Source organism: Lacerta agilis, chromosome 9 (assembly GCF_009819535.1).
Source record: "Lacerta agilis isolate rLacAgi1 chromosome 9, rLacAgi1.pri, whole genome shotgun sequence".
Taxonomy (NCBI): domain Eukaryota; kingdom Metazoa; phylum Chordata; class Lepidosauria; order Squamata; family Lacertidae; genus Lacerta; species Lacerta agilis.
Window position 1 is genome coordinate 39,589,446 of NC_046320.1, and position 121,896 is coordinate 39,711,341.

Consider the following 121,896-nt stretch of genomic DNA (forward strand, 5'->3'; position numbering starts at 1 on the left):
TGTGGCTGGCTTTAAAGCCAGCTGGGGAGAAGGGGAGGATGCTATGGTCCATCCCTTCTCCCCAGCTGGCTTTAAAGCAAGGGGGGAAACCGCTAGTGCCGCGCACAGCGTGGCTCTCCCCTTCCGGGTCGCTAGGTCCCTCCCCCCACCGCGTTCAGCGAGAGGTGGAGGGTGGCAGCGGGCAGCATAGCAGATGCTGCTGGATCCTTCCCGCAGCCTCCATTGGCAAAACCAGGCTTGTTTTAGCGAACGGAGGCTGCGGGAAGGGTCCAGCAGCATCTGCTCCGCTCCCCACTGCCACCACCCTCTCCACCGCATTCAGCAGGGGCGGCAGCGGAGATGCTGCTGTATCGTCCCTGTAGCCTCCGTTCACAAAAACAAGTCTGCTTTTGCGAACGGAGGCGGCGGGGAGGAACGAGCAGCATCTCCTCCGCTGCTGCCCGCCGCCCGCCTCTCGCTGCTTGCTTGACAGGGAGCCTTCACTCCATAAGACGCACCAACATTTCCCCTTACTTTTCAGGAGGGAAAAAGTGTGTCTTATGGAGCAAAAAATACGGTATATGATTATATTGCTATAGCCCACCCTAGAACCTTATGGTGGAGCTACCACAAAAAGGCCCTTTTTCTGGTTGTTGCCCAATACACTCCTACAGGGAATGGTACTGCTGATGACCTTAGTGAGGGGGCTGGTTTGTATGGAAGAAGGTGTTCTCTCAGATAACCTGGTCTCAAGTTGTATAGCAGCTTATAGGTCAATACCAAAATCTTATCCTAGGCCAAGTAACATTTCAGCAGCCAAAGCAGCCCCTTTAAACAATGGTGTTCTATGCCCATGGCTAGACACGCACTTAGATAACCTAGCCATTGCATTCTGTGCTAGTGGCAGCTTCTGGAACCGAGGTGAAGCAATGACCTGACTCAGAATAAAGCCAGCTTTCTATCTTGATGTCATAACTTACAATCATAGAATTGTAGAGTTGGGAAGGGACCACGGGGGTTATCTGGTCCAACCACCAGCAATGCAGCAATCTTTTTGCCCAGCATGGTGCTTGACCCTACAACCCTGAGATTAAGAGTCTCATGCTGTTGCTATAAACTCCCTCCTGTGGAAGGTTTGTCAGCCCCTTCTTAACCAACCTCTCAACACTTGGTGAAGAATGTCTTATTCTAGCCTTCTTTTAGTAGTAGCTAGCTTACCTGCCTGAGCAGTACATTATCCTGATTTGATTGTTGTTAACTCTAATGCTGTTTTAATGGGAACGTATATTACACATATTAATTATGGATGATTTAATGTATTCAGTTTACTATGCATTTTTATTAGAGGTAGCTGTATTTCTATAATTGGTTTTGCTGTTGGCTTTGATTTGTTTGTGAACCACCTTGATATTTCTTCTTGACATGAAAGGCAGTATATTATTTTCCTAGTAATTTTATTATTAATACTATTATGTCATTGATCTTTTTGCTTGGATCTGTTGCCAGTTTTAGTTACATTGCCTTGCCTACACTGCTAAAAAATGTATTTTTGAATGTTGACCTTTTCCAACTGTTATTTTTATTAGATTTTTAAATTTTGTTTTAAATGTTTCATTGCATGCCACCTTTGAGAGCGTTTGAGGAAGAGGTGACTCATAAATTCCTATATAAATAAGTCAACCCAACGGATTCAAGACTTGTAGACAAATCCACCAGACACTGTATCTCTACAACCCCATGGAAATTGCTTGGCTTATATCCAAATATACAGGAACTATCATAAGAAAAAACTGTTACTTACACCTTTCTAAAACAGTATCCGCAGAGTGGCATAGACATATTGCGATATAAACTTTGCATCAAATAAAGTGGGACTTTCCGGTTCATTTCCTCCCTAGGTAATTCTACAGCCTCCGTTGTCAAGAATGCACCACAAGTACATCCGATAAAAATAGAAACAAGATGCTAGGAAATGGGGACATGTGGCCATAGGGAATATGCTTGTTTGTCCCAGTCACATCTCTAGTTCCTTTAATGGGCCTGGAATGAACACAACAAGTCTTCACCTGCAAGAACACTGTATCTTCAGGCAACTCAGAATGGTGCATTTCTCCATGAAAGCAAACCCTAATGACCATTATCTGTAAGAAAACTGATGCCTGATGTTAAGAACTTCAGGCATAAACACAGCAAGCAAAATTAAGTAACTGTCACAATGGTATGGGAAAAGTTTCCATAAGTAGCAAAGGGAGGGAGTGGGGGGAATGTGACTAATGATTTTAAGATTATTATTATTTAATTGGGAATAAGTTAAAAGGATGAGGGAACTTACCATTTTAACTAAGCGATGGTATATACTCTGTGAAATACAAATGCATGTTACTTCCCTCCTCAATGCAGTTAATTCTATTGATCCACTTCAATATTTGTACTGTTGCTATCTTCACTATATTATGCTCAAAACCAAGAACACAAACAAGTTATTGTTTATACATTGGGTAGCGACTTGGTTGCAAAATATGCACTTTCACTTCCTAGTATAGTCTATAAATGGAATGTGCTGTGTGTTATGGCTTCAGCTCATTTTATTTACAGGCTGCCATGGCAAAAGCAGACAAATAAATAGCTAAAAGAAACTTATCCTAGAGGGAGATAATCAATGTAAGAATATCTCAAAGAAAAATTCAACAATCCTTTACATTGATTAGGATAATTCATTCTTTTACATCAACAGCCCTTGGCGCAGCCAATGACAAATATGTTATCTCATAATTGGAAAATTGAACCTAGAATATTGTGGGAATTTAATTCCAGGGAGTTAGGGAGAAAAATAGAACACAGAAGGTGGACTAGCAATTCATTAGCACTTTTGGAGATGTGAATACAGCCTCATACGTACACCTGGGTTTAAAAGCATTTGTCTTGCAGCGACTTCTTGCTGGATCAGGTAAAGGAGACTAGTCAGATGTTGCTGAATGTGGAATACAATCCAATCTCCTGCCCATTGCAATATTGTACATCTAAGCTTTGGCCACTTCATGAGAAGACTCCCTAGAAAAGACCCTGATGTTGGGAAAGATGGAGGGCACAAGGAGAAGGGGACGACAGAGGATGAGATGGTTGGACAGTGTTCTCAAAGCTACTAACATGAGTTTGGCCAAACTGCGAGAGGCAGTGAAGGATAGGCGTGCCTGGCGTGCTCTGGTCCATGGGGTCACGAAGAGTCGGACACGACTGAACAACAACAACAACAAAAAAGCTGCACACAACCAGTTTCTAACAGCCCTGTCACACCATGGGCATTTCTTCTCTTGTACACCACTCTTAAACCAAGTGCCCAGACACTGGAATATACCATGGGCATTAAGGACAGTGCATTCATAATCCACTCCAAAGCATGGTGTTTATCGCACAGGCAATCCCAAGCTGTGAGAACATACTGGTAATAGCTATTCTCATTGCAACAACCCTTGCTTCGAGCATGGGAAGAATATCTGCCTCATGATTCAAAAGCAAACATCCAAGAAGTTGGATTTGCATGTTAAAATATTTAGCATCCCCTTCATCCTCCCTTGTCGCTTTCTTATTGCATCCATCAAGTCATTGTTGCAAACTTCCTTATATGACCATTTAAAAACACACAAACACCATGAAATATATGAGGATCACGGCTTATAGCAAAGATGGGGAAACTGTGGTCCTGCAGGTGTTGCTGAACTACAACCCCCCAAGATCATTGGCCATTGGCCACGCTGGTTGAGGCTGATGGGAGCTGGAGTCCACAGGTTTCCCATCCCTAGTTTATGGTAAGAAACTCACAGAGACCCAGGAAGCCTTCCCAGGTAAAGAAACCATGTTCTTAATTGTAAGAAAGAGCTGTTCTGAGCTGCAGCCTCCTACCCAACAATTTCTGCCCCAATTTATACATAAGTAAAACAAACAATGGCTAGAAATAAGTGGATGTAATGTAACATGGTGTTTCCTTATAGCAAATCACTTCTTCCTGTGCAGGGCATAAGCTGTTACTCCCATGTTCAGTACCATAATCCACCCAAAGTGCAGGAAAGAAGGACAGGATGATCAAGGCAGTAGGACTCTTATGTAACAGTCTAATTATAAGGCTAATTCAATCACATAATTGATAGCTACAAAGTTTCTGGTTGGGACTGTTTAGGTTTACCAAACCCTACGATCACAACAAAATGCAAGATACCAGCCAAAAAGCTTGGAGGGGAAGGGCCATAGCAGAGCAGGCAAAAGGTTTGATCCCCGATACCTGCAAGTAGGGGTGAAGTTAATTCTGGGGCAGATCATTGACTAAGGCAGTTTCTCTTTCTAAGGTAGAGAATAACAAAGATGTGAACAAGGACTTAGTAATGTGTTTGGCCATCTCCATTCTTCCCCACCTAGCTTCTCTTAACCCAGGGGTCAGCAAACCTTTTTTGGAAGGGGCCAGGAGGAGGGAGGGAGGGAGGATGCGTCGCGGTGTGTGAGGGGGAGGAATGGCGCCAAAAAACAAACAAACATGGCGGTGCTGGAAAAAAAATTAACAAACAGAACCGCCGATCTACGGAACGTCCCCGGGCCAGATCCTGAGGGCAATTGGGATGGATCCAGCCCGCGGGCCATAGTTTGCCGACCTGTCTTAACCTCTGGTTACTGGTAAAGTAGAACAAACCTGACTTGCAATGTAGCCGAACATGTTATTTTCTTCAACAGCCACTGCTGCTCCGCCTTATAAAACCCAGCAGATCCCCCCTCCCTTTTCTGCAATGTCAAAACACTAGTGGGTTCATCAGGGCAGCTAGTTATCTTCATATCTGGGACTTTGTGCAAAGAGCCATGATTTATAATTCCCTGCTCTAGCTTTAATAGAATATATCAAATAAAGAATGTAAGCATGCCTGGAACACTATGTTCTATCCATAGCAGAGAAACCTAGCTTATGTTGTACTAGGAACACAGGAATACCAAGCCAGATCATTGGTCCATCTAGCTCAATATTGTTTACACCAGGCATGGCCAAACTTGGACTCCAGCTGCTTTGGGACTACATTTCCCATCATCCCTGATCACTGATCCTGTTAGCTAGGGATGATGGGAGTTGCAGTAAACAGATACACTCACTGCCCAAGAACTAGTGTGGTCTGGGGGTTAGGTTGTCAGGCTCAGGCAGTGGTGCTACTGGTCAAAACACCATCTTGGTCACATAACTTCCTGGTTGAATTCCAGCCTCATACCAACCCTGTGAACGAAGTTAACTGGCCAAACATGCCACCTCCTTAAAGCTCCTTGCAGGAAAGGCAAGGTAAGGATGGTTTTGGAGCAGGGGTAGCCAACACTGTGTCCTCCACATCTTGTTGGACTACAACTCCCATCATCCTTTACCATGCTCTCTGGATGCACCGTATTGGCTCCCCCTGCCTTAGAAGAAATACCTGCAGCTCTCCAGTAATCAATGTGCATTAGCTAGAGACACCTTTTCCCCAGACCAGGACTCAAGGCAGCTTACATATAATAGAAATAGCTAAAACAGATTTATGTTTTGGGTTGGGTGGAGTGTCCACCACTCCTCTCATCTTATTTCACTTACCGTATTTTTTGTTCCATAGGGTGCACCGGACCATAGGGCACACCTCGTTTTCAGAGGAGGAAACAAGAAAAAAATTTTTTTTTCTGGTTTTCCTCTAAAAGCCCTGGTTTTTTTTGAGGATCAGCTCAAATTTGTGCAGCTTTTATTGCAAAGGGAAAAGCCCTGTTTTTTTGAGGATCAGCTCAAAGTTTTGCAGCTTATTTGCAAAGGGAAAGGCCCTGTTTTTATGGGGTTCAACTCACATTTCTGCAGCTTCTTAAGGGAGCCATTTCTACAGTTCCAGACAGATAATCTAATCAGCCAGTCACATGTTACTGGGGAAACAAACAACCTCCCTCTGCAGCACATTCAACAATGGAGGCCTGGGCAAGGGGCCGGGGCCGAAAGGGAGCCAGGGACTCTTATCTCTCTCCAGATCTCTTGCTGATCAGCTGCTGAGCGGGGTCCTTTCAACACTCCCTTTTGTCTTTGTAAAAAAAAAAAAAGCACTGTCTGCTTTTGGCCCCTGGGCAATTCGGCTCCAGGGACCACCATTCGCTCCACAGGACGCACAGATATTTCCCCTTACTTTTTAGGAGGAAAAAAGTGTATCTTATGGAGAGAAAAATACGGTAAATATTTTTACCCCACATTTTCATATAAGGTGCTGGGCATACATACCAAATAAAAGGCAAACTTTTCCCAAGCCCTCTGGTTGAAACGAAAAGGGCAGGTGGAGAAGCTGGTCAGACCCCTTCCAGTGGGTGTAGCATATCCCTTCAGCTGGGTGGGAGTGATGGTGGCTGACAGTGAACACAGCAAAGGAGGAAGAGAAAAGAAGGGGTGCGGGGGCATACACTATGTAGATAAAAACTAGACTTAAAAGTAGCATGGGGGGTGGGGCAGCACCAGTAACAGAGCAGGACTGTTGGAAGTGTGAAGCCCTGGAAGGGTAGAAGGCCTACCAGAAGGGGCACTATGTCACTGCTGCACAGGGCGGGCAGCTGGCCCCAGAGCATGATGGGATGCCATTCTCTTCTATAGATCTGACAATGTCACTGATTTTATGAGGCTGTTTTTGGAGGCCATGCCCTTTTTTCTGACCTTATATCTGTCAACACCATCCTCCCTCTGCTGCAGCAAAACACAAGGACTCAGGATGAAAGAGAGAGAGAGATGGACTTTATTAGGCAAGGAGGATGGAGCGACATTTTTATGGCGACAAATCTAAGATCAAAAGTTTATTTAGGTCACACTGCAAGTGGCTGCGAGCGCTACAGTTAATGTCTGGCCGTTCAAAAAGGCAGGAACTGACAATTCTCCAGTAGTGCATTACAAGAGACTATATTGATCAGTCTTGCTTACACAAAATGTCAAAGTAACTTTATTTTCAATTTATATTTAGAGTACAATAGCTTGTAGCAAGCATTTCCCCAAGTGCTCAAGCTAGATCAATATTTATGAAAAACCTAGGAGACAGCTTTCAATATATAAAAATAGTTGATGCCCACTGCCACCAATACTTATGAATTAATGAAACATGGTAACACAACCCTCCCCCAAAATTACTCAAGAAAAATAACTTTGCTTCTGAAGAATGCCTGGAAACAAAAATTACCTCAGCCTTCCCACACTTCCAACTTATGCTGTAGAGAGAGCATTAGGTCTCATCCTCATTTCCAAGTTCCCTGAACTAATGTGAACCCTCACACACTTTACTCTCCCAAGTCTTCCAATATCTTTAGCCATACAAATCTTTTCTTGATCTCCTGCAAATTGCTCCATTCCTTTTGGTTCCTAGTAAGCTTTGCTATTTGAAAAGCCTAGCTGTGTTATTCCAGTGCCACCACACATAAAAATTCACTAAGCACACAAAGAGTTCCTCTCAAATGCTAGCTCCACCATAAATGTGGGCTTATGGCCAGATGCTAAGCATGTTTACCCGGAAATTAAGGGCCACTATGTTAAAGGGGACTTACTGCCTCTTAAAAGTGTGCTTACAAAAGCAGCCTTAGTCATCAGCCTCCTCATAGTGTGCGTAGCCGCTGGCATAGGTCCTTCCTAAATTCAAGTGACCAAACATACCGGTTGCCTCCGTTTCCGAATCCCTCCCTCCTTCCTCCTCCTCCTCGTCTTCATCATCATCCTCTGCTTCATAATCATCATCTTTGCCAGCTGAAAGGTTCTTCCAATAGGCGTCATAGCCAGAAGCCCCGTCAGCCTCTTCGCCTCCTGTCTGTCGGCCAAACCTCAGAGATCGTGCTGCAGAAAGAGAAGAAAACATCCTGTCTTTGTTTTACTTCCCATCAAGGAAGGTGGCTGTTAAATAGTTCAGGCAAAACCCCAACAACTCTACCTTACAACTATTTTCACATGTGCAATTCTCATGATTGCACCGACGAATAACACTAGAAGCAGGTAAGGCATTATTGCAAATCCGTAAGAAACCAATTCATTCATTCATTCATTCATTCATTCATTCATTCTTTGTCTTCTTCAATTTTTAGTCCCCCTCCTCATTTACAGGATCATTCTGGTTAGCCAGAGTGTTCCTGGTGAAACGAGGCACAGAAGCTTCTCTGCAGTTTGCACCCTTTCTGACCGAGATGAAACCATCCTCATCTCGTTGCATGAATTCGAAAATATGCTACCAGATTTCATGACAAGCCTTTTGAACGGGGAAGAACATGGACCTCCCAGTACGAGGTTTGCTGCAGGTGATAAGGGTAACTGTAGGTGGAAATGGTTACCAGTGTTAGAAACTCAGGTATATAAGCTAATTGCCAAATGGCACCTTTAATCTAGGTGACGGTCACCACAATGGAATGTCTAGGCACCATTGTGGTGGGGTGTTGAAATTAATTAATATACTGCTTTATGTTTTAATGCAAAAAAGCTCAGCACGGTTTACAGCACATTAAAACATCAAATAAAACAATCTAGAATAAAACAAATTCAAGCTTCAAGAAAAGCTTCTCTAAGTGACATGATTAATATAGCTGCCCCATAGCAGAAGTACTCTGGGAAGCATATGGGAGTGTAGTGGTTAAGTGTCAGAACAGGACCTGGGCAATCAGGATTCAAATCCCCACTTAGCCATGGGCCAGTCACAGCCTCTTAACCTACCTCACAGGGTTGTTGTAGGGATTAACTGAGGAGGGAGGTAAACCATGTACTCCTTGGGAGAAAAATGTGGGAGATTAATGCAATACACAAGCTCTTCTGCTTACCTGCTTAAGAAAGCTGCAGGGGCCAGCCAGGTGGAGATGTCAGCCACCAGGCCGGCATCCAGAGATCTCCACCTGGCCGCAACTGGATCCACGCAAAACATGCCTGGCGCCTGGGGAATTCAGAATCCCATTACCAAAGGGAAACTTACTTGACATGCTCAGGTCCTTAGTCTGTTGCGTTTCGTGGCCACACTTAGGGCAGGGAGGCTCCCTTCCCTTCTCTTGTTTGAAAACCTTACTCCGTGCGTGATCATCGCAGAAACAAGCCTGCAGGTTATATAAAAGAAAGAAAGGGGGAAATGCAAAATATATCACAAGAGAACAGACTGCAATCAGAGAAGAAGCCCCACAGAAAAACACAACAGACTGCCCAAGTTGAGTAGCGATGGGATACATACCACTACCATCTAGCAAGCTCCATTTGAATCTTCTTAATTCACTAAAATATATGCAGCCCGCCTTCTGCACAAAAGCTGGCTAATGACATTAGGGGGAGACAAGAATCGTTCCTCCTCTTAAGTATTTGTTTGAGTGGGGCAACTGGAGACATTTCAGTCTAGCTGGCTATGTAAGACTCAGCATAAATCCGTGAGGACAGCTGTGCCCCTTCCCAATCTACTTAACCAGCTCTTGTACAGAGCCGTGAGCAACTGCAGGGGAAGTTGGAGTAACTGAAATTGGGCTCTTCATCCCTATAAACCCCTTCTCTGTCATGGCTACGGATCTTTGGACTCAGCTGCATGCCAGTGGCGGGCAGGACCAGAAGCAAAAGTGAATGGGGCAAGGAATGTGCCCCACACCTTTGTACAATAGGCTGCATGCCAGCCATTCAAAACTCAAAGAGCTTTCTACACACACACACACACATACACACACATTCCCCATCTTTCATCAAGGCAAACGAGAGGCTTTAATACAGTCCAAGGACACAATTTCAGCCAGGTGACAGACAGCACTGGCGCACCAGAGGGAGCGGTCTGGGGAGAGGGGCCACGAGGCCCACTCCCCTGGGGCAAATGATTCATCAGAACCCCGTGAACGATAATATTAGCAGATATATAGAAATCGTGCAGGGTAATGAGATGTTATCTCGGCTTCACACGGAAGCAGGCTGGTGCAGACGGCAGCCAGGCAAAGATGAAACGTTTTTGCATTTTGAATGAAAGGAAACCAGCAGAGGGAAAAGGTGGCAGCAGTGCTGAGGCTGTTAACAATGAGCGAAGGAAGGCAATTTTAGCAACTAGGGTTTAGAAGGACTGGAGGGAAGGAACACCAAGTGTCCAGGAACACAGCATGGAGGTTACATTAATCAAAGAGAGATGGGAACAGGACCCAGATAACTTCTTTGGGGAGGTGGGTGGGAATCAGGAGACGTTTTTTGATGCATTGTGGAGAAGGACGTGGCAAGAACCGCCAGCAGCTTTAAATGTATGAGAGCTGTGAGCCCGATACATCTACTTTCTAAATGCTTTTGCTGTTACCTTACAACGGAGACATGAATGCTGCCCAAGTCGGTTACAGGAAACACCTATTAGGCAAGATAAAAAAGGCATGCTTGAATAATGAGATTTCATGGCTTTGCTCTTTTCCTTTTGCCTTGTAAGCCAAGGTCAACTATTCAGTTCAATGGGTAGCCTCAGGCTTTCCATGACTGCGCCTCTTTAAAGTACAAGGAAAATGAACACGCCGCCTCAGCCGAAAAAAAGAAGCGAACAGACATTTTTAACGATGTCCCTACAGAGCTTGGGCCCAACATTGCTCTTCCTCCCTTCCTGAAAGCAGAGGAAGTCCTCTTGATTGGAAGCAACAGCTTGTACAACAAAGATGAGCAGAATAACTAGACTGAACAACAACAAAAAAATGTGGGTGACTTTACAAGTAATAATGCTGGAGGAAAAGTGCAAAATTCAGGCACATCACAAACCTGGCATTATTGTTGAACTATAACAACAATAATTTATTACTTATAACAACAACAAGAAGAAGAATCATTTATTATTTATAATAGTAATCATTTATTACTTATAACCCGCCCATCTGCCTGGATTGCCCCAAACACTCTGGGAGATTTCCAACGTAATAAAAACAGAGCAAAACATCAAACATAAAAAAACTTCCTGATACAGGGCTGACTTCACATGTCTTTGGAAAGTTATGTACAGGCAGTGACCATTTTAGGCACATCTAACTGGCGTGCAATCACCGATGCGCGGGTCTTTTTCAGCCTGGTAGAAGGCAGAATGGAGGCGTAATGAGGTGGGGTGTGCTTATTATGTGCACTCCACTGATGCACGCAGCGGCCAGGAACAGAACCCCAATTCAAAATAGTCGCCGTCTGTAGTGGTTTACCTGCTTGACACCTGATGGGAGGGTGTTCCACAAGGCAGTCGCCACTACTGAGACGGCCCTTTGCCTGGTTCCCTGTAACTTTACTTCTCACAGTGAGGAAGCTACCAGAAGACCCTCAGAGCTGGATCTCAGGGTTTGGGCTAAATGATGGGCGTGGGGTCACTCCTTCAGGTATACAGGGCCTAGTGGTGCACACCCTGGGCTTGTGAAAGGGACACAGCACAACTAGTCCCTGTACTGGCACTGTTCAGTACCGAACTTCATCTGCAAAACACTGACCCATCTTACTCATGGTATGGGGCTGGGGGAAGGTTGCTCCTCCCAACTACATTCCACAAGGCACTGGCTTAAAATTCGCTACTAAACCACTATCTGGATAACGGAGACTTTCAGGGATATAGCTTACATTTAAAGGTCTCGGCTTCCAGGACTTGGCAGCTGGCCTGATGTTCAAACTGATCATCTTCGCAGAGAAAATTGTGGCAAAAACAGCAGCTGAATATTCTTCCTCCTAGAAGATTCAGCAAGACACAATGTAACAGATCAAAATCAGTCCCCACACTCCCTAGCATCAAAAAACAAGCAGATGTCATGAATCAATTCTAGGAATGAAAGAAAACCCGACCTGTCTTGCACCAGACAGAAAAATACTGTGGATTACAGTGGTACTAGCCACTTGTGTAAACAAGGTGTTTTATAATACTAATCGCATTTTCCTGGTTAGGTTGAGATGGCTTGGTCACGGAATGACGAGACCGCCATATTAAAAGAGATTTTATTGCACAGCAGCACCTAAACCAAATATTCCAGCTATATCGCCACCCACCCCCACCCCTCAAAAATAGCCTAAACTAACAGTTCAGTTCTATACATGTCTTGCTGCTTTCGGTGGATTGCAGTCTAAGGTGGTACACTATTAAGCCAAAGAGATAAAGAGGAGAGAGCCAATGAAACACCTTTTCCTGCAACTGGAGTGGTGGTGGGGGTAGTGGAAGGAAGAGATATGCACAACAACCCGAGAGGATACTGTAATTTTGCAGAGTTGATGGTTTAGCACAGGCTTTTATGACTGCGGATAATGATAAATAGTAGCACAAATTGCCTTGGTAGTTTGAAAACTTCCCTCCTGTGTAATATACTCTCGGACAGATAATGTGTCAGTGGGAGGGAGTGCACGTGATAAATTGCATCATGAGCTGCAGCTAATCAAAACAGCCTGTGCAAATACTCCCAAGGGATATCCAGCTAAGTCACAGGCACTTAAGCCTACCAATTTCAACAAGTCTACCCAGAGTACAACTTTAACACACATCCTCAATTCCTACACATAGAACGAGTAATAGTTTTCTTGCATGTGTCATCTGAAAAGTGATATGTGAATGGGTCTGCCTCTCCTCCAATTTTAGGATTCTCTACTTTTAGAGAAGTTATTTTCAATTCATAAAGACTTGCTACGCCAAGGAAACTAGCCCTGTAGCCACCTTCCTTTGGTAACTGTAGAGCTTTCCAAATGCAAGTGAAACAAGGGAACACACCCCTCTAACTGGTGAACAACTCACCATGATCCCAGACACCTCTCTCGCATTCAATGCACTCTGCGTCGGCCAGAGGACAGATACAAGCATGGGTGCTAAGGCATTTCCTGCCATGGCAAACCCAAGCTTCACAGAAATCACATATGGCCCCCTGCAAAAGAAGAACCCACACATTACTATGGACTTTGGCAGACCTCTATATAAGCTCCAGCTCTGCTGAACAAGGAAGGACCAGGCATGCATTCCAAGCAGCAGCAGGAGGGAGTCATTCTGAAACAGTGGAAGGCAATTTTGCTCAGTGCTGCCATCCATCTCCCAAACGCATTCCATATTCTCAGGGCTCTTTTTTCTTTCTTTCTTTTTTTTTTTGCAAGACTGCTAAGTGCCCATTCCTAAAGTACATTACAGGAAATTGAATCCCATTGATTTTCTTTCTGTGTTTTCTTTTTTAATCCCACACACTACTCTCAGCATGATGCTCAGCAACCAGAATTGCTTGGAAGTCCTCGCTAAGGAATGCAACAGACCCGGAAAAGATGTTCCAAGGTATGCAAGCAGCCTGCATTCCACTGGCTACTCCCCACCCCCCACCCCATGAATTGGCTCTTGCTGCGCTGTCTCATCCAGGAAGCCACGTGTGTGGACAACAGAGCTGTCCATTATGTTCATACCAGGCAATGTATTCAGAAATAATTATTTGCAAGAGGATTTGCGCTATGCAGTTTGCTCATGACAGCATAGAACATGCAGAAACAAGGAAGTCGAACTTCAAAAGAAATACTGTATTTACTCGAGTCTAATGCACCATCAAATCTAACATGCACCTCAATTTTCAAAACCTTGAAACAAAAAAAAACCTTGAAACAAAAAAAAACAAAAAAAGGATTTGCTGGTGAATGTAAACATGTACCTTAATTTTCGTGTAGTAATTTTGCCCAAAAAACCCCCGGTGAGCATTAGATTTGAGTAAATACGGTATTTTTAAAAATGCATAATCTTGTTTTCCTCTCCTCTAATAGTGTTTTTTATCTTGCATTACTAGTTCACCTTCCCATAATTCCAGGCTCAATTGTTACCTTTCATGGAAGCAATGTGTTATCTCTCTTGAAACGTGTGACTCTGAAGTCCAAGATTGGGATATTCACGACTTTGGTTGCAAGCTGCCTTACAGATAGGCATAGTCATGCCTATTAATTTGAAAAGGGCGTAAGCATGCACAACTATCTGTGCAAATGTTAACCATTTTCCTGCAGTCCAAACAGGTAACAGTAGCTGAACCTCAACACTGAAATCCAGTGCTCTGCAGTCGAGGGGCCTCCAAATGACCACCCCTAACAGAAGGCCATGGAGGGCAGGGGCACAGACTCCCACATCAGCATCCTGTCTTATTTTATAGTTGGGATTCAGAAGGTTCTGGTTGCTAATTTGGAAAAAAAAAATTAATTCTTATTCCAAAATACATATGTTTACCTTCAGGATAGCAGAACCAAAGCTCATTTTATTGCTGTAGTCACGATGGTGCTATGAGTTTAAAATGTGAAACTGTGTGTGCTTGTGAGTTTGTTTGCTTTTTATTTACCAGGGTTGGCAAAATATTTCGGCTTTTTGCTCCAGTATATCAGGAATGTAGAAACCACTGTAATGCACGGAATTGTAAGGGAGTGGGGAAGGATGTGAAATAGCAATGTGAGCTTCACAACTCACCACTCCAGGGTCGAAAATTACTGAGCTGCACCACTGGGTAACAAGAAAAGACCCAACAACACAGTCAGGCAAGTAATCTCTTCAAACCTTAGCTGCACTCATCACATATCCTAAAACTGATTTATTGTTTCCAGATACATACCACCATAGCAAGCCCAGTGCTGTACACACCAGCATGTTTTATGACACAGTCGGAAGATTTCATCATGCATTTTGTTTTTCCTATTACAGAGGGAAAAGAAATATTACACACATACACACATGAGTGTTCAGCAACACTAAAGCTCCATAAAAAGCCATAGCATTTGTCTCCTGCAGTGTTTACAAGTGTTTCAAGCTAAGGGGGGGGGAGTGAGAATAAGGGCTATCATCCAAGAGATCTGAGCAAACTGTGGTATTTTAAATTGCTCAAATCAACACACATCTGATCAAAACAATGAGTTGGATCCAGCAATACCATCCTGTAAGGACTTCTGGCTATGTGACCAGACTTTCTCTCCCTCTTCTCCCCTCTACCACTGGCATGCAACTCGCCAATTTTTCGTGGGTTTCCCTCAACCCTCTGGAGCAGATTTGGTGGAGCAAGGAGAAGAAGTCCTGTTGTGCAGACTGAAGTCTTTGCACTAATATGACAGTCTTATTGGATACAACCAAATAATTTATTTTTTCAGATAGTTCACCATCTTAGAAGAGGCATTCTTTATTCATCATGGATGGGGGATGGGGAACCTGTTGCCTCCAGATATTGCTGCACAATTGAAAACTGACCTCGCTTGCTGCGGCTCATGGGAATTGGAAGTCCAACATCATCTGGAGGGACAAAGGTTCCGGAGTCCAGAAACATCTGGAGGACTGCAGGTTCCACGTTCCTGCACTAGAGAGGCTGCCTCTTCTAAAGATGGACCCTTTCATCTGCAGTTTTCACAACTGCTTTATTAAAAATAATTTGCTGCATGGTTAAAGGTGCTGATAGTTTAGATTGGATAACTAAAAGCAGCTAATGTTTTCAGCCTCAGAAGGAGCCCAAATAAGATAACTTTCCTGCCACGTCTGAGGGTGAATAACCTGTGTCCCTTCAGATATTGCTGGAGTCGCTACTCCCACCAGCTCCAGCCAGCATTGCCAATGGTCAGGGATGATGGAAACTGAAATCCAGCCACATCTGGCACCAACAGAGCCAAAATATGACTTAGCTTGTGTAATCAGGCCACAATGCAAAAATTAAATTCTAACCACAAACCAATTGTAGGATCACAGATAATTAAGAGAAAGACTTACCGCACTGTGCGCAAATGGGCAGCTTCTGGACAGAGCTACAAAAGTAACAAAAAGCTCGATTTTTCTGCCGTCTGTCAGAATAAAAAAAGGGTGAAACGTATAAATGAACGAAGTCCGTATAAAATGGTGCCAAAAATGTTATATGTAAAGGAAATAGTGAGTGTGCATTTACCTTTGACATTTATCACATTCCTGTAAGAGAAAGAGAGCTTAATTTATAGGAGTTCCCGTTTAAATCCAGAGTTTATAAACTTGTGAATTCACTTGCCCTGAATACAGTTCGTTGGTCCTTTCCCCACTTTGAGTGCCCCGCCCCGTGCAAATACAAAAACACAATGAAGGTGCAATAGTCAGTGCTGCAGGTGGACTATGCCCATGTGTTTGTATACATAAAGTCCTTCCGGTATCGCCAGGAGGGCTCAAAAAGCTTTGCCCTGGATCAACAGCCAGCTCTTATTTATACTTGCCTCTACCCTTCCCCTGCCTTCCCCCTTTGTGAAAACCAGACAACTTGAAGAAGAGCTGAAGAAGAATTTCACTCTCTCTGTGTGTGCGCGTGATGGGAATTATTTCATTGTTTAAGAAGATTTATAACATCTGGTGTATTTTTGCAAAATCTCAAGGTTATATGCTTAGGATCTAGTTTTGCTTGTTTCAGTCTGATAAAGCACTGTCAATCTCACCCTCCTCTCACTGGGAAAGGAGAAGAAAGAATTTTAAAGCCAATATCGGAAATACATCTCGATATTTACCATGGAAGCATTGCAGGGATGTTTAGCCAAATCAATGTTGCCTCTTGAAGCCCTTATCTGCTTCTCCCGTTCTTTGCGGCTCTCGGCCTTCTTGCGAGCGCCCGTCTTCTTTTTAGGCATTCTTCACTTTCTGCGAGACAATGTTTTATTCATCAACATTTGACGAAGAGTGACTGGTGTCCTCTAAAATGGATGCTAAACCTAATTTTTAAAATCGTGACATATTCCTCCCTTCCAGATTATTATTATTACTTTCGAATGTGCTCATAAACACGCATTAGCAGCTCTAATCACTTTAGAGAAGGGGTGACCGACCACTTGCCCTCCAGGTGCTGATAGGCTACATCTTGCATCATCTCTGACCACTGGCTAGGCCAACTGGGGATGATAGGAGTTGGGAGTCCAACAACATCTGGTTAGCCACCCCTGCTTCAAAGTTCCCAAACTAGCTACTCAACACAGAATAGCTACACCTAGAAAGAATAAAAAATACAGAATGAAAACTACAGTCGTACCTTGGTTGTCGAACGCCCTGGGACTTGTACGTTTTGGCTCCCGAACGGCGCAAACTCAGAAGTGATTGTTCCGGTTTGCAAACATTCTTTTGGAACCCGAATGTCCAATGGGGCTTCCACAGCTTCTGATTGGCTGCAGGAGCTTCCTGCAGCCAATGAGAAGCCACGACTTGGTTTTTGAATGTTTTGGAATTCGAACGGACTTCTGGAATGGATTCTGTTAGACTTCCAAGGTATGACTGTGATACAGGTAGAGTGGCTGACAAGAGCTACAAAGCAGCAGGCTTAACCTGGAGTTTGATACCAAAGGAACACTTGGTCATCACCCTTTCTTTTGCCTAGTTCTCTAAGGCAGCAACCCATCACTTGTAACCAGCAGAGTAAGGTTTTTCCCTCGCTCCCCAACAAGTATTTCCCCATGAACAACTGGCTCATGAGTGTCTGCCCCATGGTGATATTGCATTCCCACAGAAGCTGGAATGGGACAGTGTGAGTCAAGTGATAGCCTGTGGGTTATACATTGTAAGTTGCTGGGAGTCCCAAGCGGAGAGAAGTCTTAATTATAAAAAAAGAATTTTAAGCTAGTTTTTAAAAAATTAGATCGAAAGGGAATGATGCATATCGTACTAAAGAAAGATATATATTTTTTTCTTATTATTAATGTGGGGAACTCATATAAGCTGGTTAGCCTTCTATACAGTGTTTAAATTGCATTAAAAAGTCATATTTTATATTCAGAATTGCATACCAAGCTGCCTGCTGGCAACAATCATTATTCTGTAGACTGACATCTATGACACTGAATACCCAATATCACATTATAAACTAGGTTTTCTTCCTGCTTAATGTCAATTTAGCAATAAGAACTTCAATCTTTGGTATTTATACATATCATTCTAGGCATTTATTACACACCTTGAAGCACTGTAATAGCAATTTGTGGAAAAACTGGATGCTTCAAAAAATGTCAAGAGCATATTGGTCGTAAGCAATGCTACCACCTAAAATTATTCCTTCCGTCACATACTCAGGGGATTGGACCCGTATTACGAACTTTTAGTTATATGACAGCAGCTACTCAAGTCATTCATGTAAAATATTGGCAGCTGCTGGAATCGTTTATGTAAAATATTGGAGGGCACCAAACACACAGAATCTAAAATAATAATAATGCAGAATTATACTGCATTGGCTACATGGGGGGACTGGAACAGTTACTTCATCAGCTGATAGCTATCGATCAATTATTGTGCGAAGTGCTATATACCCATTGTATAACTCTACCTTAAAATTGTCTAAGATTCTCATTTCACCCCAAATCTGTGTTTAGGATAATTAGGAAAGGGGCAAGAAATAAAAATGCCCCGGTCAACATACCTCAAAAAAGGATATTGCAGAGATGAAAAAGATGCAGAAAATGACAACCAAAAAGGTTGAAGCAACTCCCCTGTAAGGAAAGGTTACAACGGCTTTTTAATTTTGTGAAAAGACAAGGATAAGGGGAAGGGAAGCATGGCATAGACTAGAGGATGTAGATAGGGAAAATGTCGTCCCCGTCCCCCCCTGAAATGGTGGGAAATTCAGAACAGGCCAAGGGAAGTCCTTCTGCATGCAGAGAGTAGTTGTGGAATTCAGTACCAAAAGATGTGGTCATGGCCACCAACTTAAACAGTTTTAAAAGGGGATTAGGCAAATTCATGGATGAAAATGCTACCAATGGCTGCTAACCATTATGGATATATACTAGGGGTGTGGAGGCTTAACAATGAGGCAAACTGTAGTGATTTAAGGGCTGTGTTAGAAACTCAGATACAAAAGCTATTTGCCAAATGGCATGTTAAACCTAGGTCATGGTCGCTACAATGGAGTTTCTAGGACAGGCATAGGCAAACTCGGCCCTCCAGATGTTTTGGGACTACAATTCCCATCATCCCTAGCTAACAGGACCAGTGGTCAGGGATGATGGGAGTTGTAGTCCCAGACCATCTGGAGGGCCGAGTTTGCCTATGCCTGTTCTAGGAGGTGCCTTCCCCTGCCCCTCCAAGATTAAAAAGCTGTAAATGAATTGTGTAGATCGTCAGCACAATGGAGGTGTCTGTCACCATCCTAGCATCCAAGGATGTCCACATGGTCGCAACTGGACCTGGCATCCGGGAGAATTCTAACACTGTTTAGGGGGCTTCCCCTGTCAAAGTATGACATCAACACACATGTACATAAGACAGGGGCTCCACAAAGCCATGTCACTTTGTTTTTCTGAACTTTGTAGCTCTATAATTTTCTGCACATTGTAACTCTATGTTTTCCTATGTCTCAATGTTTCCCTAGTTCCATGGACTTTGCATGAAGTGAGGCTAATTAAAAGGTTGCCTGTGGAGTAGTAACAAAGAGCTCTGCATTATTTTTTCACAAAGCACAACAGTGAATGGTTTTTAAAGATGTGCTTAAATTAAGATGTGCTTTAAAAAAATAATTCTATGTTGTTCTGCTTTAGCAAACAACAAAGATCTTCAAGGCAGTGTCCTAGTCAGTCTCATGTTGTGAGGCCTATCAGGGATCTGTACAGCCTATTTCAGAGGACATAACCACCAACAGAAAGGTTTTTTAAATGCACAAGCAAGAATACACAGCACTCACTCACCTCTTAATGAAAAAACGCAAGAAGGTGCTTCCCACCCTCCTCCAAAATGTGAAGCCAAAATGGAGGCTTAAGTCCTTTTCTCCTAATCAATGCATTGCCCTAATATGGATTGCAGAAGAATGTTCCCCCACCAGAGTTCCTAGGCCTATTTGTCTGCAATTTGAAAGGCTTAATCCACCCTTGAATACGTTTTATCCAGTGTCTGTAAATTTCATCTGCTTCCAACAAAAGTCAGGGGATTGTAGCCATTTTTAGAGTGCCCATTATTGGCAATGGGAGAGATAAGTTTTACATAGAGTGCCATGGAACCCAACACAGAGACTGGAGCAGAGGAGACAGTGATTCAGAAACAGACCAGATTTAAAAATAAAAAAATATACAGACACAAGGCAACTCTTAAGGCCAGTGCACACCCTCAAGATCCTCCTCAGATGCCACACTGGCAGTTTTCGGTGTCCCTAACCCTAAAACTTCAGTAACCACTTTATAGTGCTTAACTACAACCAATGTAAACTCACCAAGAATGTATTCGGTCATTCATTTTGAGGTATTTACTGTATATATCTCTTTTCAGATGAACCTGACAAAGCAGTTTTACATAAAAATCTGAAACCCCCCAGAGTTATATGTTTACTGGTACAACCTCCCCCAGTGCAGATATTTTTGTCTTTCAAAATTTGTCAAGCAAGAGTCATTGCCTCAAGAGCGAATGGGTTGAAGTGCAAGGGTTTTCCTGCACTGCTGTATTTGTGATTCCCCACTTTCAATCACAGGGTAGCAACAGCAATACTAACCGTGTTAGCGTCATTTACGAAAACCTGAGCAAAATTGTTGGACTTCAAGGGAACAGCTAGCTCTTGAGTTGCCTGTCACCTTTCACTCCCTTGTTAGCTCAGAAGCAGGCTCGGGAGTGCAGCTTTGCTAATATCACAGGAATAAAGGACTATCCCCAGATGCAGCCAAGAATTCTCAGGAAAGGTTTCCATTTGTATCTTTTAAGGCACATATGGGTGTTGTTGGGGGGCTGCAGCTTTTTTTCAGACTGCAATTCCCATCATCCCTGACCACTGGTCCTGTTAGCTAGGGATGATGGGAGATGTAGTCCAAAAAACAACAACAACACACAACCCAGTTGGGAGACCCAAGTTTGGGAAACACTGATCTGGAGGCTTCTTTAAGGCCTAGTTCACAGGTACAGCTAGCCTAAGCAAGCACAGAATTGGAAGCTGGGGAGTGGGGCGGGGTGGAAGCCAGCACCCAACTTCTGGAAACTCTCAGAAAAGTGGGGCGGTGGTGTGAAAGAGGAAACGGGGAAAGTTGAAACAAATTTCCCTGGGAACTGCTTGCCAGCAGCCACATTGCAGCAAACAACCCCAAAACTCTGGAGCAGCTGCGAGGCTAATGGCAATCGCTCCCCTCCCCGGCCCCCCCAACCTCGTGATAGAGACGCCTTATTGCTATCGCCCCTCCCGATCAAGGGGGGGGGGAGGTGGGCAACCCCACGTCCCTTTCTCGCCCCCATCCCTGTCTGCATCTACCTATTGCAGGAACAGGGGTCTGGCAGCCCAGCATCCCACCCCATTCCTCGCAGATCCACTTGCTCGCAACAGGGCCCGCCCGGTGGTTCCGGACTTTCCCCCTCCCGCTCACCTAAAGTTGCTTCGCCGGCCGCTAACGAGGCAGGAAGGAGAAAGCCGGCGTCCCAACTGCTTGCTCCGCGGGGGGGGGGGGGACACTCCTGCCTCGCCGCGGCGACTGAGCATGCCTGGCGGAGGGTGAGCATGCTCAGTGGGAGACAGCCCGTGAAGCGACATCGCCTTCATCTTGCCCTTAGTTGGGGAGGGATTCCCCTCCTCGTCCAGGTTCCCGGGAGGATTTACAAGCAGCGGAGACCTTGCAAACACCCAGCACGCCCAATGCGCCTTCCAGCTGTCGCCCTCTTCCTGAACACCCCCCCCCACTCCTCCTCGTCAGAACTCAATTGTTTATTCCTTTTTAATTATATGCACCGCTTAGCTGCAGTCGGGATGATGCAGGTGGCGGGGGGGCGGGGAGAGAGAAAATAGCACGTCAGATCATGGCCACGTAGGCATCAGTCGGTGTCAAGGAAGGAAGGAAAACAGTCTCTAGCCCCATGCATGTTTACTCGGAAGGAGGCGCCACTGTGCACAATGGGGCTTACTCCGAGATAAGCATGCATAGGCTGCATTTTGTTCTTATCTTTCCAGACCAATACGGTGATTTGTTCTGCTTTGAAGCGGACAATATTTTTAAAAATAGCCAGATAGCCCAGTTTACTACTACTTCTACTACTACTACTCTTCATCATCATCATCCCGATTGCGGGGTGTTGTAAAATGGGCAAGCAGGCCTGCTGCTTTGCTTATCGTTCAGACTTCTCCAACCGGGTGCCCTCCAGATGTTTTGGATTCTAATTTATATCGTCCATGCTCATTGGTCATACTGGTGGGTTGATGCAGTCCCAAACCTCTGGTGCTCACCAAGGAGTGGGAAACTGTTTTTTTTTTTCTATTCATTTATTTATTGCATGTCCCACTTATTTCTCCAAAGAGCTCAAGGTGGTGTACTGAGGATGGTCTTCATTCTCAGTTAACCCCAACAACCCTATGAGGTAGGTTAGGTTGAGAGGCAGTGACACCTCAGTGATCACTTTAACCCTTATATCCCAAGTCAGTAACAGATCATTAAGAGTTGTTGCTGAGTTTTTGCTGGGTTTTGATGCTCATCTGTAAAGGTAAAAGTACCCCTGACCATTAGGTCCAGTCGCGGACGACTCTGGAGTTGTGTGCTCATCTTGCTCTATAGGCCGAGGGAGCCGGTGTTTGTCCTCAGACAGCTTCCAGGTCATGTGGCCAGCATGACTAAGCCACTTCTGACGAACCAGAGCAGAACACGGAAACACCGTTTACCTTCCCGCTGGAGCGGTACCTATTTATCTACTTGCACTTTGACGTGCTTTCAAACTGCTAGGTGGGCAGGAACTGGGACTGAACAATGGAAGCTTACCTTGTCACGGGGATTCAAACTGACAACCTTCTGATCGGCAAGCCCTAGGCTCTGTGGTTTAGACCACAACGCCACCGCATTCCTCCTGATGCTCATCTGACAACAACACAAATCCAAGCCTTATGGTGTTATCTATCCATAACTGTGGAATACAGTGGAACCCCGTGGGTTACGCACACCCTGGGTTGCGGGTGTTCGAGTTAAGAATGCCCGCAACCCGGAAGCATTTCCGGTGCGCGTGTGACGCCCGGATGCACAGAATGCTTCTCAAATTGCGCTACTTCCAGGGTTTTTCTTTTGGGGGGGTTCGTGTTACGCATGCCCGTGTTACGTAGCGCGACCTGGAACGGATCGTATGCATAACACAGGGTACCACTATACTCAGCAAATAGAAATTCAACAGACACCTTCTGCTGCAGCTTTTAAACACTTGCTGAAAACTTTTTATTCTGACAGGCCTATGCAGATAATTTACATATTTCCACAACAGTTAAAGCAATTAAATAAATTTTCTTAATCGATAAAGCATCCAGAATTATAGAAAGTTCACTTGCATGTATGTACTTCATATTAATTCCTCTGCCTCTAAAGTAATCATTTTCAAAGAATTTAGAATTTATTTACAAAAAGATGCATGGCAGAAGATAAAAGAAAGAGCAAAGTTAGGAATTGAAACTGCAGCATGGCCAATAGGACAAGAAAAGGTAACCTCAAGAGAAGGATACACATGTGTGCATGGAATTGAAGATGCAGTCTGAGATAACGAATCCCTCTTTCTACTTGCTAAGCTTTGAGCTTCCTCCAGATACGATCTTTGTTTTTCTGAAGTTTTCTTCTTAAATGTGGGAAGTGAAAAAAAAACACTTTTTTGGAATAAAGGAAAAAGAAAGCTGAGCTTCTTTGCATATAGATTTTGCCCCCAAGTGGTAATACAGCAGTCACACCAAATGCACACAATATTATTTATAGATTATTTTATTTTTACACCAGTACTTAACCTGAGAAGTATTTCTACTATTGAATGTCATGTTTTCAAATGAAAGCTCGCTTATATGCAGGTCAATGCCTGGCAGGGCAGATTGACCCTAATATAATTGGGTGATAATGCGGTATCATTAATGCTTATCCCTGTAAATTCTCTCAAACATTTTTTAAAAAATCCATTACAATAGTCTCAGTAAGCTTCAGGTTTGTTTGTTTGTTTAAAAAAGGGGGGGGACAACTGTTAGCCTCAACTGTAATGCTTTTAAACCAAGTTTACTTCTCTTTCTTTCTAAACAAAACCTATGATTATCTTCATTTACAGCAGTGCATCTTTCAGCGTTCAATAAGCTTGGGTCCAGGGAATTGCACTATAAAACAGGTGCTGACTACCTTACTAACTGACCTTTGAAGCAGCATCCATCAAATGTAATTTGCTTTTCAGCAAGTGACCTTAAAAGCTATGGCACTATTTGACTGTGGTTAGGTCTCTTTGACCAAGGCAATTTATCTGTTGGTCCAGGTACTGCAGCACAAAAGCAAATAGAGCAGAGAATCTCAGGCTACACATTTCTAAACAATTGGTGCCAATAGCCTGTTTTACTTACTATACAGCAAAAGGCACCCATTAAGTGGATGTAAGCAAATGAGAGTTGCCTGTGGAAACAGGTTTCCGACTGCAAATTCTCTTCAGGGTTGGGTCCTGCACAGAGGACCCTGTGCAGAGTCATATCATGCATTTAGGTTTCATATGCATTTAGGCACCAATCACTCGTTTAGTGATAAGCGGATGATAAGCTGCTCACCACTATCACTGTCTTATGTGCTTTTTTATGTTGCTAACAGATGCTGACATAATGCAGTGATAACTGCAAGGTCACCACCTGTTTTCCAGCTACTGAGATATAGATCTTGGAGAAAAGAAAACCACAATCAACCTTATTCAGCACACTTGGTACCAATTCCCCATTTTTGGTGCAGTGACTCGTGTCTACAGACCGGGGTTAGTAGCCAAAATCCCAGCTTCAAGCCCTGGATTCTCAAATAAGAGCATGGGTGTGGGAAGGGTGAGACTCTGTCTGCCACTGCAGGTAGTGTGATATGTTGGTTAGAGTGCCCCGCCCGGAATGTTGTTATTTATTTTCAACCTAGTGTTGGACTAGGATCTGGAAGACCAAGGTTCAAATCCACACTCTGACATGATGCTCACTGGGTGACTTTAGGCCAGTCACTGTCTCTCGGCTTAATCTACCTCACGGATTAAATGAGAGGGAAAACCAGGTATGGTTCCTCGAGCCCAGAGAAAAAGGTAGGATATAAATGCAGTAAAATAAAAAATAAAATAACAGAAGACAATACAATGGGTTTATATTCTGATTTAATATAAGGCAGGCAGGTGGGTGGGGTGGAAATAATAACATTATTACCGTACTAATAGTATATTTTCAACACCTATAAACATCTGTTTACAAATTAAAGGCACGATCCAGCCAATATTACAGACTTTTACCATGCAATCCTGTACTGTACATGTTTACTCAGAAGTAAGTACAGATTTGCAGTCCGTGGGTGGTTTGATGGTAGGAACTTAGGTGGCAATCCAAGAGGTGCTTTACTTGGGGGTAAAGCTTACAGAAATCATGTTCCAAGTAGACATGCATAGGATTGTGCCACACAGCATATGCTCAACCTTCCCAGCAGGAACTTAAAAGTAAACCTTTTCAAGTTATGTATATACCAATAGAGAACACCTTCTCCAAGTGCTGTTCCTTATATAACCCAAAGGACACCATCCATACACAAGGGAGAAGTATCAGCAAGCTCCACATATATACCTGAAGGGAGCAAAAAGCTGCAAAATCATTCCATTCAGGACTGAGCACATTTAGTGTCCATGAAATACTGGTGACTAGGGGAAATGACATCGACAGAGCATAGTTTGCTTGCGAGAAGGCTGAACAGGAACGCTGCATGCTGCAACATTTTGTTATAGGCCCACTAGTAGTTATATATTTCACCCATTTTCCCCCTGGAGTTAGATACTAGCATGTTGCAATTTATAATAATTATCTCTCAAATGAACACAGATTTAATCTGCTATTTCTCCAGATTTTATTTTATTTTAAATCCGTCCTACGTCACTGATTGTTGTACATAACATCTTTTCCCAATGAGATTCAACATAGTCTCCCTTCTGAAGATGGTTATCAAAATAAAACAAACCCTCTGGAATTTCTCATATTTATTGATTGATCGTCTTTTTTTCAGACAGTTTAAACTGCGGTAGTGAAGAACCATTCAGAGTTTCATTATTTATGTGATTTCCTAGCTGCAAAAAAATTGAAACCACAGGAGGTTCCAAACTTCTACTTAAGTCATCTCAACCTCTCAAGAGGTCAATGAGTGGCGAAACAGAGCAATTGATCCACTACTGCACCCAAAGTCCTGCTGACTTTCACCAGACAGGCTTGTAGGAGGTGGATGTTTTGCTGTTTTAGTTTTCACTGTGCCAGCTCTAGCCTAGGATAAGTTACTGAGGAGCCCAAAGGGGCAGAGGATTTGTAAAATGAAAGGACATTCACTAACACCTCTCAGCCACCCCACAAATATGGTAAGTGCAAAAAGACACACAAAAAACGAGACATTTAGAAGCAGGGGGAATGCCTCTCCCCTTTGATAATTTTCAGATGCAATTAATTTTCTCATTACTTTATGGAGAATGTTTTGTTTTTTAAGGATTCCCCTCCCCCCCCCCAGCACAGTACTGCATTTGTTACTATCTCTTTCAGCTTCATGGCTTGGTAATATTTTAGTACAATTTGGGCAAAGAAAAAATAGCTCCTCGAATGCAATGGGGTTACTTCTGAGTGAGCTGGAGAGGCCAGCCACAAAGAAACATTGCCAGCTTCTCCCATCTAAACTGCAGGGAGACTGCGTGGTTGTATAACTCAGTGCAGTTGACTTGGTCCAAGTATTGTTATTGCTCCTGGAGGCTGATGAAATGACACAGCAATCTATCACTTAAGAGTCTGATACAATATCTGTTGGATGACAAATACCATCTGCTTGACAAATAACATGTCTGAAGGTGGGCAAGAGCTGGAATGCAAGAACTGGAATGACATAACTTGCAACACTATGTGTGAGTTTTCTACTGTTTCTTAACATTAATCTCCGCTGCTCCAGTTTTTGTTCAGAATCTGTTTTATTGCATTTTGCTGCAGCGTAGACCTGGTGCAGGGGGAGGGAAGCTGTGTCTCTCTTGATGCTGTTGGACTCCAGCTTCCATTAGCCTTAGCAAGCATGGCCAGTGGTCAAGGATGATGGGAGTTCTAGTTCACAAAATCTGGAGGGTCACAGATTCCCCAATCCCCAACTGCATGTGTCAGGGAATTGTCCCCGATGCAGCGCAAGGTGGTGGAAGGGCTCTCCGGATGCTACAGAGAGCCCCAGTCCCACCTTGCCAGCAGCTCCTCCTCTGGTAGCGAAAGGAGCAGCAAGACGTCCAGCGAGGAGGGGGAGAGTTCACAGGGGAAAGGGAGTCGAGGCTCTGGGGATGCAAGAGAGACCCAGCACTCCCACAGTCCCGAGGGCGATACAGGGGGAACGCAATTTCCATCGCCCCAAAGACGTCGTGGGGTGAAAAGAAAGGATGGAAGGTGGGGTTTTCGTATACCGAAACTCTTTTGTTGGGGTCAGAACCGGAAGGGGCCATTCCCAGATTCTGACACCACTTGATACAGACATGAACTTTTTAGCTCTGCACTGTACATACGGTAGTTTGCACAATAAAATATGTGAAGGAAACAGCGGAGTCCTGGCTGCTTACTCACGAGCAACTGAGAACCTTACAGCATGTTTCTGAAATAGTTTTGCGCTTCATGGCATTGTCAATGTATTTGAGATTTGGGTCCCATGCAAAACTACCCATTTCCTGAAGTTTAAACTTCATTATTTCACATTACGATGCAGAGTATCACACATAAATTATCCTCACGAATGTCCAACCCTATGTCTGCTAACTGCAGGGTTGGGAAATCCTTGGCCATCCAGATATTTCTGAGCTGCAAGTTGCATTATCCATTAATATTGGCCATGCTAGATGGAGCTGATAAGGGCTGGAGATGCACAGCATTTAGAGGACCACAGGTTCCTCATTCCTGGTCTACTGAGAAGTGAGTCCCACTGAACCCAGTAGAGAATCAGTGGGGTGCAATGCCTAAAATTTTGGGCCAGGGAGACTCATGTTCAAATCAACACTGTCACTGTGAGGTCGTTTAAGCCGAGAGTGAGCAGCAGGCACATTGTTACCCCTTAACCCCTCTCTCTAAACTTGACCTACCTCACAGGATTGTTGTGAGGACATAATGGTGGGGGGGGGACATATATGCCATCCTGAACTCCTGGGGGGGGGAGGCAGGATAGAACATCATTAATAACCGTCCCCTCATGTCTGTGCGTAGGATCACATTCCACCAGGTATTGACTTGAACCAAGACAACTCTTGATGTATTTTGTTTTTAATTGACTTGCACCTAATACTCAAAACCTTCAGCTGGATTTAAGTCAGTCAGAGCGCACCATAACCCACCCTGTTAAGCTTTCTATAGCAGGCTACTTCAGATCTACTAGCATTAGTAGATAAAGGAGACGTTTTAATCCCCACTGCAACATAGGCTGCCCAGATACAAGACAAGCTACGCAACTGATATTCCCTCTTCTGGGAAGAAGAAGAAGAGAAGAAGAGTTTGGATTTGATATCCCGCTTTTCACTACCTGAAGGAGTCTCAAAGCGGCTAACATTCTCCTTTCCCTTCCTGCCCCACAACAAACACTCTGTGAGGTGAGTGGGGCTGAGAGACTTCAGAGAAGTGTGACTAGCCCAAGGTCACCCAGCAGCTGCATGTGGAGGAGTGGAGACGCGAACCTGGTTCCCCAGATTACGAGTCTACCGCTCTTAAGCACTACACCACACTGGCTCTCTTAACCACTACACCACACTGGGAGGCAGGTGGTGTTGTGGTCTAAACCACTGAGCCTCTTGGGCTTGCCAATCAGAAGGTCAGCAGTTCAAATCCCCACGACGAGGTGAGCTCCCGTTGCTCGGTCCCAGCTCCTGCCATCCTAACAGTTCAAAAGCATGACACTGCAAGTAGATAAATAGGTACTGCTGTGGCAGGAAGGTAAATGGTGTTTCCATGCGCTCTGGTTTCCGTCACGGTGTCCCATTGCACCAGAAGCAGTTTAGTCATGCTGGCCACATGACCCGGAAAGCTGTTTGTGGACAAATGCTGGCTCCCTTGGCCTGAAAGCAAGATGAGCGCCACAACTCCATAGTCACCTTTGACTGGACTTAACTGTCCAGGGGTCATTTTCCTTTACCTTTTTATTCCCTCTTTTGCACAACTAGCAAAGTTGCAGGATCCCTTTTCTTTTTTGGCATCTGGCAATCCTACCTCAGCTGCATCCCTGAGTGCATCCTTTATACTTTCTCCCATCTGTCAGAATGGCTGCCGTTCATTGCTATGAGGGTTGTGTTGTGGGGAATGGGGAAGAGGATATGCAGAGAACACAGTGCATCCCTCCAGGATCCATCGAGCGATCCATTTTAGAATACTTATAATCGCAATGTGTACATGTGTGGCTTCATACATACAATACCGTTAAAGGACACTCAATGCCCGTTCTTTTCCCCAAAGAATTCTGGGCAGTGCAGTTTACCGCCACAGAGATACAATTCCCAATAATCCTTAACAAACTACCATGCCCAGAATTATTTGAGGGGGGAAATGTGCTTTAAATGTATAGTGTGCACAAAGGTATCTCACAGAAAAGAATCGCAAGAAATAAGAGCACTTCCCCCCCTTTTAAAAAAAAATAAAGAGATTTAAGTCCAGCCCTAAATGTACTTATGACTCTATGTCTTTCTAACACTAATGCTACAAGCAAGGGTTAGTGGGGGATTAACTAATGCAAACTGAAGGCAGGCAAATTAGAGAGACTTTGAAAAAAGGCAGGCAGAGAATTAAAGTAATCCGAGAGCCCTATTATAGAACAACGTCTCCCTCTTGTGGCTGGACTTCAGCACAACAAAGATTTTAACAAATTAATAGAGAAGTTCGTCCTTCCAGGAATAGTATGCTAACCCAGCGCATAGGATGGGCTGTATAATACAGATGAAGAGCAGTTTGATTTCAGTACAGAATTTTGCACTTAAGAAAAAATATGTATAAAATGTTGTTGGAATTGACACGGTCTGTTTTTATTCTTACTGTTTGTAACCTACCAGCCACGGGACCCTGCATTATTGTGCATGGAGGGTTGATTTGCATGGCACTGTTCCCTCCCTTGCATGGGAAAGAAGTGATTGCATGCTGCAGGACACTGCTGGTGACCCCAACCTATAAGTGAAACGCCAAATTTGCCACATTAAACCACAGCTAGTTTATCCAAAGTGAGGCAGCAAAAAACAAGCACCTTCAAGCCGAACAGCACAAACCAATACAAGCCTGCTGAGTTCATTGGGACTAACTCCCAGGTGAGACTGCACACGAGTGTAGCCCAAGCTTGGTTCAGGGGTTGGGGAACCTCTAACTCACAGGTGTATAATTAAGGCCTGGGACAAGCCCCACGTTGACCCACAAGGAAATATCTCCCAAATTCCACCCGCCCGCCTGACACCTGACAGCCTTCTCCAGAGGAAAGATCTGGAGCTTAAAGTGAGGTCCCACTTACTCCTTTGCAAGCAGGGCTTGCTGGCAAAAGTCGATTAGCTGATTGGTGCTGACAGCAATCCCCACAGGGTTTCCCCATTGAGGAATTTTGTCAGCAAGCCTTGCGCCCTGTAATAGGATTTGATTTGTGGCAGGAATTGTTTTTTTAATAATGCAAGACAGTAATGAAATGAACTAAAACTGGTCCATGAGCCTCTCATGGGTTGCAGTCATACTGAAGTTTGTTCCATTTCCCCGACGTTTCCCTAACTGTTCATTTCTGCATAATATGTGATATAAAACCCACTTTCAGAAAGCTAATGAAATATAGCTCATGTATGTACATTTGTGTGTTATTTGATTCCATGGGGGGGGGGCTGTCTGCAGCCCCCTTAATCTGGAAATTGCAGGAGTGAGGTGACAGAATTTGGGGTGCTATACTGGCATTCAGTTCTTTCCTGCTGGTTTCGTGGAGGAATGAATCATGGGGGGACAGAAGAACCCACAGAAAGGCTGGGGGAGTAGTGCCATTGTCCAAAGACATTTGTTGCCATGCCACACAACACCCACTAGTGTAAATGAAATTTAGCATGACATGCCAGTGTAGTAGCTAAAAAGCCACAGCTCCATGGCACATCAGGTACTGTGGTGTGAAAGAAATGTTAGAAAACAGGACAGAAGTACCAGCAATATAATCAGTAAAAATTAATGCAATCCTGACCACATCTGAATGCACCCAAGGTAAAACACAGTTCTGGAAATATAGCAGGTTCTAGTGCACGTGTAATGCTCATTTCCATGTTATTTAAAAAATGTTTTTTTTTTCCTGAGCACTAAACTTGTGCTGTGTTCCAATGATGTTTCTGGGAGCGGTTGTTTTTTTTTTTTTTTTTTTTTTGTCTTGCAAAAGTTAGAATACAGAAATTAACAATTAGGGAAACATTAAGAAATTGGGGGGGGGAGGGTTGCTGCTGTTTGAATGCAGCCTTAGTATAGTCAGCTTCAATCCTAAGGGACTGGTTTTGCTTCAGGGAGGGCGAAAAGGGCAACACAAAAAGGCATACTTGGTTCTCCACCTAGTGAGTCTCATGGCCAAGTGGGGATGATTGACCCTCTGCTGGAGCATGCAACTCTACGCCATCAAAAGATAAATGAATTGAAAAATGTGATTGCTCACCAAGATCCATAAAATAACTTTTGAAGTTTTACATGTGATCTGGGTGCATATTCTCCCTCCCTCCCTAATTCTGATGGGTGCTCACATAACAAAACATTCAAAAAAAAGAGGTGGCATTAAAGATTTCTAGGAAGATGCAGAGTGAGTGACACATGGGGAGGGCACTACGGTAATCTCTTTTTAATTCCCCAGTTACTGCAAAATGAATCATGGCGAGATTTTCCTCCTTGCTGCCTCAAGCATTAAATAATCTTTGGCATTAATTTCCCAGTTCTCTGAGAATTCTGTCTCCATGAGACTTCCCCTCTGCATGGCCTTGACTGCTGGAAACTTCAAATTACTGTTTTCATTTCTCACATAGGCTGATGTGCGCAACTGATTGTAAAGCAGTCTTCGTTTTGATGTCCCCATTGTGGTGGATAAAGATCTCATTTCTTAACAAGATTCCATTCTCTAGGGGCATTTTCACAGTTGCTTTATTCCATAATGGGCTATTCTGCAGACCATGGAACAATTTTGCTTTCAAATTCAAAAATTTGATATAAAAATGGGCATAACATAATTAAGGCCACTCACCTGGAACAGCGGGAAATTACCTCTGCTAATACTCTGTTGTGTTCCAGAGAGATTGATCAGTTATGGTTAGCTTGCTCCTCCTGTGAGTAGAGAATGGGTGCCTTTTAAATAATATTTTGGGCCTTTCCAGATGATTGGTTTAGAATATGACAAATGTGCTTATATTTCTGGAATGTCACAATTTTGCAGCACTCCTGCTGCAATACATTGTTGGAGAAAATACAGTTTCCCTGCACCTAGCTGGACTCATTGTGAATTTTAGTGTCTGTAATGTGATTGCATCAATGTCAGAGCCGTGTCTATGCCACAAGGTACCACATCTCTTGTGATATGACTCTGACTTCAGCCTACAAAGCAGATTTTCACAGGTAGAGAAACAGACTAGGAACATTATGTCCATTGTCTGCTCCACACACATACAAACCACCCCTGAAATGAAGCTGTAAAGGAGTTTCTCCACACTTTGCATCAAGACTAGTCAATTTCACTCCCTACAAAGTCCCCCTTAGGCAGCAATCCTATATATATTTAAAGGTAAAGGGACCCCTGGCCATTAGGTCCAGTCATGCTCATCTTGCTTTACTGGCCAAGGGAGCTGGCGTACAGCTTCCAGGTCATGTGGCCAGCATGACTAAGCCACTTCTGGCGAACCAGAGCAGCACACAGAAACGTCATTTACCTTCCTGCCAGAGCGGTACCTATTTATCTACTTGCACTTTGTGCTTTCGATCTTCTAGGTTGGCAGGAGCAGGGACCAAGCAACGGGGGCTCACCCCGCCGTGGGGATTTGAACTGCTGACCTTCTGCTCAGCAAGCCCTAGGCTCTGTGGTTTAACCCACAGCACCACCTACGTCTCTCTATATACTTACCAGGGAGTAAATTGGACTCAGTAGAACTGGCTTATGAGAAGACATGCATGGTTAGAGGGTTGAATTTTGCCCTCCCACCCAACTACTTAACTGCGAGCAAGTCATGCAACCCTACATGTCTACTCAGCAGTAAGTCCCACTGAATTTAATGAGGGTTACTTCCAGATAGGCAAGTATGAGATTGCAACATACATTTAAATAGGTAGGTGCCATCTTTAACCAGGTATTCTTAGAGCAAATATTCAGAGAAGCACATCTGCTGGTAAATGTTACACTTTTTTAAAAAAAAGTCTTTAGACAGACAGAAGTTCACCAGTCATTTCTATGTTTTACATTTTCCAAATTTATTATAACGAATTAATTGTTGTAATGAATTGTCCCATCCTGAGGACCACCAAGTAATCACATTGCTTAGATAAGCTAGTGTGTAAAAACAGGAAGTTCCTTTTGGTCCTTTTCAATAAAAGCTTGCATGTTGAATTTCACTTGATTGGCTTTGGCCCAGTATTCCAGCATGAAAAGGAAAACTCTGATCCTAATCCTCTGCTGCCTTATACTGGATATCTTCGGGTGAAGAAAAGACTACGGACGACACCCCACACAAATCCAGAGTGGAGTCCCTAAGATGGTTGGATGGCGCCTTGTACGCCTCCTTCCGGCAACTCCTGCAGCCAAGCTGGTGCCCAACGTATTGCTCTGCTTTCCTTTGGACCACATCAGCAAAGCTGAGACAGGGGTATTGTCATCTGGGCAGCCCAGGACTTCCATACACACTGCCCTTGCCTGTGCTTTGGGAAGAAGAAGAAGAGTTTGGATTTGATATCCCGCTTTTCACTACCTGAAGGAGTCTCAAAGCGGCTAACATTCTCCTTTCCCTTCCTCCCCCACAACAAACACTCTGTGAGGTGAGTGGGGCTGAGAGACTCCAGAGAAGTGTGACTAGCCCAAGGTCACCCAGCAGCTGCATGTGGAGGAGCGGAGATGCGAACCCGGTTCCCCAGATTACGAGTCTACCACTCTTAACCACTACACCACACTGGTTCCCACTACACCACACCACACTGAAAGGTCACTTCAGTGCTGCTAATGGACAGTTGGACTTCACCCCTGGAGGCACACTTCATTCTGTCTTGAGACAGACAGATGACAACAAATTCAACTACGTTTTACACAGAGGAGACGCACTGAAATTAAGACTTGGCTGGGGACTCAGCGATACAGCTGCAAATATGTTTTAAGTGCATTATAGAAATGTGACACTAGATGGCAATGTTCAGGTAATGGCAAATTCAATATATATTTTAAAACTTTTTTTTTTAAGGTCCATTGATTTCAGCAGGCAGGGTTACTCTGAGTAATACTTAGTTGAATACCACCCATTGGTTCTCCCCACCTTCATTTGTTGGAAGCTGTTTCGTGGGGGTTCTCCTTGGAATGTGGAATATAATTTTATGAAATAAGTATTTTATATTTCTTTTACCTTGATGAAGAATAAATGTAAAATGTCATGGTATATCTTTCCTCCAGCAGCTATCAGCAGGGATGGAAGAACTAAAAAATACTCAAGGGTTTTGCCTTTCCCCATTCTTCATGAAAGCCTCAGCTCCCACCAGTAGCTCTGGAGGCAGCTAAAGGACTATGACTCAGCTGCCTCCCACTGATGCTACTCCTTCAACCCCCACCCTCTACTCAGAGATGACATATGAAAAGAAAAACTATTTCTCTCCACCTACTTTGGCTGTTGAGCTGTTCTACTTTCCTCTTTGTTGGTCGTTGCATAAGAACTGTTCTTCCCATCTTCTTGAAACTTTGATAACAATACAGTGGGCTGTGTGTGTATTAAAGCACTGCTCATAGTCTGACCACAGTGGTCCATGCTTTGGGGTAACCTCAAGACTTGATTACTGTAATATGTTTCATGTAGGGCTGCCCTTGTATCTGGTCTGGAAGCTGCAAGGGCCAGACTACTCACAGAAGCAGGCTACTGGCAAAATGTCACTCCTCTTCTGAGAGAGCTGTGCTGGTTTGCCAGTTTGACACCAGGCCAGGTTTGCAGCTCTTGTGTTAATTCGCAAAAGCCTACACAACTTGGGCCCAAATACCTTGAGGACTGCCTGCCTCCTTACACTCCACCTTGATCACCAAGATCCACTGATGGGGCTCTTCTTGTGCTTCCCCACACCCAAGGTTTGCTTGGCTTCTGAAAGGGACCAAGCCTTTCATGTGGTGGCTCTGCTCTATGGAACTCCCTGCCAATAAACATTCAGCAGGAATCATCCTTGTGTTCTTTTAGATGTCTTCTCAAAAATTATGTTATTCAGACAGGCCTTTGCAATGTGCATTTCTTTTTATTTATGCTTTTACTGGTGTTTTTATTGCAGTTTTGTATGCTGTAGACCACATTGCTGGGCTTTTTGAATGAAGGCATGGCATATGAATATTTCAATACATAACCCCAGTTTATTATTCCATTGCTTGGCCCATGGCTGAATTTCATCCAACCCGTGGCATCAGTTCACTCTGGTCACTTCCTCTTCTCCCCCACCCCACGTAGCCTTGTCCCCTGCTCATCTTCTCCTTGACTCTCCCCTCTTGTTGAGAGAATGGAAGCAAAGCAACCAAGACCTCATGCAGCACTTGAAATCCCACCAGCAGCACCAGATTTAGGGCAGTGCGAGTGGTCCCCCCCACCAGGGCACTGAGCCAAGGAATGTAAAACAACAACAAACCTATTATTTATGTCAGGGTCGAGTCAGATGAGGAGGAGTGGTGGCAAGCCCCCCCCCCCCCCGACAAGGCAGCACCCACAGAGGAATCTGAGGAATTCGTACCTGGGGAAGACTGGTGGCGGCATTCCTCAGAAGAGGAGGAATCTGACAGGGAGGAGGAGGGAAGACCAGAGCTAGAGGAAGAAGTGGGGCCAGAAGCAGGTCCCAGTCAGGAGGGGAATCAGCCGATCCCCTCTCCTCCTCCCTTCTCAGCTGTAGAACGCCGAGCTGAGAAGCGAAGGCGGCAATTAGAGACAGCTGTAGCTCATAAGAAGCGTGGGAGTGAACCAGCTTCTTAGGGAAGCCGGCTGCCCTATTCTACAGTGTCTGCAACTATTGTGCTGGGTGCGTGGTTGCTTTTGCTCGTCTTGTTCCTGACTCCTGGCTTGTTCCTGACTGACTTGGCTTGTTCCTGACTTGGACTGTCTCTGACTTCGGCTTCTTCTGACCCCAGTACTGATACCTGACTTCGGCTGGCTTCTGACCTGGACTGTTTGACCTTGGCTTATCTCACCCTGACTGCTGCGCTTCAGCACACCAACTTGTTGGTGCCCTAACAATTTATATGGGTACCTACTGAGAAGATCCATAAAAAAGCAACTGTACCTAATGGAATTGTTGTGAAAATAAGAAATCTTTATAGAGGGGGCGCCAAATTTTGTCCTTGCCCAAGGCGCCATATTACCAAAGCCCATCACTGCCACCAGCAGGATCCACACCCACTCACATGATTCAGTTGTGATGCTTTTCTAAAAGGTTTGATGGAGGTGGCTGCAATTAAAACTGAAGTGCTTTGCTTTTTTGCTTCTCTGGAGAAAGAAGGCTTTGTGTCTTCTTTTATCTATTCCAATCAATACATTTGATTGTTCTTCTTCTACTACTGCGCCAGTGTGGTGTAGTGGTTAAGAGCGGCAGACTCATAATCTGTGGAACTGGGTTTGCGTCTCCGCTCCTCCACATGCAGCTGCTAGGTGACCTTGGGCTACGCCGCCACATGGTCAAACCACCCATGCGCAGTCCACCCAAGATAGTGGGCGCGAGCGGCCGGCACCCCTTCTGACCGTGTGGCGGCATGGCATGTTTTTAGGCTGCAGCGCGCGAATAGCAGCACAGTGCGATGCAGCCTTAAAACTTGCCGCGCCACCGCACGGTGCACATGCACAGTCCACCCGGGATGCATGCGTCATGACGTCAGGGCGCGCACGCGCTAGGGAGCAGCATCCCGCCCCCGGGGGTGCCCCCGTGTCTTCCGCCCCGGGCAGCAAAGCAGCTCCCTACGCCCCTTATCAAATCCAAACTCCTCTTCTTCCCCTGTTGCTGTTCTGCTTCCATATTTTAGAAATGCATGACCTGCATGAACGTCTGAGCAGATATAGGAGACCAAGCTATATACATGCACACAAAGAGGGATGTTATCTCCTCCATTGTGTCATCGGTGTTTTCTGTGGTCTGTGGATAGCCAGGTCAAAGAAGGCTGAATCAGAATCTCAAGCCCAAAGAACATAATGGAAAAACAGAGTAGACAGCCCGCAACTACAGTAATTGTCAATGGTGAGGATGTGGCTAGGCTAGGGCTGGAGAAGGAGCAGCCGTTTTGGATTCAGGCCAAAGATTATCTCAGGATTTCATCATAGCTGTATATAATAGAATAGTGGCAGTTAATGGAGTTCTTCATGACCAGTCCTAGTTGTATAAGGATTCCCTGGGATTTTACTGAGTATTGAGAAAAGTATGCACATGATCAGAGTTATTATCTTCATTATTTATCCCTGCATTCCCGAACTGAGCCTTGACAATTCAAAAATTTCCAAGGCTGAATCTGGGCTGAAATTAAACACTGGTAAGAGCCATGAAGTCACTAGAAGCAGAGAGCAAAGAAAGGTGGACAAGCACACCACATCATAAAATTTATATTATCATCATATATATATACAATGCAAGTATTATAAGAAGGGTGACAAGAGATTTATTGCAATGGTTCAACTTATCGGTACATATGAAGAGGCTTGATAATGTGGGTTGTTGTGGCCATCTCAAAAATGAAACATAAACTAATAAAGTGGCATATCTACTCAAAGTTAAGTCCCACTGCTTACTTGCCAGTGAATGCGTACAAGACTGCAGTCTTAGTGGCTATGGGGGGGGGGCAGTCAGAGGTTGCCTGAACACTAAGAGGACGTGCGGCTGGATCTCACTGTTTCACCAGCTTTTTCTTCTTCCCCCTTTTCTGCCACGGATTAGACTAACCCCACACTCCATATGTTCCTGCTTGTTGAGTAGCTTCTGATAGGAAAAAGATGTAAGTAATGTGCCTAACCTCGTTGCTGTAGGGAGGGAAACAAGTCTTTAAAACTTGAGCTTGGAAAGTGGATCAACTACAGGCATGGTTTTTGTAGCCACCTACAGTCCTTGACTAACAGCAGAAATCCCATGCTGTGCCTATGAATACACACAACAAGAGCTTGGCTGTGGCTCCCAGAGGGCTGATTCACACATGCATCACTGGATGACTCACCGTTTGGTGAGTCACACAGCTGAATGTGTGAAATTGCTGCATTGAAGACCCTTGCACTGAAGGTGATGGCAAGCTACAGGAAAGCTGATGTACGAGATGGGATGGCTGTTCCAGACCTGTAACTCATTGCCTGGGGCTGTCCACATGCACCTGCCCACCCCCCACCCCCCACCCCCCGGCCAGGATTTATTTGTGTCCTTCTCTCTGCAAGCTTTTCAAACAAGTGCAAAGAACAGTATAGATCTATTGAACCAATCCCAGCCTGTATTTATATTCTGTTCCTTCCCCATTTTGTCTAGGATCCAGTTTCTATCTGATGACCGCAAACTTTTCCTAGGTGAGTTCATTCATAAGATTTGTGGGCACACCTCCCTCCACTTACCCTCTCCATTAAAAAAAATGGGGGAAGAGCATTTTTGTGCAAAAGCAATGCTACACCAGCTACAAATGCTTTGGCAGTGCCTTTTCTGTCCAATGGATGAGGGTTTCTTAAAAAAAAACACCTCAAAATGTGAGTGAGCAGATCTCAAGAGATAACACTGAATGAAAGCTTGTATGAATGGTTACTGATGAGTTAGCAGGATAGTGAAGCAGTTTTGGATAAGTTGGTACAAATCCACTTACCATGCTGCTTGCACTCATTATGACCTGCAGCAGAATGAGCTCCCTGAGGAAACCAAGGTGATAAAGTGGAACATACAGGTACCACTTCAAACTCCAAGCAGGGGCTTGCCATTCCCCCCCCCCCAATAGTCCCTATAACCAGTGCTTTTTTCTGGGGGGAGGCAGGGGTACACATACCCCTAAACATTTCGTGAATCTCTGTACTTTTGTCCATTTACTGTATTTATTTTTCCCGATTTGAATTATAAAATGGTGATCTTCTTGAGTCAAAATGAGAGTACCCCTAAACTATTTTTTTTAAATAAATAAATAAATCACTGCCTATAACCACCATTTAAAAAGCAACAACACCTGCCTGGAAGTTATTTTATTTTCTTAAAATCACCCCAGCATATCAGGCTGAAAATTCTCGATCTGCCTCTTGCTCTGCTGCGACAAGTTGTCTCTTCGCAGAGATTTTCTTACAGAAAGAGACGTTCACAGCACAGAGGCCTTCCCTCCCGCGCGGGCGCAGTCCATTCTCCCACCTGCGGAGACTCATTCGAACAAGGCCTCGTGAACTTTCCCCAGTTCACAGGGGACCAAGCGGGGTTCGCTGCTCCTCACCTTTCCTCTCTCTCCTGCAAACGGCGCCCGGGCAGGCTGCCTTCCCTCTGTCTGCCGGCAGGCGTCCTTCCTTCCCTTCAAAGTCGAGAGACCAGCCTCGTAAAAGCCGAGCAGCTGCAAGCGGGAGCTCTTGACATCACATGCAAGCTCCTCCTGCGCTCGACCTCCTCGCTCCCCCCTCCAACCTTAACTCCCCTCTTTTCCCGCCCCTTCTACCCCCCACCCTCCAAAACAAAACATCTCCTCCGGCGTGAGGCTGCTGGGAAGCCCACAAGGCGAGGGGAAATGAAGGAGCTCGAGAGCCGGAGAGGCCGCCGGAGCAGCGCGCTGCCTCTCGGGGGCTTTTCCCTTAGCTGCGAAGAGGCCGCCTTCACCCGCGTCTCTGGGGAGCCCCGCTGACACTGAAAAGGACCCGCTTGGCCGGGCGCGCCAGCCAGCCAGCCACTGCCGCCCGCCCTTCTTAAGCCGCCAGAGAGCGAGCGAGGAGGACGGACCGACGGCAAGCGAGGCTGCGCCGCCGTCCGCTTTTGTTTCTTCCCCCCGCGCTCCCAGGCGAGGAGCTGGGAATGCCGAGCGGGTTGCAAAGGTGAGGGCGCGCCGCCTGCCTCCGCCCGGGCTGGCGTGTCCCCGCGCGCCTTCTCCACGCGCGCGCGCGCCCCCCACATGCAGACACGCGCGCGGCGGCGGCGGCGGGGGGGCGAGCGGGAGCAGGAGGCGAAGATGGCAATGTCCGTGATCCAAGCGTGCCGCAGCCTGGCTCTCTCAACATGGCTGCTTTCCTTTTGTTTCGTGCATCTGCTGTGCCTGGATTTCACCGTGGCCGAGAAAGAGGAGTGGTACACGGCCTTCGTGAACATTACTTACCCGGATCCTGGCGCGGGTGGCGGCGGCGGCGGCGGCGGCGCAGGCGGGGAGTTGCGTAGCGAGAAGACCGAGTGCGGCCGCTACGGGGAACACTCGCCCAAGCACGACGTCTGGGGCCAGGTGGTGATGACCTCGGCGGCCGCCGACCGGCTAGCCTGCGACCCCAACGCCAGGTTCGCCGTGCCCGGGCCCGGCAAGATCTGGATCGCGCTCATCCCCAAGGGGAACTGCACTTACAAGGATAAGATCCGGCACGCAGCCGCGCAAAATGCCTCGGCCGTGGTCGTCTACAACGTGGGCTCCAGCAACGCCAACGAGACCACCACCATGCCCCCCGCAGGTGAGCGGGTGTTAGGGGGGAGGGTGCACAACCACCCCCCTATCCAAAAAAAGTCCCACTGTTTGAGGATCTCCCTTCTGGACAGCTTCATCGCACCCCTCCTTGGATCATCGCACCCAACCAGCCTCCCAGGATGTTATTAATAGCCAAGCCAATGGCCGTGGCCGGGGTTAATAACATCCTGGGATCTGGCTTGGGTAAAAAGCAGGGAGCGCTGTGTGCTTGGCTCGCCACAAGATGAGTTTTTGGCTATTTCTCTCTCTCTCTCTGCCCGCCCCCCCCCCCGCCTCTTTTTGAGCTGGGGAAAAAGAGGGGAAGGCTAGTGGAGTGAGTGATGGGGCGCATCTAAGAGCTGGCCTTTGAATAGCTTGAAACTAAATGACAATGGATGCAAGGACGGCTTTTGAATTCAGGGAAGCAGGGAAGTAATTAGGGGAGGTAGGTCAGCTGGTTTTGGGGAGGGTAGGGGGAAAGGTTGTACAGTAGTAGTCAAGGATCCAACCAGGTGGAAGACAAAAGGGAAGAGGACAGGTACAAGGGCAGAAGGGAAACCCTAGAAAGGGGGCAAGCTGCTGGAATGATGTGCATCTTGGCAATAGGTAGGAAAGGGAATGGGAGGCTAGTGTGTCTGGTGCAGGGAAGGAAAGGGCAATCTGTGGCTCCCCAGATGTTGCTTAGACTCCCAACTCCCCTCAATCCCAGCCAGCATAGACTGTGGTCAGGGATAATGGGAGTTGGAGTCCAACCACATCTGGAGGACATTCACATATCCTGACATTTGATTTCACGCTAAGCCTTTTTCAGTGGCCATTCGAGATGTGCACATTACTTTCTGTGTTCCTTCAAATTCATTCATGCTACATTTGGGCTTGCTGGTGCAGCCCTTTGTAATGAATGGTCGAACTATGCTGATTAAACAGTGGGCTGATACAACAGCACCTTTCAATATGTCTGGGAAAGTTTGAAAGTTCTGGTGTTTTAAGCCTCTTCCCGAATCCCAGGAGGTTTCTGATTTCTGTGTACAGTGCTGTTGCTGTAAGCCTTCTTCTGGCTTCTTTGCCTTCACTCACTCTGGCTGTGCAAGCACTGTGTCAAGAGAACGAGCTATTCAGGATGCCAGGAACACAATTAGGTTAATTACTGTTAGAAGATTTTACTTGGAAACTGCAGTCTTAGTACAATGTCTGCAATTCCTGTGACACGGATTACTGTCTAATTTCAGGTAGTATATGCACACATGCAATTTTTAAATCCACTTTTAGGCTTCTTTGAATTCTGCTAAGGCTTCTTTGCAACACACACAGTGTAGATGTTTATGTGATGGTGCTCTTGGATATATTCCAGTTTGTCATATGGGAGAAAAATAATTACAAAATATCAGTATGCAAGAACAGGCTGTATGATGAACATGTTGTGCTCTTATTCATTATCTGTATTTGAAAATGTTGTGTTTTTTAGAAAACACCAAGAGTAGTTGTTTGGGGGCAGGGCCCTACATGGTCAAGAGCTACAGTACTTGCTTCTTATTCCAAAATGCCACACTATGGAGAGTCAAAATGCCACTTTTTAATTTGGGTTGTACACATCTTGCAAACCAGCCTAGGTAAATATATTTCTTCTTTAGTAAGAACCACAAAATTCAATGGGGCTTAGATGGGGGTTGCAGTTGTTCTCCACCTTAGAGGGGAACCTAGAGGCAAGTTTGGTAGCAAAACATTAGCATTATTTTAACAATATTTACTAAGTTGTAGACCCTGACAGGTAGGGAAATATACCTACCACAATATTTGGTTGGACCTTGAGTTGGCACTGTGGGAAACAGCCCAGTTTGGCTCAAACGACTTCAGAGACTCTGTTATTAAGCTCGGGGTCTGAATCTTCTTCAGAAAAATGAGGCTTTTTTCTCACCTATGCACTGTTGAGAAATTTAAAAAATGTTCCAGTGTTATTCCTTTTGAAAGAGATGGATGATTTATGTGGGCATAATAGCCCCTCCAAAGTGGATAAAATTTGACAAATTACAGGCAAATCAATACAGTGTTTTTTGTGGTAGGTGCCTTTTAAAGTTTAATCTCTTTTTTTAGAATAACATTTTATAGTTCTCATATTTTTGCAGAAATTGATAAAATTTGCAGGCGTGGTAGTCCCTTCTAAGGGGATAGATCCTACCAAAGAAAGATAGCTACTGCAGATTCCTCACAAGGACAGCATTTGCAGTTTTGGGATGGAAAGAAAGAAAGAAAGAAAATTATTTATTATGCTTATTGGTCACTAGTAGCATAGAAAGTAAGTATTGAAAAAAAGAAGAAGCTTGGGCAGCACACTGGCAATAGAACAATAAATTCAGAGAGATTCAGTTTGTCTCTGCTGGTGTTTTGTGGGTGATTGATCTGAAAATAGCAGAAGTGCCCCTAGGTGTGAAACCTGCCAAATTACATACAAATAGGCCTAGGAGGTTTTGTGCTAGGTTCCTTTAAGTTGACACTGTGTGTGTGTGTGTGTGTGTGTGTGTGTAGACTGAAGACTGAAAGGGATTCTTTCCCCTCCCTTTGGTTTTATTTGTGGTTAAAAAAAAATCAGCAGCATTAGAGAGGTGCCACTGGTTCTACTGCACACAGAGCAGCGAACAAAGTCTTTTGATTTGAGGAATAGGCTAATGTGGGCATTGGAAACTTGCTCCTTGTGGACCCATATACTTATCCCACCTGAAATCCTGTCAGTCATGGCACCCTCCCAGCTGTGCCAGTGTTGTTGTTTGCCAGATTGGGATGTGTCCAGCAGAGTGACAGTGAGGAAAACATCAAGTTGGTAGTGGGAACAAGGGTATGTGAATTTTGTGCACAACCAGCGCAGTCCTGCCCTCACTGCCACCCTGGCTCTCTCCATCCTTTACAGGTGTGTGATGACAGCTCAGGTGATATAGTGCCCTGGAACCTTCTCCCTGCTTAGCTGCTTTCTACAAAGCAGGCAGGTTGTATATCTGGGTTCTGCTGCGAACACAACGGAAACCCATGTTCTCTGCTGTTTGCTCCCACTGCTAGTTCTGCCAGCGAACTTGCAGCTGTTGAATGTCATCACTATTTCTGGCTACAACAGAGAAGTTGCATTTCAGCTTAGTGGGTGGAGCCATCTCTTCCACTGCCCCCACCTCTTGCCCTGATCAGGCACAAGAAAGATGGGGGCAACACACTTTGCTAAATGTGTGTGTTATTGTTGCGTGGTGCTTTTCTGCTTAAGCAGTGAGTGTTTATTCACACAAAATAGTACTTCAGTAAAAGACCCTAGTGTGTATGTGGGAAAGAGGTACATAAGGAAGTAAGCGCTAAGTAATATTAATAACAATCATGGCTGATAAATGAAAATAATCACTTGGGACATGGCCACACATGGGAGAAACAATATCATTAAAAACAAGAGGTTGAGTGATATACACATTTTAAAAAAATCATTTGGATTGATTGAAAAATATTACACAAAGTTGCGCAGAAGCAAAGGCCTCAAAACTACAAGGCTAACTAAAACACTGCTCTCTGTGACAGTAGGACGGTCCCCTGTTTCAGCACCAAACTTGAAGGGCAGGCTCATAGCTTTAGGGAACCTGCAGTAGTTTCTCTCTGCTGCCACAACCCTTTTCTGTGTCACCTAATGCCAAGGGTGCGGGATTCCCACTGCCTTACAGTGATCTCCTTGAGTGTTAGAGAGCAGCCAGCTGATTTCCGAGACTTTTTGCAACTTCAGCCTGTCTCCTGTCCGCTCACCCAATCACTTTGACAACCCCTAGTGTAGCCCCAAGCAGCCTAAGCCACATGGTGGGAGGATAAACAGCATCCAAGTGTGCCCCCAAATCATTACAGCCCAGAAATCTAATTAAGCAGTTTATTCAAATTGAGTGTAAGTTAAAAAAAGGGGATGGGGGGTGGGGAGGAGAAATAGCAGGTACAAAGCTCAAAGTTGAAATAAAACACTGCACCAGACTAGAGGTCTTAAATCATCCTACACTTTATCCAAATGAACATTGTGAACTTACTCTCAATGGTCACTTCTGGCACTGGAAGTTTAAAGCATCAGTTGCGGTTTGGGGAAATCAAGAGGGACAAAGTCTCTATGGCCAAGGCCCATTTTAAGGGCTCAGGACCCACAGTAGGCTTAAAGGGCAGCTAAAGTAGTTTCCAGCTAATCAGAGTTCAGGTGTGCCTGCCAGAGAATCAGTGTGTGTGTTGGGGAAATGGTAGACACCTCCTGGAGGCACAGCAAGGAATTCATCTGTGTTCTTGCTAGAAAGGATTTAATTATGAATGTTGTGTGTTTAAGAAGGGATATGCCTTATTCTCTAGGCAAAATGGTCAGCAAGGGACCAGACTTTTCACACGCGCTACTCAGGAGAACAAGAACACTTGGAATACATAAAACCAGAATGGAATTAAAGGATCAAAGAAGTTGGACAATGATTAGAAAAGGGTGCCGAAGGGAGGGATGCCTCCAAACTTCATCAAAACCCTTTCTGATGTTTTTTGCTCTTTAGAACAGAACAGCAATAGATCAAGAAGGAATAGTGAGAAAGTGCATATTCCTTCAGCATCTCTCCCTCCAAAGCACTAGAATTGGAGAGTGCAGGTGCCTTGTGGAAAGGATGCTGTTTGAACACTAGGCCTGTCAGTCATGAATGAGCTATCCCTTCCCATTCATGATCCTGACGTTTCCTTAAGCTAGAGGCATAAGTTTGATTTTGCAAAGCTGTACCTTTTCTTCACCTGTGTTTTCCTTTTATGGAAAGCTTAGATACATAGTTTCACATTTTGCAGACCCTTGTCTGTAGCATGGTTGGACGACTTCTTTCTTTTTTTGCATCTGAGTCACTAAGGTGCCACGAGGTGATTTGCAATACAGTATCTCCTCTAACTCAAAGCACCTGGCTTGTGCAGATACTGCTACACATTGGAGAAGCCAAGAATCTCTCCAAGGCATCCGGATTCAGCACAAGATTTGACTGTAGCTACTGCTCATCCCTACTAGAAAGGTAAAGGACCCCTGACACTTAAGTCCAGTCGCAGATGACTCTGGGGTTGTGGCGCTTATCTCACTCTATAGGCTGAGGGAGCCAGCATTTGTCCACAGACAGCTTCTGAGTCATGTGGCCAGCATGACTAAGCCGCTTCTGGAGAACCAGAGCAGCGCACAGAAACGCCGTTTACCTTCCTGCTGTTTACCTATTTATCTACTTGCACTTTACGTGTTTTTGAACTGCTTGGTGGGCAGGAGCTGGGACCGAACAACAGGAGCTCATGCCTTCGTGGGGATTCGAACTGCCGACCTTCTGATCGGCAAGCCCTAGGCTCTGTGGTTTAACCCACAGCGTCACCCAGGACTTCCGGCGGCGACGCCATTGCGGGTGGTCGTGGGCTGCTTCGGTTGCGAAGCGCCCAGTCCATCCCGGGGGTTTGGAGCCCCGCTACCGCAAAGCGGGGCTCCGGTGGGGTGCGGGAAGAGCGTCCCGCACCCTGGGCTCCCCGGCTGTGCCCGTTGTGGCTCCGAACCCTTCCCTCGCTCCCCCTGTAAAGGGGGAGCGGGGGTGAAGGGACGACGGAGCCGGGCTATAGGGGACATGCCCCAACCGGGATGTAAATGCGGCGGCAAAGCCTGTGATGAGCGTCTAAGTTCTACCTGTCTTTTGTGAATTGAAAGAACCCGGTGGTTGTGAGTATTATTGACTTTGATTGACTTTTATATCTTTGGAACGATCCGGGGGGAAGAGGAAAAGGAGCCTGCTTCCCTCCCTTCGGGAGAGAAAGAAAATAACCAGTTTGAGTGACTGCTGCTACAACAATGGATACAAAGTGTTTGGAATTTGAAAACTGAGACTGCTGAGATTTCCCTTTGGGGATTAAGTGGGCAGAAAATATCTCCTTTTAAAGTTTTGATCTTTACACTCTGGCTTCAGAAAAAATGGCGATGGGAAATTTGGACTGACGTGGGAAACGTGGGAAACAATTGAAACAAAGGAAGGAAGAGACAGGAACTGAAATTTGACACCCACCCTCCCCTCCAAAATGCTGGACTTTGTGCTCGAACTTGTTTTGAACTCTGGTCTAAAGGAGGAAGAAATGTTTGCTGTCTTGAGGCTGGAACTGCTTAATCGGAAACTGCAAGTTTTGAGTGGGATTATAAATAAAAAGAACTTACTTCCCACAGAGGAGGCTTTTCAAAAGTTTTACACAATGGAAGAAAACCTTGGCAGAGAGTTAGGAGGGGTACTTGAAGGATGGTCTGAAATGGCTGGGCGACTCCGGGAAAAGGAACCGTTTTCTGGGGGTGGCAGCCCCGGAACGGGAAAATTTACAATATCCAGACCCCGAGGTGGGAGCTCGGGGGCATGGGACATGGAATTAAGATATCTACATGAAGAAGAAGTATGGTACAAAGAAACGGAGGAGCCTAGAAATGGTGTGATGTGTACCCTGAAACTTGATGCAAGGTCTGTTGTGAATACTGCCTGGATCTGTGGACATTTGGTAAAAGAAGACATCTCAAGGATTGGTTCCGGCGAAAGACAGAGAAAGACAATGGACAGAGGGGGGGTGGGATGAAGTACTAAATGTAAAATGCAAATGGTCTGTTATGGTATCTGAAATCGGAGAGTGAAGTTTGTTAATTATAAGTTTATTTTGAATAAGTAAGGGGATATTGGATTTTAAGTTAAAGCAGCATGATAATGGACAGAAGAAATAAGTTTAGTTTTTATAAGAATATTTTGTCAAGATTTACGATACAATAGGATGATGAAGATAATTGTGTTATCTTTAATTTGAGTTAAATTCTTTTTTATAGAGAAAAGGTGTTAAGAAAGTAAAATATGGATTTAAAACCGAAGGTGAAGAGGCAGGGGAAGTCAAACGTCAAGATTCGGAAATAGAATTTTTTTTGCTAGGTATATAAACAAGAAGAAGAATCCTGGCATTATGTGTATTTGTAATTGTTTTGTATTTGTAGGTGTGGGTCTGGGTTTGTGTTGTATTATGAAAATGCTAATAAATTCTTCTAAAAAAAAAAAAAAACCCACAGCGTCACCCGCGTCCCTTGCTCATCCCTACTAGGACTCATTAAACTTAATAGGACATTCCAAGTAAATGTGCATATGTGCTGGGGTATTAAAGGCACGCAGTAAGGAGATCAGAACTTCCTACAGAAATACTTTGATGCAACAGCTACTGTACAGGCTACCTGAGACTTTGGGTGATTAGGACTTCCGGATATATTTTATTTGGAGAATAGTTGTGTGTTTTAGCTGAGGTGTTATTTTCAGATAAAATATTGCATTTGCACAATACGTATTCAGTAGTGGCCAGTGTGGAGGGACAGAGCCACCATACCAACACTGGCATTGCTGCAGCATACCTGGCTAGTGCTGCAGTGAGGCAGGGTGCTAGAGAGTTTGGGGTTGTGTGGATGCATTGTCAGAGCGACTTGGGCAGCAAGTGGGTGATCATGACTGGGACTGCAGCATCCTTGGAGGGAGGATGTTAACCTCCTCTCCCCCTTTGTGGTACAGTCCCAATAAAATTGTTTTCCTTGAAGCTGCTTGAAGGAGCCTGCCTAATATCAATGAGCAGGGAGTTCCACAGTGTAGGGATGCCACACTGAAGGATTAACTCCTTGCAACTGCAGAAACAACATCATGTGAAACTTGTAGAAATGCCAGTTCTGCAGATTGAAGTGGCTGAATGTGCATATATGGCAGGCTTCCTCGACCTCGGACCTCCAGATGTTTTTGGCCTACAACTCCCATGATCCCTAGTTAGCAGGATCAGTGGTCAGGGATGCTGGGAATTGTAGTGTCAAAACATCTGGAGGGCCGAGGTTGAGGAAGCCTGATATATGGGGTAATGGGATTCTTCGGGTCCTGGTCCCAAGCCGTTAAGGGTTTTTATACATTAATAGTAGCACCATGAATATGGTCACTCCAGGACAGAAGCTGACATTGACATTGGTGCCTTTCATGTGTTTTCCTGATGGGCTACTTATGCTGGAGCTGAAACTATCTACTCTTTAGACCATGCCTTGCTTAACCTGCAGTCCTCTCGGTGCTGTTGGGTTCTAGCTCCCATCATCCCTGACCATTGGCCATGCTAGCTGGAATTCAACAACAGCTGGAGGACCACAGGTTAACTGCAAATCACTTTGTGATCCTCCAAGGATCGATCAAACAAACTACCCTTGCTCTTGACAAAGTGTGAGGAAGCTTTTTGTCAGCTTCACCTTGATAGCAGTCTCAGCTAAAGCCCCAAGGCAAAGTCTGAAGGCTCCCTGTTGAGTACCAGCCGTAAACTGGTTTAATGCAGGCACATCCCAGAGAAGTGCTAAATTGCCTTGGCTCTGATTTTTCTAAAATAGCAGTTTATACCTAATTGTGTAAACCCAAATTCCTTTCCCAACAAACATGGTCAGCATTTTCTACCATTCCTAGCATTGCCCCCTTTTGATGCTTGCTGCGGCGACTCCCCTCATAGCTACTAGCTCTTGACATAATGTATTCCACATTTGTTTTTCATGTGGAATGCATTACAATGGAATGCATCTCCACATTTTCTTCCCCTCCTTCCATTTCCATGGATGCCTGTGCAGGCAAAAGCATTTATGCATTCATGGAAAACTTATAGTTAATTTGGATATTAAAGGACGGGTCAGAAAGCCTATTGCACTGGACAGGAGAAACAGAGGGTTGTATCCAACAGAGCAATCCCTCAGTATAAGGGGCTTCTACTTTCACAATGGAATTTCCTCTCCTGCTCCCCCTTTGTACCTCCCACTCCCCACAAATCTACTCTGGAGGGTTTATAGAAAAATCCCAAGCAGATGTGGGGCACACAGGGAGAGGAAAGGGAGAGGAAGTCCCATTGCACAGGCAGAAGTCCTTGTGCTAATGGGACAACTTCATTTGATGCAACCCTGAGAGCTTCAATGGACACTGTGTGTGCATCCAGTCATAGTGTTTGGTATAGGGAAAGGCCACACATTCTCAAAAGGGCAAGATTTGTGCCCTAAATTTCACAAAGTGGACTAGGCCATTGCAAATGAATAGGGCCAAAATAATGAATTAAAGTGAGCTGTTCTCATGGCCCCAATCCTAACCCAAGTACCCAGAACCAGACTTTTCTAATTCTTTTTTATTATTATCAAGCATAGCAGTCATGGTTTGGGAGGTTTCTGGGTGGTTTTGTGGGGGCTGTTGTTGGCCAGAATCTTTGGAAGTTTTAAGAAGGTAGAAAAATTACTTTTTCCAGCAGTGTGTGTTTGTGTGTATGTATGTATGTATGTGCTGAGTAAAGCAGAAAAAGTTATACGTTTCAGCCTTTGTTTTTATGATTCATACATTTGTCAAATGGGTAAGAAGGAAGGATAGCATGGCAACTGTGGCTTTGGTGCAAAATGCCAGAAGTAGAGCTATAAAAAGTTATGGAGAGGGAAAATGAAGGCATGCTAAACCAAAAAGGAAGTTTGTCGCTCAAAGGAGGACACGTTCGTGCTCGCTTTTCTCAAAATTTCTGTGTATTCATTCTCATAAACCATTTTATTTTAGTGAACTGGTTGTTCTAGCTTTAGTGTTTTAGTTTCAGCTTTGCACTTTAAGCCAGCCCAACTCCACATTATATGAGGCCATAGAACAAGAGAGACATTAGTCTCTCAGTTTCATGTTGCTTGCACCATCCCTCTCTTTGTGGCAGGGGAAGGTTTACTTACCTGGTTTCCACCTCCTGTTTGTGTTTATACCTATGACATGTGTCTTCAGCAAGTATTCTTGTGCTGGTTGAGAAAGCCTCAGATCAGATATGGTAACCCACTGAATTTCATAGCCTGGAGGAAAAGAAACCTAACTGGAGTTCTCTCAATAATCACAAGTGATTAGGGAAGATTCGGATCGCACCCCTGAAGTGGGGTCAGTGCTTTTAAAGGCTAAATATTGGCATAAGACTGCCATCTTTCCTGACATTAAACAGTACACTGTAGTCTGTCGCTGACTTTGGGTGCCTGGCTGCTATTAGGGAGAGTCTCTTGGATTTGGCACATGAGAGAGATGCTAATTTAGCATTCCCCCTTTGCATATTCATAATATAAATCACTATACCTGTACATAATTAATATTCATATTATACATGTAAATTATGGCACATAAATCTGTACAGGTGAGAGATGGCACCTCTCCCAAGTGCCCATTACTTCAGTAAAAGCCACCATGCTTTTAAAACTTGAAATGCACTCGTTCTACATAAGGATGCTCTGATAAGATATCTATGATATTTTGGCACGTCCAAAAAAGGGTTCCTGTGATTGTGAAAATCTCAAGGAAGGAATGTTGTGCTATATATTCATTAATTTGACTGCAATCTGCTAATAGTATATTAAGAGGAAAGTCTTCTGTTCTAGGTTTTGAAAATTCCTGAGTGTATGTGAAATAATATGATCAGTTTTTACATGGAAGATTACCATGGAGTTATTTTTTTATTTTGTTTTTGTTACATTTTGCCTTTTCCCCAAGATGCTCAAGGTGGGATACATATTTCCCCCCTCCATTTTATCCAAGGAACAACAACCGTGTGAAATTGTTTGGGCACCAACTATGAGAAATGCTATTTTTTGGGGGGGGGGAGGGTTTCATGTGGCTATATCTTGATTTCACAATCTGTGGGTTTATTTTTAGAGCACTTTCCTTTTTAAAAAAAAAATGCATGTAGTAACTTTCAGTCTACCTGAGTTTTGTACATTTAGTAGGAATGCAGAATCACAGATGATAGGGTTGGGTAGGATTTCAGAATCTTAAACATCAACTTCTCCTACTGACTGAATTGAAACTCTTCTATGCCAGATGTTCCCCCAAGCTTTCTTTAAAAAACCAAGGTAGAGGAAGTTTTTAGATTTTCCAACCCTAATAGAAGGGTCTTTTCAAAGTTTATATTTTTAGGAAGAAAGTAATGAAATGCATTAAACCCCACAAAAAGGCTAAGCCAAGTTTATGGAGGTTTTAATTCCTGCTTCACTTATTCTTGTGGTAACTTTTGCAGCCCACAAAGTATGGCACCGCAACTGCAGTCAGCATCAACCACAGTCTCTGTTTTTGTTTTGTTTTGGGCCTGTAAACAACTTATATATAATTTTATACATCTGCAGGTTGGGAGGACTTTATGCCATATGCACGAATCCAACTGCAGCATAGATACAGTCTTATCTCGTGTTATGGCCGCTGCAGGTTATGTTCGGCGCGGGTTACGATCGCGTCGAACCTGGAAGTACTGGAACGGGTTACTTCCGGGTTCGGCGGTTTGCACACGCGCAGACGCGTCAAATGATGTCATGCGCAGAAGCGCCGAATCACGTCACGCACATGCACAGATGTGGCACTTCATGATACGGACTGCTCATGATGCGAACGGGGTTCCGGAACGGATCCCGTTCGCATCCAGAGGTACCACTGTACTTTGATTTCAGATGCAAATATACATCATCATCATCCATTACTTGGATTCTTATCTCATTATACATGACAAAGCTATCTTCCCACCACACTCTGAGTAATACCCCTCCCCACTCCCTCACTATATTTAAGGGTCTGGTGACTTCTGTTTCAGTGTATCTGAAGAAGTGTGCATGCACACGAAAGCTCATACCAAGAACAAACTTAGTTGGTCTCTAAGGTGCTACTGGAAAGAATTTTTTATTTTGTTTTGACTATGGCAGACCAACACGGCTACCCACCTGTAACTAATATACACTGTATGTCCTATTTTCTCAAGCTGCCATCATCTTAATACTTTGACATGGAGTTAGCGATTTGCACCTTGTAAATGTGGCGACAATATAGACTTTATATATTAGAGAGTCAGCCGTGTCAAGCAGGTACAACTAACTCAGTTGGTCTCTAAGGTGCTACTGGAAAGAATTTCCTATTTTGTAGGTACAACTAAACAATTGAAGTGCTTAAATCTGAGGTCAAATTGAGTGCTGGAGCAAGCAGAAGTAGAAAAATGCTTAGTAGTGATAGGACTGGATCTGGATCTTAAATACTGTTTTCCAATGCATCCATAGACGGTATCTACTTTTTATTTGACTGTTGCGCATTTCTAGCTTGTAAACCTTACCTGCTTGCAATTAAACCAGAAGACACTTCCTCACATTTCTTTGAATAACATTATGAAAGACTATATTCAGGTTGTCTCAGCAGCAAACATTGGTATTTGTAGGGCTGATTCACCTAATTGTTTCACAATCTGTTTCCCTAGCATTGTTTGATGGCATTTTTAGAACTAAAATAGTTCTTGATCTCCATGGAAACAGCCGTTGATGCGGTCTCAGGTATCTCAGATTAACATGTGTTCTGACATTATACCTGTATTAGCATGTACTATGAACCCTACACTCCATTTCGGAATACTTGGATATCAGATGCTGACATACAAGTGCATTAGGGGTTCATTGTTGCTTGTTCTAGACCTGATGTTTAAGTATCAATATGATACCTACTAATTAGGCTATTACAATATTGTGGCAGAGCATCCTGTCATTATTGTGTTAACACAGTTGCCTCTCGTTGACTCATGTATGCGAAGCACTATGACAACTCTTGCATGTATTTCACTTAGCACCTGGAATGCTTTCAGAAGATAAAGCTGGTGAGGAAAAGAAGTGCAGGTGTTGATCAGGGGCTCATATGATCTGCCCCCACCCCCACCCCACCCCCGCCTCTGCCTGTCTCTTACACCTGCAGCCAGATGAAGGAACACTCCCATGATTATGAAGGAGTAGCTCAAATGCCTTCTTCACATTCCAGTACCTCTTGCATGGTCATGCTGCACAAAGGCAGTATTCAATCCTGATAAGGTGCTTTTCTTCCCTTTTCATCTACATTGGATCGCTGATTATTTGGCTGCTGAAGGACACAATACATTCATTGATTTATTGAAATAAGATATGTAAAAGGACCATGGATTCGTGTAACCTCATCTCTTTGTTAACCGAGTATAGTCCATGCACGATAGGTCTGGGTGGTTTTGTAAAGCATATATGTTACCAAAAAGGGTAGCTAGCATGAGGAAGCACTGGCTGCCAAAACAGGTGAAGGATAACTGGAAGAGTGGGTCCCTAAAAGAAATGGGAGAACTGTGAGGCATGCTGCATATTTTAAAAAGAAGTCTGCATCTCCCCAAAGCTGCCCAGAATGGTCAATAGCCAAAGGCTGCATGTTCATATTGCCAAGTGGTTGTTGAAGGGAACTGAACAGTCTGTTCCTTGTTGACCCTCAACCTTATAGGATGTACACCATTCAGTATTTGTCCTCCTAGCGCTGTCACCATTCCCACTGCCTCTAACTACTTAAAGGATCATGGATGGAGGGGGTCAGTTTCAGAAGACACACATCCTCAAGCGTTATCCTCCAAGGCTAACCCCCTGGCAAAGGCATTTCTCCTCTTTAGTGAATGGATGCTGGGAAGGACCTGTCTCCCTGGTGCCTCTTGGAAGACATCGGGACTTTGAAAAGCAGTATGGTTTGGTGGTGGCTTTAAAAACCAAGAACTGGCATGGTTGTTTTGAAAACAAAACTTATATTGGATTGTTCTAAGATCTTAAAAAGGTTATTTTAAGATGGAAAAGAAAGATGTGCCTGAAAACACCATGAAATTGTAGGTATATGCATATGCAAGAGGAATGTATTTTCTTACATACTACGGCTTTTCAAAAATTGCCTTGACATTGCATAAGTTGCTATGTAATTATTATTTTTAAAGCATTCTTCCTGTTCATCATGAATGTTTTATTTATGCCATTTGTAAATGAACCCAATGCATTAATTGCCAGATTTAACTAAAGTTGGGGTTCAGTTGGCATCTAACACAGCTCATGTGACATTGGTTAAGTATGGGTGAATATGCTTTCTGCAAATGATGGTTTTTCCAGCTCCTCTTTCTGCTGCAGTCCCTGGGCATCCCTCTAAAGCCTGTCCTGGAGGTTGAGGGGGGGCCTTGTGAGTGGGATTCAATGTGGGGCAGGAAGACACTTCTGTAAGGAGAAACTGGGAGTCTTTCTCCCTCACTCCCCATGTGCATGCTGAAATTCTTTAGATTATAGTATTCAAATACAATGCTCATAAAATGTTGGCTGAAAAGTGGCACTTTAACAGTTTATATACTATAGAATATAACAATACATTTTGAGAAATAAACTGGTTTGATAGCAAGTTACATTATATACGTTATATATTCTGAACAATTTACTGTATTTTTCCGTGTATAAGACGATTTTTTTTTTGCTGACTTTTTTCAGTAAAAAAATGGGGGTCGTCTTATATACAGAATGTGAATGCGGGGTGGGTGGTGGGAGCTGAAAGCCAGTGTGGTGTAGTGGTTAAGAGCGGTAGACACGTAATCTGGTGAACTGGGTTCGTGTCTCCGCTCATCCACATGCAGCTGCTGGGTGACCTTGGACTTCTTTGAAGTCTCTCAGCCCCACTCACCTCACAGAGTGTTTGTTGTGGGGGAGGAAGGGAAAGGAGAATGTTAGCCACTTTGAGACTTCTTCGGGTAGTAATAAAGTGGGATATCAAATCCAAACTCTTCTTCTTCTTCTTCTTGGCTGCTGTCAGGCGATATGGCGGAAAAAGAAAGGCGCTTTGCTCATGCCCAAAGGCACTATTTCCCCCTCAGCCGGGAGTGAGCCTGGTGCATGGAGCCCAAGCTTCACGAGGTATGCTGTAAAAGCTCCTCTAGTGCAACACTGAAGAGGACGCCTTGTCACCTGCGCAGAAGGCTCCACTCTGCCTGTCGCCCCCACCTTCCAAAATTTTCACCCAACCTTCCCTGCCAAGGTTCCAAAGTTTGGTGACGTCAGCGGCGTGGCCGCCAATCCGTGCTGAAGGTGTTATTTTGGGGACAGGAGCAGGTGGCTTTCCCAGTTCCGGCACCCGCCTGCTTCGTCTTGCCCAGTCCACGGAGATCACTCCCAGCGCCAGTGGCTCTGATCTTGGGACCTGGCCATTGCCACTGTCTCCAGGCAGAGCAGATTGGGCAGGTTGTGGCTCATGCTGCAAAGAACTTGAGGGCAACAGACTGGCCCCCTCTCTTCCACCCACCTGCTCATCTAGATCCTGCATGCTTTCTGCCTGGGCTTGAAGGTGATCTCCCCAAAAAAGCTCCCGTGGGCACTCTAATGAAAAAGAAGTTGTTTTGTTTGATGTTTAAAATATTGATTTCTTAATTTTGGGTTCAAAAAAATGGGGGCTGTCATATACATGGGGGCGTCTTATACATGGAAAAATAGGGTGATAGAACCAGGACATTAACTTGAAACACAAAAGAGGATTTCTTTTCTTTTTCTTTTGTTAAGGGGGGGGGGTGACATTCCCCCCAAAAGGTACAGGCTGATTTTCATATATAATCTCTTATAACTTAGAATTGTTATATAATTTTAAAGAATGTAATTGAAAAAAGAAGATAGTGAATACTAAGTTTATCTATAAACAAACAAGTGGTGTTGTGTTTTCTTAAAAAAATAAAAACTATACACTTTCGATATTATTCAGTGTTATCAATGTTATTGTGATTACTGCATTTATTAAATAAGCAATGGCTAATTAAAATGACCCAGTCATTTCCATCAGTATATAAAATAGGCAATTCCTTTGGAACATTATTTAAGCCAAGTATATTTCATATACATCTAGACCTCATAAAACACAAAAGCCAATCTGTTTAGGCTGCTTGTCAGTCCATTTCTTAAAACGGTTCTGCCAGATCTCATCATCATAAAACAATTAAGTCAATCTCACTCTTTTGAAAGAGAAAAACAATCTGTTTCGCTGTTTTAAGTTAGATTCCTGGAAAAACAGGTCAGTTCTGAGATTTTTAAAAGAACATTTTCAAAATAACTGCAGCTTAATCTTAGACTGTTTCATTGTGGCTTTTCTCCAGCAATGCTGATCCTGGTTACTCACCAGAGAAATTAATGCTTGATCATCAATCAACAAATATTAAACACAAAAATGTATAAAGAAAAGACTTCATAAGCCAAAAACAAATAAACCCATCATAAAAAAGATTATTCAACACTGTATGTTGAATCATACTAAAAACAACTGATTAATCTATTCCCCCCCTACCCTCCCATAATGTAAAAGCAAAGATGAAGAAACTGATCAATAAAAGCATTAGGTGTTATGAAGCCATTTAATTAAGTGAAGCTTTGCTATAAACGTTTAACTTCAGTGGATATATCCCTGCTTTCGTTAGCACAAAAAATGTCACATCAAAACACATTTTGTACTAGAAAAAGCAAAAAAACAAAAACAAAAAAAACCCAAGTATGAAGATAGATCAGTTAGAAGACAACATGCAAGTCAAAACCGTTAATTTCCAAAGTGTTAAATAATTGGCCCATAGAAGTAGCACATTAGTACTGTCTTACTGAGATTATTCTGTGCTTTCTATTCCTGTGAGGTTAATACAGTACAGGCAACTCCCAATTTATGTGGGCCCAATTTATGTGGGGGCTATGTTCCAAGGCACTGCACTTTTAAATGAAATCGCATATATTTGAAACACCATTGAAAAAGCCTGCAAACACCCTATTCCGTCCCCTTTTGTGACATTTTTGTGTCACTTCCGGGATGCACACATGAGCAGTTGCATGCATATGGGGCACACTTAATATGGAAGTGGCCTGCAATAAATATGTGACCCAATAATAGGGCTGCCATATTCCCAAAAGTGAAAACTGGGATAAAGTTGTTTGGCTCTTTGGGGGGGGGACTCCCCCCTCAAAAAAAAGTTTTGGGGCTTTTCTTTTCCCAGACATTTTGCTGATTCAGTGAAAATCTGCCCAGGCGCCATTTTGCTTCCCGATTCCTGGGCTTGTCCCGGAAAACTCAGACCGTAGGGCAGATCTACCCAGTCATTTTTCCGCAGTATATGGCTACAGATAACACTTCAGTCTCTACTGTATTACTGTATGTCTGTCTCCAAATTCTGCAGTGAGTTTTGACCCTGTAACATCCCCATGACTTTGGGTTTGTGGGTGTTTTCAAACAATGAGCCATAAAATACTTTTCTGCTTTTTGTTTTTTAATTGAAATCAATTTGTCAGGCCGTTATAGAGAAGCTCTCTTCCTTAGATTCTGCCTTTCATTGTTTTTCCGCTCAATAGCTAAGTAATTAAAGAATCCCCCGTGATCAAAGTTCTTGCTGTTTTACAGGCTTCACTTATCTGGAACCGCATTTTTCCTAATCTCTTGTTGCAGCTTTATAGATGGAGGTCTGTAGTGGCATCTGGGGGCAGGGGGGGGGGGAGAGAGAGCCTGCTGTTGCTGTGTTAACTAAGCCACAGTTGCATCTGCAGCTTTGTGTCTGTCTGTAAATGCAGCCAGTGGCACTGCCCGCATTCAGGGGACCCTGGGCAAAATGCCCTCTGTTGGCTCCCCCATTGTCACACCACTTTCTCTCCTGTCACCCCATCCTGGGAGGAAGATCGAGTCACTTTTCCATTCACTCTTCAGAAAGAAAAAAAGAACTGACCCTCCCACCCTCTGCACCCTTCTTACCATTTCCCTTGTAACAGACGTGGTCAGTGTGCTCAATCATCTCCTCCCCCTCCTATTACATACAACCTTCTCCTTTTCTTCCTTAAGTACCGGCTTTGGGAGTAGTTCCTGGGGTCCAGGGTACACACACTGTTGGGTACACACACTAGAGTCACTCTGGGAAATTAAAGACAGTGGGTGCAACTGCTTGCATTGATTGCATCACCCATAATTTAAAAATAAGAGAGAGGAGGATACTGGAGGTTGTTTCCTATTCTTGGGCAATTGTTCAGGGGCCCCCAGATCTGTGGGGTGCTGGACGTTAGTCCTATGGCATAAGAAAACCAGGTTCTCCACGCTATTCCCCTTTTGCTTCATCTTATTTGAATCCCTCCAGAGTATTTTATCTACTGTGGTGTTATACTTTTGAAAAACCTATTGCCTTTTATTTCCCTCCTATTACTATCAAGCATCTTTAGATAAACCCGGATACTAATCATTGGCATCTTTCCATGCTAACTATAGCGGTGCACCGTAAAGCACACTTAAAACACGTGACTGGGATCTCTGGTTTCCCCTTCACAGAGCTCCCATTCCCAGCACCCTTAACAAACTACAGTTCCTAGGATTCTTGGGTGGGGGGGAGTCATGTGCTGTAAATGTGTGGCGAGTTCGTACTCTGTTTGCTGAGGTGGGATATAGATATCCTGATCTAGTGGCTGTCATGTATCCCTTCATAACTCTGGAATGATTATTCTACCGTTTGTTGTACTTCCTGAGCTTCCATTTTTGCTTCTATCCACTTGTTCAGAGAGTCTGTCCACCAGTGAACATTCCTAGCTGTTGCCCAGCATATCAATTTTCATGTTCCTCTTGCCATTTAGTAGTGCCCAAAGTGCTGATGGAGCAATGCTCTTTCATTTTACATTCAGAGCTGGATTATATCCAGAGGGAACAGTTGGTAGCAGCAAAAGGAATTCCCACTACTGAGATTAAAGGTAATTTTGCAAAGAAAGAAAAAAAAAGTCAGTTCTTTTGCTGTGGGATTCCTAATAGATCCTCTTAGAAATATTTTTTCTTTGTGCCTTTCCATGACTCGTCTTTTATATTTTAGCAGTAAGCACTTGCAGCTCTCTGCTAAATGCTACTAATTTTTCATCTGGGAAAAACAGGAAATACCTGTTTTGGAAAGCCAAGTGCTATTTTGATGCCGATCCATTCACTTTCTTCACATTTATTAGACATGCATGTGTCATACAGACAAGGTACTTAATACAGCTTGCCACCTTGAGTGATGGCCATACTGGCTGGTAAGGGCCAGTTAGAAAGCTTTGGCCAACCTTGTCAACATGGTCATTAGTGAATCTTTATTAGAGGAGTTTCTGCCAGATGGGGATGCTGGTGCACTCGAGATTTGATTTTGTCACCCACTATAGGAAGTCGCTGGGAGAGACTTGTTAACAAGAGTTCGTGCACTGATGACACTCAGCTCTGTGGTTTGTTTTGTCCCCATCCAGCCCCTTGTGAGGCAGTTCTGTCCTTGAATACATGTCTGCAATAAGTGATGGATTGGATGAGAGAGAACAAATGTAACCTCAATCCAGGTAAAACAGCATTGATGTTAGTGGGATACTTGACTAATCCCTGACTGTGGTATTCTTAGGGGCACTTATAACTACATTTTGAAAACACGCACATCTGATTTAGGTTAAAAAGGCTTTTTTTAAAAAATTCTTTATTTCGTTTCAAACAGTACAAAACAAAAAGGATTCTTAATAAAAACGATATACATAGCCAAGACACATTATTGGTTTTTTAACCTTATGATATATCATATTATATCATAAGGTTAAAAAGGCTATTAAAAAACCAGCCCCAACACTCTTATGCCAGAGCCTATGCTTGCTCTAGATCAGGGGTGGCCAACTCCCAAGAGACTGCGATCTACTCACAGAGTTAAAAACTGGCAGTGATCTACCCCCTTTTTATGGGGTTCAGGTCAAGGTTGTTGAGCTTTTTTTTAGGAAGGAGGAAGGCCCATTTTGGTTGGGTTCGGGTCAAAGTTGTTGAGCCAGTGATCTACCAGTGATCTACCGCAGATGTCCAGTGATCTACTGGTAGATTAAGATCTACCTGTTGGACATGCCTGCTCTAGATAATTCTCTGCTGTAAGGAACAGACAAATAGCTTGGAAGGTGTGGCTGGACCCAGTATTGTTCCTGCATTCCCAGGTGGCAGCTGCATCCAAACTACCTTTATCAGCTATGCCTACTATTGGAATATAGACTTCAGCTCTGCCATTCATGTTTTGGTGGTATGCAAATAAGTGTGAGGAAATGCACTCTACATGGTGCTGACTTTGAAGAAGGTTCAGAAATGCAGCTGAAGATAATTGAAGCGCCCCACTTGTTAACAAGTGTAGACTGATACCTGTTTTGAATCCACCTGGATTGGTTGCCACCATCTTTCTGGGCCCAGTAGTTCAGAGTGTTCCCTCTTCCCTAGGTAAAGCAGTGATGGGGAACCTGCGGACCTCCAGATGTTGTTGGGTTTCCAACTCCCATCAACCCCGGTCAACATGGCTAATGTTCATGGATGATAGGAGCTACAGCCCTCCAACATATGGAGAGATGTAGGTTCTCCATTTCAGCTTTAAAAACCCAAGAACCTTGGATCCTGACTATCTCAGGGAGCATCTTCACCATTATATGCCGCCCCTCCCAAACTATGATTCTTAAGACGTTTTGATGAGGTACTGCTCTGGATTTCATTTTATGGGGAGGCAGTATTCACCACCACGAGGAGCAAGGTCTCTTCCATTGCAGCCCTGATGCTGTGCATGACAAAATAAGTTCATACAGCATCCTCTCTGTTGGCCTTTTGAAAGCAGGTAAAAGGTTTCTGTTTTAGTCTGCCTTTGAAAATTGACTTTTAAAAAACTGGCCTCACCCTATATTGTGTGTTGCTGAGCTGTTTTCCTGTCTTTGGGGCATAATATTTTTTAGTTTGTTTTTACTGTGTGACTAGTCATATTTGTGGTTGGATTTAAACTCTGTGACTGTTGTTTTTTCTATTAATAGCAGTGTAGAGGCAGAATAAGTCCTCTGCTTGAAAGGACTGTCCAGTCCAGTTTGGCTTAATGATAATGAATTATTAGGAGACAGAATAGAGGTCTTGGAAGTTTGTTTGTTTAACTTAAAATATATATTTTTAACCAGGGGCGGCAAACGCCGCGCAGAGGCACCCCTCTGGGGGCGGGGCATCCTGACACGTGCGTCGTGACGGACTGCGCATGCGTGGAAATGCCGCACATGCGCAGTCCATCCGGGCCAGCGCTGCTCCTCCTGCGGTGACCGAGGGAGCCGTTGAGAGAGTGGCAGCTCGTGGGGCTGCCCCATCCATCCGTAAAGCAGCACGGACGGGGTACCAGGCAGCGGGGCTCGGTTTGGGGAGTGGCAGGAGGGGCTGCCGAGTGTCACCCTCCTCCCCTGTAACCCGGGGCGCCTCGCCCCCATTGACCCTCCCTTGCTATGCCACTTTTTAACCACCCTTCATCAAAAGGTTCCAGGATGGTGCAGCAAAATGAAAGAGTGGTAGACTCGTAATCTGGGGAACTGGGTTCGTGTCTCCACTCCTCCACATGCAGCTGCTGGGTGACCATGGGCTAGTCACACTTCTTTGAAGTCTCTCAGCCCCACTCACCTCACAGAGTGTTTGTTGTGGGGGAGGAAGGGAAAGGAGAATGTTAGCCGCTTTGAGACTCCTTCGGGTAGTGAAAAGCGGGATATCAAATCCAAACTCTTCTTCTTGAGTTCTACTCACACTTTTCTAGATAGCAGCCACTGTCCATGAAGCCTGTTTCAACCAAAATGACTTTGGCATGTTTGACTTCAAAAGGGAATGCATATCATGAATCGTCTTCCTATCTCACCCTAGCCAACACGCATGCTAAAACATCATTCCGAAACTGTGTAGCCAGATTTCCAGATAGCATAGTATATCTTTCACTGAGAATGTTCCTGGGTAGACATTTAAAGAAACAACTGTAAAAATAATTGTCACCAAACCAATAATCACTAAATGCATACCGTAGGTGGATTTCTGTGATGATGTGTGCAGAGGACTGACATAGCTTCAGCAGGGAGGGAAAGAAGTGGTTAATGGGGGTAAGAGACACTGCAAACCTCTTTGTTGTCCAGGATGTCTGTACTGTATTGCTCCTGGCAGGGAAGTGGGTGGCGCTGTAATCTAAACCACTGAACCTCTTGGACTTGCTGATCTGAAGGTCGACGGTTCGAATTCGCATGGTGGGGTGAGCTCCCATTGCTCTGTCCCAGCTTCTGCCAAAAAGCATGTCCCAGCTTCTATTCAAAAGCATACCAGTGGAGGTAGATAAATAGGTACCATTGTGGCGGGAAGATAAATGGTGTTTCCCTGCACTCTGGCACTTGTCATAGTTTTCCATGCACCAGTAGCGGTTTAGTCATGCTGGCCACATGACCCAGAAAGCTGTTTGTGGACAAATGCCGGCTTCCTTGGCCTGAAGCAAGATGAGCAACACACCCCATAATCACCTTTGACTGGACATGACCATCCAAGGGTTCTTTACCTTTTTATCTTACTGCCCCTGGCAGTAATTAATTAGAGCTAGGGCTCATTGGTAAAGTATATGTTGTATATTTAGCATGCTAGTGTATCTGATTGTCTAACAGCACAGTGTGATGTACCGTATTGGCTTGAATATAAGCTGCACTTCCCCCGCCCCCAAAGTGTGAAAAGTTAAAGTGTGGCTTATATTTGCCAACTTACGGTACCGCTGCTGAAACAGCTGCCCAGGAGGGCCATCGGGGGTGGGGGTGAGACAATGGTGCACTGGCCACCCACGACTCCCAAGCCTCCCCTGAGCTGTCAAAATGAAGTGGGATGGGGGGAGGCTGCCTGCAAAGTGGCGCGGCTCCCCCCCCCCCAGGAAGCAGCCTGGGAGTGCGGAGCAATGGCATGCAGCCCATCCGCTGCTCCCAAGCCTCTCCCAGCACCGCCTTAGCGAGTGGGGCGCCAGCGCCACCCCCCACCCCCCGTTCAGGGTGGTAGAGCCAGGAGGCGGGCCACACCCGCAAATAAGCCTTGAATTTTAAAGGTGCGGCTTATTTGTGAGTGCATGTTATATTCGGGCCAATACAGTCATAGCCATTGAGTTCAATGAATCTTGTTCCCATGTAAGTGGGTATAATATTGCAAGCTAAAAGGACTTAGTGTTTTTGTAATTGAGCAGGAAGCTTTTCCAATACCATTATCACTGGCACTTATCATTTTATGGGCCAATGAATTTATTGTAACTGCTATTATGGCAAGATGATTTTATGATACTGTGGACTTGCTACTCTTTTTTGTTTTGCGTGGTTATATTTTTTCTCTCAGGAGAAAAAATAAACACTGTTCATTGTGTGAAAAGTATGGCACACATGATTATCATACTATGATTTACTGGCCGGTTAAATATTCAAGGGTAAAGAAACAACTGTCTGTGCTTATATAGTTTTATTTTTGTAACAAGTGGGAGGAACAACAGGCCACCTCTTAGCACCGCTTAGTGGTTTTGATCTGAAACGAAGTCGTATAGCAAAGTTTTTGTGTTCCACAGAGATTCCTAACGGGGAAGGGCCATAGGTCAGTGGGTAAAATACACAAAAAGTGGTCCAAGGTTCAGTCCCCAGAATCTCCTTGATAGGACTGGGAATGTCTCCTGTTTGAAACCCTGAAGAGCCACTGGCAGCAATTGTAGGCTGTGCTAAGCTAGGTGGCCTAAGGGTCTGACTTCGTACAAGTTTGTTGCATCAGAGTTAACAGAGATGCAGTTTGCACCTAAAGTCTTGTTAAAGGAAGGCACCAAAATACCTTTGCTAGTGCAAGCCTGCAGTGAGACCAAGATGTTGAGGGAGCCCTAGACCCAAGAACAGCTGCAAACCATCCTTCAAATAATATCTTACAAAATGTCAACCAGGTGTTAGTTGAGTGCTCCGGAAAGGAGATACTGTGCCATATTTGAGGAGAGATCAGATAGCAATATATAGCTTCTGCTCTGTTCCTGACACAAAGAGAAGTCCGGGGAAGACCTGTTGTCCTCCAGATGTTTTTAGACTCGCAACTCCCATCAGCCCCAGCCAGCATGGCCAATGATCAGGATGATAGAAATTGTATTCCAGCAGCATCTGGAGGGAAGCAGGTTCCCGATTCCTGGCTAAAAGGGAACTGCTAGGGAAGGGACTACATGAGAGGAATGTAGAATACAGTGAAAGCTTGGGATCTAACTGCAAAAATCTTTGGACCGGGGAACAAAGCAGGCAGTGATTGCAGATAACATCCAGCAGAGAATCTGCTAGCCATATGTGAGATTCCTAAGGCCCGATGAGAGCGGAAACTTGGGATACTAAATCTTATGTGTGTGCATGTAAGGATCATGTCTATTCTGAATACATATGATCCTAAGACTACTGGAATGAATGCTTTTGGTTTAGTTTCTGTCATTCTTCTCCACTGAACACTCAGCTTCGTAAGCCTGTCCTGCTGCGCTGACTGATGTACATTTTGATAGTTGTGCAGAAGACAGAGATAGAAAAGCCAGATGTGTTTTAAAAACTAATTGGACACTAGCTATATTCAAAGCTTTGCCTACTTATGCAGACCTTCCTTCAGTATCATGTTCCAGTGTATGTGCTGAGGATGTACAAATGGCAACTAACTAACTAACTAACCAGAACAACCAGAGAATATCCCTGACTATACACTATAAACATATGGCACAAGAAGTCAAGATAAAAAGTTGTAAATAATATGGTGTGGTGTCTACCTTTATAGAAAGTAAACCTAATGGCTATAATGCTAAAAATGCATTTGCAACATTTATACAAACATGTGAACGAATCTGACTTTATCATGAATATGAAAGGTAGAAACCAGCATACAAAAGTATCTGCAAGTGTAGGGAGCGCAACCATGCACAAACAGTTCAGTAACTTCAGATGGAATATATCAAAAACATTAAAAACATTACAATCAATAAAAAATAATCCATATTTTTGGTGAAGTTCTGTGATCCCCTGGAATGCTAGATGCATTTTGGCATGGTCATCCTTCCTCAGTGACATATATTTATCTATAGAAGTTCCTTATGCATCAGTTCTGAACACCAAAAATAGTTGACAAAGTAATAATAATAATAAACAACTTAACCATATGGCTGTAATTGCTGATATTAAGCTCACCAGAGTCTCAAGACATCTCTTGCTAATGTTTTGGTAAATAGTTGATATCTCCAGTCTGCAAGAATTTGCAACATTAAGAACAATTTATTTAAAAATGTATTAAAATGTAACACGAAAGCAATTATATAATCATACTGAAAAATGTAAACACATCAATATTCATAAATGGAAATAGTATGGAACGATCACAGTGTAAGAACTATGAGAAGGAATAGGTTTGAAAATATCACTGATGATCTGAAGATTCCACAGCATTCAGATACTCTTAATTTTGAATGGTGTCTTAGGCCTTTGAGAAGAAAAAACATGGTTTTTAAGCGGTTTTGTGGCAGTGTGTGGAATTTGGTAGAAGAAACATAATTTTATTGAAATTCTTTCCGCATAATAGCTGGCGATAGAATGCATTGCATATACACAGTTACAGGTGGGTAGCCGTGCTGGTCTGCCATAGTTGAAACAAAATAGAAAATTCTTTCCAGTAGCACCTTAGCACCTCAGTTGGTCTCTAAGGTGCTACTGGAAAGAATTTTCTATTTTGCATATACACAGGCATCAAACATTACAGATTGGATAATAACTACTGTATGTCCCTTCTCAAAGAAACTCATGCTCCTCTGCAACAAAGCAGTGTTTGAGGAACCTCTTCATGCAATGATGAGTCAATGAATGAACATTTATTTTAGGAACTGCCAAACTTAATACCTAAATAAACCATGTTTGTGGGGATTCAGTCTTTCTGCTGTTGAGTAGCAATTTTTTATTTTATTTCTAGGTCCTGGATGATATTTTTAGTAACCCATACACCTCTCCCCCTTCCCCACCCCCACCCCATGTTTTAAAGACCCAATGCACTGTCCAAACAGAAAATTCAGTGCTTTGAAGGGTACAGTGTTGGCATGCTGAAAAGTATGCCTTTCAGAGCCATATCTATCTGAGGGAAGGTTGAGTTCAGATCATTTAGAGATCATGCTACAGTGAGCCGCCTTAATGCTTTATTTGCACAGTCTTTGGAGTCCTGCTCCAAGAACCGTTGTGCAAACAACAGAGATAATGCTACAGCAGTCTTGCAAATAAAGCCACATAATTTGTTAGCCCACAAAAATCTTTGCTAGCTACATGTGCCTGTCATACAGCACAATTCCATGTATGTTGACGGAAGATTAAGCCCCACTGAGTTTGAAGGAGCTTCCTGTAAAGAAAATGTACATAGGATTTCAGCCTACATCAAGTAGCCAAAGGATGAAAACCATCAATTTTTAAAAAGCGCTTTGGCCATGTTTTCATGGCCTGGGGATAATCTGTGCTTGCCACTTGCAGCATTCCTCACTAGGATGGTTTTATGTTTATTTCTCTGTCTCCAGTTTATAACATGTATCCATGCCTGTCCATGCTTTTAAACAAGCAACTTTGCCAAATTTTCGTATAATAGCCTCTCTCTCTCTCTCTCTCTAACCCGCTGCCCTGCATGTTTAGCCTTGAGATCTTTGGCAATGCTATCCTACACAGGTTCTGTTGAGTTCAGCAGAGCCTATCCCTGGGTGCTCATTTATAAGATTGCGGCCTTACGCTCAGATCCTGCAAATATATATGTCAATAGACCAGACAGCATGCTTTTATTGTGCAACAGTTGACAAGAGCTATGTTCTACAGTCAAGAGTAAACATTGGATTAGATAGGCTTTGTTCAATACAAAAACTGAAAACAAGCAGCAGGTCAAGCAATGGAGGTTTAGGAAAACTTACCGTATTTTTCGCTCCATGGGGCGCACCAGACCATAGGGCACACCTCGTTTTTAGGAGGAAAAAAGTGCGTCTTATGGAGCGAAAAATACGGTAATATAAACTATATGCATAGGAGCTATATGATGTTTATGTTCTGCTTAATGTATACAATGCACTACAATACAATACAATTCAAGGTGTAGCAGTGGTGGTAATGTCATGCAGGTTGTTACTGTGAATTGATTAATGAAGTTGGAAGAACACGTGAACAACCTAAGGAGACATTGTGGATCTGTAAAGCTATACAATATGGCCCCTGATTTACTTTTTACTTTTGGCAATGAGTTGGAAAGTTTGGATCCAGTGAGAATAGGATATTCTTATATTCCCATTTTGGGAATATGTTTTCCAGGTGAAGCAGGGCAAAACTGAAGCATGGGTCTCAGCAGTGCATCGGTGCAAGCTTTGCCTAACACCATTGCTCTACTTCAGTGAGGGTGGTCTTAAAAGGTAAAGGTACCCCTGACTGTTAGGTCCAGTTGTGGACAACTCTGGGGTTGCGGCGCTCATCTCACTCTATAGGCCGAGGGAGCTGGCATTTGTCCACAGACAGCTTCCGGGTCATGTGGCCAGCATGACAAAGCCGCTTCTGGCGAACCAGAGCAGCACACGGAAACGCCATTTACCTTCCCGCCAGAGCGGTACCTATTTATCTACTTGCACGTGCTTTTGAACTGCTAGGTGGGCAGGAGCAGGGACCAAGCAACAGGAGCTCACCCCATCACGGGGATTTGAACCGCCGACCTTCTGATCAGCAAGCCCAAGAGACTCAGTGGTTTAGACCACAGTGCCACCCGCGTCACAAATACCAGCACAAATACCAATGCCAGTAATGATATCCTGAAGTTGTCTGTCATACCAGAGTAGTGGCTCATGGGATCACAAAGTATTAAAAATCTCTTCTCATTGTGTATTGAAATTACACATTACAGTGCCATAGGAAATAGACTTAGGAAAATGAATTGTTTGGGCAGGATAATAGACAACATATGGCCAAAATCCCTTTTCTGCCCCTGCTGTTTGAAATCCTCTGAACTATTGTTTAATCTTATTGAGGACATGGGTGGAAATCCAAACATATCAGTATGCCACAGCAGACTCCTTGTTAAAATTAGTAGCTCAAGCAAAAACAAAACAAGTTGAATAATTTCATTAGTGCCATGAGTGATGTCAGCCATAAATTAAAACTGACAGGCCATAATAGCAGTATACTGACGGGGGCTGGAAACCTTCACTGCCAAGTATTTGATTGGCTGTCATTTCCCTCTGTTACAATGCTTTGAGTTCTCCTGCAAAATAGCCTGAACTCATAATTAACAGATATTTAAATGAGGCAGTGGAGCATACGCTAGATGGCCTTGATTTAGACAGCTTCACTAATCTGGAACTCCATTCAGAGAGTAGCTGCTTGTTTAAAGATACTATCTCAATGGCTTGTGCTCTTGTTCCTTGTTCTCTGAAATCAAGGCAAAGATGTTTCTGATATCATCAAGGTAATAATTAGTCGTGGCATGTACTAAGGAGTAATATTTTCTCCATCTTAATTCTATTGAGATCTGTTTTAGGATATCACAGCAGTGCTGCAGTATTTATGTTAATTAGTAGCCCCATGCTAAAAAGTCATGTGGTACTATGAACATTTCAAGATCGGAGATATTGCTCTTGTCCTCACCTGAAATAAGATTTCTTTTGCAGATTTGCAAAGTAATTATAGGGACACCAATTTACCTTGCTTTGTGCTAGCAGTAGCATCCAGACCAACTTCCAAGGCAGCCCCAACTTGTAGGAAATATTGCTGAATCTGCTAGTGTTAGCTAGAGAGCCAGTGTGGTGTAGTGGTTAAGAGCGGTAGACTTGTTATCTGGTGAACCGGGTTCGCGTCTCTGCTCCTCCACATGCAGCTGCTGGGTGACCTTGGGCTAGTCACACTTCGTTGAAGTCTCTCAGCCCCACTCACCTCACAGAGTGTTTGTTGTGGGGGAGGAAGGGAAAGGAGAATGTTAGCCGCTTTGAGACTCCTTTGGGTAGTGAAAAGCGGGATATCAAATCCAAACTCCTCTTCTTCTTAATTGTTGAGCCAAGGGTGATTTCACATTTGCTTAGTTCAAATAATATCTCTACCCTAAGCCATGAAGACACATTACAAAATCAGGCTATGTATCAATAATGATCTGAGACTATGCTTGACAATCATTGAATCCCACATTGATCTACTTGTTGGCAAAATGCAAACTCAGCCATTCCGTAGACACCAATTAGGACTTTATCATTCATAAAACTATTGAAAATATTCATACTGTGTTATATCTAACATTTTTATATGAAGCAATATTGTGCACTCAGGTGTTCAGTGTTTGTACATTCCCATAAACAAAACTGTGAATCATTTTGTAAGTACTGTAATAGATCTGTGGTGCAATAGATCTTTAAGTTTAGTAAATATTAGGATTTAATTAGAACTTGTATGTTATTACAGGATTATAAGACAGTCTCAATGTGCATTAGAAAAGGGGTTTAATTAGTGTTTGTGTGTAAAGGTTGTGTGTCAGACTTTGAGAATGTAATCAAGATCCACGTGTATTTGAAAGTGTGTACAGTTGTACCTTGGTTTTCAAACAGAATGCGTTCCAGAAATCCGTTTGACTTCCGAAACGTTCAGAAGCCAAGGTGTAGCTCCTGAGTGGCTCCCAATTGCACAGGTGCATCGGAAACAATAGCGGAAGCTGCATCGGATGATAGGATTTGCAATCCAGCAACATCTGGAGGGTTGTAGGTTGCCCATTCCTGGTTTATGGCTTACTGTGTCATGAAAACATGAGCCATTATTTTATTTAGTTACATTTACAGTGTGGATATTTGTGCATGTAACTTGATACAGTAACTTGGTCCAAAGGTGATAGACATCTCTTCTGCTTTTCCTTTGAGCCAGAGGCCTCAGCATTTGATCCATGTCTAACAGTACTGTAGATCAGTTCTTCTTAGATGCAGCATATCTCTTATTGGTTTAGATAAAGTTTGTAAAATATAGATGGACATCATAAGCAGCATACTTAATTTACCTTTGGCGGATGACTGCCAGCTTGTGTTTGTGTTTTTCACAAATATGAGCATCTCTTCATGGCAAGCATATATTGTACAAATACAGTGCACTGTTCTGCAGTTATTCAGCAGACTACACCTTTTGAAAATGCATTGTTGAAGGTATAAAAATGTCAAATATATACTGCTGCATTTAAGTGTGCTTTGGTGTAGAAAGATAGAGAAAAATACATCCATAATTAAACCACCGTTTCCTGGTTCAGTTGAAAGAGAAACTGTGGTTTAAACAAATGCTAGCAGAATCCCCAAAGCCCACATGCAAGGAATGATGGGAGAACACTGTTCCTTTTCATCATAATTTATTTCTTATAAAAATGCCTAGATTGCTGAACATTTTAAAAAAATAATTAAGAGGTATACAGTAAAACATAGGACAAAATGCAGCATAATATAAAAGGATGCTGCATTTTACTGGTTTTATACCAACGGAGGGGCAAAAATCAAATCCTTGGAAACCGGAAAGACCTGAGCAAAAACATTTTTAGGAAGTGCCTGAAACAAATAACTAATGGTGCCTTCCCAATTAAAAAAGGGAAGGATATTTCAGGCTGCGGGTTCAACAACTGCTTCTAGGTGACTGTCCTAACCCAACTCTAACCTAACCCTAACTTAGGGACATGTTCTCTGCTGAATGTACACAGAAAACTCTGGGGGGATAACACTGGTTAAAATAGAGTGAATGAGAGGTCAGCTGCTGATAGAGAGGGTGTGTGTTGCAAGGGGGAAGCTGGAAAGGGTGGAAGAGCATAGTAAGAGTGTGAACTAATTCTTTCTTTAGGTTATCTTTAATGTTACAGCCTGAATGTTCAGGGTGCAGAAAATCAATTCCATATGGTAATGCTCCATACAGCAGCCAAACCACGAGTAAAATATTATTGTGTGGAATGCTACAATAGGGAAACAATTTTTAGAAGTCTGCTGGTGGGGGGCGAGGGGGGCGTAGTGGCTATTCACTTCCACAAATGAACGCTGCGTCAGAACAAGAAGTCTAACAGTTTTCCTAACCTCCAGATATTGAGGCTGGAGAGGTTTAGGATTGAGCGGAAGTGTCTCTCTGCCATCAAATCCAAATTGAAGGCTCCTGCTAAGTCCATGGAAAGTTCTGCAGTCGTATTTCACCACCCATAGTGATCTTGCCAGCAGTAGTAACCAGTGTTAGCCCCCCCAAATAGGGTATTCTGTGTACATTTAGCTGAGGACAGGACCAAGGTGGCCTTGTTTCTAAAGCCCCTTTGTTTCCCTGGGAAGCCCCAGGATTAGACCTCTTATTTTCGCCAGCCTAGAATGGTCACAAACCTTTTAAAAACAAGAACTGGCAGGGGAGAAAGTTGAGTTTATCAGAGCTGCATTGACCCCAATAGATTATGTCCCCAACTCAGAAAGTGTATTGTGTCATGGTCACTTCTTTAAAACACAGAGTTGGCATCTAGCTGGATTCTTTAGGCATAAACTGTACCAGATTTTAAAAGGTGGTGAGGAGGGCTGGTGAATTCTTCTCTGCCATAATAGGAAAATATTTTGCTTTGTGAGATGAAACATGGAAAAGGGAACTAGATTTTAGGCTTTAATAAGGCTAATCGAGGGTGCTTTGCTTCATTTTCTCCTACATATCCCTTGATTTGGCAAAAGCAAAGCGAGAGAATCGTGCAGCCCGTGTGTTTGGCATCTGTACTGCATAAACATACAATCTATTTTTGTCGCTCTCTTGATCATCTGCATTGAAGAAACATGAAAATACTTTAGATGGAATTTGGCTTTTGCTGTATATCCCTGTTCGGGAGAGAGAGAAGAAGTGCCCTTTTCTGTTTAAGTTGCAGCTGTATTTCCAATGATGTTGGATTTTTTTTTTTTTAGAAGTTTTAATACTGTTACTCACATTGGTTAATCTTAAAGTTAAGTCTCAATTCCTTGGACAAATGTAGGATCCATTCATCAAGTTGCTGAGAATCCAGAAAAAGTTCACATTTTTAAATTGAAGATTCTTTACATAAAACAAAATTGTCCTTAGTCCATTGTCCTACTGCAAGAATATTACGTTACTTGTCCCATCTGAAAAATAAATAAAAAATAGAAGTAATTTTGATGTCATCATGCTGAAGTTTTCTGAATCTTACCTAAGGGGTTATTTCCATTCTGTTCCTACCAACAGCCTAGATCTAGCTTGTCTTTGGGGAATTTTCACAGAAGTTATTCATTACAATCTTGCATACATGGTGCTTAAAATCCCATTGACAATTTAAGTACCGGCAGCCTAACTGTGTAGAATTGAAGCCCCTTTATATAATTTGAATAATGATGGTTGTGGTTGTATAATGGCTTTCTGGGTCTCAGTTTATGCATGGAGCAAGCCCGTTCAAGCACTATATATGTCAGGGGTGGCCAACTCCCAAGAGACTGCGATCTACTCACAGAGTAAAAAACAAGCAGTGATCTACCCCATTGGGGGGGGGGTTCGGGTTGTTGAGCTTTTTTTAGGGAGGAGGAAAGCCTTTTGCGGGGGTTCAGGTCAAAGTTGTTGAGCTTCTTTGGGGGGGAGCCAGTGATCTACCACAGATGTCCAGTGATCTGCCAGTAGAGCATGAACTACCTGTTGGACGTGACTGATATATGTCTAACATTGTAGGGGGCTTGGGGCCATGGTTTGCCAGTCCCAATCCTCCACCCTGATCTTCCCTGAGTGAGAAGAAAGGGGGTGGTGTATTCCTCCCCATGCCCCGGGCTTCCTGATTGCAGAGAGGCTTGTAAGCATGTTCAGTCAAATGCACTTGCAATCCCCTTTCACACTCTACTGCTGAATACATCTGAATATGCTGTGGTATATATTAATAAATATAAATATGGTTAAAATAAAAACCAGTAAAGAGATTTTCTGCTCAAAAATACCTGTGTTCAGTAGTGTTGTTAAGAATGGGCTTATATTTCTGCAATTCCCCACATCAAAACCTAAGGGGTTCCCCTCCCCATAATAAATTCACTTCAATTGCTTTTCTTTCCTCCCAAATCTCTGTTTTTCAATTGTTCTCCAGATCTGTTGATCAGACATGCAGCCATGGTTTAATTTTATCCCCCTCTCCTTTTCTGTTCACATTTACTCTATTACAAAGTCGCAATATTTGACATTATATAAGTTTATGAGATTGGTTTTACTGAGGATGCCTTATCCTTGTTCCGGATTAATTTAATGAAGTTTGGGCTGAAATAATGTAAAAAAACAACAACTAAAAATTGCTAAACCCATAGGTCAGGCCATGCAACTTCCTCAAATCCTTTCCTTGGTATCCCTTCTCCTCCTGTTTCCAGTATGCACTCCTCCAAAAAGCGACTAACTACTCTGGTAAATGGATTGCCATTTGGCAAATGGTATATGTTGTCCTGGTATGTAGTATGTAGTACAAATTGCAGAGCTGCTTCCCCCTCCAAATAGGGTGTGCACAAACAAGAAGGCGGGAAGAGATCTGTCAGAAATGTAGCTAGAGCTATAAGAAAATATTTCACAAAGTCAGGAAGCTAAAATAACAGTGTTGGGTGATGGACAGCTTTCCACCAAGCCAGGCCACTGGTCCATCTTGCTCACTACTGTCTATGCTACCTTGCAACAGTTCCCCATGGTTTCAGACTGTGAAAGTTCTGGAGATACAAGGGACTGGACCCAGGACCTTCTGCCTTCAAACCAGATGCTCTACCACTTAGCTGTGGTGCTTTCCTAAAAATAGCAACCAACCGGAATCAGTTGTGAAAACTTCAAAGACATATTAAAAACAAAGAGGTATTAAAAGCAAAAAACAAAGACATTGAAAGGGTTGCCGGCAAGTTAAAAAGTCTTGAGTTCAGTTCCTTTTTGTTCATTACTGTGGTCTGTAATTGGATTCTTTATTCTCTCAGTTCTTCTGGTGTTGAAGGAAAAGGGAGTTCTGCAAATACTGCTGTTTGTAGCATTCATTTGCATAAGCTTCTTCTTCTTCTTCTTCTTCTTCTTCTTCTTCTTCTTCTTCTTCTTCTTCTTCAATTTTGTCCAGAAATAGTTTTGATAAGAATAGAGTGTAAGGGATTATTTAGGCTTCTGAGTGGTGTGGTAAAAAAAAAAAGCTCTGTATTTGCATCTGGACACTCACAGTACCAAGGAGAGCTCCTGGTGTGAGCAACTTTGTCCAAGGAGAACTAGTGGTGAACTGAGGCCTTTTGAACTGAGATTTCCTATCTGCCCCTGTTCTACTCTTTTCCCTTTTTTGGTTAACTGCAGATTTTTACAGAACTAATTGTCTGGTTGAAGATGAATGCTCACTAAATGGCCTTCTGTCTAGTGGAATGCCTGCATCATTGGATTTGCAAAATACCCACCTATGAAAGTCCTTGCTCTGGTTCTGTGGGCCCAGGTATTGTGGGTTCTGGTTCAGCAGGTTCTTGATGGGCAAGCCAGGGTTCAGCGCCCCTCCAATCACTGATATTAGGCTCAGAGCCAGGAAAGTAGACCACCTCCTTAGCTGGTGCCACTGTAGTCTCTAAAGTGGTCTCTAAATCTGGTTGCTGCTGGACTCTGAGGTCATAATGCTGTGAGTGCTGCAGCTTCTTCCTGACTGTGATGCAATGTTGTCAAGATTGTGATAGCTGATTTCTAATTGTAAGAGTTGTTCAGTCATAGAACTAACTTGTGATGGTGTACCTAGTTTTCTTTTTACCTCTTCTGCCTCTGAGTTTATGCTGAGCAAGACTGTACTCCCTAATCATTAAATTTGCTACCCTATAAATGAACCTGCTTTCATTGTGGCTTGTGATCATTAGTATTGAGAGGTATTTCAAGTACATTCGCATAAAGGGATGGTGCTTGAATAAAAGTGAAGTCGAAAGTAGGTTAACTATGCCATGAAAAGACAAAATTAGATTTTTATAAATCCTAATGTAATCTATTGTTCTCCTTTTCAGGAAAGGCCACCTGGGTAATTAGGCTTTTGTAGGAGAGGGAATGCTGCAGTAAGTAGCTCCACCCTTAGAAGCAATTTGCCACAATAACACAATAATGGGGACACAGAGTGTTTCTAGAGGAGAAAGAGTGGAAAGATGGATGTTTAAATTTCTCTAGCACCCAGTGTGCATACTCTCTACCTCAACACTTTTCTCCCAGCCAGGCTTATTTCCTGGTTTTTAGCCTAATTGTGTGTGTGCTTATAAATAAACTATTAAAACCACTTAAGCAGTATTTTGAGGGCTGAATTGATGGGCAGGAGGAGGGTTAAACAAGCTTTCCCATCCCATTAACATTAGGGAAGAAATATTGGGTTGGGAAAATTCTCCCCAATCTAACATGCCATTCTGCCCTTTAAGTACAGATATTGTGATTTTGTTTTCTTTATGTGCATTCTTAAAAGCAGGAAAAGGTTTCTGTACTTTCCCCCCTTCCTTTATTGCTCTAATACACCATGTCTTCTATATAGTTTTTATTTTTTAATGTGTGAATAATGTGATATAGTACAAGCAGGAGAGGGTAGGGGGAATGTAGCTTGTCAGGTTTTTTAAAAATGATACTTGTAAAGGAGTCTTGTGTTTTTATCTAATGCCAGAGAATGAGCTGAGGGTGTCCAGTGAAATAGCAAAACAGCAGCAAACAATAGCATTCCATTAATACCATTCTCTGAAATGCTCTATCTAATGTGGTAGCACATTCAGCTTTCCTGACCCATCACACTTGTCAGATTTTAATAGGATGGAAGGGGTTCTCATTTGGGATGAACAAGAACTCCAATTACATTCTGCTTCCATTCCAATTACAGTAGTCTGGGTGAGTGTGTGAGATGTCAATTAAGTGTGCCCCATTAAAATGAGTCTGCTTTGCACTGCCTAGTTTCATTGTGTGAATTTCAAAGTCACACTACAGTTTAAGACCTTTTCTGCAGCACTGGGTCAAAGTACATGGATTCGAGCTACTTAGCTAGTATGGAGAGGGACACACCTTTGTGACCCAGAACTTACTCTTCCTGAACATAATAGTCACAGAGTCATTTTATATTTTATACATTTTGTACTTTCATATTGTCAGAGATTGGTTTTCTCAATTTATATTTTATTTCATTCTGATACATTAAGAGGATTTAGATTTTAATTCTGATTTCCAGCCCCCAATCCCCTACTCCTCCCATGGCATACTTGTAAAGACATATATGTCTTGTCTTAACTGGGGATCCTAAAGCTGTTCTGTGGGCCCTTTGTAGTATTATTGCAAAGGTGACCTTCTGCCCTTCTAAGCTATGACTAGTTCTATTTTTAGGAGCGCAAGTGTTTGACACCAGAATGTTCCTAGCCCATCCGAACAACAACAAACAACTTGCATTGAGACAAAACTGAACACTATAATTTCATGATGGTGGCAGATTTGTTCAAAACCACAATCTGTTGAGTTTTGTTTTTGTGGGTTTTAGCTTTAGAGAAGGAAAAACCTGCACTAAAAGAGGAAGTAGCATTTCAGGAGATGTTCGGGCTTTAATTCCAGATTAAGCTTTGGAATGCCAATGCACTCACTTCCTAACCATAAAAAGATCCCAGCTCCTCACTTTAGTTGATTGCTGGAATAGAAAGGCAAGCTTGCCATAGGGGAAAGAGAATAAAGTGCTACAGATTAGAGCAATTTGAACTGATAGCAAATGAAGACATGCATTTGCGTCAGATTAATTCCCATTCTTAAGAGATTAAAGGGTGTCCATGTGGGAAGGTCTCTCTCTCTCTCTCTCTCTCTCTCTCTCTCTCTCTCTCTCACACACACACACACACACACACACACACACTTTTGAGTACTGTATATAATACTTCTAGGGTTTTAAAGTCAAGCTGTCTCTTAAGTGGATTCTTCTTCCACCATCATTGGTTGTGCTCTACTGACATTGTCCTTTTTCTGCCAAACAAAGTAGACAATAGTAGGAGTGATGGACATTTTGAAGCAGGGAATTAATCTCTGAGCAGAGCAAGATTCCAGGAGTTCCAGGCACTTAGCCAGGGTTTGTGTTTCCTTTGGAATTAGGGACAGGGGAGACTGTCATGTCTCTATAATACATGGTTTATTTACCTATGACGGAGGGGTTCACAGCATTAACAACCCAAGAGGGTCTTGCTTCTCTCAGAGCCACAGCCTTGGATTCCAACAGAAATCAGACATAGCTCTGTCTCCCAGCTGCCCAGCCTGCAGCCTGCCAGCTTCTACCTTGTAGCTCACATGACACTCAACTCTGACTTTTGTATTGAAGTGGGGGGGGGCACTCATTTGCTATCTGGCACAGAGCCACTAGCTTTGTTACCTTAATGACCCATACTTAGAGGGGGTATTACCAATAAACTTGTCTGACTATTTCAACAATTTGAACCCTTGCTTAGATTTTAGTACTTGCTGGATCCAGGAATTAGAAGCATCTCAGACATACAGCCTCCCACCCCCCACCACCCCCACCCCGGCATACTCATAGCACTGTGTTCCACCCCAGACCCTAAATTATGCCTCTTTGTTTCATGCAATCTTTAATTTAAAAATACTTCATCCCTCATCGCATCCTTAGAGACAGTTCAGTCTAAACTTCCACTGTCCTAGAGCACAAATAGTCATTCCAAGCAAGGACCCACCAGCATTTTGATGGCTTTTGATAGTCCCCAGTGTTAACCACCTCATGTAGCAAAGATGTCTACTGACACCCCTGGAGAACTGCTGCCTGTCGGAATAGATGGACTCAATAGACCCGATAGTCTCCCTCATTGTAAGGCAGCTATAAGAATGCCATAGTGAACATGAAAACCTGGTCCTTTATGGGAGTGCAACCTCACCAAAACAGATTGAGTATCTCCTTCCCAGTCAGAGAGACCACCTCCCAGCAGAACCTCCATCTTGTCTAGACTGAGCTCCAGTTTATTGTCCCTCCTCTGATCTACCACTGATTCTAGACATTTTTTTCAGCTCTTCCCCCCCCCCCACTGCAGTCCCTCTTTTCTTTGCTGGTTTATGCCTGTTCTCAGGATCCAATTTGTGTTTATTCTGTAGTCTCTTGAAGTTATGAATACAGTTCTTGCACACTCTTTAATGTAGATAAGAGCATAAAAGGTTGCAATCTGGACAGCTACCGCCCGCCCCCCAATGGTTTCTGCACGTGCACTTTGACTTGTGTTTCTAGCATAAGCTCTTCATGTTGCAGCAGAAACCACTTCAAAACTCCCTTGAATTTCAAAAGCTTCTATCAAGTGGATTGTTGACCTGCTTCTAGGGTGAGAGACTTGAACACAATGCTTGGTGTATGCAGATTTTACTTTACAACTTTATGGATCATATGCCAGGGTTTAACTGTATTTTCTTCAGACTCATAACTTAGAAATGCAATAAATGTGCTCACGATTAACAGAGGTTCCCCCACCATTTTTAATTAAAGTATGAATGCCGGACTTGTTAGCTCAGCTCTGACAACAAATAAAGATAATTTATCCATTACCTGAGCTCTTCTTGAAGCTAAAATATTGACTCCTTCACAATAGTTTTGACATACATTGCCAATTAGAAAGGAAGAAATCTGGCTATTTAATGTGGGATCATTTAAAACTAATGCTATATCAAGGAAAAGTAGCTAGTAGCATTCAGACATTCAGTTCAGCTGCTGCATTCTGCACCAACTCCAGCTTCTGGACCAACCTCAAGGGCAGTCGTGCATTGAGTGCATTACAGTAAACCTGCCACCTAAAAGATGGAATAAAAATTCTCATAATTATTTTGGAGCCAGCATAAATGAAAGAACCTCAACAATTACTCTAATTGGTGTGATGTGGTAGTGATTCCTTTTGTGGTTCTGCTCCGAAGTTCTACACAGAACATAATTCACCTGGGTGTTTCTGAAACAGGTACACAGATGAAGAGGCAAGACAGGAATTGGATGTCACTCATCGAGTTGTGTCACTCACTAAACTGGAAAAGTCTCTGTATCTGGAAAGCAGGCACATCTGTGCACCTAAGAAGGCTGTATGGCTTCTTAATATGGCAATCCATTTGGACAGAGGTCTTCTCAGCTCTTTGAGAAATGCCTATAACTGTATCCAAGCAATTTTGAAGCTGAAACAGTCCTCTTTTCCCCAACAATCTAAAAACATTTACAAGCAATTGCCCTTACTTTTAGTTGACTCTGCTTCAGTATATTTGTTCACAATATATTCTAAACTGTTCCACATGAGAAAAGAACTTTGAAAAGTTGTAAGATATCAATAAGTGAGCATTCCATCTTATTTGTTCTTTAACTGTGCTCTGCATTTTCTGGTAACCCCCTTTTTTAAAAAAAGATTCTAGCCAGGTATCAGTTGTTTAGCTAAATATTTCAGGAAAAGCTTAATGTAAATAAATAAATAAAGTGTAGAGAGGCAAACAAATCTATGAACAGAGACTCAAGGAATTGTTATACTCAAGAGATGCTTCTATACATACACAGAAAGGGAGTGGAGAATAAATATGGCAAAAGTGGAAAAGGTGACTGCACCTCCATACGATAATTCTATAATTGATGTGAGAGAAGCTTCTGCTACCACTCTTTAATTGCCTTTGCTAATGAGGACTCCCGGGTAGATCTAAATCTTAAGGGTTTTGCCAAAACTCTGTTTTGTGTTTGTTTATATACTGGTAAGATTCAAAATGCCCATAGCTGTTCAGAAGTAAATAAAAATAAAAGTTAAAATACTGGAATGGAGTGGGGATTGTTGGTCTTTAGCTTTGGAAGTTTGCTGCTACTTCCACAAACTTAAAAAAAACCCACACACAACAAGAACAATACTACTACATGCAAAAGATTAAGAAGGCTGAAAAATCCCATGCATCTAAAACAAGGATAGTTTTTAAAAAGTTATTTACTTAGGCATCACTGCACATGGGGAATTCACTTTTGGCACCTAGAAGTTATTTTTTTCCCATCATTGAAAATTAGGATCAATTTGTACATTTGCAGCAGGGGATGTACTTATGAGGTCATGCCAGCCATTGCAGCATCCTAAACATAGAGGCATCCCCCCACTTATGTGGGGGTTATATTCTAAGCCCTAAGTGCATAAGTGAAAACCACATAAGTCGGGAGCACCCCCTAAAAAACCTATAAATGCCAATCTGCACCCCCCCTCCCGCTCTCCCTCTCCACACAACTTTCTCTTCAACTAGGGTTGAAGTTCTGGGGCCAGCTGCAACCTGGAGGACATGCAGAAAAGCAGCTGCACTACCCTGCACATCAGCTGTTAGGCGGGGAGGCTCAGCAGCTTAAACAAAGCCAGTTGCTCCTCTGGTCTCTTCCAGGTTTCCTCTGCCCTCACTGACATCCTCTTTGAACTCTGAGGAGGGCCTCCTTGTGAACTCTCAACTTCACTCCTGCCATTTCCTGGTTTGAATCTGTTTATTTATTTCCCAGCACTGCATGTATATTCAATCGAGCCTGAGTGGGGGAACGCCTGTACTTCCCAGAGCTGCTTACCTGGAGGCACCATCTACGATGGGGCACTGTTACGAACAGCTTCTCTAGGTAGCTCAACTGCTGCATAACGCAGTAAGATTAGTGGCAAGGGGATGGTAGCTTCCTTTGGGCATCTCTCCCCCCCCCCCCCAGTTTTCTAGTCTGAATTTGTGCTTCAGATTTGCAGCCAAACAAGAAGCCTTTAGCCGTTTTGGTGATCAGGATGATCTTGCAACCGGCTACATTGTTTCCAAGACAGTTGTGCCAGTTTCCTCTCTGAGAATAGCTGTTTGTTGAAATGTTTGGATTTAAAGTAGCAGCCAAGTAAGATGAAAACACTTGACCCAGCAAAAAGTCTTAGCAGTTCACATGGCAAAAACTTCTTGTTAAATTTATTACACACACTTCACCGGCAAGTGAGTCCAACAGCACACAGTTGGGGGGCCACAGGCTTCACATCCCTGTTGTAACATTTTCCATTTGAGGCACAATTCCTCCACTGCAGCCAAAACTTCAACTTTCTGTTGCTTGTCCATCATTGTGAAGCATCTTTATCCTTCAGACTCTGATTTCAAATGGCTATCTAAGCAGCATATATATCCTGAAATATATTCTGGCACTTGTATAGTTTCAGTATCTGTATCTTCAAGGAATATTTTTTAAAAGGTATATATATATAAAACTGTGAACTAGCGACATTTGTAACCTGTGTGATAGAGAAGATACGCTTCATTTAAAAAAAATTATAACGTGATGCCAGAAAATATAAATATACAGCATTGGTGTCTCAGAATAAGTATGTTTATGAAGTGCATGATAATTTTAATATTTGAGATTATTCTAAATCAACAATAATCAATGTTACCAAATGTGGAATTATTGGTTGGTAATTCTAAAATGGTTGCTTCAGAGCAAAGGGGACACAAAGTGCTCTTTCTTAGAACAACAGGTGGCTGTATCAAGCTTCAAATTTTCATTTAAATCTGTTTTCTTTTCAAATATAACCCTGTCATATGGCTGATCCATTTTGTAATCTTTCATCATTCATTAAAGGCTTTCATGCGAATTATGGGATAGCTAGATAGGATAATTAGATTGGTTGTTCAGATTCACTTGTAACTGAGAGAGACAGCAATTACCGGTATACCGCTACCAGCGGACAAGCTTGTTTAATAACACAGGTATTGTGATGATTGATAGATTAACATTTTCATGGTTTATTCAACAAATCCAGTGTCTTAGTGCTACAGTAAGGAATATATTCATTCCTGAGCATAATACGACTTGTAGTTAGCTGAGGAGATCTGTTCATATTGAAATGTAAAATAATTAGCTTTCATTATAAGAATATTGCACACCAAAATGCCTGTAAGTGGTTCCTCATTTCATACATATGGAACACTGCATCTATCTACTCTGTAGATTTAACTGTAATTGGCCTTTGTTTGCCATTAAGATGGGCTTAGAATTATTGAAGACACCCACACTTAACAAAATATATGCCTTTTATAATAAGAAACATGTTAACTACAAAGTTGCCATTTAAATGCAACCCTGTGCAGTGCAGCCCCCTGTGAGATTTTAGAGCAGAGTTTGGCCCTTAGGAGCTGCTGTAGAGAATTGGATGCTTTTCTCACCTCAAAGCTCTAGGACATGGGTAGGCAAACTAAGGCCGAGGGGCCAGATCTGGCCCAATCGCCTTCTAAATCTGGTCTGCAGACGGTCTGGGAACCATCGTGTTTTTACATGAGTAGAATGTGTGCTTTTATTTAAAATGCATCTCTAGGTTATTTGTGGGGCATAAAGGAATTTGTTCTTTTTTTCTTTTCCAAAATATAGTCCAGCCCCACCACAAGGTCTGAGGGACAGTTGACCGGTCCCCTGCTTAAAAAGTTTGCTGGCCCCTGCTCTAGGAAGAGTGCTGTCTTTGAAGGTTATTTCTTACTATTAGTAACATAAGGATAATGTTGGTTTTGCAAGAAGCACAATGGGCTTCTCCCATTTACTGGTTTATGACAATGTTGGGTGCATCAAAGTGTTAGCTAGAAGAGTGTGCCATTCACGTTAATTATGAAACATGCAACAGTTGCCTGTCTCAATCCCGTCCATATTGATGCGGAAGTAAATCCTGTTTAGTTTAAGGAGACTTCCTCCCAGGTAAGTCTGCATAAGACTGTATCCTCAATGACTGAATACAGCCATTACTATCAGATGTTGACATTTAAGGATTCTGAAATGCCCATTACTAACACATAACAAATCTGCACCTATTCATCTTTTTCTATCTACTGTACAGTAATAATATTTTTTATAGTCTATTCTATTACAAAGAGTTCGGAACACGGTATGATTCATCCTCCATCCTGTCTTTTGTCCCTTGTTATGTAATTTTCTCTGTACATTGTGAACAGAGCAGGATGCCGTTATCAAGACAGCCCAGATATCTAATAAATCAACTGTACTATAATTTCTTACAGTGTTTTGATGGCCTATTTGGCAAGCCATGTCCTAAAAACAGGACTAGGCCATGCTTCTTAAAAAGATATTAAAACCTTCCTCTCTCAAAAAAAAATAAATATAGTGTTTGCTTTACATGAGCATGGAAGAATGATGATTTATTTCTCTACCAGTATTTTCTTGTTATGGATGCTACGAAAATAAAAACCCAAGGGTTTATCCTGAGAGCCAATTTTGGCAGGTCATATGATTGACATGTGGGTTGTCCCACCCACCTGCCACAGTTGGACATGGGAGTGGGGAAAATAAAGATCTGGCCCACTTGCACTTGGCCAGGAAAGTTCCCGACCCCCATCCACTGTAAAACAAGCCTTGGCTGCTACTTGCGAAGTGTCCTTTTTATGTTGATGGGTTTCCTCCTTTTGAGCATTGTGCAAGTGATCGCCTTGCCCTTGTTTTAAACTCTGTTCCCTGATTCACTTTCCCCTCTTGCCCTGTTCAAATTTCAGGGAGGTTTTCTAGGATCAGCCTTGTTTGGAGACGCCACTGGAGCCTCTTGGTGTTTAAACAATATCTGTTTATTTAAAGAGACACAATGCCCACAGCCTGCAGCAGTGCTCTCCCCAAAACAACACAGCAGCACTCCTGGCACATCAAGACTGCCAGCCCAGAAGCCTCTTAGCTCCAGAACACCAAACTGCTTTTTCTGTTTCATTGATTGGTTCAAAAGTCACGCCATAAATACTATGCCTTGCAGTCAGAGCTCCTTTGGGCAAGCTGACTTTAGCCCATAACCGTGACATGTTCCAGAGCACCATAGTAGCTAACGATCAGCTTAATGAGCCTTTCTGACCACATTGCATCAAGTCTGCTGAGAGAAATACTTGCATAAGGCAGCATATCTGTAATGAAATTCTAGCCCAGGAAATGGATTGCAGTGTTGTACATGGATAGTATGTTTTGTTGAGGATGTTATGCTGGCATTTGGGCAGCTGGGAATATAGCAGTAAAGCTTGGCTTGGTGCAGATGACTTGGAGATAATAATTGTATGAGGTCTCCCTGTGAGACTCTGGACAAAACTTGCATTCCCCCACCCCACCCCCAAACTGTGTGCCTGTACTCCACTTCTTCTTAAAGATCATCAAAAATAATCTCACTTCTAGAGCAGTGTTTTTCAACCACTGTTCCGCGGCACACTAGTGTGCCGCGAGATGTTGCCTGGTGTGCCGTGGGGAAAACGTCCCGGCCGTTGTTGTTGCCTTCCTTCAGCCAATCAGGGTCAGCCCGCGCGTTTGTACACAGAGCCAAAAAGAGACGCCCGCCTTGCCCCAGCAGCGCCGAGGCTACACTGCACTGCATTGCATGGCCCTGGACGCAGCAGCCGGGCCGGCCGCCTCAAAAGCGCCTCCCTCCCTCCTTCGCCCTCCCGCCGGCCAATCGTCAGCACCCTCCGGCCTGCCGGAGTTCCTCGGCCGTCGGCATGGCCCTGAAGGGGTCCTGCGCGCCGCCCGCGCGCGCGCCTTGTCGCGAGTGGGGTTCCGAGGCCAATGTAGGCACGCGCATCTTAGAAGCGGGAGGGGTGTGTGGAAAGAGCGGGCCGGAGATGAGGAGGAGGGAGCCGGCAGTGGAGGTGGGTGGGGGCTTGGAAATGGCGCGCGCGAGGCGGAGGCCGGTGGGGGGGGGGAGAGAGAGAGGATTCAGTACCAAATCGGATGCAAAACCGCATCTATAACCTCTCAAGGGAAATGTTTCCCAAAGTGCAGTCATCTCCAACCTACATAAATTAATTAAGAATTCTTTTGCTGTTTGGAGGAAATAACAAGCCTGCCTCCTTTCAGCTGGGTGAGAGCACTTTGCTAATAAATGATGAATAATTAGGATGTGTAGGTTTCCTTTTGCATTTATTTTGCACTTGCTGGTTCAACCTCTTTGAACTTCCCAAAGCACAAGATCATCACAAAAAAGGGAAACACCACATTGGCTGGGCTCTCAAGTGTGGCATGGCAGTTAATTATATCATGTCAGGATGTCTCAGGAGCTTCTCCTCTCATGTCTTTGTCACAAAAAGTCACTCAGGTACAAGACTAGAGTCCCTCAGACCTTACTTGGGGCTGGACTATATTTTGAAAAAAATATGAACAAATTCCTATGTCCCACAAATAACCCAGAGATGCATTTTAAATAAAAGGACAGGTTCCAATTCTGTAAAAACACGCTGATTCCTGGACCATCCGCGGGCAGCATTTAGAAGGTGACTGGGCCACATCCGGCCCCCGGGTCTTAGTTTGGGGACCCCTGCTCTTAAGTCCAAGAATTATAAAATACTTTCTTTGTGTTTATTTGATTCCTATTCAAGAGAATTACTTTATATATAGTCAATATAGGCACAGAGTTAAATTTTTTAACATTTTCTAATGGTGGTGTGCCTCGTGATTTTTTTCATGAAACAAGTGTGCCTTTGCCCAAAAAAGGTTGAAAAACACTGTTCTAGAGCCTCACTGTCTTATTGTGAACAAATGTGCTCTTGATTTGTGTGCTCATTCTCCCCCAAGGGCAAGGACAGGCAGCATTTTAAGTTGGCATTCGTTGAAGATAAGACTGTCTTGTGGTTATAATGCAGCCCTCTAACTTGGCATCCTTACTCTGCCAGATAAGTATTTTTTTTAGTAACCTTTTAAATATTTATATTTGATTTTCGTAGTTAGTGGGTATCAACAGTACATGCAAAGAGTGCTCCCGTGTTTTACATCAGCCGCTTGCTTTTCTTGCCTTCTGATCAATTAAAAATGTAGTGTCACCCTCGCATCCAAAACGTGCCCATCCAGATCTCCTTTCTTTGAGGTTTTACGTGGTTTTAGGGTTGCCATATTTCAAACAATGAAAATCCGGACAGAAAAGTTGTTGTTTTCAGTTGAATAAATATTACATAGAATAAATATGACATATTTATACAACTTCACATTCTACAGTTCATGCTCTCATTCTGGAACTGGTATCATAGTAATCTGTAAACAAAATATCCCTCCCCCCCAGATCTGCAGGAAAACATGGGAAAGCTGTTTACATACAGTTAGTCCAAATAATTGCTATACTTAATACTAGACTAGTATAACATACTCTATGCAAGTCTTCATGAAAGTCTTGACGCTTCTGTTGTTCTCAAATGCCACAGTATGGTTTTTTTCAGGTGTTGGTCTGTGGAATCAGAAGCACGTGACACAAATCTTAGGTAGATTCTACTATGGTGCTGGTGTTGACCTTTAAAGACCTAAACAGCCTGAATCCAGAATAATATGTAGAGCGTGCATACCCACATTCCATATAAATGCTTTTAGACATTTTGGAAGAAAACACATTTGTTATTCCTGACTTTTGTATAAACCTTCTGGTATAAGCTGGAATTGCTTTTTGAATTGCAATTTCAGTTATTGCTTGCCAATGCAATTGTTTTTGTATTATTTTGATGCTGCTTTTATTGTCTTATGGTTAAAAAACTCTTTGGAGATTATTTTCTGGGAAAGTATTTTAAATATGACTTAATTTTGGAGTGCAGTTGTAGCTTAGTCGGGTTTTTGGACTGACATGTTCCAAAAAGTTTCACCTTTCAAACCCTTAACCTCACTAACACTAGTCTCTTGTGGCAGCAGTCAGAAAAAGGGGGTGTTGGGGACACCTACAAAATGACATCAGATAATCCTGCTAATCTGTGTACAGATTATATTGTAGAGTGATTGCTGTGGAAAGTCTGTGCACTTTCTGGTGCCTGTGTCTGGCACTTCTGCATCTCTTACATCTGCAGGAGGAGGAAGCAGACTGTAAAGTATAAGGCAACAATGGAAAAGGAGGCTAACAGGGGACAACAACTCAGATTTTGTTTTCCCTTTGGGCAGCAAAAAGTCTGCAGCTGATCTATCTTGTGCTAATACTTTTACTTGTCCTTATTGTGCTGTGAAACACTTTGCTGTCAAGCAGTTTCCCACATGTGGTATACAGGTAACACACATCTTATGTAGGGGTTACATTCCTGGCCATTGCACATATAAGCAATATCACACAAAGCCGGAACAATCTCAAGGAAACCATTTAAAATTGGTGCACCTACCAGTGAGGGACGAATATGACTTGTGTTCTTCTTTCTCTTCTCCGTCACTGGATGATATGAGAACAAGGGGGCTTAACTGGCAGCCAGATGTTCTTGGCTGTGGTTCAGATCCAGGGCTGGGTTGCTTGGCCACATCTGATACTGCTGTTGTTATTGATCCTTTGTGAGGATCTTGGTGATTGGCAGCTGCCACTGTTTTCTCTTGAGCTTGTCAAGCATTTCCTTGTATGGTCTCAGAGTGTCTAAGCCCACCGGTGATCTTGAGGCTGTGTTCCATGAAGGGGTCAAACTCCACAATCATACCTTTTCCGTGCTTTATGACTTTGGAAGAACTGAGAAAATTTCTGCAGGTTCCAGCTTGCTGGCTCATGCATTACCTCCTCATCTTCCTCCTTGCATTCTGAACTTGATCGGACCAGTTCCTCCAGCTCTTCGACAGTCAACACCTGTTGGCGCTCAATTAGCTCTTCCACCTCTTCCTGGATGAGGCCAGCAAAGCCATCACCACTCTTTGGCCTGGCCATCTGCACAATGTCTTCCACCACAGTGGCAATGCTTGGAAATCCCTTGAAATCATGCACACATTCCTTCCACAAGTTCCACCAGCATGCACACATAATTGCATATTGTCCCAAACTCTTGATGCAAATCTGTTGTTCATATCGTTCCCCTCAACAGAACATGGTTATCAACAAAAAGAAGCATAGCCGTGGGATGTTGCTTAGAGACGTGCAGTTTGGAACTGAGAATCAAGCATTTTGCTGTTGGATATTTCTTACCGTTTTTTCTCTTATTTTAGGCCAAAGCATATCTCTTCTCTCAAGAAGGCACAGTCATCTGCCTGCTATCAGCCTCTATCTTTTATATTGCATTTTATATGATGTAAACTGCCTTGTTATATCATGTGAAAAGATTGGGTTATAAATTTTCAAATAAATAAACCCATTACCATAATTGTGCTGGGAAAATACACAAAGCTTTCTCTTTGTATATTCATGAAATATACAGTCATTTCTGCCAAAGATCAAATGCAGAACAGTAGCCATTTTTTTGCACTAATCGTATATCATCTGGCTAGCATATAATTGACAGACACTGCGTGATACCTGTGGATAATAACATTTACTTCCTTTCACACTGGCTAGCAGACATTTGTTTTAACTTGTGAATTTAGGCTGAGGCTGTTTAATTGCATATGCTGCTTTGATGCAGACAGGCTTCGGCATTCCTTAGGCTATTTTACAGAGATATCAATGAACGAATTCAGAGTGTACTCAAAATAATTGAATATCGCTTTAGAAATATGCAGCAACAGTGAGTCAAATTTTATTTAAACAAAAAACAAATCATTCATTTTCACTCTATCCATATCTTTTGGTACTCCTTACTTTAGAATTTTTTGTTACATTTTAAAATAACACATTTCCTTTTCTTTAAGGACACAAGTAAGAACAGAGTACAGTGTATCGACAAATAAGTGTGAAGGGAAGAAATCAGAATGATCAGGAACAGGAAAAGGCATAGTAAAGGCTTTCTTTGATGTAGGTATAAAAAAGATCAGTAACCATTATCTTGTAATCACCAAAGTACTACTGAGGAGAATCTGAGTATTCTTTTTCTTCTTCTTTCCTATTAGCAGAGTGGATAACACTTAGGAACAAGTACCGTTGTTGTTTTTTAAGTATAATTAATTTTGGGGTTAGCTGTAGCTTTTAACTGATATGAGATCTTATCCGTAGTTAATATTTCCTGTATCTTATTATACTTTCCTTGGAGCAATAGGAGGATTTATTTCTCCGTTTTTCTGCAGTTTTTAACTTTGCCCCCCCCCCCAATTTTAGTAGTTACAATCAGCACGCAATAAAAATTTCTTCCTTAAGGTATCTGAAGAAGTGTGCATGCACATGAAAGCGCATACCAAGAACAAACTTAGTTGGTCTCTAAGGTGCTATTGGAAAGAAATTTTTGTTTTGTTTTGACTATGGCAGACCAACACGGCTACCCACCTGTAATCAGCACGCAGTTCAGCTCCCCTTCCAGGCAATAATCCCCTGCTCACGCACCCCAAAGATCACCCTAGAGGGTGTAGGAACCTCCCCAACGCATCTCATGATGGGCTGCTGCAAGCTGGGGGAATCTGCATGTACCCGAGGCCAGGCTGGTGTGTTGTGGCTAGAGTAGTGAAAAGTCTGTTCATAGACTTTGATGAAAAAGCTCTGAAGGACTGAAGTAAAATTCTACAGGGATTTGCAAAATCAAAGCAGAGTCTCAAAGTTTAAGCCTTAAGTAGAATTCAATAAGATTGTTTCATTAAAGCCAGGCATGGATTTAGAAAAAGAAAGAAAGAAAGAAAAACAATACAGGCAGTCTCTAGAGAAATACTCAGGGTAATCTGCCAGAATTTTGAGGAGTAAAGTGTTCCTAAAGGCCAAAGAAGCAGCATATGGAAAAGCTTTTAATGATGTCTGATAGCACTGTTAAGGCCTAGATGTTTTATGACGTTTTTAATCTAACCAAAATAAATAACAGGATCCTAACTCATTTCATATTGTTAAGTTCTCCTGCTGATTGATGGGTTGAAATTCTTTATTAGCAGGGGCTGGGGAGTCAGGCACAAAATATAAACTCTTTCGCTGGACATTTTCACCACACATTTTGGTTTGCCGCAGTGTCTGCATACAATTAAGGAAAGCCAGCCGGTTCTGAGTTCTTCGGGGCCTCTGCACAACTGACATTGATTACAGCAAAACGAGAAGAAATTTCTTGGCCTCCCTGCACAATGATAAACACACTGGCTTAGTTCTGTGCTACGTTGGAAAGATCACAGTCAGCTGCATCTTGTCTGTCTGGTCTGCATTTTGAAAGGAGTCCTAATTAGCATTCAAACAGGTTCAGTGGAGCTCTGTAGTATTCTGTTAATATCTGAGTGGAAGGTTCCCATTTTAATTGCTTCATATCGCAGCCAGACATTAAACGACCAATGTAAAAAGGGGGGGTGGAGGAACCCCTTTGGCTTTAATTATCCTGTTAAATTGTTAATGTGTCTGCAGCATTGTGCAGTTTGTGGCCGAAGGATGGGGTTATAGTCTGAATTAGTATTTTCAATAAGAGAGAGGGGGTGCTGCCAGATAGGGACCTAATATTGCAAATGGGTTATTCTGATATTGCGAAAGGGTAGTCAACAACAGGTTTTTGTAATTTTTTCATGGGAAGGGTAAATATGGAGATTTTTTTGGAAGCTGGCCATGGGTTGGCATTTTGACGTTGACTATGTCATGTGGAAGCACCATAACTCCATTATATTGCTCTCATCATAGCACAGATTATATATGGATTCAAAGTGAGTTGGGAAAGTAATGGAAAAGGAGAAAAGGATAATAGAAGAATGACTTCATTTTTTTAAAAGGGAAAACTAACTACCTAGAAGAGAAGATGTCCACTCTGACATTTCATAGCTGACCAAACAGAGGCATTTCATCATCATCATCCATTGTATTTATGTTGATTAGGATATTTAATTTGTTTTTCATTATTTATCTTTTGATAGTGAAAAATGGAAATACTTGAGTACTTTTTAAACCCTGATTTTCACACTGGGGATTGCTGGCTAGGCTAGAATTGCCACCAGTCCCAGCCAGCATGGCTAATTATTAGATCTGACATGGCTGTGAGGGTACCAGGTTGGGGAAGATTGGCCTACGCCAATTCCCCCATCTCCATAATTGTACATGGTCATATCTCCCTGCTATGTGTTGCATTTTACCAATGCGGAGATCCTTATCCTCCATAGTTTATTCCCTCTTTAAAGCTATCATTTGCTACTAATTGTGACAACTATATGTTACCACCAGGATCAGATACCAGCTGATGGGGAATTGGCTACTTAACTGAGTGAGGCCTTGCTTATGAACTTCCCAGGGGTGTATGGCTGGCCATTGCAGGAAGCTGGATGCTGGATCAGTCTTTGGACTGATCCAGCAGGGTGATAAGAAGCTTTTATACATAAACTTTTTTTACCTTTATATTGGGGGGGAAGGGTTAATTAATGGTTTTAAATAACCTGTATCCCATGGCAAATAGAAGTAATCTATATGATCAAACAATGGTTTTTTGTTTTTTATTTTGTAAATGAAGGTTATCAGCTGCGGAACTGCCTGGAATTAGGTGGGTGGTTGCCAGGTGGTCTCTTTCATGGTTATGATCCGATTTGTAGAGCTCCTTTCCCAGACAATTGTTGCCTGCTGCTGATACTGCTATTCTTTGAGTGTCACATTAAATCCTGTCCTCCCAACCTTCTGGTGGTTTACAAGATCTATTTGCTTATTTAATTTTAACAGCTGCTGCTATTGCTGTTTTTATGCGTTTAGGCTTCTGTGTCATACTGCTTTCGGGTTTGCTTTCTATAGCATTTCCCCCAAGTCCCTTGGGGGGGGGTGGCAGTGTTGTTATTATTGTAGTGATGATGATGATGATGATTTTATTTTTGTTTTTAAATTGAGTTGTCAGTTGCCTTTGAGACCCAATGCAGTAGAAAGGTGAGAAGGAATATGAATATCATCAATCTGTACATGTGGGGGAAAGATAGGTCTATTCCTGTACAGTTGTACCTCGGGTTACGTATGCTTCGGGTTTTATATTTTTTGGGTTACGAAGTCCGCTAGCCCAGAAGCACAACACGACGCACGTGCGATTCGCGCATGCGCAGAGCATTTTTCACGAGTTTTTCATGGTCTGTGCATGCGCAGAACGAATTGTTTGGGTTATGTCCTTTCGGGTTACATACTGTAACCCGGAACAAATTAAGTATGTAACCCGGGGTACCACTGTATTGTTATGGTCATCAGTGACTGACAGTAGTTACATGTGAGTGGGCTAGTTATCATTTTTAAGCTTATTCTGCAAGGCAGTTTTTGCTGAATCCAAATGTGATTTAGAGAAGTCTACCACTTAATATTTAGATGAACTATGCCTGTCTTACTATGTTAGATAGTAAGCTTCAGAAATCAAACATTTCTTTCTACATTGTCTCAAACATTTTTATTTCATTCAAAAGTTTGTCCAAGAATTGATTGTTAATGTAACAGGCTTCTGATGTAAAGCTCCTAAAACCTCCAAGTACAATTTTCAATTCAGTGTTGTTGTTTTCAGTTTTCTCTACTGCAGCATTATATGGTATTGAAGCATAAGCTTTGCCTGAGTTCTTATACACCATTTGAGTTGTGCTATACAATCCACCTAAGGTTAGTCATGACTAGGGAAGTAAGAAGGCAGCCATTTCAGTTCTGACCTGCCTTTGTCACAATCAGTGCTGTTTCCATTCCACTGCAGCTCATTTCCTGCTAAAGACTATGTTAATCATCCTACTGTCTGCTGTTTAACATAATTTATGTAATTGTTTACTTAATGTATGTAAGTTATGAATTTAACATAATTAATGATCATTCTTCCTACACCATTCATTTCAGTGCAAAGGAAACACAATATAAATGAGGGAGAGGGAAGCAATCCATTATGCATTGTTTCTAGACTGAAAACAACAAGTTGAATTCCATTCCAAACATGGGATGAATAAGTGAGCATCAGCAATTTGTGCTTCTGTTTTCATTTTCACTGGAATTCTGCAACATCCATCATCATGACTAGATCCTTTTTTTTTTTTAAGGGACCTGAGTTTCTTGTCCCTAAAACCTTTTTGGTGGCTTCCATAGGAATTAGTTATAACTAACTCTAGTTAGGTCAGGGCTGGTTTAATGGAGTGGTCCAAAAATTTTGCAACACTTTTCACTTCTGCGGTAATACATAATAAGTAAATGTAGTGCAAATTGCTGGTCCTGTGAAACTCTCCAGTTTATGATATGACTGGTATGCAGAACACAGATTATGGTGCTGTTTTTAAAATAAAATAAAGGAAATTATTTTTTATATGTCTTGAAGTTCTCCAAGAAAGACAGTTACTAGTGCTGGATGGATATGACTGGGTCTGTACCTGCAAGCAATAAAATGATTCTGAATATAGAACCAAAAGATAGAATAGGAAGCATCTTGATTTCTGGAGGATAGACTACTGAGATGTTGCTGGGTTGTGTTTGATTTACCTATCATTTCAAGCCCTATAGAGGCATTACTAATAGGGAAACATAAGCACATAAAGGAGGGCAGCAGGAATGAGCATTCTAGCTTCACCCCTTGCCATCACTATTTCAGTTGACTTCCAACTCACGAAGGTGAGTTAGAAGTCTTTTTGAATCCATGGAGGCTCCCTGTGCATTTTGGATCCCTGGAAAGTCAAGTTGAAAGACAGTAAGAACATGTGGGTGAAGAGAGTAATGCTCTCTAGAGTCATTAACAACCCTGTGCAATGCAAAATTAAAGGCTGCTGCTAATCAAAGGCCACTGGAACCTCTTGTAGTCCTTTTAGCTCAAATACAAGGATGGGTAAATGTCCCTCAGCAAGTGAGTAGGTTTTAGTTAACCCCATCCTCACATTCCTCCCCCCCCCAATTGTTAAATAATAAAGAAAAATAGCATTTTGAGATGTTTAGAGAAAGAACGACAGAAAAAAACCTACCCATTCATTGCATTTAGACACCTTTGATTCATGATTCAGTGTGATCCGTCTTGTCAGCTGCTTAAAAATTCATAGCAAACGCTGTATTAATGTCATCTAGAAATAGAAAAAGAGAAGGAGCGATGTAAGCAATAAAGCGAGCAGAGACAATTGTTCCCACTGAAGACATAGCCAACATGAGGCATTATTTACAGTTAGACATTTTGTATGATCATAGCACCCTTGCACTCTTTGATCTTAAATAATAGCTTTAAATACAAGTGGTCAAATAGGAAAGGAGTGTAGCACTTACGAGTCATTACTCAACCCCTGTTTCCTACTGTTGAAATTGGCTTCCCACAAGCTGTTGCAGGACCCTATTGCGACTTTGAGTTTCAACCCCCCTACCTAAAGTTCTCTTTGGGTTCAGGTTGGTTTCATCCCTCAATGGAAAACAACATAAACATGTAAGAGTATTCTACAGATGCTTTTATTCAATTGCCATTGTGCCTCTTTGTTGCTGTGATGCTATTGCTTTCCCTCTTAAAAATTGCTGCTTTCCTTGGTTGTTGCTGTTTTTTAATGGTTGTTTTTCCTTCTTTTCCAATCTGGCAGGTACAGAAGATGTTGTAGCAATAATGATCCCTGAGCCAAAGGGGAAAGAGATAGTGAGTCTGCTGGAGCGAAATATTACGGTGATGATGCATATAACAATTGGAACCCGAAACCTACAGAAGTACGTTAGCCGAACCTCTGTGGTATTTGTCTCCATCTCCTTCATTGTGCTGATGATCATCTCCTTGGCATGGCTAGTCTTCTACTACATTCAGAGGTTCAGATATGCAAATGCTAGAGACAGAAACCAGGTGAGTAGCTTTGCAAATGGACATAGTTTTCTCTCCCGCACAGCCCCAAAAGGGTTTATGTCATTGTTATTTAACCTTTCCAAACCCATAGTAATGAATTGCACTTTAAATTAACCTGTCTTTTTATTGCCAAGAAGGAAATGTTTAAAAGGAAGGAAAGGGGCAATGAGACAGTCAGCTAGTACAAAAACAAAAAAAACAGGCAAGAAAGACAGGTGAATTAATAGATTCTTACACAATGAAGTGCTTGTTATATTTTTCACCTGCACTAGGAACTGTGGAATTCCCTCCCCACAGAGATGTGTCTGGCACCTGTTTCCCCTGGCCTTTGATAACTGTTTTTAATGTTATATTTTTATATTGCTCTAATTCATCATGAGAACTTACCATGACGGGTTGTCAGAAATCTAACAAATAATAATAATACAATGCAACAGCTAAGAGAATAACAAGATGATGTGCCATTTGACAGTTCTTGCACTGAATAAGTGAGGTGTCAGAATTGATAGTTCTATGCCCAGGAATGTGTTCACACTATTTTTATTTTTATTTTACTCCAGAGAAAACAACCATTAACACATTACTTAAAGCAAAGTAAGAGAATTTTACTCCTGGTTAAAAATGGGGCACCTAACTCCCATATGGCTTGTGATGGTAGAAGAGTTCTTACATTCCTGCTTTGTTGTGTGAACACTTCCTTCTTAGTCTCAGGTTGAGGAATTGGAACTGGAAATGCCAAAAGGCAACAGATAAGGAGCAAAAGGCCCAGACAGAGAGTAGTCAGATCTGGTACCAAGTGGGAAATGACAGTAAGTTAAAGAAAGCAGAAGTAAAAAAAAACAAAAAAAACTGTAACTTCTTTTAAAAGTGGAAAACTTCTGCAGATAGAAGATGAGTAAAATAATGTATGAAAGAAAAAATAACTATTTTCGTGAAGAAAATTGTAACTGTACAACTGCTCCATTAGTTTCCTATTTTCAGGTTTCTACCAGCCATCCAGCCCCTGTTAGTTTTCTGTAACCTCTCTTATCAGCACCAGGGTACAGAGATCCAGCAGTTACCTTTCTCTTTTAGCCCCACTGACTGAAGTAGCACCCACATCCCAGCCAAAATTTTGAACCAGCAGTTTGTATGTCTATACATATGCATCACTGCTCACATATATCAGGCTATTTTCAGAGACAAAAACGGATGCCTTGGGGCCAGGCTACACATTACATTTCTGTTAATTCTTCTTTAGTTACAGGCACAGGGATCCAGTTGTCATTAGAACCACAAAGTGCAAGGAGATGAGATTTGTCCTTTCCTTCTCCTTGGACAAAGATCGCCCCACATTCTGGGCATGTCTATTAGATTCAGAAGGGGGGGGGGAATCTCCATTAGCGTCCAGTGGAACTTTTAAACTGCTAAACTTCATGCCTGTGTGGGAGGGCGATTTTCAGCCAAATCACATCTGGGGAGGGAAGGAATAAACCTCTCTATGCACTGTGATCCCAGTGGCAGTCCTCCTCCACTAATATATAAATATATTAGAAAGATGCCATTTTAACATTGGACACAAGGCTGGAAACATTGCTGTCATGGAAAAATTGTCAAAGCAACTTAAAGCTCGAAGAAACAGGAAAGCCAGAGTTATTTTGAAGAAATTTGGTACATGTTTGTTCAGTACATTAGGAAAGATAGCATAATGACAAAACCACAAGCAACTCATGGCACTCTCTGGAACAATCTGCTAAGAAAATATCACAATATCCAATATTATAACCATTTAAGAATAAACATATGGGCTATATTACTACTTGCCTTATACTAATATATACACGGAGAATACTTTGGGGGAAGGGGGAGATGGGAATTAAGTTGTGTGTATTTGTACTTTTGTATTATATAAATGCAAAGAAAGAGACTAAAAAAAATTGTGAGCACATAATTCAGTGGAGGAACTACAAATGGCTTTGGCTAAAGAGGATTAAATATTACACAAATGGCTTCAGTAAAAGAGACTGAAAAGCTACATATTTCAAACATGCTAAAAATGCAAATGTGCAATACTGCTGACAAATGTAAGATTAAGCTTTGCATACCTCATTAAAGAATATTCAGAATGGAGAGTAAAATAGCCCACAGATTACTGGTATATGCAAGTTTATTGGCTGAAAGATAGCTTGGAGTAAATTCTGAAAAACAAGACTTACACTTTTATTTTTATATTCCGTTCATCTCAAATCATAGAATCATAGAGTTGGAAGAGACCACAAGGGCCATCCAGTCCAACCCCCAATTATGCTCTGTCAGTGCCATTGGTGGCAATACATCTGTAAGCAGGGGCGTTCCTAGCCCCTCGGCTGCCCGGGGCGGGAAGCCAAGGGGCACCCCTGGGGGGCGGGGCATCGTGGCGCGTGCGTGCGTCATGACGTCATGACGCACGCACGCGCGGCGACGGCCCGGCATCCCCGGGGGCGGGGCATCGCTGTGTGTGCGTCATGACGCACGCGCGCGCGCGCAGCGACACCCCCGCCCCTGGGGTATGCCGGGCGGGGGCTTGGGAGCATCGGCGGGCTACAAAGAGCCCCGAAGCCGCAGCCATAGCGCAAAGGGCTGCCAGGCTGCGGCTTCGGGGCTCTTTGCAGCCCACCGAGGCTCCGGAAAGCGGCGGCCCGGCATCCCCGGGGGCGGGGCATCGCTGCGTGTGCGTCATGACGCACGCGCGGCGACGCCCCGCCCCCTGGGGTATGCCGGGCGGGGGCTTGGGGGCATCGGCGGGCTACAAAGAGCCCTGAAGCCGCAGCCATAGCGCAAAGGGCTGCGAGGCTGCGGCTTCGGGGCTCTTTGCAGCCCACCGAGGCTCCGGAAAGCGGCGGCCCGGCATCCCTGGGGGCGGGGCATCGCTGCGTGTGCGTCATGACGCACGCGCGCGCAGCGACGCCCCCGCCCCTGGGGTATGCCGGGCCGCCACTTCGGGAGCCTCGTCCGTGCAGCGCTGCTGCTCCCGGGGTGACGGAGGGAGCGGCGGCGCATGGGAGTGGTGGGACGCGCCGCCGCTCCCTCCGTCACCCCGGGAGCAGCAGCACTGCACACACCCGCCATGGGGCGGCACCAGGGGCGGCCCGCCCCCACCCTACGACGCCCCTGTCTGTAAGCATCATTCATTGACATGCCATGGCTGTTATAATGGTCAACTTATTCTGCCCACCAAGAGTCTCTTCATTGGTGCATGCGTAAAAAAGATTCAACACCCCCACACACCTTGAACAATAACAACTTTCATCGCACATGTCCACCCATACTTTTGTCATAAATATGTTTTCTTTATCATAAGTTGGAAATTCCCCTCCAACTTTCTAGCAGAGCTATGTTTTAAAGAGCAGAATGCAGTTGGTACACACCACAAACTGAATCTTTCCTACTGAAGATAATAAAGATTCCTGTGGAATTTTTGGTGTGTGTTTTGACGTGTAGTGCTCAGAGTGTTGAACCAAAACCTGAGAGAGCAGAGTTCATCTCCACTCAACCATGAACCTTGGGCCAGTCACTGTCTCTTTTGCCTAACCTGGCTCATATGATTGTTGTGAGGATAATGTCAGGTGAACCATGTATAGGTGGGATCTAAATGTAATAAATAAATAAACTGTCCCATTCTTCCTCCTGTAATCCATCATCTGATGAACTCAATGCAGATTAAAAAACCACCACTGACTTATTCTTCTTGCTTTCTTTGGAATAAAAAAATTAAATTTCCTTGGCCTAATGTTCAGAGAGTATCGATTTCCAAGTCCTGTTGTCAACATTTATTGCTTGATCTTTGCCAGCTTTCATTCCGAATCTGAGAGCTGCTAATAGGGAGTCTTCTCTTGACAGCTTTCTTTCAGTCCGTGCCATTAGTCTTTGCTGCAACCATTTTCCTTTATTCCTTTGCCATGAGTTCTTCTATTAAAGTAGCCCTTCCTGCCTGGATCAAAATATAAAATATTAACAGTTAATATATCTTTAGCTGTATGATATGTAGAAATGATGTGAAACATCAAGTTCCTTATAACTTATATCTGTTTGGCCTTTGCCTCTCACACATTCAGTATTTCTTCTGTGTCTTCTTGGGCAGAGTGCTCAAAGCTTAATGTGTCCGGTGTACTATTGCATGTTTGACATTTGAAGTATGGAGGTTTTCCGTCTCTTCTTCTAAAGCCATTTGTTGCAGACATTTGCCCTCTTTAGCTTGGCATTTGTCATTCCCTCCGCTCAGTATAATGTTCACTGATATATAATGCATAGCAATAGCTATGATAATTACGTCATGGGATGCTAACATGGTACCTGGGGGCAGACACGCATCCACAAGAACTTTCCTTGCTATCCACAGGGTCCCATCCCTCTGCCTCTTTCTCCACTGGAATTAGGCTTGGGGAGAAAACCCCTTGCTTAGCCAACAGAAGGCTTTTAAAAAGCCTAATTATAGTGCAAGGAACAATTTAGAGAGGGGTTGCATGTGTGGTGCCCACAATAGTTTTTCTGGATTGCAAATGTGGCCACGATCCCAAAAAAGATTGGTAACCCCTGTTTCAGGTCATTCTTGCTAATATCTTTATCATATGGTATTTTAATTCTGTCAGCAGCCTATTTTAATTATTAAATATGTGTTTCATTTGTTTTCTGCGCTGGTTTGCTTTCTTTTTGAAAGAGAGCACCCAAGCTCATGTCAAATTGGTTACAGCTCTAGAATTTTATGGCAGAGGAAGCTGTATAGTCTCATCTCAGATCCAAAACACAAAAGGCAAAAGGCAGGTGTCAGTCAGTGGACCATAACATGAGAAAACAGTAGTTTCTCTGTTTGCTAGGAAGAAAATATCACTTCTGGTTGCAGTGGCAAAGAGCAGCCCACAGGCATTTTGGAAAGAAAAGGATGGTGACTTCTGCCAGCCGCTTAGAAGAGTTTTACTGCTGCTGCTACCACCATCACAAGCAACAGCAAAACTTCATCTTCTTTAAGTTAAAAAAAGAGGAATCCACCACTGCTGTCAATCATAGTAAATAACCCTCTTCCACATAAACCATTCAAAGAATACCTCCTGCTCCTCTCCAAATTGACAAAATGTCATTTAAAATGCACCTTAGATTAAAAGGTCAGCTTGGAATGTCATTGACACTTATACAATGTAGATACTAGGCATATATCCAGTGAAAGGAAGTTCCAGAGCTCTGGAGCCACTACCAAGAAGGCTGCCACACTATGAGCCTTTACAAGTAGTGGAATAGCTAACACAGCCTCCCCAAGTGAATACAGCTCCTCCTATAGGAAGAGTTACTGATCACTTGGAAGTTGCAGTATTGGACTCATGTTTCCATTGTATAGGCTGCATGGGATAGGGGGAATGTTTAGAAACCCCAAACATTTGAGTTGGTCCTGATCACTGGAGCTTTCCCCACTCAAGCGACATATGGAATGAGGAGAAAGGGAACTGCCATGATCTGGATAAATGTTTAACACTGTAAAAATGAGAAAGTATTCTACTTTGTCTTATATGGCGATAATGTTTTTTTAAACTTTAGTGTATTCCAAAAGTATCAAAAATATTTAATCCGTTATTGTCCACCCTCATTTTCCATCTTAAACTGAATTTCTAATTCCCAAAAGTATTAAACATCTGCTGACTCAAAAGTTGAAGTTTCCAGCAAAAATATTCAGGGAGGCAACGAGTGTGTCAGCATTTAATTTAAATGATGAACAATCAATATGAAAGTACATTTAGTAGGTGGATAGTATTTAGTGGGTGGCATGGGGTTGTGTCCAATGCTAATCCTTCTTGCAGTGGATCCACTGAAATTAATGAACATGACAAACTGGATCCATTCATTTAAATAGGTCTTCTCTGAATCTAAACATCATTTGTATGCAACTCATGTTATTTTAATAATAAATGGTTTTATTCTTAAATGCTTCATGAGAGCAAAATTGAGGAGCGAACGATCATGGCCACCCTGCCAGATCTATTTTACACTAGCTCACATCCTTTGATATATATTAAAAGCGCACAAGAAATATTTTCCTCCCTCTTGCCTTTCCCCTCTATTCTGTGCAAGCTGTGAGAGAAATGGTGCCAAAGATAAAATACTGCATTACAAGATAATAGTTGGCAAGCATGTCATGATCAAGAGCTACATTAAATGTTCATTTTGTTATCTCCCTTCTGAGGAGCTGTATGAAGGACATGTTTCACATTTGCAAACGATGGACGTGATCCAGCCAGAGTGCACCACTTTTCAGCCCCACTGATTGTGGTGGCTGAAATTTGTGCCGACTAAATAGTGCTACTAAAGAGGACTCTGGAGGGCCCTGACTCAGCACTACATAGTGGAATACAACCACCACATACACCCCTCAGTAAGGATGTCATCAGCATATGACCAGGGCCTCTTGGGTAGGTAAACAACTCTGGTGAAATTATAGAACATAGCCTCCCAATGTGCAGTTGGAATCACATCCTTCCCTTTCCCTGCTTAGTATGGACTGTTTTGCCTCCATATTGTGCAACAGAAGCAAAGCTGTGCGTCCCAGGGAGAGGTGATGGCAGCTTTCTCCACGCTGCATGGCTTCTCTCCCACTGCTCAATACAGGGTGGAAGGTGCCTTTCTTCCATGATGAGCAGAAGGAGAAAGCGTTTCCAGGGCAAGAAGGCTTCCCCCAGCACTACAGCCTTCCCACCTGAGTAGGAGACCTTTGGGAGGTGTTGGGCCCGTCAGCATGGCCCCAAGATGTTAAACCCCATATATTGCACTAACATAATAAGGGCAATTAAACCGAAAATATATAACATGATTTAATTAGCAGGAAAAAAGATCAAGAAATTCAAAAACATGATGAAATTTATCTACAAAAACATAACTGCTTGGATCCTAGCTGTGGTTTTTTTTTAACCATGGACTGAAGGTCCTTCTGTGAACAGAGCAATGTTAACATCCAAGTCTATATATCCATTATACAGAGATATAGTAAATGCAAGAAACTCAGTGGAGCCCATTTGGAAAAGGAAGTGTCCCACATGTGTGTTGGATCACATGACAGGATTCTTCATGAGCTGCTATATATTTTTATCAGTTCACTGTCTTCTTTACACTGAGTGGCTCCAACAATGATGTGGAGTGACTCTGTATTTAATAATTCCCTTTGCTTAAACAAAAAGTGGGGGGTAAGGATGAGCAGCCAACTAGCAGTTTGGCCTAAGTTGATAGCCTTATTATAGTCCATTACATGGTTTAAAAAAGGAAATGACTGCAGTGACAGCTCTTAAAATAAACTGCTTTTTTTGGAAACTCAATCTTGGGTATATCTGTATTTCATACTGTTTCCCCCCTTTCCAAATCTTTGCTTATCCTTTCTGAAAACTGGAACGGTGCCTTGGAAAAACAAACAAACAAAAAAGCAAATGGAAACAGATGGGTGAAGAATGATTCACATTCCAGACTTTCAGATGCAAAAAATATGTGGAATAATTTTTTACCCTAATTCTCCAGGCAGATGGCTTCACTCATGCAGGGATGGTGTGAAGTCAGTACGTACTTAGGTTGGGAGAAAGTGGTTTGAGATTTCAGCATAAAGATGAAGTCCTAAAGTGCCAAAGTCATTTTTCTTAGCTTAGAAAAGTATTCTCTTAGCAATAAAATGTAGTGGGGAAATGCATTTTCAAATGTTACAGAGTACAGAACATTTTCAGGTATTTGGCCAAGGAATGCAGTCTGGGATTCCGCTAAGGACATACCTCTTGCAACATAATGGTACTAAGGCCTTTGCACAACATCCTGCAACTTCCTACTCATCTTCATGGTGTGGCCTGGGAAAGGGATGCAGACTGGACAGCTGTGCCTCTAGTTCCTGGGTTTGGTTGCCCTAGAGATTGCAATTTGCTCCAGTTTCAAGTTTGATCCCACACTGATAGTGTTTCCCTCTGCAGCAGTTGTATGGGTTTAAATCTCAAAATTAGTGGTTTTTGTTCAACTCAGCCTCTGTGCCTGTCTCTTTATTTGGCCGCCAGGTTGAAAGACCTGCTGGATCAGGCCAAAGGCCCATCTTAATCCAGCAATATTTTCTCAGTGGCTATCTTGATGCCCATGGGAAGTCAGGACATGAGCACAACAGCATCACCATCCCCTCCTGTGGTTTCCAGCAACTGGCATTCAGAAGCATTGCTGCCTCTGACAGTGATGGTGGAACATAACCATTAGGGATAGTAGCCATTGATAGCTTTGTTCTCCACTTTTAAAGCCATACATCATTGCCTCTTTAGGGAGCAAATTCTGTGCATTGCTTTTGTCTTAGTTGGTGACCATCGCTAGATCTTGTGGGACTCCTTTTTTGTCTGTCCTGAGTCTTTTTAAAAAGTGCTTCTACTTGCACAAGTCAGGACACCTAATTTTTGTAGATCCCTCCTGTCCACCTAATCCCCTGCCCACCTTTAAAAAATGTACCCTGCTCCCAAAGGTTGCAGGACTCTCTGGAATGTTATGTAGTATGAAATACGTAGCAGGGGATCAGCAAAAATCAGCTGCACCTAATTCTTCTTTCATTGGTTCCTGTTCCAACAGGTTGAACATCTATAACAATTTGAGATAATTAGATACCTTTTAATCCATACTGCATCTGGTGTTTTGTCGATACCAATTACTCCCCGTATTAGTGACCTCTTTGAATCCAATATTGCATTTACATAGCTCTTCTCTGTTTCATTTAAAATGATCTTGGACCATCAAACTATTACAGAGCCATACAAGAACATCTGTGTGAAGGTGTGCCCTTTAGTAAAGAGTGATATGTTACATTTTTAGCGCCGTCTCGGAGATGCTGCAAAGAAAGCAATCAGCAAACTGCAGGTCAGAACAATAAGGAAAGGAGATAAGGTAATTTTTTTCTTAACTCTTCGTTTTAACCAAGCAGGGTGGGGGTGGGGAGTGCAGTTAGGCATTGTACCATGGTCAATAAAATAAAATAAACCAGAAACCTTTGTGTGGGTTACTTTCTTCCACAAAAGGGCCTGGTGAGGACTGAGGAGAGTGCTGTATGGAAGGCACACACTGGTTGCTCATACCTGCAGCAACCTGTTGCATTGACTCCCCATATGGAGGAATGGTTGAAATAGGCCTCTGTTATGTGCTTCAGCAGGGGTACATCCAAATATTGCTAGACTCCTTCCCCTGTCATTTCTGACCATTACCCATGGCTGGCTGGGGTTGGTGAGAGTTCGGAGTGCCACAGGTTCTCCATTCCTGAATTACAGGGATCCCTTTGCAAATGGACACTGTAGCCAATTGGACTAAACTGAACTCTCAGAATCTGGAAGGACTTGGGGATGTTATTAAATGTCAATGTATTTCAGTCTGCCATGCTTTTCGTTGAAAATGTCGATCTCAATGTTTCTGTAGGAAACTGAACCCGATTTCGATAACTGTGCAGTATGTATTGAGGGTTACAAACCGAACGACGTTGTCAGGATCTTGCCCTGCCGGTGAGTTGATATAACCATCAAATTAGAGAAATATACTGGGAGTGGCCACCGAGACCATATAACACCGGTCCTGAAAGATCTTCATTGGCTCCCAGTACGTTTCCGAGCACAATTCAAAGTGTTGGTGCTGACCCTTAAAGCCTTAAACGGCTTCGGTCCTGTATACCTGAAGGAGCATCTCCACCCCCATCGTCCAGCCTGGACACTGAGGTCCAGCGCCGAGGGCCTTCTGGCAGTTCCCTCGCTGCGAGAAGTTAGGTTACAGGGAACCAGGCAGAGGGCCTTCTTGGTAGTGGCGCCCGCCCTGTGGAACACCCTCCCATCAGATGTCAAGACAATAAGCAGCTATTTTACTTTTAAAAGACAACTGAAGGTGGCCCTGTTTAGGGACGTTTTTAATGCTTGATGCTGTATTGTTTTTAATATTCGGTTGAAAGCTGCCCAGAGTGGCTGGGTATAAATAATTTTTTATTATTATTATTATTATTATTATTATTATTATTATTATTATTATTATTTAATTGATTTTTGTGGTGTTCTTCACAGGCCAATAATATGTCTTTGTCATTTGCTAACAGTGCAATATGCTTTAAACACCTCCCTGCCCCCCAAAAAGCCACCCTATTAAAGCTAAAACAATTACAGTGGCTTGTGGGGGGTGGAGGGGCCTACTGAAACCAAATGCGTTGGTGTTTGAAATTTGGTTGCCGGAAATTTAACTTGCTGGATCACCCTAAAGTAGAAGCAATTTAACTGCAGTTTTTCTTAGATATATCATATAAATAGCAGTGGTGTCATATATATGCCACCTTTTCAGCTACCTCAGTGCACATGCTGCTAATATTTTTGGAAAGTCCACATGAAAAATCCAATTTGGAACAGATGATTCAGATCCAAAGGTTGCTTTGCTCTGGTGGAGGGAGTCCTCTTTTGTCAGGGGAATAGAACCTTTGGACCCAGTCTAATGTAATATGTTCCTTTTATGATCGTTGGGGGGGGGGGGGGTTAAACCAAATCCAGTAGATAAACAGTTGTGACGAACTGCATGCATCTTTTTCCAAGCAAAGAAGCAAGCCTATTAGGGAATCAATGCCCATTACTCCAATTCTCATCCTACGCAGGTTGATAGGTTCTATGTTCACAGACCAAATTGTATGCTGTCAGTTCTCTTTCTGCAGTTGTAGATCTTGCGTTTTGCAGTATCTCCAGTCATGGATATAGAGGTGAAACACAATAAATAGTTTTTTTTTCTTATTTATGCTACTTTTCACAGTACCGAGGGTGATAAATCTGCTGTCAGCCGATAAATGTTTCTTAGGGTCTGGTTTTTTTAATATTGAAAATTGCTTCCATTTTATTTCATCTTCTCAAGTTTTTATTTAGGGAGCTTTTTCTGCTAATTCTACATTACAAGCTAGGTTCCATCCATTGCAATTTATTAACTACCGTATATCGCGGCGTATAAGGCGACTCGGCGTATAAGACGAGCCCCCAAATTTTTATGTGAAAAAACAGAGTTTGGGGTATACTCACCCAGCCCGGGATCCATGGCTGCTGAGGCGGCGGCAGCGGCGGGGAGAGCGTCCCCTGCGCCACACAGGAGATCTCCGCGCTTGCCGCCCAAGCGCACAGCGGCCTCCATGGCTGCTGAGGCGGCGGCGGCGACGCCTGGGGCAGCGGGGAGAACCTCCCCGTCGCCCCAAAGGAGGCCTCCGCGCTTGCCGCCGAAGCGCAGGACGGCCTCCACGGCTGCTGAGGCGGCGGCGGCGACGCCTGGGGCAGCGGGGAGAACCTCCCCGTCGCCCCAAAGGAGGCCTCCGTGCTTGCCGCCGAAGCGCTGGACGGCCTCCATGGCTGCTGAGGCGGCGGCAGCGACACCTGGCGCAGCGGGGAGAACCTCCCCATCGCCCCAAAGGAGGCCTCTGCGCTTGCCGCCGAAGCGCAGGACGGCCTCCACGGCTGCTGAGGCGGCGGCGGCGACGCCTGGGGCAGCGGGGAGAACCTCCCCGTCGCCGCACAGGAGGCCTCTGCGCTTGCCGCCCACGCCCAGCCCGGGCTCCATGGCGGCTGAGGCAGCGGTTGTGGCTGGAGCGCCGGGGAGAGGCTCCATGGTGGCTGCGTGCGCACGCAGCCAGTGGCGGGGCGGAACTCCGGGTCACGTCGCATGATGTTGCCGGCGTACAAGATGACCCCCGACTTTAGAGAAGATTTTTCGGGCTTAAAAAGTCGTCTTATACGCCGCGATATACGGTACAAAACACTTCTGTTTTTCAGTACAGGTCTTCTTTCACCAGGTTTTTCTTGACAAAAGCATTTTCCACACAGATATATCTTCAGCTGTGTAGTCCTTATGCTGCATGACACTTTTGAGCTTTTTCAGAGCAGATGGTACCAACTGCAACTTTGAGAAATTGTGAATATTCAGGTCTTATATAGATTTTAACTAAATTTCATTTTTCTCCCTTTGTAGGCACCTCTTTCACAAATCTTGTGTAGATCCATGGCTACTAGACCATCGCACCTGCCCTATGTGTAAAATGAACATCTTAAAAGCACTAGGGATTCCGGTAAGCATGTAGTGTGGTAGAACACTGAACATGGTATTTTCATTCATCCTAATTCCACTTTTTAAAAAAGTGAATAAGCAAGTATCATCCTAGTGAGCATTATATTTCTATCCTGAAGATTTTGGGTCCCCTAAAGCCATTTCCTCACCAATGCTAATAAGACGATATAAACTACACACACACACACACACCCTGAGTGACATTTTCAGCATGAACCATAATATTTAATGTATGGGAAAAACCTGAAGCTCAAAACTTCCCAAATTGGATAAACACACAACCCCTAAAACAAAACACAAGGCAACAAAGTAAGCAACCCTCCCCAAAACCGACAACCCCTACAACAAAACACCCCCAAAATCAAAGAATACCCACACATTTTAAAGCGGAAAATTAAGTGAAAATTATGAAGAACAGAGTGTGTCTGAGGGTAGCATGGTACCCCCCAGTACCACAATGGGGATCCCAGCAGTAGTGCCATAAATTAGCAAAGCGTCTGGTAGATATCATCCATTAAGACACCTGAAGGGTTACCACAAAAATGGCTAAATTAAGTATTAACTCCATATGCCAAGCATGCATCAGTTCTGAAAAAAAAGGCACATGATGTCGTATGCCTCCAATTTGGATAAACATTTCTGTGAGGATATGTCCAAGCTCCATTGAATTCACTGGCACTTACGTCTGAGTAGACATGGTTAGGCTTATGCTGTTAGAGGTGTTGGCGTTTTGGTGCCATCAACAAATATCTAACATAACAATCTAGGTATGCATAGTCTCTAAATGGCCATTTGCTTTCAGAAGAATTTGCAAACTAATAAAGACTATCCTGTAAAGAGAAGCCAAAATTCATGTTTTGAAATCTATGACAAGGTAATATTTGGAACTACAATGAACTATTGAACTAAATGAACTATTTCTTCCTGTAATTGAGACACAAATATTTCCTTTCAGAATCTCTCTCCCCATTCCCATTAGACTCTTCTTTCTTGTTTTCATTAGCCCAATGCAGATTGTGTAGATGACATACCTCCAGATTTTGAAGCTTCTATAGGAGGGCCACCAACTAATCAGATTACAGGAGCAAGTGATATAACTGTGAATGAAAGCTCTGTAGCACTGGATCCTCCTGTCCGGACAGTTGGAGTACTACAAGTCATCCAGGATGCAGACCCTCTTCCACAGACTGGGGAAAATAACCTCAACACAAGCAGTAAGTTCTCATCTCATTTGCTTAGAGTAAATGTTTTAAATGTGATTCATAAAATCGCCGGTGACTATTCTGTAGTATTTTCAACAGGGATATGGGTAAAGTCCTGTTTCACATTGAAAATACTTCAGCAGAACTGGATTTCTCATTTGAAAATCTAATAAACATCCCAAATGCATTCTGTAATCCATTCCAAACCAAATCTGATGGATTACATGGAATCACGATGCTCACCGTGATCTCAGATTGGCTGCATTGAGAACAAAAATTGGACTGAAGGTGCAAGCAGGCACAACCACATAATGAAAGAAGGTATTGGAAGAGGGTTTTGTGGTGTTGTGCCAGATCTCTTGTGCCAGTCTGGTATGATTCATTTATTATCAGAAGACTTTAAAGGTAAGCTTGAGTCCTGAGTGGGCATCTTCTGGCAAACAAGTTAAAGGTAAAGTTAAAGGACCCCTGACAGTTAAGTCCAGTCGCAGATGACACTGGGGTTGCGGCGCTCATCTCACTTTACAGGCCGAGAGAGCCAGCGTTTGTCCGGAGACAGTTTTTTCGGGTCATGTGGCCAGCATAACTAAGCCACTTCTGGCACAACGGAACACCAAAACGCTGTTTACCTTCCCGCCGGAGTGGTACCTATTTATCTACTTGCACTTTGACGTGCTTTTGAACTGCTAGGTTGGGAGGAGCTGGGACCGAGCAACGGGCTCACCCCATTGCAGGGATTCGAACCGCCGACCTTCTGATCGGCAAGCCCAAGAGGTTTAGTGGTTTAGACACCCGCATCTCGGTAAACAAGTTGTTGCTGTCCAATCCTTGAATTGCAGGATGCCTCTATATAACCCAAAGCAAATATATCTGTGGCTCACGAGAGTCTAAGCACAGGTTATATTTGCCTTTCTGTTAGGGTTCAGTTCTGCAGAAAGATTATCTTCTAGTCCTGCTACACATTTACTCTTCATAAGCCACAAGGGGACACATGTTTGGATTGTGTCAGACCACAGTAGCTGGCCTCAGTTTCAGCAGGCACTGCAGTATCTTATATTTGCTACCACAGCATACTTGAGTGGCTTCCAGATTTGACAATTTTAAAAATGCGGTTCTAGCAGGGACAGTACTCTCCCATTGGTTTCATCCCACATGCACTTCAAAAGTTCAAAAGGAGCTTTAAACTCATATCAATTACAATGGGTTTTATACCTAGGTAGCTGGGATTAGGATTACAACGTCAGTTAGCAATACACATTGAGTTTCTTGCTACACTTTTTGGGTTTTTTATAATCTTTTTTTTTTCTTTAAAAATAAAATCACATGTTTTGTGACTTCAAAAACAGGAGACTGACTGACTGACTCACTCACTCACTCACAGATATGAACTAACTAGGGCAAACAGCTAGAATTTACTGTAAAATGGGAGCTGTAGGAAAGAGAGCATGTTGCAACATATGGGGGAAAGGGCTTTTTTCTCCATTAGCTCTGAGGAAAATATCTTCATAGCTACCTAAAGTACTGTTTCAGTTAGCACTGTTGATCTGGGATATTATGAAAATCTGCCATATTTGATTAATATTAGCCTTTATCATTTAAATCTTTAGTTGATTAATCTACTGGTTAAGCCAATTAGAGTTTGCAGGCTGAGTTTTTGTTTTTTGTTTTTCATTAAGTGCTTTGAGATTATGGAAGTAGAGGTAGCCCCAGTGGAGTAGCCCTGGTGAGAAAACTTAAAAGCAAGGCTGCCTGAGAGCTCTGTGTGAATATGGCATAAATTAGGCTCAGCACAACCCTGCAAAAAATAAAATAAAAATCACACAGATGTTTATGTACTGTTGGGTCCTCTGTATCCTAATTTCACCATCTCACCTATCTGGGGATTTTACACATTTGGCACATGATTGTCCACACGCTTCATTTTTTGGTCTTAGATTTTTCATAGATAATTCCTTTGTGCCTCATTCACAACAGTGAGTGCGTTTCCATGCTACCTTTTTCTGGCCCCTCCTCTCAGTCACAGCTTCCCTGCTCTCCGCTACCTCTTCTTGTTCGGAACATGCACGCAGGAAGTTTGGGAACTTTGGAGGAAGAGCAAATTTTTACCAGCCCCTAGTTATCAGGGCAAAATGGAGGCTTACCCTTTTGGTGGGGACAGGTGGGCAACCTCCAGTTTTTGTATTTTTTAAATATCCTTTGAGCTGCAGGAAACAAAACAGTTAGTTTGTGCAAATGGAAATGTGGGTGTAGCGAGAGAGGCCACCCACAGAAACATTGCCTCGTGTATGACAAGCTGCCTGCCTGAACAAATGCACTATCAAGCTTCCATTCCAGTGATGACTGCAAATCTATAATAGATGGGGAAAGTTTACTTTAACATATTTCCCACTGTAAGAGGAAGTCTGGATTAAATGTTTTTAAAAAACATGGCCTGAGATTTTGATGATGGCATCATGGAGTGGACAGTGCAAAACCTTTGTGTGTGAGAGTAATACTGATTCCCCAGTAAACCTCCATCTGGAAGCACACAGGGATCTGAGCATATTGTCAGTCATTCAGGAGCACATTTAAAATACGTCCACTCTCAAGGCAGCTGAAGAACAGACATGACAAAGAGGGAGTGGGATATTGGTTACAGTGGGATGCAAGGGCAGAGGAATGGGGTGCAGTGGGGGCAGACCACCCCAGGTGACTTTGCTAAGGGGGTGACATTTGACGTGCTACCTGCCCGCAACTCCCAAGCCTACCCAAAGCCGTCAAGGGAAGGGGGGACCTATGCTGCTTTGCCAGCAACATTCCCCCCCTTCCCCCTTCGTTTTGACAGCTTGGGGAAGGCTTGGGAGTTGCGGGTGGGTGGCATGGTGAAAGTCTGCCATCAGCAGCTTGCTCCGCTCCTGGTTGCAGGGCACGCACGCCCTCCCATGCACCTGAGCGGCTATCCTGTGCCTGGGAGGGCACCCTCTGCGCCGCTCCCCCCTCAGGAGCGTGCCCGCCCTGGGCAGCATGGGCATATGCTCCGCCGCTAGTGGGGTGACATATGACCGGGTGTGTGTGTGTGTGCTCACAATATAAATTTTGAAAAGTGGCATATTTTTATGTTTGCATCTTCTGGCTGAGAAAATTCCCCAAAATATTTGTTTGGGAAGACCTGGGAAGGAAGTGCAAATCTCAAGGAATTTGCGGTTCCCTGCTGTGTTGAAGCCAGCAGCGAAGCAATTGGATATGCCTAACCACCTGTCAAACTTGGCCTTCAGGAGAGTGTGTAGATAAGTAGATCTGGCCAGTAGGCCAGATCCGGTTCTCCATCCCTCAGTTAAAGTTAATGGCTTCCAAAGTTGCACACTGGAAATACTGTGTGACTTCCAACAAGAATTTTAAGTTCTTACGTGCCATTCCCCTATTATGTTACTCAGAGTTCAGCATAGGTTGTTGCTCTTCTAAAATGTCACCTCAAGAGTTCATACACTTTCTATTTCTGCTAGTGTTGTCATTGGCTCAATATCATTCAGTCGCACCGAGACCCTAGGAATGTAGATGCCAGTGCATATTTCTCAGGAAGCTCACCCAGTCTAAGTGGATCAGTTAAATGGAAGCCATTTAATGGCTCAAGCAAAACTGTTTGGTTTCTTAGACACAAGTCTGAATACTCCAGTTTATGTGTTTTGTGGATCAAGTGCTTCATAAGACTCAAGGCCTTTACAGAAGCAGTATAGGTGTGTGGCTGTTGTGAATTGGCTTTTTCAAGGGCATCATGCTAATGAAATCCTGCTTTGGAGTTTTTGACCCCCTGCTGTCTCAGCTGTTCACATGATTAACAGCACATGACAGAGTTAGCAACCAGCAGCAGTCAAACTTAGCTCAGTGCAGATCCTGGGAGCTCACAACCAGAGCCCGCAAACAGACACGTTTGCAGGGGAGGCCCAGATTTCTGTCTCTTGGTGTGTATAGGACCAGAGACATGGAGGGCGGGGGAGCTGCTGCAGTGACCTGTAACGCCTGTGCCATGTTTGTCATTCTGCCAGAGAACAAGCAACAGTGCACTTGTAGCAAGTGAAAGGTGATTGTCTTGCTGGAAGTGAAGGTGCAGCAACTCGAGGCCTGCCTAGCCACACCTCAAGCAACAGGACAACATGCAGAGTTACTTGACAGAGCTGAGTTGACTGAGATTGAGCACCAAGATAGATGAGGTGCCCCCAGGGTGGAGAAAGTTTGACCATTGCAAGAGTCTAACCCCTGGAGGAATGTGACGTGCAGAAGTAGGACAGTCACAAACCACACTTTGTCTATTAGAGTTGCAAAATCGCTTCCACCTCCAGTCTTCTGTTTGGTAGCAGAAAGATATGGGCTTTTATCGGTATAAATTATTTCTTTTTAAATTACAGTATTATTCATGTAAAATGTGACAGATAAGCAATATCTCATTGATTGATTGACTGATCAATCTATTAATCTATCATCTATATCTAGGGTACTTGTAACCCAGTCTTAATTGAAATAAATCCCAGAGCAGGGGACAATATCAAAACATACATCAAATAATATAATATACATAACAATAAGGAAACAATTTTAAAGCAAGAAGAATCTTTATGTTATGTATTTTTATGTTTTTATACTGTATAAATCTAACAAACAGTTGTTGCAATTCTAAAAATCCAACCTGAGCATGCTTACTCAAGACACAAGTTCCATCAACTTCTTCCAAATTGTACTCTGGAATATAGGCCTACTTTGGAGTGTATTTTCATTTTCCAAAGTCTACTTATGATAATAGCCTAAAAAATCTGATATTATATTTGTCAACTGCATTGAAAATTTCACTGTGAAAAGAAATCTTTTAAAACAACAGCAGGGTGATTTAACAGCAATGTCAAAACCTGATACATTTAAACAAATGATGCATAAATGGTACCTGTGCTTTTAGGTGTCCCAGTGGTACTTTGCAGTTTCCCAAATAACTGAAAAATAGTTAATTGGCTTCTTTTTTAGCAGAGAGAATAATAGGCAAACCTTTCTTGCTGCTGTGTTCCAATAATGCTCACGGAACTTCAGGATGGCAAAGATAGATTAAAAGTCTAGCTAAATGCACTAAGAGCAAAGGCATTATATTAACTTGGTTCTGTATATTCCCATAGCTGTACTGAAATAAGTTATGCGAGAGCTTTTTGTTCACATGAAAAATCCCAATAAATATTCCAAATATACAAATATTTACAGGGAAAAGCCAGATTTGGCACAGCTACTGATGGCATGCAGTATGACTAAAAACTGCAATTGTTGATGGCACATATCCAACGGCCAGGGTGTTCAGTGGCTTAACTGGAGATTATGAGCAGCACCCTTGTCAATTCCAGCAAGTCTGTTCTAAATGTGATGAAGGCTGCAGTCCCAACCCTGTTTAAGTGGGAGTCAACCCCATTTAATTCAATAGGACTGACTTCTGATTAATCATGGTTTGATTGCTCTATAAGTCTGGCTCCATCCTAGTGGTGCTTCCCTCCCCCACCCTTTGTCTTATGTCTAGGAATTGTCTGTACAGTTGAATTCCCAGAGGGAACTGGGTCACGTGGCTGATGGACCACAGATTCATCACTCCTGTTTTAGAGAGTTCTCTTAGGACCTGTATCCTGAAGATTATAAATCATGAGCACATCTGCTTTTCTTCCTTCCTTCCTTTCTTTCTTTCTTTCTTTCTTTCTTTCTTTCTTTCTCTCTCTCTCTCTCTCTCTCTCTCTCGTGATTAATACTTCTGATTAATGATTACATACTATTATGCATAAGCACATATTTCCAACACACACACACACCCTGTCACATGCACAGTGCTGTTACGGTTATGTCCATTACTTTTTTCATACCCGTCTTTTCAGTGCAGCCCATGACCCCTCTAGGCATTCATTTCTTTATTTCATTTTTTGCTAGAGAATTCCACTGCAGCAGGTTTAACAGTCACTGGCTCCTTGCCTAGAGAAGCATATGCTGCTCTGAATGTCTTAAGAATGAGGAAGTATTGCATTCGAAACAAGCCATTTTCTGTTACAAGGGAAAGAAGAAATTTTTCAGGGCCTGACTGTAGCAATGGGTTATTTACAGGCCTGAGGCTGCCTGGAATGCACACAATGAAAGCTACTCAGCAGCTGTTCAGTGTAAAATGCATTCAGAATCAATTTCTAAAATGAATTTATTCTAAAAGCTGCTTCTTCATGGTAGCCATCTTGCTAAGGGAGGGTTAACTTACTGCCTCGTGACAACATATCATTATAGGTGCACACTCACCACAGCAGCACTTCAAAGCCTCTGTTGCATCCACCAGTTGTTCCCACGGCTGGACTTTGACCCATGCAGCATTTCTTTATAGCTAGTGTAGAGTCCTCTTACCATTTAGGCTGATCACTACAGGAAGTAACAGAAACAAGGTAGTGCCTCCACTGGATCAAGTGGACCTTCCCCGCACCACAATATTCCAGAAGGCTGAAATGATGCCACTGTCTGCCTGAAACCGCTCCGGTGGAAATGATACAAAAAGATTCGCATACCATTTGTGCTTGGTGTCGCTTTCTTATCAAGAAGACTGCTTTGCTTTTCTCAGGGCTCGCCCAAGACATTTTGCGGCATGAGGCATAGAACAAGATGGCAAGCGCACACACACATTGCCCATCATTCATAGCTCTGCCCTCCCAACACCTGACCACCACTCTGCTGACCCTCATCTCCCACCTGCCTCCCGCTGCCTGATAGCAAGGCCAGTCCTGCCTTTTCTGCTTTTTTAAATGCAGCAAACTTACCTGGCATTCCTTAATGTTCTGTACCAACCTTCACCACCCTGACCCCTCCAGGGGTTATGGACTATTAACTCCCATCAGCCCAGCTAGCATGGCCTCACTTCGCTGGGGCTGGTGGGAGTTGTAGGCCAGAACAACTGGAGGGCACCAGGTTAGCAAAGGCCGCATGCCAAAGGAAATTGATTTCCCCCAGAATTTCCAGATTAGCAGAATAATAATAAAATAGTACAGTTTCCAAGACTTTTGGGCAGGAAGCCTAAATGTATGTGTTTTAAATGTATGGTGATCTTACCTCAACAGTAAGACTAGCTTTAGAAGAGAGGTGCAGTTTTTTTTTAGTAGTTGGAACTGTTTTTACTAGGCTGGATCCAGACTTAGTCATGCTTAGGAGTAGACCCATTAAAACCAATGGGAGTTGTGCTAGTCGTGTAACTTAGGGAAATAGTATTGGTTTCAATGTGTCTGGGGTTTGGGGGAGTTTAATGGACTGTTGTTGTGAGTTTATTTTACTAAGGAATGGTAGGTACCGTTTTAAAAAAAATATAAGAAGGAAGAGCTGTACAAATTAATACACATGTGAAGCAAAAGAACCTCATAGCAGTATTCCAGGCATCCCCTGTAGAGGCAGCAGGAAATGTTTGGGGATAGGCAGAAAGCAGAACAAATGTAGAGAAGAGCAGCTTGCCTTTGTAGCAAGAATCAATTTGTTACAGAGTCAATTGTGCATATCAAACACTGTTATGCAGTATAAGCAAATTGCACCATAGCAAAATTTCACACAGGCAGGCTCTTGGTCTTGCAAGGTGAAAACTAGGCTAGCCAGCTTCAGTTTCTGGCAGCTTGCATCATTTTATGGCAGTTTGGCTTGCTCAGAATCATAGAATTGTAGAGTTGGATGTGACCCCGAAGGTCATCTAATACAGCTCCCCACATGGCTTACGTTTTCAAGTTGGATCAAAGCTGGTTTGGGAGAAAACAATGTCAAAACACAGTACAGTGGTACCTCAGGTTACAGATGCTTCAGGTTACCGACTCCACTAACCCAGAAATAGTACCTCAGGTTAAGAACTTTGCTTCAGGATGAGAACAGAAATTGCGAGGTGGCAGTGCAGTGGCAGCGGGAGGCCGCATTAGCTAAAGTGTTACCTCAGGTTAAGAACAGTTTCAGGTTCAGAACGGATCTCCAGAACGAATTAAGTTCTTAACCCGAGGTACCACTGTATTACTCAAGTAACTGCAGGACTGATGTGGGTTGTGGCTGATGTCATGTGTGCACAGCTTCACAAACCAGTGGTGGGAGCATACTGGATGCCGAGTAAATCTAGCGAATATCTAGTAGGTATCTGCTGAAACTCAGCCCGCTAGATAAGGTGCCTGCTTAGCAGATGTAAGAAAAGCACATCTTTCATTTGTCAGAAACTGGAAAGTGGGGTGGCTTCAGAAATCATGGAGAAGCAGTGAGCATGGATGTACTAGTGATTCCAAACACTTCTTCAATGCAATGCCTGCACAAAAAACACACTCTTAAAAAGTAAGATGCATCTGCTTCCCTCGCTCCCCACATTCACATCAGCGCTTGCCACTCTATTGTAGCAAACGTAGCAGGAACAATTAGCACAAACAGAGCAAGAGGTTCCCATTGCACTACACTGAGGGGTTTTAACACTGCCCATGCAGTGTTCTTCTGCTGATTTCCCATGTTTCAAAAGGGGCATTCCCTCATCTTCTGTCATGACAATTTTCACTCATTTCTAACAGGACAAAGAGAGGGCATTCCACATTGAAACCTCTGGTGGGTGCACCCAGTGATAATTCTTTTCCCTTTGTAAGCCAACTGGGTTATTGCATTGTTTGCTTCTTTAAAATGCCACCTCTCCTTACGGCTTCTTCCTTAGAAATTAGTTGGTTAAGAGCCTCTGTCAATCACTGATCTGTCTTCAGTGATGGATTGGAAAATCCTTTAATGAGTTTTCAAAGCACCTGTCAAAGCTACTGTCTAGATAGTAGCTCAGTGGTAACACAACAGGGAGCAGAAGAGACAGTTGCAGTCTTTAATTATATTCCATCCATAGCTTCGTACAGCTTTATATCCCAGTCATTTGCTATATGCGTTGGACTGTGCCTACACAGTTTTAGTGTTAGGCTCTTTTAATGTTAGTTGGGTGGGTTTTCTAAAGTGCATTTGAAAGGTACAGTGGAGGTAATGACTGTTGCTCAACTGGACCTAGTCTTTTAAGTATTGCCACATTATCACTTCCCTAACTTTCCTTTTTGCAAAACTTCTTTCAGGCATCTGGTTCAAGGGTTTCAAAAAATTGTTGATGTCAAATATGTCTTCTCCCTTTCCTGCTATTTAAGAGCTATTTTGTAGTCTCATCTTTGTGGAATGTAAGATGATGAAGCAAAAAAAGACTTGGCATATTTGGCGTATGTTTGGACAGGCTGTGCTCCTCAGTGTATCAGGAGCAGATTCAGACACTTTGGGGCTTACTTGGTCTCTGGTCTTCCCCATCAACATAGAAGCATGTTTGCAAAGCGGGACACCCTTTACAGAAGGGTGATAATAAAAATTTGACATCCCGCACTCCATGAATCTCTCTGTGTACTGGACACCTGAACATGCATATATGAATTGCACAAAGACTTGGGTGTTTTGTAAGAAATACAGGCGAGATAATTTCACACTGCCTCTACCTGTGAAACTAGTTTTTTTATGTGTGTTTTAAAGATGGATTTACCTAGTGTGTTCTGTAATTGCTGTTGTGATTATTATGTCAAAGAGGTATTTATACCACAAGTCCTTTATTGTAGGACAAAGCTACAGAAAGCTGGAGAGATTTCAGGGAGCTTTATATGCATAATTGCTTTGAAAACTTATTGGGATAGCTATCCTGAAGTTACAATTCTGTAAGCCCAGTGTTGGCTGAATGTGGGTTTATTTAGTCTTCAGTTTTATTTTCAAGCCCAGATGGGCTTTTCTAGTTTCACTTTTCATTCCTAAAATGTAAATTTATAAAAGAAGAATAGTCAAAATTACATAAACATTCTAGAATAGTCAAAATTACATAAACATTCTTATATGCTACTGTTGAAAAGCCAATAGGAAATCCAGCTGTTTTAGTATGGGAACAATTTTATACATTGTTGCTTGACTCAAGCAGCTGCTACTCCTCTGCTTCAGAAGTCTTGCGGGCAAAATATAGGAAGAAGTATGTATCTAAAAAGCCATGGACTTAGATGCAATATAGCCTTAAAAAATTAACAATAACACAATTTGCTCACAGAAGACATTTCTGTGTGCAATGGATGTGTGTGTCATACATTGAACTTCCAGGAAAGCCTGCTTTGTAGTCCATAAACATATGAGGTATGGTTGGTGGCATAAGGGACAATGGCTCCTTGGTTGTGGTACCCAGAGTTTGGAGTTCCACACTTTGGGTGATCCAGTTGCCTTCCTTTCTCTGTGTGTTTTGGCAATGGATAAAAACAAAATTGCTTAATCATGCATCAAGAGGATACTCTCTGATAATTTGGTATTGGTTTGCCGGTCTGTTAATGCAACTTTTTTCTGTTCTTGCTTTTATTTCCCCATGGGTTTTATTGGCATTGTTTTTGTTATGATTTTTAATTTTCTCAAGGGCCCTTTTATGCAAAAGAAATGTGGGCCATTAAGTGTTGCAATAAAGAAATAAACCTGCACATGCATCGTTGTGGGTTTTTTCACCATATACCGGTATACACTTGCCAGGAAGTTAAAAGTGATTTTAGTTTGCTAGCATTTGTATACATGTAGAAAAACTAGAGATTGCACATTCCTTTCATGGAAGTACTTCCCTTCATGTTATTTCATAGCATTTGAACCAGGCATGAGACCGCAGAAGATGGAGAACAAACAGAACAGAGCAATGGGGAATTCTAGAGAAGTAGATTGAAAGGCAAAACAATCCAGGGGAGGAACTGTCCTTAACCAGAAGAATATGTTCAGGAGACGTAGCAAGCTTTGCCAACCAGTTGTGTTCTCATAAGACTCCTGAAATGCTGCAGACAAAGAGCTAAGGCTGAGGTGGTTGCTTACCCAAGATCCATCCACTGAGCAATCCAGGACACTGGCTTAGGGAAGGGTTTGAGGGAACAGAAACACAAGCAGTTAAGAATACACAAAAGAGAAACAAGTGACCATGGCTCAGGGGTATGACACTACACTTTGCATGTAGAAGATCCCAGATATTTCCCACTCAAAAGACCAGCGAGAAGAGGAAAGGCCACTCAGTGCCTTGGACTGTGAGAGCTTCTTCCAATTAGAATAGGCAGTACTTAGCTCAATACAAGGCAACTTCTCTTATTTAAGATCAGATTGAAGGAGCTAAGTTCGAATTTGGGGGACATGAGAATTTGGCTTTAACATTCTTTTCTTATTTCAGGTGAGCAGGAGCCAGCCATCAGTAGCGATTCAGATATCTCATTGATCATGGCAATGGAGGTTGGACTCTCTGATGTAGAGCTTTCTACTGACCAAGACTGCGAAGAGGTGAAATCCTGAAAAAGCAGATCAAAAGACCCTTCCACTAAACTAAAGGGCAGTAGTGGGGAGGGGAAGGAAAAGAATTAAGTTCTGTCAGATTTGGACCACTGGTGTACACATGCATTCTCATTCACACATGTACACACACGTAACCATACACACGTCCAGAACGTTTTGTGAACTCCAGTACACTCCATTCTAGGATGGTCATGAAAAGCAATAGCAACAGACGTGTCTGCTTGGATGCAATTTCATCATTAACTCGGTGTGTCCATTTCACTGACACTGGAAGGTGATCAGAAGAGTTATTCACCTTCTTGGTGGTTCGTAACGATGTAACTGAAATGACAGCTGGTGTGTTTTCTACCTTTCTTCAGTCCCTGGTTGTTGTTGTTTTTTTAAACAGAAGAAAGCACTCAAAGGTGATTATTTATAGCTTGTTTCAGATGGACATGTCTTTCTTCCTCTCAACACCCCCCCTTGCTTTTTCAAAAGTTCAGCCCAGAAATCTGAATAATTTTGTGGATGAAGCTTTGGAAAGAAATGTTGCTTCAGAGCAGTGTCTTGGTCTGAAGCTTCTTTTCATTGTGGTTTTAGTGGGACTTGGAGATCTGTGCTTCCAGGTCTCCCAGCCAGGAGATAGGTGACTGGATTTACTGAAGTTGGTGACTTTCTACTTAATGTTATTAGTTCCCATTCAGAGTTTCATGGCTTGCACATAAGATACCAAGTGAGAGAAGATGAAGATGAAGATGATAATAATGGGATTAAAAGTCAGCCTGTTTTTGCAGCCTATTTGCTATATTTTATGTCATCACAAATCTCTCATTCCTTAATGGTCTTCCCTATGATTGGTGTGTAATGAGATTCACTTTTTTTCTTCTTCTTCGGAGGTATTTCACTCAGATTTCCTTCTGGCCATCAGAGCACTGAAGTTCATTGAAACTGTTTGTGGTAAGGGGAAAAGAGAACAGAAATTACTGGAAGTGTGGGGGAAGGAGCTAGGTGTTGTGGGCCATAATAGGAAAGTTACAAATGGACTGAGGCTATTTAAAAAAAAAAAAATTGCATAACCACCTTTACCACCACCAACACTCTAGTTCACACTTGCTTCCTCTGTTCATAGGTGAAAACTCTTCCTATTTCCAAGGTCCCTTTCAGTCAATAGGGGTAAGAATGTGCACACACTACATCAAATGTACAGCTCTGTGCTCATTCTGTTAGAGGAAGGGCCAATCCTCCAATTCAGGAAGAGGACATGTATTCATGGGTGACAGCAAAAGCACACCAGGACTGAGACTATTCCCTGCATAACCTTTAGTCAAATGAAAAACTAGGACACTCAGACCTGCATTGAAGCAATTCACTAGTGTGCGCAAACAGTGGGAAAGAGGCTCAGAGGCACTGAGGCACTTTTACTGGCATGTGTGAAAAGATACTCTCACCAAGTGTTCTGTTGTTCTTCCTGGTATGGAAGTCAACTCTTGCTCCCTGGCTTCTGAACTCACTTGGACGTAGATCCTCAGTGGGTGAAAGAAAATGATGAGGCTCTTCTTTCCATGTCATATTTTTGAATTGTAATAGTAACCTGAAACATTCCAAAATGAATTAACTGTCAGTTTCAACTGCAGATGTCGAAAAGGGTTGCCATTAAACCGCTGGGACTCAAGAGATCTTGCATTGTGCTGTAGTTTCAGGAGATTTGCTATTGATGCAGCGGGCAATTGTATATTTCAATCAAAATACTTAAGTGTTAAGGAGGACTTTTCAGCTTGTTGTCTTTCATAAAAGGGTACGCTATTACTCCTGACAATATGAACAGTGATTTAAATTGCGGTAAGTAAATAGGCTTAGCACTGTAGCCTGTGCTAAAAATATATGTAATAGAAACAGAATCTAGTAGAATTCCTGCATTAGAGTAGTACTATAAGGATTGTTCAGATATAACGCCATCAGCCCATAGTTTGGCACTTTGCGAACAGGTCCTGTGCTCACATACTCCCACCCACTCAGTCACTAGATTTTGCAGGGCCTGGCAAAATGGCTACAGCAGCTACCTCCCTCTTCATTTCCTGAGGGGAACCTTGCTATGGGTGGTAGGAGCTGAATGTCTGTTCTGAGGAGAGGGGAATACACCCCTAAGGGGCTTAATCATGTAGCACCATGAATTTGGTTTGGTGTTCCATCTGAAGCAACCCTAAGTGTTACTATGGGGCTGTCGTAATTCCCCTATTCAGTGAGTTTTAAATCACTTTGAAAGATCATGCTTGCTTCGTTATGTTGAAGGTGGGCAAAAAAAGCTGCCATCTTCTGCTTATTCTTTCATAATCTCATTTAAATTAAGCCAAAATAAATGTGTGAGGACAAATTGAGACCTATGTTTATTGCTGTTTCAGGCCAACTTCAGACTGAGAGGGTCAAGCTTTCAAATTAGGCTTTTCATACCTCCAGTAGTTATGGAGAAGAGAGAATTTTGGCAAGTGTAACTTACATCGCAGCTCTACCAGGTTTTGTAAAGCTGCAGCTGTGAAAACATACTCAATTATTCCAACTGTTTAAAATGTAGGAGCCTTAAGATGGAAGCATTTGCCACCTCTGCTCTGGAATTCACA

At 43.1% G+C, this 121,896-nt stretch overlaps 2 protein-coding genes across 3 annotated transcripts; one reads left to right on the forward strand and one right to left on the reverse strand.

The window, feature by feature from the left end:
- Nucleotides 1-6,711: 6,711 nt before the first annotated feature.
- On the reverse strand, nucleotides 6,712-21,280 carry ZNF330 (zinc finger protein 330). 2 transcript variants are annotated; one of them, XM_033159993.1, is made up of 11 exons: nucleotides 21,206-21,280; nucleotides 18,292-18,361; nucleotides 16,400-16,529; nucleotides 15,820-15,839; nucleotides 15,648-15,718; nucleotides 14,512-14,591; nucleotides 12,690-12,816; nucleotides 11,537-11,641; nucleotides 10,263-10,309; nucleotides 8,931-9,048; nucleotides 6,712-7,813 (listed from the first exon to the last, which is right to left on the reverse strand). In XM_033159993.1, the coding sequence occupies exons 3-11, from the start codon at nucleotides 16,517-16,519 to the stop codon at nucleotides 7,563-7,565; spliced, it is 939 nt and encodes a 312-aa protein (XP_033015884.1). In that variant the 5' UTR covers nucleotides 16,520-16,529; nucleotides 18,292-18,361; nucleotides 21,206-21,280; the 3' UTR covers nucleotides 6,712-7,562. The 2 variants fall into 2 exon arrangements, with proteins under 2 accessions (XP_033015884.1, XP_033015885.1); XM_033159994.1 differs by lacking the exon at nucleotides 18,292-18,361.
- Nucleotides 21,281-39,843: 18,563 nt separating this feature from the next.
- RNF150 (ring finger protein 150) lies at nucleotides 39,844-121,159 on the forward strand. The gene is made up of 7 exons (XM_033159763.1): nucleotides 39,844-40,616; nucleotides 94,471-94,721; nucleotides 103,536-103,607; nucleotides 104,130-104,212; nucleotides 106,683-106,779; nucleotides 107,782-107,992; nucleotides 119,184-121,159. Exons 1-7 carry the CDS (start codon nucleotides 40,076-40,078, stop codon nucleotides 119,300-119,302), a joined length of 1,374 nt encoding a protein of 457 aa, XP_033015654.1. The 5' UTR covers nucleotides 39,844-40,075; the 3' UTR covers nucleotides 119,303-121,159.
- Nucleotides 121,160-121,896: the final 737 nt, after the last annotated feature.

Excerpts from the sequence above, each read along its gene's own strand:
- RNF150 (XM_033159763.1), top strand. The coding sequence starts at position 40,076 with ATGCAGACACGCGCGCGGCGGCGGCGGCGGGGGGGCGAGCGGGAGCAG. Across the intron at positions 103,608-104,129 it reads CAATAAGGAAAGGAGATAAG|GAAACTGAACCCGATTTCGA; the intron begins GTAATTTTTTTC and ends ATGTTTCTGTAG. Across the intron at positions 106,780-107,781 it reads TAAAAGCACTAGGGATTCCG|CCCAATGCAGATTGTGTAGA; the intron begins GTAAGCATGTAG and ends TGTTTTCATTAG.
- ZNF330 (XM_033159994.1), bottom strand. The coding sequence starts at position 16,519 with ATGCCTAAAAAGAAGACGGGCGCTCGCAAGAAGGCCGAGAGCCGCAAA. Across the intron at positions 10,310-11,536 it reads GGAAGCCGAGACCTTTAAAT|GTGTTTCCTGTAACCGACTT; the intron begins GTAAGCTATATC and ends CTTGCCTAATAG. Across the intron at positions 7,814-8,930 it reads TAAGGACCTGAGCATGTCAA|CACGATCTCTGAGGTTTGGC; the intron begins GTAAGTTTCCCT and ends CTCTTTCTGCAG.